Source organism: Amblyomma maculatum, chromosome 1 (genome assembly GCF_055883805.1).
Source record: "Amblyomma maculatum isolate TAMU_Amacu chromosome 1, ASM5588380v1, whole genome shotgun sequence".
Classification (NCBI taxonomy): domain Eukaryota; kingdom Metazoa; phylum Arthropoda; class Arachnida; order Ixodida; family Ixodidae; genus Amblyomma; species Amblyomma maculatum.
This window is the reverse complement of record NC_139344.1, coordinates 382,347,611-382,456,087: the sequence shown is the minus strand read 5'-3', so window position 1 is coordinate 382,456,087 and position 108,477 is coordinate 382,347,611. Positions and strand designations below refer to the sequence as shown.

General features: G+C 45.0%; 2 protein-coding genes across 2 annotated transcripts; both read right to left on the bottom strand.

Moving 5' to 3' along the window:
* Positions 1–12,080: 12,080 nt before the first annotated feature.
* LOC146208381 (cell adhesion molecule Dscam1-like) lies at positions 12,081–49,276 on the bottom strand. Its single transcript, XM_084593008.1, has 17 exons — positions 48,524–49,276; positions 45,189–45,259; positions 29,254–29,795; positions 26,048–26,332; positions 25,340–25,459; positions 24,973–25,140; positions 23,623–23,770; positions 22,725–22,873; positions 22,232–22,354; positions 21,672–21,836; positions 21,065–21,135; positions 18,783–19,017; positions 17,557–17,649; positions 15,890–16,075; positions 14,676–14,822; positions 12,909–13,066; positions 12,081–12,218 (listed from the first exon to the last, which is right to left on the bottom strand). The coding sequence occupies exons 3-17, from the start codon at positions 29,363–29,365 to the stop codon at positions 12,081–12,083; spliced, it is 2,298 nt and encodes a 765-aa protein (XP_084449134.1). The 5' UTR covers positions 29,366–29,795; positions 45,189–45,259; positions 48,524–49,276.
* Positions 49,277–54,267: 4,991 nt separating this feature from the next.
* Positions 54,268–93,350, bottom strand: LOC146208380 (cell adhesion molecule Dscam1-like). Its single transcript, XM_084597177.1, has 15 exons — positions 93,341–93,350; positions 91,131–91,436; positions 83,944–84,063; positions 81,526–81,693; positions 79,455–79,602; positions 77,396–77,544; positions 70,284–70,406; positions 68,335–68,499; positions 66,322–66,392; positions 65,037–65,265; positions 64,588–64,686; positions 62,423–62,608; positions 57,107–57,259; positions 55,128–55,303; positions 54,268–54,397 (listed from the first exon to the last, which is right to left on the bottom strand). Exons 1-15 carry the CDS (start codon positions 93,348–93,350, stop codon positions 54,305–54,307), a joined length of 2,196 nt encoding a protein of 731 aa, XP_084453303.1. The 3' UTR covers positions 54,268–54,304.
* Positions 93,351–108,477: the final 15,127 nt, after the last annotated feature.

The following is a 108,477-nucleotide window of genomic DNA, read 5'->3' as shown; positions in this document are numbered from 1 at the left end:
GCATTCTAGTAATTTTGTTCCTCTAAAACTATACCTTACGCGCGGAGCATATAGCTAAGCTTATGGTATATGTTATGTTCGTGATACTGATGCTGATATTATAATGGAGAATCTAAAAAGCATCTAAAAAAAAACGGTGACATTTTGCAGTATGCTCTGTGTTCATTTTTGAACAGCATCTAGCTGAATTCAGTGCGTAGGACATAAAATTAAAGAGGTATGCAGCTTCTGCTTTCTATATATCACTGCTGAAGGTGCAGTTTCATAAATGATCTTTCTGGTAGAATTTGTCGCGCTGTGGCTAGGTTGCTTTTGGGAATTTAGTTTCGTATAGCGAAAAACCATATATATATCCAGGGAACAGCGGTAATATTGAAGTGTGCTGGCAATCCACTGGCCCTGGTGGGTCCCGGCATTGCCAATACACTTCCAATATTGGGCCAATGGTTTTGTGATGCTTCTTTCTTAATGCGCACTCTTTCCTCGCAAGCTGCAACGATAATGGAAGATAAAGTAATATTTTGGCAACCCTCGGCTCATCCCATGCTATCCCCCCCCCCCCCCCCCCTTCCCCTAAAGAAAAAAAAAAAATGCAGCACCGAAGTATACTGTGCACATTCACAGGCAGGTTTCGTGCTGTCATCCAACTCACTGTGGACAGCGAGAGCGCGAACAGTACATTGCGGCCGGCCGCCATGCGCGCCTGCAGCGATTGAAACCATGCAGAAGGCCCGAAGGCCGGCGATGACGGAATGGTCACATGTCCGAAAATGCGAGACCCACGCTCTTTCTGCTTTCTGCTGCCAACTGCTTTCTTCAAAAGTTTGTAATTGTCTTGCCTAGCTCCTTTAACTCTAAGATTTAATGATTATTATGGGATTATTTGCCTAGGTTCGCATTGATTGTCACAACTTTATGTTCGTCAACAAACGAAGCGCTGACGAACGGTACATAAGTATGTACGAATCATTTGCAAAGACAGATCGGCGAGAGGACACTTTCATTACAGGAGGGGATGCATCATTAAATAAATTCCAGCTGCAGGTATACGTGATAATTTGGAAGTGTTGTTGAGCAGTTTGATGAAGCAGCGGTTTCCGACGGATAATACGTTAGCAGTACTATAACAATGGAATACATCTGTCGGACTTTGTGGTGTAGTCTGCTGAAGTGTATTTCGAAAACAGTAAAAGAAATAAAATAATCACTTGGAATAATGGATGGCCAGTGAGCGTATAATGCTGATACATATTTATCACATATATACCATGTCATAGACCAAGAAAGAAGCATGACAAGCAGAAAAGAAATATATTCAAAAAAAAAAAACAAACAAAAAACAGGTCAGCTCTTCGTGTTTAACGCCATTCAAGTTTACAAAAGAGGAGCACGAAATAGCTCTACTAGGGCCAAAAAGCCACAAGGGAGCCTCTGCTAAATTATTTAGCTAATAAAGTCGAAAACAAGAAATGAGTATAATATCTTTGTGTTCACCACCCTAAGGATATTCAAACGCTTAGAAGCATAAGAAAACGTCGCAAACGTTATTCCTTCTCCACGAGAGATCTCTTTTGAGTAGACCGGCAAACTAACACGTTCAAACGATGCACAGATAACGTGCATCCCATGGTCCTTTAATTTTTACTGAGAGCTCAAATTACGCGACATAACACATAAAGACTGTGGAATAAAGTTGATTTTCAAAGTTTGCGGCGAGTCACGTGGCTTAATATTCGACGATGTCGCAAGATGACAGCTTGTGTTTTTTTTTTCTTTCTTTTTCAAGAAGATGAAATGCTGTGAAGCACTGAAAAGCTTTTAACCAGTACATCATAGTTACTCCATAGGATGTCGGCCACTTATATTTGCCTACTTTATTGCTAGTTTACTACCTTCAGAAAAAGCGTAGTCAGCAGTACCCAAGCTGTACGATGCGATAGGATTGTACAGTAGTTTAGCGACAACTTGCCCAAAAAAGTTTCTGAAATCATTGGCTGAATAAATGCCTGCAGCACGGGACATTGGAATGAAGTATCGCCGAAACTCAAGAAATCGCAAATATAAGAGACAGTGAGTTATAGTTTTCTGCTTTGAAAGCAAGGTTCCTTGAATACTGGAATGTTGGGTCAAGGAAAAGCCGAAGTGCTTTGCAAGGCTAGCAGTACGTGTCTTTTACCGCCACCTCTTCCTTCTCCTCCTCGTCCTCCTCCTTTTCTTTCTTCTCTTCATTCTCCTCCTCGTTCGCCTCCTCCTCTTCCTTTTCCTCCTTCTCCTTTTTGTTGAACTTCATTTTGAAGGTTAGTTGACATATGTAGCTTTGCTGTACTCGGGAAGAAATGATTAGAGCTATAGGAGGGTGCTCCGTTACAGAGTTTGACATTTGACAGTATATCTTGAGTGCGATTAGTTTCTCCTGACCTTTAGAATAAGCACAGGCAAACTGCACAACATGTCTTGTCATAATTTAAATTTCATGCCTTTAAATGTGACAATAAAAAGTGCTCACAAAAAGTGCTCATTTGTTGTTTTTTATTGATTTTTGGATGGAAAATTCGAACGAAGTGTAGATGAGCGATTGTACAGTTTCATAGAGCACATGGGTTTGATCTTTGGCCTTTCTTTTTTATGCCGCGATTAATGTAGACTGAATTTCTAAGCATTAAAATGGACGTAATTGAGTAATTACATATCATAAAGAGGCCGGTCTTAAATAAGATAAATTTTAACCGCTCTCTCAGTTCCATCACACTGTACCGATGTCAATGTTACTTTCTTTAAAGGCGGCCAGTGCGGCCAGTTCTCATCATGATATCAACATTATTCGGTGGGGCAAAGTTAATCTCGACAGAGTGGTAATTTACTTTTTGTCATACTGTCGTTCTGGGCTAACTCAGATGAAATAAAAATGGCCGAAAATAACGATACCTGCTACTGAGAAATTTGAGCGCAGTTCTCCAAGCAGCTGAGGTTTGCTATGCGCTAAGGCAACGCATTTGAGAGACGGGTTTTTATACATGTGCAACTTGAGCCTACTCAATATTGTCCCCCCATAACCGACCGTTAAATGCCACTCACTGCTTTCTCAGTTCTTGATTGTTGTAAAGGAAGCGCTTTCCAAACACCTGCTGACGCCGCCGTAGTTTTTCCACGACATCGCCTCGAGTAGTGCGTGGGCGACAAGGGCATTTTTCACTTTTGCGCTGACGTATCGCACTGCGTATAATATATGCACATCGGGTAACCTCCGCCTCTATGGCCATGGTGCAACCGTGCTCACGTCTGAGGCTCCCCTTTCTTATTTGAGTTCCAGTTTTGCGCACTCTCAGTTCAGTTCAGTCGTTCAGTCGTGTCAGACTCTTCGTCACCCTATGGACCATGTCACACCACGCTTCCCGGTCTCTCACTATCTTCCTAACATCACATAACTTCATCTGCAGTGCCTCGAGGATGCCATCTAACCATCGCGTTCGCTGCCTACCCCTTCTCCGGCGACCCTCAACCTTTCCCAACATCAAATCTTTCTCCAGCGACTCCTCTCTTCTCATCAGATGACCAAAGTAGTTGAGCTTTAACTTTAAAATTTGACCCTCCAATCAGCAGTCAGGGTTTATGGTCGACAATATCGACTGATTTGATCTTCTGGCAGTCCAAGGAACTCTCAAGAGTCTTCGCCAGCACCACAATTCAAACGCGTCAATTCTTCGGCGGTCAGCCTTTTCAGCGCACTCTGCTAGTCGCTAAATCACTTCTGTCTTAATACGAACCCCTATTGCACCACATATGATCTCAGACGTATTTATGTACATATCATACAGTCGTAAGCTTCCACGGTTATCGAAATACCCCCTGACACAGTTTTAAAGCCCCGCTTCAACCAAGCTGTCGTAACGACCCTACGTAGCTTAGGAGTTGCATATCTGACTCGGCATCCAAAGGATCCGTGCTTGATTATTCTGCCACCTTCCAATCCGACTGATGCCGAGTCGACAGTTGGAAGCTCGGCTAGCAGTCTGCCTCCGTGTCTACTATTCATGTGTCCTGCCAATAAATCCGACAAGCCAGAGACATGTTCGTGATTTTTCGCTCACAAAGCCAACAACGCCACGTGGTAGTGCCTAGGCTCATTTTCACCTTACACTTTCGCCTTTCTCTCTTCCGCTGTTACTCACCTCTCTCTTCAAGTGCCTCGGCAGTACCGTTCACAATGCTTGTCATATCTTGTAATGCTTGCAATATGGTGGCCGCCAGGGGCACTCTATCCCGAGAACACTCGAGCTTGGCCTTTAATTGTAGGACGCGATGCCGTTAAGGGGCCTACTCAGGACCCCAATGCTACCATTCTCCAAACTCTCCGAGACGTCTGTGTTCTGGATGACCATGGCGGGTTGAAAGGAGTCTGAGTAGGATCTAGCGCCACAGGTTTGCCAGTGCTAACTGTGATAGAGGGGGCCCTGGGCCGCCCTACCTACCCACTGGTTACGACGGCGGTGACGCCGCACAGATCAGAAACGGCCGTCTAGGAGATATGCTGTTAAATGGAGGCGTTGGAGCAGACCTAAAATTGCTTTACGTGACCGTGATCGTAGCCAAGCCAGGCTTATAATACTAAACTTTATTGAGAATAAGCACTTAAGCATCGAAAATTCCGACGGCTTGCTGCATGAAGAGGCGCGCTTCTTTACTTTGAGCTCTAGTCAAATCTTTGCAGCCAAGTCCTGACAGTATAGAAAGTATGGTCTGACAGTATGATCTAAGAGAGAAAGGGAGATAGACAGAGAGAGAGAGAGAGAGAGAGAGAGAGAGAGAGAGAGAGAGAGAGCAATTGGGGTGGGAATGATCACTACGGGATTTGTACAAATGAAGTCATGTGTACATATGACGAGAGCGTTAAGAGTTGCACCTTTAGAATGACTAAAGCTTGCCTTACAGATACAAGGCTAAGGGTCGAAGTAGAGTCTATGATTAAAAATCAGAGTATTGCAATACTCTTAATCATGACATGAAGGAACACTCCCAGGGGCATATTCCGAGTTTGCGTCGTTATTGAAAGTGTCGCTATCTCCCCCACCTCGAGTCTGATTGGTGGAAATGTTGGAATCTGATGTAGTTACCATTTCCGGTTCTGGCGTTTCCACCAGTCAGATGACTCGAGGTCGGGGAGATAGCGACACTTTCAATAACGAGGCAAACTCGGAATACGGCCCCCGACATGCCCTCTGGGAGCCTGGACGTGGGAGTCTGAACGTGGGAACAGTAGCTAGCTAGCTTAGAAGACAGTGCCCATGAAATCTACCGGATAGACGCGCCACTTCTTCGTCGCTGTGAAGAGAAGGGAACACGGGAGAGGATGGAAGAGATCAATAGTATTCTTCAACTATCGTTTGTTTTTCTCCACTGTGAAATTTTGACGTACTTCAAGCGTGAGGTTTGGAATTTTGCCTCGTACAAGTAGCACAACTATTTTAATTTGCATTTCTACACATGCTTAGTTGGCTTATTAAACAGATAATTTCAAACGTTTTCACTTCACACTCCAGCCCCAAAATAGCTGTTTGGCTGACTGTTCTGAATTTCTGGGGCAAAACATACTCTTACAATACAGTCCTTACCCTGAAATTTCTCGCAGAGAAATGACTGTGGAGAGAAATACAAAACAAGACTGTTTTTCAGTTATGCAAACCCATCCTAATAAATTTCTCAGCTAAAAGTCTCATAATTTACGTGATGATGGTCGTAATAATGATTTCTATTCGTGGTCAGGCCTCTTTTTGACTCATTACATCACCTACGAGCGTAGGTGATGCAATACCCTTCATCTAGAAGAGTCTTTTTTTTTTCTTTTTTGCAAAAATCGCTGTGGTCTTTGCAGACAAACTACTTTCCACATTCTTCAGGAACGTGAATTGGGCCATCTTTCTTGTACAGAGAGCCATAAATATGTAGCAAAGCAAATCACTCTTCTTGGTGGGGAAAAAATCCCGATGCGAGCGTCCGTGAGGAACCTGTCTTCACGTATTCGCAAAGCACTCGACTTGAGTCTGATGTAGTCGTATACAAACTAGCAGCAAGATCATCTAGGCCGACGTCGAGTTAGTTTGAGACGACGGTGTGTGTCGTTATCAGTAAGTATCTAAAAACGATTTCGCTCAATACATTTATGTGTCTGGAATGGCCTTTGACGCCCTTAGGACGCGCTGTCCAACAACGAGATGAGGGCAGGTAAGGTTCTACGCCCTTTTCGGTCCTCTTCTACAGTTATTCCCGGCATTCTCATGTGCCTACTGTGTTTCGCAAGAAACTGATAATTTAGCTTGAGGAAAGGGAAGTTTACCAAGCATTCCTTGAAGTTTTTTTCTTCTCGTGAGGGTTTGCATCCACATATTCCATCGCTCCGATTGTTTTCATGCTTTTTTCTCTCTCGAGCTTTCGAAGTTAGCATTTAGCACCGTGCGGTTGAGACGGTTTGCATACTGAAGGCGGTGGGGCTACGGCTGTGTCATCGCAGACGGCTGCAAACCTGGCTTTGGCTTTATGAGCTTTATCGAACTAGACATATAACACTATCTAGAGCAATTTACATTGTCATCGGTGGAGGTCGTTATGGGATGATAAAGAGCTACATTAAAGAGACTGTGCAGAGCCGTGGAAAGTCTTTAGTCATCTTTGGGAGAATGAGGCACAAGGTATTCAGTAAAGAAATTTGTTAAACGCCATCGCGTCAGTCAGTCGATAAGCGCGCGCTTTAAGTAGGCCATAGGACCGCCTCACGGCACTGTGAAGTAGGTGTTTGACAGGGAGAGGTGGAGTGAGCTGTGCGATGAGCCCAAAGGTTCTTGATGGAATGCAGATGTATGTCGAATAAAAAAGCGGAATTGAGAAAATTTCGGAGCTGGAAAGCAGACTAGGGCAAGAGAGAGCAGCGAATTGCTATGTCGTGATAGGCGGACTACGTTAGAACTTCAGATTTGTTGAACGCATGAGGAACGTCCGCTTGATAAAAAAAGGGAGGTGCGATACTCCTGCCTTACTAAGGGGTGTCTGGGGAGTGCGAGCACCACAGTGTGATGTCATCAGAGTAGAAGACGTGACGAAGATTGGGAGTGGATGTCAACTGTTGAAAAGAGTGGGTGAAAGACGTCACCCCTAGTGATACAATGGGGAGTAGAAGAGAAGTCTGATTCCCGGAAGCGGACCGCATAATTAGGAAGGAAAGCTCGAACGTGAAACATGCATGCGGTAATCGCGATGGGTTTTAGGGAGGCAAGTAGGAAGGACCCAATGAGAGATACAGTTGAGTGTCTTGCGGAAGGTAAGAGCTGCCACAAGTGAAGAAAGTGAGCTCAAGAATGGCAAAAAGGCCATGGGAAGTCACGTGGGGACGAAAACCAACGAGTTTACGAAGAAGCCAGTTAGGAGCCTCCAAATTCCGACCACATCTAGTGAGCGTCGTTCACACCATGGTCTTGCCTACACAGGCGGTGAGAGAAATGGGACGGAGACTGGTAAGAGCTGGCGGCCTCAGGGGTGAGAGCAGAGAACCTTCTGCTAAGCAGTGTTAGAGAGAGAAAGTAGGTGGCCTTTGCCGTTGTCGAAGAGGTTGCAGAGAGTAGTGTAGCTGGTAGCATTTTAACCGGGAGCCGACCAAGTGGCATTAACGAGAAGAGCCGTTTCAAAGTCCCAGAGTGTGAAAGTAACATCGAGTTCACACACTTTGTGGCTGCCTAAGCCTGAAGTTGGATCATGAGCTTTGGTGCACCATATAAATCCAAATTACACTTTTCAGCTAGAGTTCATAAAGGTCTCGACATACGGACGCTTCATAATATTTTTCACTGTGAAATGCGGTACCAAGGCACACAGGAAAGCAGTTCGCTGCGATTTATTGCAAAGTGAATCCAGCTTGCTACAGAATCGTTTCAGTGATTACCTATACTACAGGAGTCGCGTTACTGTGACCCTCGGCCAGCGTGACAACCTCATGCTGAACCAGTGTGTTTTAGGCCTGGGCTAATTGGCCTCTAGCTTTCCGCGGTATTCTCATGCCTGTACTATGCACATCATGTACCATGCCATTTATTCGAACTCAATTCTCGCTGCGAAAGGAAATTGCCCGTGGTGTATTTATAAAAATGCTTACTGTGTAAAGGAGGAGGAAGGCGAAGGAGGCCATTCTTAGATACACCATGCATTTTTGCGTTACTTGCTTGAAAAAAGGGACAGTATCCAGTGTGGTTATTCAATGAAAAAAAATCTCACACCTCTCTTCAGTCTGTTGATGATAAGCCTCTGCAAAGTTCAGCACGCCGTATTGACCAAAACCGAGTGATAGTGTAGCAATTTATCGTTTATTTTAGGGATTCAATAAATGTGAAAGCAAGGCAGATAAAGAACAATGAAAACCATCTACTTATTGAATACCATATCCGTTCTTTATTGACATTAAGACGTACAAATATACCACACAATTCATCAGGCAAACTCAGACTTGGCGGGAAAGAAAAAATAGGCCACTGAATGAAAAGTCAGTAACGCACGATGGAACAAATCACGTTGCCAGATATCTTTGTTTCAGAAATAAAGACATGAACGTTTTCCCAAGCTGGCTTGGCTAGCCGTTCAATTTGAAGGCAATATTAACGGAAATGCTTGATTACTGGAGTGAGACTGAAAGTATTTTCAAGGTGAGAATAGGTGGGGGCGCCAGGAAGGATACCGCCTCCAAACTTTCATTCACCGTAAAGTTAGCCTGGAAAACATTGCTTCATGTTGTGTCAAGGCGCCACAGAATTGACGGGCTATCGGTGAATGTTCAATGTGCGGCAAAATTGAAACTGCCGAGCGAGCATCTGATAATGGCTCCACAATCACGCTGGCTTACAAATATTGTATGCTGACCTCGTGCACTACAATTTATGCGACATCAGGAGGTAGCATAGCTCACTGGGGGCGGCGAAAGGAGGGCAGCATCGTAACGTATACAAACGTTACCCCCCCCCCCCCCCCCCCCTCGCTTTTTGAGACCGCAGTATGTTTTCCAGGTTTCTGGCTGGCGTATTGGGCTCACCGAAGTAAGATAGCGCTGTGGTTATCGATAGAGTACAGCAGGAGTTTAGCCTAACTTAGTCACAACCCATTAAGATGTTTATCAAGGCACTGAAAAAGACTAAATATTTGCAGCATTCGGCATTCAAATCGAAAATTGCTGAACTTCAAAAGGTGAGAGTAATACCATTGAGGTTAAGTCAACACGAAATGCATGCGTTATTAAATCTGAGTCCCTGTCTTGCACCCCCAGTTACGACACCGCAATGATATCTTCTTTATATAAACATCAAGGTAAAAAAGAAATCAGCTAGAGTGTTTGGGCGATGAGCGGTTTCACGCAGAAAGCGTAGCGCTTATCTCCTCTGGCTTCACATATAATTATCCAAGAAACAATTTGCTAAGCTGCACTAATTTACAGCACAAATTCCTTACCGTTACCTGGGTGGCCTATATAAGAATTTTTTGCCCTCGAGCAGTGTTTAATGCTCGCTTTGTTCTGCTCGTCATGTGTATTGTAGTGAATGCTAGTGAATTAGAGTGAAGCAAAATGTCGTTATCTACTGTTTTTCAGGCAGCGATTGGCTAAACTTGCCTTCGGCTACATAGCTCAGAAATGTTATGCTGTCTCTTGAAAGGGGCAGTGAGGATAACTACATTACTTCATTATTGTCAATAAAAGGGGCTTCTATAAGCCATCCAGGGTACGTAGACTCCATTCAGAGGGCAAAAGACGCATTATCGTCAAGCAAATTGGATTTAAAAATCGTCCCTCCAGTCGATTCAATCTTGTGGCGTTCTTACCGAAAAGGACAAGTTGCTACCGCTTAGAAGTTGACAGCGTAACGTTGCTTCTGAGATCCGCGTCCTCCATTCGGTTTCGACGAATGCGTTCAATTTGATAAATCGTCCTACCTTTGTTTCCTTTTTGGTTTTTCCAGTTTATATGAATGCTTTGTTTTCGGCGATAGTTCTTGCAATTAGTTCGCCATAACATATCAGTGCAGATCAATCCCTATTTAATTTTCAATGTCACTCTAATCGCCCGCATTTAGCATTACAAGGACAGAGAAGAGCAGAAGGTGATGTGGGCGTCAGCAGGCACTACTGTCTACATCAGCGCTAAGCAGTAAATGTCTACTTGGACGTGTTCTTTTAACGACTGTTATTTGAAGGGTCCGCGTCGTTTTTTCCAGCCTAAGTGGTGGGTGAGTGATTGGGCGTTTAAATGCAATTCAGCTGCCTACTGTGCCTAGACAGGTATTCCCTAGGGAATGTGTGTGCCGATACTGAAAGCAGTGGAGTTCATATAAAATATGTACATTCGAACGCTTCAAGATAGCTTAAATGTGCGCCTAGATCGCATCGTAGAAAAAGACTAGTCCTACTTTCTAAAAAAGTATTATAAACGCGTTACTTCAATGCAGCGACGCAAGGCTTTAGCGTGCTCACTGTGGTATTATCGAAAGGAAGGCGTGGTTACCTCTGTTTTCCGGAAGCCCTGAATGTTTTTGCATCGTTAAGCGCTTGGAAGTTTTCAGTTGCATATAAAGCTGCCTCATGCTGCTCCTAAAATTCTATTGTGCTTTGAAGGTTAACGAAGGCTGTACAGGGCTTGTTATATTTGATCCAAGTTGAATGTTGGATGCTCTAGTCATGCTTATAATTCGCATTGTTGTATTCCTTGAAATTTTGAGATTCTATAATGTCTAATGTGCAACAGCACTTCATCTACCCTGTACGAAGCCTCTTGGTACTGCAGATTATTATCTGTAAGGGTCTCCTAATATACTTCTGCTTTCAAGCGAAACTGAACTTTATATATTAAAAAAAAAAAAGAGCCTAGACACTAACTCTGCACGTAGAGTAATTCACACTTCAGAAGCAGACTAGGCATAGCTTCAAATTTTTTTATCGGGGTAGTTAAACGAACCAAGCCTAAGCGAATATATATTAGACTGCAAGAGTAATTGCGAACTGTTTACTGATAATTTGCACATACCTCAGTTATAAGCAATACATCAGAGCACAATATACACACCCGAGCACACTGAACATACGGCAGCATGTTAAGTTATAATTTGCACGTCCCCAGCCTGCAGTTGTAGAAAAACGCGATGAATGCGTGCAGATCTGGTCACGCCTGCTTAGAATACCTTTGTTTCTCTCGAGAACGAAGTGAAGGTCAGATGGCATTCTTTGCGCGGTTCGCTAAATAGCAAATGTATTGATAAGCATTAGTAAGGAGCCATTTCACGGCCTATCCAAAATCTATAATGTCCACTACGCCGCTAAAGGTAGGGGCATCGCAAGCCATCCTGAAAAAAAACCCATTATACTCAACCTGTATGACGCCATTCACTGTATAGGCTTTGTTAACGTGCGGAAAGCAAGGATGGCTAGCAAAGTGCAGCTTGTGTGATGCCGTCGGAGGAGCATTTGAAGAATATCTTTCTCGCCCACACGTAAATGAACACGCTATTTTTGACGCCGCACATGCTCTTCTTATCACCATTTGAGAGAACAGTCAGCGCTGACTATCTTTTTTTTCATTACTTTAAGAAGAGCACCTGAATGCACAAGTTGAAAAGCACACAGAAAAGAGCCGATAAGCTTGTTTGGAGCACTTATCTGGTGTCTTATATCTAACATTTGGCTGGCCTGCTCGCGCTTCAGAAGCGATAACTCGATTTCTAAAAAAAAAAAGTAAAAGGCAGAAAGGGGCCGAGACCGCTCAAAATGTTTTGAGGCATTTGCGGGCCAAAGCTTTGACACTGTGCTGCCTTCCGAAACTGCCTAGCCGTCGCAGGTGATGTCGCCGTTCGCCGCAATCTATGACTTCTTTACGCTGTTTTCCGCTTCATATATGTGGACGCAAGCAGGCCCTGCGCTTACAGAGTTCCTACCATCCTCGTGTTCCAGGCAGGCATGACTGATCCAGCATTCGTAATAAAAACGGCCCGGCAGTTTACATGAGACTCAAGTGATCGCGGCGGTGAACGCATGCAGCAAGATGTATATACGATGGGACGCGACGTTCATTTTGTCGGCTCGTCGATGGGCGGCTCGTCTAGCTTGGAACAGGACGGACCATCGAGCAGGACGTGGCCAGCGGGCAGTCTCTGCAGCTCCCCTGGCGTCTTCTTCTTGAGCAGCGTGTAGCAGTCTTCGACAACCTGCGGTGTCAAGACGAACATTCCACAAAGCCGTAAGTTTAACTTTGTTTACGGTGGGACACGGCAAAGAAAGAATCGCGGATTGCGAACAGGGTTTGGCAGGGAAATATGATCGATATAAAGTCAAGGGATGGAAGCAAAGCAGCGTAGATTAGAAAACGAAAGTGAGGTAATGATAGTTTAGCTTGTGCTGAAGGAAAGGTTGAGAGAGTTTTGAAGCATATGCTATGCGCATAGAAGGGACAATCTGTCTTATGTTTCACTGACGGAAGGTTTGCCAAAGAAATCAAATGTTGGTGACTACAGTATGGAATTAGATGAATAGGTGAGACGGGAGAAATTGCTGGCAGAGGTAAGATCTCGAGGCTGGCTAGCAGTAGGACTGGTCTCTGCTAGCGAGATTATTAACTAAGTCATTGCAAATTGTCTTGCACTGGACTTATCTTCGGTATGGTGATTGTTACGTTCATGAAACTGTGTTGAGAAACGCTCGTTGGTGCGTTTAAACGCTCATGAAACGCTCGTGGTACGTTCAAAACGGGACATCGTTATTCATTACAGGAAAGTTAGATGAAGAAGGGATATTTTCCGGTTCCTTCACTTTCTAATGAAAACTGCTTGCAGATGCGGCGCAGCTTAAGTGCCAGAAGTCAGCTGTTGCAAACAATATGTCGAGAACGCAACACCAACCTTGTTTGTAACAGGTTCAATGACATCATCCATGTCCCATGGAACGTCGTAGGCCTCCTCAACTCGTCTCCGAATCGTGGTCCGCGCGATGGTCGCGTACTCTTGCTCTGGCCACATTTGCTTTCGGAGTGTCGCGGTCTGATAGATGATCGGAGGGTCTGAAAAGCAACGTCAGGAACAATAATCACGCTTTATCGTCTTCATTGGAGTGTCGCTTTGCATAAGACTTTGCGGTAACATATAGTCATTCATACGAAGACGAACACAAGCGTTCCCTACGATGTACACGAGATGTTTGCGAGCGTTAAGTGTGCTTTGCCTGTCGTTACTTTCAGCAGTAAGCATCAGTGGGGTGGGAAGTACGAAGCAAGACAAGCATGCGAGGAAACAGTGTGAAGGTTACCATTATTTTGACGAAGCAGAAATCGAGAGCAACTTCACACGTCGCGGATGAAGCAAATAAGCTCTTTCAGTATGATGAAAGCCAATGATAAATCCTTGCACAAAGTGCCAGATGTGCCCCTGGGGCACGCTGCTGAAAATGGCGTCCGGGCCGCCGATGAAGCGAGTATAAAAATGGCGGAGGTTTATAACGGAGGTTTATGGTTTATAAGGTTTATGGCGGAGGTGGTTATAACGAGCGAAAACACCTGTCGCGGTGGCTAAGTGGTTAAGAAGCTCGGCTAGTGACTCCGAGTACTTGGTTTGGTATTCGGTCGATTGAAATCCGCTTCGCTTTGGTGTTCTTTTTTATTTAGTGTGAACGTACTGCACGCGGATTAGCTATATCACCACCAAAACAATTAAGCCCTAGTTTGACCTTGCGAGGCCTTGAACGTAGAGTTCACCGACACCCGGCGAATTCAAGAATTGTAGCCCGGAGAGTAGAGAGGCTTAAGAAGAAGACAAGGTGGTGCCTCATGAAGAGGGTAAGGTCATTCGCTAACACCCGGTGAACTCAGGAGTGGATCCAGAGTGGGCCCAAATAGTAGAGCGTCCGCTCTACGGGTATATAGCACTCCACATGACGTGCCGCCTGCGCTGTGGCAGCTAGTGCACTCCGCAAAGGAATTTATACACTGCTCCACTCGTTTACTTCACCTAACTTCTGCATTCTGCAGGAATAAAGGCGCCCTGTATTAGTGCACAAAATCGTAGCAAACAAAAAGTACCGCAGCAACGAGACAGGTTGCGTTGTGCGTCGAATTACATGAATGCATCAGCAGCAGTTTGCTTTATTGTACACGGCAGCTAACATGCACCGTTTGTAACACCAGTTTTGCAGCAGTAGATTCCTTTAGTTCGTTCCTGAGTTTCGCGCCTTCGTTGCCAGCGCACCTGATTAGATTGACGGGTCGAAAAGAGCAAAGCGGAGAGATATAACCATTCTCCACTTTAAGGGAAAAGATGGAGATGGATGGGGAGAGATGGACAGAGTGGAAAGCGAAGCATGGCCTAGTGGCTTGGGCATCCCCTTCAGTTACGGAAGCGTGTTGGTTTCAACCCTCCACCAAGTAAAAATAGGTACAAACGTCGTCCAACCCGGCGCCCGGCTTCTTAGGGGTCTGGGTTTGAAAGAGGAATAGTAAGTCCTTGTATAATTTGGGGATAGTGTTTAAAATGTAAGCACCGACACCAGTAACCAACAGCAAGGGAGTCTTAAACGGATTGCAGATGGCAGTATATTTAGGTTGTCTGGAACCGAAAAAGTCGCGTTTCGAATATCGAATAGTTGTCCATCATCCTTTATCTTTTAGTTAGGCTTACCTTTCTCCGGAGATGTGATTTTCCTGTAGAATACCCAAGCAACCGCAATAGAAGAGAAAATGATGACCAAGGACGCCAACACCGGGCCGATGACTCGAGCGTTTAGCAGGTAGCTGGTGTCCTTATCCGTCCTTTGTGGCAACGGCTCTGCGGAGGTGTCTATAATTAATATTTGCAGTGGCAACCAAATTAAAAAGATCTATTCGCGACTCTATTCATGGGATTGCTATTTAGCGTCGCACGTGCAGGAACTTAGCTCAAGTGGGTATAGGTCAGTTTTACTGGAATTTATCATTCACTCTGGCCTTATCCGAGTTTACCTAAAAAATTATTTCATCCGGAAAAGGTGCCTTATAAATATTATTTTTTTCAAACGCAGTTCTACTTTTTTAAAATGTATCTTCACGTTGCAAATGTGACAGTATCGTAAAACACAAATTCACTTGTAGAAAAATTGTGTTTTACTGACTAGCTTGCTTATATTTCGGCTTTTTAGAGGTGATGAAATAAACCGAAAGTAAATACATTTTTTCGACTGTTGTCACAGCACGCTTTGGCGTGTTTCTTTGCTTAAAAGAGAAGACGTTTCGTTGTCATTGGGAACATGTTTATTGGTAAGATGTTTCAACCTTTTTCTTAACAGCAAGTGAACTTTCAGCAGATATAAAGGAGAATATTACATGGTTTATTGCACTGGAAGATATTCGTTTGTTATTGAAATAAATACACTTTTTACATGGTCTTGAACACCTTGCTAACAATATAAGAGGTTTCAACACTTGAAATGCAATACGGAGAAGCAAGCACGACATTACACCCATATTTCTTTTATTGCGCGGAACGACAACTGAGTGTATTTGCGTGCATAGTAGCATGCGTCGCGGCGGTAGCGATTGCATTGCTTGATTTGATTTTTCTATTATAATGCTGCCCGATATGCATCCGTAACAAGAGGAAACTGTGAGGAGGCCCGCGTGTTTTATTAAGTCCAATTAAGCACATCCGCGAGCATACTGCATCGTGAACTGCTCTGTCGCCACATCAGTATCGCTGAAAGTGTTACTGCACACGATATTGTGCACTGCCGACGTGAACACATTTCCTTTATGTTCACTGCCTGCGGATCGTGTATGTGATTCGCGAAAATGACGTGTCAGTAAGTTGACGGCTGCTGCGAGCAAAGAGGATGGGATGGCAAGATGATGGGAACTCACGCTCTCCGGTGGTCTCGAAGAGGATGGGATCAGAGGGGTCGCCGCGGCCGTACATGTTGTAGGCGGACAAGACCACCTCGTAGGGCGTCATGCGGCTCAGGCTGTCCAGAGACAGCGTGTGCGTGTTTGAGGGGAAGTAGACGGAGCGCCAGTATCCGCCCCGCTCCCGGTAGTCCAGCACGTACTCTGCGGATGGCATTGTGCAATAAAGCACTCATTTTTGTGGGCATACTATGAGGAAGGTAAGACTAATTCCCTCTTTCTTCGTATCCACTAAACGGAATTCAGTAGGCCTGCCCAGCAGATGTGCATCTCGTGTGAGCTGCGTACACGTCATACGTCAGCGATGTGGTATAAACGCTGACATGGGTGATGCAAAACAAGGAAAACACTCGTGCTTACCCTCCTAATTATTGTAGATGACACTGTCCCGAGACGTGGCTGAGGAAGTAAAATCATACTACAGGCATTCGATGGGATTTTGTATGTGATTAGAGGGATTTATCTTGCCGGGGACTTGCTATCGTGGACGTATACTGGTTTACCCGACCCTTCCCATGCAGTCGCACTGTCTATGATTGCACTCGCCCCTGTCAAAGCGCGTTCGTAAGAGGGGTCCTGCAAATCGGTGTACGTTCACACTACATTACATCTCCGCCAAGCTAAGTATATTTCTACGTAAAAATCTCTGGTATATTTACTGATTGCACAGATGCCAAATAAGCAGACAAGCGCAAAAATTATAAGAACTGTGTGCACATGCCATGCTAAATACAGCTGGAGAATAATTTGTCGTGATGTTAAATATCTGAAGTGAGAGCGGGGTCTCGACAGCATAATTTTGCGTTTGACGACATTTATGATCGTAGCAGAGTTTAAGTAAGACATAAGCTCGTTAAACGCAGAAATGTTCTGTACGTTTACTTAGAGATGTCTAAACCGCCGGGAAATCGCTTGGTACGAATCATTTGTAAAGCTGATAGGCATGAGCGTTGTAGCCATTTTGCCCAAAATAAAATAAATTAGAAGTTGGTAACTGCTGAAATCGCGGCTGTGCTAGTAATTTGACTGAAAAATGCGCTCTTTTTGGCTGCGCCTGTAGTGCGTACTTATGCGCTACACTTAGATAATAATTTCCGGTCATTAATAGGGTGAGCGATCATCATCATCATCATCATCATCATCATCATCATCATCATCATCATCATCATCATCATCCTGACTATACCCACTGCAGGGCGAAGGCCTCTCCCATATTTCTCCAATGAACCCGGTTCTGTGCTAGCTGCATCCACTTGACTCCTGCGAACTTCTTAACCTCATCCGCCCACCTAACTTTCTGCCGCCCCCTGCTACGCTTTCCTTCCCTTGGAATCCAGTTTGTTACCCTAAGCGACCATCGGTTATCCTATCTTCGCATTACATGTCCTCCCCATGCCCATTTCTTCTTCTTGATTTCTACTAGAATGTCAGTAACTTGAGTTATTTCTCTGACCAACCCTGCACGCTTCCTATCTCTTAATGTTACCCGACCATATTTGCTGTGACCTATTTGCGAAACTGTTTTATGGACAGAATATGATGTTTCGACGCATTCAATCGCTTCAGCGTCATCGGCGAAAATAGATGAAGACACTGATAACAAAAAAAAAAAAAAGAGGACTTACGGGTCACACTTCTTCGTTTTCGCTCCTTTATAGCAAATGTCGCCGAGCAGCATGTTACGCTGTTGACGGCGAATGCAGGCGCTGCTGGGAGATCTAGGAAAAACGGTATGGTACATATGCACTTTGGAATACACAGATACGAAATAATTTATAGAATGATTGCCAGGAAGAATTACGTTCTGTCAAGTTAACTATATTTACTTGTTGCGAGCGGTACTGGCATCTTCTATATAATGCTGCTACATACCGTGCGGAACGGTGCTTTAAGGCTCACCTTATGATATAATGTTTGCCGCAGTTTTTTTGTCCGAAGTAAGTATTTGCTTTCATGGTGTATGCGAGAGCGCCGGAGTATTTGCACTCTTTCTTATTGTTGTTGTATTGGTTGTATTCGAGGTATTATTGATTTCAACGTGTAAATTCGATGTATTTTGAAATAATACAGGCTTCCCATCTTATACCCAGTAACAGTGACATTTACACGCCAAATAACACCGTATTCTGCACATTTAAATTTGTTACGTAGTCCACATCACTTAACTGCACGCAAATGAAACGTCACTTTATGACGCCGCCACGTGGAACATATTTTCAAGCGCATATAGCGCCAGTAGAAACTTTCTTTGTGTTGTGAACAAATTAAGCGAACTTTGAGTAGAAATTCTTTTTCCAGGAAACTTTTTCCGACCCATTTCTCCATTGTGAAACCTTCTAAGAGCAGTATGAATCAGCGCTCAGTATATGCATGCACATGATCATTTTCAAGTAAAGTGTAAAGTCGATATTGGGGGCTTTATCCCTCAACAAGTACTGAATTTGAAGACTGCTTATGATTTATATTGTAAAAGAAATGAATTTCGAAATCAAGGCTGTTTCTTTGGCTAGTTGGTGGAATTTGCTCATTTTGACGAAGCCTGAAGCGTAAAAAAGACAGGCACGTGTTTTTATCTCATGCCCCTATCTTTTTTGCGCTTCAGGTTTCGTCAAAATGAGAACACTTCAATAAAATCTGTGTTCACGGATTTTAAACAAAACACGAACTTAAGAAGAGTTGTATGCAAGCTTCTGATGACAGTTTCATGCCTTACTAACCTGTCCTTTTCCTATCGTATGAATGTCCATTGTTACAGAAAACTTTGGAAAATTTCAAGAACGAGAAATCTCATCACACCCGCCGAAGTGCACTTTCTGCCAGTGCACACTTCTTAGGTGAGATTAGGGCGTACCTTCTTCAAGCGTGGTAAAATCTAGCTGATGAGAAGAGGGGCTTGGCCCAGCTGAGTTGAACGTCTGCACGACAGCAGAGTAGCGAGTGTTCGGACGGAGGACTCGAATGGCTGCTTGGGTAGCTTCGGCCCCCGACACAGTTTGGTAAGTGTAAGGTAGCATCGGAGAGTCGTAGACGCGATGCCCGATGTAGTAACCCTGGATCTTTCCATTCTGGTGTTCTTTGGGTGGTGCCTTGAGAGTGGAAAACAAACAAGAACGCTGACGTGCATTACCTTCCCCGGCCTTGTCCCCAGAAACAGTTAACGCATAGGATACTCCAGTCACATGTTAACAAATGGTAAAATGATACAGGATGCACACGTTCACTAAATTGTAAAGTTGTACGGTTCTACTGGCGGTAAGCTTTACGTGGCAGCAGGCTATCATGATAAAATGAAAAATCCAGGGGACACTTAAACTCCACCTTGAAAAGTATCACGTGACAGCGTTCCGGTCTGCCGCTCCCCTTGTGGATAAATATAAATTCCCGCTTAGCCAAGCCATACGAACATGCCTGCGTGGTCAAGGGGTGCCTGATTTCAGGGTGCCCGATTCCAGGGTTGAAGTGTCCTGGATCATTTGATTCACATTTAAAAAGAGTGATCCGTTCTGGCAGCTCCTGCCAAATCGGCCATGTCAAGTGGTCTCGTGACATCGCGCAGGCCCTCGACCAATCAGCATCTGGCCATGCCACCTGCCAACTACTCGATACTTTTGGCCGACAATGCTGACGCCGGATTTTCCGCACGACGGAGCATTTAAGCGCTGCCATATTATTATGCTGTCAATGTAGTAGAATAGCATTCATTTTGTGCAACAATTTACATTTATACGTTGCAGCATGCCTAAATGTTAAATTATAGTCTTATTTGAAATTTATTACGAAAACTGTGCGCCGAGTTTCAATTTTTGTAATCAATGCGATTGTTGAACAAACGCAACAGACTACTGGACATCACGAAATAATTTGTTAGCGAGGCAGCGAACGAGCCTTCCTTTCCTTCACTATTGAAATACCTAGCGTGACAAAAGTTTGTATCGGTGCTCAAGTCAGAATTTTTCTCACTAGTACTTCTGGTCAAGTTTGACTAAATATTTATAATTCCACGATCTTAAAGGAATGGATTGTGTGAAACTTGTAAGAAAAGCGCGGGAAGTTTTTTTTTTTTTTTTGTCTTGGTATTCGAAATGGTGACCTAATTGTTGGATAAAGCTGCAGAGGCGCTGACACTCCTCTGCACTGCGCAGCATAGACTAGATGTGCATGCTAAGGTCATTTTGAGGGGCGTTACTTTGCCAAGGGAAGAACGCACGCGTGTAGCAAGGAATCACTGATAGTGAAGCCCCCGCGGAGCTTTGTTTGGTGGTATGCGATGAGACACGAAAATAGGTGGTGAAGGCACCGAAAGTCTGAGCTTTTACTCAGCATGACGTCATTACCGAGCTTTACCGCATGAGTAAACGCTGCAAAGAAGTCTGCTCCCCACTGAGGCTTTGTTCATGGACTACGTCTCCATTTTGCAAGGTAGCGCAAAAAGAAAAATAAAAAGAAAACTTGAAATGCTCTATCTACAAGTTTTATGCATTTGATCTCTTGAATTGCTTCACTTACTACAAGTGGTGGATAAGAGAGGGATGGGTGAAGTCAGTATAGTCACATCACGTCATATAACATGTCACATAACATCAAAAGCCCCCTCCCCCCGGGGTGGCGCAGTGGTTACGGCGCTCGACTACTGTTCCCAAGGACGCGAGATCGAATCCCGGCCTCGGCGGCCGCTTTTTGATGGAGACGAAAAGCAAGGCGCCCGTGTGCTATGTGATGTCAGTGCACGTTAAAGAACCCCAGGTGGTCGAAATTTCCGGCGTCCTCCACTACGGCGTCTCTCATAGTCTTAGTCGCTTTGGGACGTTAAACCCCACAAACCAAACCAAACAAACATAACGTCAAAATCACAGCCTATCGATCAGGCCTGTTCATTAGCACATTTTCGTTTTTTCTATCCGTCTCTAATTTCTCCGAATGGTCAAACATTCTGTATCCTGGATGCTCTGTCTTTATTTGTTTGAAGTCCAATATTAGTGCGAAAGAATAAAGTTGTTGTTTCGTACTTCTATGTTCCTAAAATGAAGAGTGATAAAAAAACTTTGTTACGCGAAAACGAAAGACATGGCATAAATTTGTCTGCCGCTAGCTGATTCTTTGCCGGACAGATTCAAGGTACTTTCAAGTGCTTACCTTCCATTGAAGTTTGACGTGCGTGCTTCCCAATCCAACAACCCGGATGTCAAGCGGGGGTGCAGTAGGAGCTGCGTGAGCAAAAAAGCAACGTCGAGCTCTTTAATCCACCCTGAATATTCTGAACCACAATGTGGGAACAAGTGGCGCAGTTTCGTTTGTGCCTTCGTCGCAATTGATGCCATTGCACCGTTTGCACAATTTGTTCTCAACTTCAGGGACATTTTTCAAGCACAAAGAAAGGAACAGAAACGGACCAAAGTCGATCCGGGCCACACGCCTCGTTCACACAGCAACCCTGTTTGTTATGACTTTATCTGAAGAAAGAGTCGGCAACAGATAAAGAGAAAAAAAAGGGAATTTGGTTGTGACTGGATGCTAGAACTACATAAGCTCCCAAGTCCGTATATACAGCTACAAATTGGCTTTTGTTTCGTTGTCCTCGCCCTTCTCTTGCATGTGCCCATGTAGGCCACTGTTTCTTTGAATTTAACATGCACATAACCCCCTAGTGCGAGAAAATACATTATCATATGTACGACGTATGTGTCGTAGGAAGCGCTCTGAACCCTCGCCAGTGCCGCCAGGATATGAGTGTTGCTCTTACCTTCTTCGCTCGTGGAGAAGTGCAGTGACGTAGACGGTGCGCTCATGCCGACCCTGTTCTCCGACAGCAGGTAGCCGCCGTAGGCTGTGCCGGGCAGGAGGTCGCTCAGGTAGACGGACGTCTCCGAGCCAGACACGGTGATCAGTGTAAGCTTCCGGCTCTGAGCTGAGTCGTGCAATGGTTTTTGTTCTCTGTCACAGTGATGAACACCATGTGGTAAACTATCCAGTGGCAGAATTATTCTTTTATTGCTTATTGAGACAGATTGTGTTTGGCACAAAGGAATGATAGAATGATTTTTTGTTGGACTAATATGTTTGCTTAAAACGAAAAGCGTTTGGGCTAATGCGCCTTAGTTTGCATAGATTCATGAGAAAAACGTTGCTGAAGTAGCTTAGCTATTAATCACCCCTGAAAGAACGGGAATCGGAGAATAGGACAGCAACTATGGCGTTAACGTGTTATTGCTTATGTAATAGAATCCGATAGAAACCGAATTCGATGCTAGTAGAAATATTTCATATCCAAAGCTATGGATTGGTCGAAAAGATGCAACTCACAGTTTTCTTTCCAGAAGCGAACGTGGAACGTGGACACTTCCGAGTACGGTGCTTGCCACATCAGCCGCACAGTGCGGCTCCTGATGTCGGAGACTTTAATGCCGACAGGAGGTGATGGTGGCTCTAAGGGAAAATGAAGGTAGCAAGCTGGGGAGCAAGTTCACAGTTTGTACATAATATGAAGTAGTTATAGCGGCAAAGCATTACGACTATTACTTATGCTGCCTTTATTGTCTGCAGAATGCAGCTCTATTTGCTTCGATTCTATAACGCGCAATTCGTCTCACAAAAAAAGAAATGTAGAAGTTTAGTGAGTCAATATTTTGCCCAAAAGCGTATCTATCACATACACTAATGATTTAACTGAGACAACAGAGCTCCCTATTTGTTACGCAGTTCTCAGAATCAAATAACGATGAGACACAGACGCAAGCCGTACACGCAACTTGTTAGTAACTCGAAAAACATAGAAGGAGTAATGAAAACAAAGTACCTAGTACATAGAGCTTCGTGAGTGACGTCACGTTGCCAAACTTGTTAGAAACCTTGCATGTGTAGGCACCCGTGTCAGCGGTGGAGCTATTCTGAATGAGCAGCTCGGAAATGACGCCGCCTGGAAGGTTCCGCTCGATGATGTCGAACCTGCAGAAATCGCATTTGTGATATTGTTCTGGCAGAACCGTCGTTGTTCGTTTTCTTTTTTTTTTTCTTTTTTTTTTGGGGGGGGGGGTCGAAAATTAGTTACAACATCTGGCATTCGCGGTGCAACTACCGTGGTCGCTTCTTCATATTGAAGGCGTCCAAAAAGGATAACAACTTTTTATCCACGCGACTATTTTGACAATCGTTACCTTATACGATAGTGCTTATTTAGAACACAGTATTCAAAAGGCGCATGTGTACATACGTCAGCTCAGAGGAAACACGGAATAATCCCTTCAATATTTCCACAGCAATATATGCGAACAGACCTTATTTGGGTAGATATTGGGGGCATTTCTGAGTGGGTCAGAGAAATAATTCAAGTTATTGACATTTTAGTGCAAATTAAGAAGAAGAAAGGGGCATGGGCAGGACACGTAGCGCTTGAGATGATAGCCGATGGTCGCTTAGGGTAACAAACCGGATTCCAAGGAAAGGAAAGCGTAGCAGGGGGCGGCAGAAAGTTCGGTGGGTGGATGAGGCTAAGACGTTCGCAGGGGTCAAGCGGATGCAGCTAGCACAGGACCGGATTAATTAGAGGAATATGGGAGAGGCCTTCGCCCTGCAGGGGGTATAGTCAGGCTGATGGTGATGATGATGGGAACATTTGCTAAGTAAATGCGGAGTTTAGTAGAGGGCTTCAATGATCACACTTGTTAGACGACCAATAGTGATGGACGTATACGTACCCATCTCGAAGCGTTGCTTCGTACGGCCTCTGATCTTTGAACCAACGAACTGCTAGAGGCCGGTCTCCGGTTGCCTCACACTTCAGTCGAACACTGTGGCTTCTCCTGACCGTGGTTTCCTCCACTCTTTCCAGAATTCTTGGCGGAGCTGGAGAAGAAAAAAAAGATCAGGGCGATCAATTCAACTGATTCGGAGAAAATGCGAAAGCACACGCATTTTCGTCTCGTCTAATTATGCACTTGTGATGAGCACACTCATAACTTCCGAGATATCTGAGTCTTTCGTTATACCTGACTCTTTGATATAGCAAATGTTTTCTTCGCATCCCCGTTTTTTCTTATATCTGAGTCTTCTCTCTCTCTCGCACCTGTCCTGTAGCAGAGGAAATGAAAGATTTTCCTTCACTCCATTTTGGCGTCTTCCGACACTGACAGGTGGCTCTTGTCACTTGGCATAAATTACAGAGATTTTGCGTATAGTTCTCGCCTTCATGGAGGTCAATGTATTCGCATTTTAGTTGCACGACTGCTGCATGCAGCGGTAGCACCGCGAACTAACGCGAAGACAGCACGGTGACATAAACGGGAACACGAAAATAGGGAGAGCATGCTTAATAGCAGGGAGAATATTCGCGCGGCTAAACTGCAGTGTCTGCATCCGGCCACCATTAAACGTGAGTCGCGCTGTTAACGAACGAACTTCCATTCACTCAATTCATTGCCAGGGCAGTGTGTAATTACTTCGTTTGCACATATCTAGAATTCTGAATGCAGTACGTCCCGCAGCCCAGTCGTTGACAGTTGTTTAAAACCAGAGCAAATGAAAACAAATGAGGAGTAATGGTGGAAGTTTCCAAATTGTCGTCATCATGTTAACTTCCAAGCCACATGCCACATGTCTCCACATCGGTTGAGAATCAATGCGCTGCTTTTGATACAACTGAAAAGAAATTTGCCATACTTTTACGTGTTTTTGATTACGTTGATTGTATTTTAGTCGTCTGAGCCCTAAGCTTGCATCCAAAAAAATACAGAATTGTTGAAAAAAAAAAAAAAAGCGCTGTGAAAACAATATTGAACCCTCCTGAAACTGTGATTAATATTAAATCGAATGAGATTATACATTCTTGAAAAGAGCTATGTCGGAAATTTGATTTTTCGACAAAGCTAACATAAGAGAAATGCAGGAAGAAAGCGTCATTTCTTTCAGGAATGTGTTAAAAATTACCTAAAACAATTATCTGCATTATACTTCGCTATCTACGAACTTCAGTCTAATCCATTTGCTAATTAACGCCACAAACACGAACAAACGTTTAATTTGATGGCGGCCGAACATTCATCACTTACCACTTATCACAAGGTTGATGATTTTGGAGAGCCCATTTCCTAGTCCATTGCTGACGTCGCAGCGGTAGTGACCCGCGTCTTCCGCCTTCACTGATCGTATCTGCAGACTTCCGTTGGGCGCCATGTTGAATCGGTCGCCCATTCGGACGAGTTCAAAGTCTCTGTCATCTGGTGAGTATGAACAGACGCAAGAGAAGGCGCGGTTAAAATGACCTAAGCGAAGTAAGCGCAGAGGACTATTTTATTTGTGCAATACCAACCACTGCAGTACTTTGCAAGTCCTATCTGCTTCAGTGACAAAATTCATTGCGGATAGGCACCGCTGTGTCTCGTGCTAACGTGAGACACACACGCGAAGTTTACACACCTCTTTCCTTGCTCCACTGTACACTTGGCACGGGATAACCGAAGGCGTTGCAGTGAATGACGACACTCGAGGCAGTGGACGCTGACGCATCTTCCGGCTCTTTGATCCAAACTGGTTTCACTGCAATTAAATAAACCCCCCAAAAGACAAGATTCGTTGAAATGCACGTTTTGATAACATAGGCTCTGTCCTTTATAATTGTAATTTTTATACACACAAACTGGGAAGGTCCTTTTGCTGAAAAGTTTATCTGCATTTGTGAGTTCCCCTTTGCCAAAGCGGTATGGTACGGTCGGTTCCTAACTGGTTCGGGACCGATGCAGACAGGGTTGCGTGTTTTATGTGCGAGGTAGCGACAATAATGCATCAAAAACCCCGCTACGTTTTTACCGTTATTTAACGATTCCAGACACAACGAGAATGCAGAGGTTGGTCAAAATACAACAACGTGGTTTCATGATCTCATTGAATGCACTTGAGTCCGTGGTACTAATCCTTGGAAACGCACTAGGTAGGCGTACTGTCGCGCCCCCGCAACACAAGAACACTGCTCCGTTTTTTCCGACGTCACTTGTACATTTGTCAGCAATCTAGATCATCACTCAGTTGTGTCATTAGCCGTCTCCCATGCTTTTTACGCGACAGATCAAGCTTGTCGGGCTCGGTTCGTATGGAGGACAATATTCCCAGCGCTCCGTTTGCACTCACCGTCAACATAGAGCTTGACGGTGTAGCTGTCTGAGCCGGCCGGGTTGCGGACAGAGCAGGTGTAGTTGCCGATGTGTTCGCGTGTGATCTGTCGGACCACGAGAATTGACTTGCCCTGGAGGCTGACCACGTCCCCAAGTTTGTCCTCGGCGCGGATCTCTCGGCCGTTGTGGTACCAGGAGAAGTGTACCGGTGCAGAGCCCCTCTTGAGCGAGCACATGAGGTCCACCCCGTCGGCCAGCTTCAGGTTCGAATCCACGTACATCTTGTGCATCTCGGGAGCCTCTGCGATTGGCCATAAAGGAGTCGAGCAGTAATCAGTTTGTTTACATCAGGTAGTGTCCGTTGTGGTCTTTGGGACCAAATGATCGCGTGACGGGGGCGAAGGAGTGAGACAGTGAACGGTGCCGTGAAGAGGATGAAGGAAGAAGATTAGGCTCGTGGCAATAACGGACCTAGCGGGAGCGAGAACTAGTACCTGCGTAGGCACCATACCCATCGTAGCAATTGGGGTCGCAATTAAAAGAAAAATATTTAGAGCGAATGTAAAAAGGCGAAAGCAAAATTACACTGCTGAGACAGAAATGCTGTGTGATCGGTCGTTGGCTTTGTCCTTGATAATTTTCGCGTGCAAGGTTTTTTACAGATGTAATGAATGGTTTTCATTAAAACAGGAAAAGGGTAGGAAAGGAACTGAGCATCCTTAGTCAAAAGCCGTGCTTAGCCGTAAGATTACATGACTGCGGAAGAAATCTAGTGGCAATCCACATGCACAGTCTTTGTCAATAGTATACATCCAAAGAGGCATGCTTTTGCTAACAATAGCGGAGCTCCTGGAAACGCTTCTGTAATACGAAAGCTCTAGAAGGGTGAGGTCTCGGTTTTTTCCCACCTGGAGAGCTTGATCGATCTCGAGTTGCGAACTCTTAAATGAGCAACGAGTCCTTCTAAAGGACAATAAGCAAACCCTTTGAGCTGTATGTATCTAAAAACAAAAATGCATTTGCAAGGTTGCTGCATAATTCACATGTGTGTTGGTGTCAATGCTTTCTGTACGCAACATTTTCCAGAATATAACATCCCGACAAGCGCCGCGATAACAGTGAAGCTTGCTGATTTAAAAGCAGATATTATTGCAGCAATGCTGGCTCTGACAAAGGAATAAAAATCCTGGAAGCAGACGTTTAGTCAGAGAATCGTAATTATTTTCTCCCCCCAAAAAAGGTGCATTGAACTTTAATAACAAACACCGTACGCGAAGATAGGGTCAAGCACAAACACGTTTGATGATAAACATGCCGACGGAAGGTGGCTTGGAGATTCTTGAGAAGAAACGTTTCCATGCGGAACTTTCTCTCGGCTTCGTTGCTAGCACCTATAACACAGAGCTCCCACCGGTGCTGAGCAAATAATTTCTTTCGCGTGCTCGAAGTGGTAACTAACACTAATGGAGGAGCTTCTTCGTGAGTATTGTGATTGTATGCGGCATTTAAATATCTAAGCACCTTACATTGTACTAGCAGTTATTCATTCATTAGATGAATTCAGCATCGTTCATGTCACAAATACGATGGCTTTTTGTGCCTAACCGCGAAAAGTAATAGTCGAGGAAGCAGTAAACGTGGTACCAACTCCATATTCTTGCAGACATCAAATTTTGTCAACAGCAAAAATATTTATTTTTCTGAATTTCAAGCATTTTGGCATCTTCGCAAAATGAAGTGATATTACAAATATTCAGTTGTTTATTTCATTACAACTGTTAATAACTGCTCACATTATATGTGACTGCGTACATGCCTGTTAAAGATTGAGTGTTTTGCACGCAAAAACTAATTAATTGGAATTCTGGGTTCCTAGATAAACTATTAATGAATAAAAATGCTTTCTTTGATTCGAAACGACAACCAATACCTGACAGGGTTAACGACAGAACAGTGATTTTAGCATTCGTTCCGGCCTGGTGCAAGGTAAGGCCTAAAACCCGGAGTCACCAACCGGTGGTGACATTCCCTGCTCTGGATAGTTGCAAATTAAAAAAAAGTCAGGCTAAAAAAGCACTTATGTTCACCTGCAGTTGAACATGGAGATATTGGTTACGACATGCGACATCCCCTGCGTGGAAATCGTTTCCTGCGAAGAGAGACATACGTAAAGCTAATGCCGCAAGGTACCTCTCCTTTTTTTTCATCCTTTTAGTAACTAAAGGCACAAGAACTTGCAGGTGCCGACCTCTAGGATGGTAGAATGGCGACAACTGTCGAGCAGCGCCTGAACGAAGGGTAACGCCTGCGCATTTAAGGCATTTCGCGAAGCTTCTTGTCATAATGTTCCGTATTGTATTTAGGAGTTTAGAGCTCTTTTTAGAGCTCTTTTATGAGAATGCTGAAATAAACCGAGATTCTGAATCATCTTGAATTTCTTGCTTAATCAATATACGCTATTGTACTTGCAACTATTGCAAAAATCTCTTTCAAGCATGGCGTAGCGGAGTGTGTCTACGAAAAAAAAAAAGAAAAGAAGGCAGGCGTATTTTCCCGGAGAGACGTTTCGGCTCTGAAGGCCACGGATCGATAAACATGGCGCCTCGGTTTCGTTTGTAGAGTTGGGTCTCTTGATGTTGACTGGGGCAGGGTTGTCTAACTCCGCACGCGTAATTTGCCGACAGAAATAGGTCGGCAACGTTTATTTAAATTTCAGATATTGCTCCTGCAATATCTGTAAGTGGTCGCAATGTATACGGCAAGGTAAAGCAAAATCCAGTCGATCGGAATGATTTATACGCTCTTCGCACTTTGTGCTACATGGCAGGTTCTTTGTTATTAAGGAATCAATGATGTTTGCGGCCAAATGTTAGCTTTAAAATTGGTGAACAATTCGTGAAAAATCTGCAAATGACAATTTCATAGCGAAAAAAGCCCGTACACCGATAAACTAGTACACCTGCAACAGCTCGTAAAATATATTTTTTATTCTGCTTCGCCGTAGCAGCTACTATACTTGCTTTTTTCTTTTTTGTTTTAGTGGAAGGTAATAGAATAACGTCAATAATGCCGAGCTTGACACAATGTGGCCGATTCGGTTAAACGTCATGCGCTGAGCAAAAAAAAAAATTAATTTTAGTACATAATGAGCTCACGCTGATTAGGCAAACCAAAAATGTTATTCCAGGATGCTATGTTAAGGTGATGCCAGCAGTGACTCACCCAGAGCCTGACATATGTCATTCAGGACGCTTACGAAGAGCAGCGCGGTCAGCAGCAGCACTGCCGAGCGTTTCGACACCGGCCGCGTGGCTTCACGCACCACCACACCCATAACGCCGCCGTCGCCAGCACACAATCCACACGCCTCCGCAAAACCATCCAGCGACGCCGGATGCAGCAGCCGTCGGGGGACCGCGTCTTCCCTCTTTCCTTATCTTCCCGTCGGCGTCTGCTTGCCTCCTTCCCTGTTCCTTTCTCGGGAAGAAGATGCCACGAGACTGATGCTATTGCTGCTACGGCTGCCGCCGCTCCCGCTGCTGCTGTCTGCGGGCTTGTTTTGGAGCGGTCCCTCCCGGCTTGCGGGAAAGCGTGACTCACAGGCGACGGGATGAAAAAGCAGTAGAGGGGGAGGAGGAAGAGCGGGCTGCGGTGCTCGCGGAGGCATTCCGGGTTCGCTGGACTTCGATCCACGGGGATGCCGGGTTGTGGGCTTGGCTTGGCTCGGCTCTGGCTTGGTTCAGCACGGCCCGCGGAGATTGGTCCTGGCGGTAGAGAAGGCGGAAAACAGGATGCGGTTGCGTGTTTAAGTTATTTTTATGAAAAGAGCGTGCGTGTTCTTGTGTGCCAAGTGAGGCGATGGGTGCTGTTATGACCGCTTCAATAAAAAGTGACAAGTATACTGGCATATTTAAAAAGTGAGAGTCTCAGGCTCTAAGTTAAGTGGACAGGATGTAAAGCAGAGAAACTAGAAGCATCGTAGCAAACGATGGAGAAGAACGCATGACAGGCAGAGAGCGGCATGGTAGGCATAGGTCGAGACAGACAGAAAAATGGGTAAATATACTAGCATACATTCAATTGTACCATATAGATCACATAACGACGCTATAGTAAGTACGACACGAACACACCGGTGGTTAGGCGTCTACGAAAAGCTGCGTCTGAAAACGATGCTGTGAGTTCGATATCGTGGCCGCGTTTACCGTGTCTTTATGTAAGCATAGTGTTTTAAAAAGGAGCTTGCCAACTGAAATTTAAGTTCTTGTTTCATAATCCGACGTGGTCTATAATCAATCGGGGGCCATTCCCACTACAGCGTCACTTAGTTTTAATTTTGACCCGCAAAACTTGTTCGATCAACCGCCAGTAAGCCACTATAAGGTGGCTAGAGCTTTTTGTTCCACTGGAGCGTGGGCGTCTAGTAGATGAATGCCTCAGGAGTCTTTTTGAAGGGTGGAGGGGGCTTGTAAACACACACACACACGCACACACACACGCGCTAGCATGCACGCACACGCACACATAGAGGTGTGATAGAGTGATGGTTTTTCTCCTGACTATTCTAATCAAGAGTAAGAAATATAGCGCTCTACAAATTACGATATCATGGTTGAATACCGTTCTTCACCGTATATCCATGCTTTTTTGGCATCTAAGCGATTTGTCATGCGCGAAAGTTTTCAGTAGGACTGAGAGAGAAAAATACGCTTTATTAAACGCACGAGATGCATCTGTAGGACTAGATTATATGTACTAATTCTGACGTTATACCGACACATGTGTTGCGTTAAGGTTGCCCCACCAGTACTGGTGGTGCATTTGATGTGGCTGAAATCGTTATACGGGGTCCAGGTAGAATTATTTGATCTTAGCGCTTGACTGCTGTATTTTCAGTGCGGTAGCATTAGTTGTGCCATGAAGGTTGAAAGTGTCCCGCCGCGGCGTCAGTGGGAAGCTTTGACTTGTCAATTGAGCCAGGTGGCGTTTAGGAGGATTTCCTTCCCTCCATTTGCCACCTGCCTACCCCAACTTGTCCTGTACTCTTATTTATAATGCACAAGAAATTGATACTAGTAAAAATAGCTAACGAAGAACTAAAATGTCTGAGATTGCCTCAGGTAAATTAAATAAAAGAAGTGGTTACGAATAGAATTGTAGTAAGTAGGAGTTAAGACTGGAAAAATTGGTAAATTAAAAAGACTAAAATCACGATCATAGTCGATTAATAACTGAAATAAAGTGATGAATGAAATTTAAAAAAAAAAAAACTATATTGTAGTTTCTTTGCATCATTACAACTTGATCAGCAATACATTTCTTCTAATTCGAACGACGTCGCGATAGTGAAGTAGTTGGGGTTCTCGACTACTATGCCCAAAGATGCGGGATCGAATCTCTGCTGCAGCTGCCGTTTTTTGACGGACGCAAAAAGTGAGGAGTGTGTGTTCTGTGCGACGCCAGTGCACGTTAAAGAACCCCAGGTCGCCGGCGAAATTGCCGGAGCCGTCCACTACATCATCATCATTATCATCAGCCTGACTATACCCACTGCAGGGCGAAGGCCTCTCCCATATTTCTCCACTTAACCCGGTTCTGTGCTAGCTGCATTCACTTGACCCCTGCGAACTTTTTAACCTCATCCGCCCACCTAACGTTCTGCCTCCCCCTGCTACGCTTTCCTTCCCTTGAAATCCAGTTTGTTGCCCTAAGCGACCATCGGTTATCCTCTCTTCGCACTACATGTCCTGCCCATGCCCATTTCTTCTTAATTTCCACTAGAATGTCGGTAACTTGAGTTATTTATCTGACCCACTCTGCACGCTTCCTATCTCTTAATGTTACCGCTACCATTTTTCGTTCCCTAGCCCTCTGGGTTGTCCTCAACTTAAGTAGAACTCTCTTGGTTAGCCTCCACGTTTCAGCCCCATAGGTGAGTACAGGTAAGATGAAATTGTTGTATACTTTCCTCTTGAGCGATACCGGTAAGCTGCTAGTCATATTCTGCGAGTGCTTGCCAAATGCGCTCCATCCCAATCTTATTCTTCTTGTTATGAGGGAGGGACGCCGTCCACTACGGCGTCCCTCATAGCCTGAGTTGATTTGAGATGTTAAACTCCATAAAACAAACCATCTCCTAATTCGACAAATAAAATTCACGAGACAGTTATGCAATTTTGTCCTTCTTTCTCCACAAATTCGCCTCTTTTTAGCAAGGTCGCAGAGCTCAATTTAAGATGACAGTAGTCAGCACAGCCTGCGAAACGTGGACGTGAGTTCTAAAATACGTTCTAAACACCATTAGTATGTAAGGGAGTAAAAAAGGAGTATCATGTCCATGAGAGCGTAATCCCTTGTAGAGGTATGCTATTATTCTTAAGCCCCGCGAGGTAGGTTTTTGCCACTAAACACACTGAATGCCTATAGCAGATTTTCCCTTCAAACATGTCGAGTTCTTGCTTAAACTAGGTTTAAATCCCCTCTGATTGCTAGCCTTCATACCTTTCAGAAGTGCAAGATGCCGGGCTAGTTGGTAGTGCATAATGAAATAAAACAGCGCAACGAACGGGACGAAACACGAAGAAAGGGAGACAAAGACACAGGCGCTGACTAACAACTGAAATTTTATTCCGAAGCAGGACACATATATAAGGTACAAAGAGGGGGGTGTGGCCGAATGCGATCCTGCACAATCACCGAAACAGTGTAGTCATGTCCAAGAGTAAAATACGATAAAAAGGTGAAAAGCCGAAAAGACTAAAAGCGATAAAAACCACGGTGTAGGAGGCCGGGACGGAAAGTAAAACCGGTAAAACAGATATATACATAGCCAAAAAGGCAGGTAAAAGCATTAAAATATAACGGTAAAAAACAAAAACACGGGACTGAAATCGTGGCACAAGGTGATTGACAAAAGTAGCGGAGAGGGGCATTCAAGAAAAAAGTTAAACATTTACCCTGCCTCTGAGAAAATCCAATTCTTTTTGCGACAAGCACAGGGAGAGTGCACTCACACATTGCTCATTTGCGCTGTGGATTTCGAATGCTTCTGCGACTTCCCTGGATATCCTATCCCGTCCTCTAGCAAGAATTGTGCAGCGATTGAAATGTGGGTGACAAGTTTTGTCCGGATCATCATCGTTATGTTTACACTTTTTGCAGTGCATGGCGAGGTGGCTGGAAATTGTAATGCTGTTTACGTTTTTCTTGTGCTCTTGAAGCCTAATGTTGAGACACCTGCCTGTCTGGCCAATGTATCTCTTCCCACAGGATACGGGCAGCGAGTAGACGACGCCGGTTTTGCAGGGGACGAGTTGTTCCGAATGAGTCAGCCCACATCCACGGGCGATCAGATGTTTGTTTACCTTCGCGCAAAGGGCGGAAAGCTTATTAGGCGCTGAAAAGACGACGTCAACCCCTGAACGTTTCGCGACTTTTTTGAGGCGGTGGCTGACCTCATGAATGTAGGGCATTACGACCACTCTTCTGTGCTCCCTGTTGGACGCCGCCTGTGCGTGTTGTCGTCCTCGTCTCTTGGCCGCTGAACCGGCCACGGACACCAGAACGTTCAGGGGGTAACCGGCGGCTGACAGGCGCTCGACCTGGTTGCTAAAACTATCCTGGAAATGATGTTCACAGGACTTCTGAAGCGCATTTTGAAAACAGTTTTACTACCCCTCTCTTAACGAGTTTTGTATGGGCAGACATAAAAGGCAGAAGAGGTTTCTTACCCCTGGGCTGATAGGACCAGCAGGTATGCTCGTTGGAAAAATGCAGTCGCAAGTCCAGAAACCTGATTGAACATTCATGCGGCGTTTCATGCGTCTAAGCCAGAGGAATACATTGGCCAAACATGGAAAGAATTTCGGATACCATTGGGTTAAATGCTTCGTGGCTGCAATTCAAAAGGACGAGATGGTCATCCACGTAACGAAAAATTTTTACCACGCTCGTATCAGCGCACGTTAAAGATCCCCAGGTGGTCGAAATTACTCTGTAGCCCTCCACTACAGCCCCCTTTCTCTCTATCCACTTTAACTCCCACCTTCATCCCTTCCCTTACGGCGCGGTTCAGGTGTCCACAGAGCAAGTGTGACAGATACTGCGCCTTTCCCTTCCTATGAACCAACCAACCAACGCTCGTATCAGCGATCCTGTCATTCAACATCCTATCGTATCTAGCAAGAAACAGTTCGTTGGGATAGGTGCTACGCAAGAGCCTATGCAAACACCTTGTTTCTGTATATATGTATGTTCACCTGACGTAACATAGGAAGAATTCAGATAAAAGTTCACAAGTCGTAGAAAATCATCAATGGAAAGGCCTACTTCGTTCTGAAAATTTACGGCTCCGAAAGTGTCGATAGATTCCTCAATGCAAGACAGCAGTTCTCTGTGCGGTAAAGAATAATACAAATCTTTGATGTCTACCGAGAAGGCGTTCAGGTTGCAGTCATGTTTGATACTTAAAAAATCTATAACCTTTTCTGAGCCATCGATCACAAAGGGGTCATCAACTATCAGCAACCTTAACTTATCTCTAAGAAAAGTCGCGAGCAATTTCTGCCATGACTCCTTTTCGGATGCGATTACACGGAAAGGTATTCCAGGCTTGTGCGTTTTAGCAGAAAAAAACACAGTTCCACTGAGACGACTTGCAGCTTTAAGTTTACAAGCCAAATTGTCCAGTTTGAGGGACTTACATAAAGCCACAGCTTGCTTTTTCACCTTGGAGAGGTTGGCGTGATTCCTATTGAACGCAGTCTCGAGGGCGCTGGTAGCTCTTGAGCTAAATTCGCCGGCCGATAGTACAGTGAAGCCGCCTTCTTTGTCAGATGGGACCAGAAGTAGTTCATTGTTTCGAAGATAGTTAATGGTCTGACGCACTGAAAACTTTTTGGAGGATGAATGGTACTTGCAGAGTACATCGACGCCTTCCGAGATGCATCTGGTCTTGTCGCTGTCGGGTGCTTTCTGTCCAACCATCCGCACCAGCCCGAGAAGCTCTGCGGCGGACTTTTTTGGTTCTATGGCAAATTTTGGGCCTAGGCTGAGGAGGCTTTTAACGCTGTTTGGTAAGTGAACGTCACCCACCGTGTGCACAGGATTGCAAGGTCTCGTTGTCTTCTTAGGCAGCCACGTTCGTAGCGTGAGCAGGATTCGCTGCCAGATGAACTCGGCGGTGCTGTGAAGAATGTGGAGACATTCACGCCACTCGCCATTTGAGGATTTGGAGGCGCTCAATCGTAGGAATAAGGCGTCCTTGTAGAGGCGGTGTTGTCGTTGCTACTCTGACCTCAGCAGCTTTAACACTCGGATGCCGTGGCCGGTCGAAGGTGCGAACCCACCAAACAACGCAAGGACTTCAGGTGGCAGTATTTTGTGGCGGATGCAAAAGAAAAGGGTCCGGGACCTTATATATGTGTCCTGCTTCGGAATAAAATTTCAGTTGTTAGTCAGCGCCTGTGTCTTTGTCTCCCTTTCTTCGTGTTTCGTCTCGTTCGTTGCGCTGTTTTATTTCATTATGCAGTACCAACTAGCCCGGCATCTTGCACTTCTGAACTTCATCTCTTGTTCATCGGGCTCTGTTAATTGTTTCACCTGTGAACCAAACTTTCTCATGTCCCTCACTGTCAATGCGATCTGTCGGTCTCGGACCCTTTCCTTTTGCATCCGCCACAAAATACTGCCACCTGAAGTCCTTGAGTTGTTTGGTGGGTTCGCACCTTCGACCGGCCACGGCATCCGAGTGTTAAAGCTGCTGAGGTCAGAGTGGCAACGACAACACCGCCTCTACAAGGACGCCTTATTCCTACGATTGGGCGCCTCCAAATCCTCAAATGGCGAGTGGCGTGAATGTCTCCACATTCTTCACAGCACCGCCGAGTTCATCTGGCAGCGAATCCTGCTCACGCTACGAACGTGGCTACCTAAGAAGACAACGAGACCTTGCAATCCTGTGCACACGGTGGGTGACGTTCACTTACCAAACAGCGTTAAAAGCCTCCTCAGCCTAGGCCCAAAATTTGCCATAGAACCAAAAAAGTCCGCCGCAGAGCTTCTCGGGCTGGTGCGGATGGTTGGACAGAAAGCACCCGACAGCGACAAGACCAGATGCATCTCGGAAGGCGTCGATGTACTCTGCAAGTACCATTCATCCTCCAAAAAGTTTCCAGTGCGTCAGACCATTAACTATCTTCGAAACAATGAACTACTTCTGGTCCCATCTGACAAAGAAGGCGGCTTCACTGTACTATCGGCCGGTGAATTTAGCTTAAGAGCTACCAGCGCCCTCGATACTGCGTTCAATAGGAATCACGCCAACCTCTCCAAGGTGAAAAAGCAAGCTGTGGCTTTATGTAAGTCCCTCAAACTGGACAATCTGGCTTGTAAACTTAAAGCTGCAAGTCGTCTCAGTGGAACAGTGTTTTTTTCTGCTAAAACGCACAAGCCTGGAATACCTTTCCGTGTAATCGCATCCGAAAAGGAGTCATGGCAGAAATTGCTCGCGACTTTTCTTAGAGATAAGTTAAGGTTGCTGACAGTTGATGACCCCTTTGTGATCGATGGCTCAGAAAAGGTTATAGATTTTTTAAGTATCAAACATGACTGCAACCTGAACGCCTTCTCGGTAGACATCAAAGATTTGTATTATTCTTTACCGCAAAGAGAACTGCTGACTTGCATTGAGGAATCTATCGACACTTTCGGAGCCGTAAATTTTCAGAACGAAGTAGGCCTTCCATTGATGATTTTCTACGACTTGTGAACTTTTATCTGAATTCTTCCTATGTTACGTCAGGTGAACATACATATATACAGAAACAAGGTGTTTGCATAGGCTCTTGCGTAGCACCTATTCTAACCGAAGTGTTTCTTGCTAGATACGATAGGATGTTGAATGACAGGATCGCTGATACGAGCGTGGTAAAAATTTTTCGTTACGTGGATGACTATCTCGTCCTTTTGAATTGCAGCCACGAAGCATTTAACCCAATGGTATCCGAAATTCTTTCCATGTTTGGCCAATGTATTCCTCTGGCTTTGACGCATGAAACGCCGCATGAATGTTCAATCAGGTTTCTGGACTTGCGACTGCATTTTTCCAACGAGCATACCTGCTGGTCCTATCAGCCCAGGGGTAAGAAACCTCTTCTGCCTTTTATGTCTGCCCATACAAAACTCGTTAAGAGAGGGATAGTAAGACTTTGTTTTCAAAATGCGCTTCAGAAGTCCTGTGAACATCATTTCCAGGATAGTTTTAGCAACCAGGTCGAGCGCCTGTTAGCCGCCGGATACCCCCTGAACGTTCTGGTGTCCGTGGCCGGTTCCGCGGCCAAGAGACGAGGACGACAACACGCACAGGCGGCGTCCAACAGGGAGCACAGAAGAGTGGTCGTAATGCCCTACATTTATGAGGTCTGCCACCGCCTCAAAAAAGTCGCGAAACGTTCAGGGGTTGACGTCGTCTTTTCAGCGCCTAATAAGCTTTCCGCCCTTTGCGCGAAGGTAAACAAACATCTGATCGCCCGTGGATGTGGGCTGACTCATTCGGAACAACTCGTCCCCTGCAAAACCGGCGTCGTCTACTCGCTGCCCGTATCCTGTGGGGAGAGATACATTGGCCAGACAGGCAGGTGTCTCAACATTAGGCTTCAAGTGCACAAGAAAAACGTAAACAGCATTACAATTTCCAGCCACCTCGCCATGCACTGCAAAAAGTGTAAACATAGCGATGATGATCCGGACAAAACTTGTCACCCACATTTCAATCGCTGCACAATTCTTGCTAGAGGACGGGATAGGATATCCAGGGAAGTCGCAGAAGCATTCGAAATCCACAGCGCAAATGAGCAATGTGTGAGTGCACTCTCCCTGTGCTTGTCGCAAAAAGAATTGGATTTTCTCAGAGGCAGGGTAAATGTTTAACTTTTTTCTTGAATGCCCCTCTCCGCTACTTTTGTCAATCACCTTGTGCCACGATTTCAGTCCCGTGTTTTTGTTTTTTACCGTTATATTTTAATGCTTTTACCTGCCTTTTTGGCTATGTATATATCTGTTTTACCGGTTTTACTTTCCGTCCCGGCCTCCTACACCGTGGTTTTTATCGCTTTTAGTCTTTTCGGCTTTTCACCTTTTTATCGTATTTTACTCTTGGACATGACTACACTGTTTCGGTGATTGTGCAGGATCGCATTCGGCCACACCCCCCTCTTTGTACCTTATATATGTGTCCTGCTTCGGAATAAAATTTCAGTTGTTAGTCAGCGCCTGTGTCTTTGTCTCCCTTTCTTCGTGTTTCGTCCCGTTCGTTGCGCTGTTTTATTTCATTATGCTTCATACCTTTATGCCGGCGGGAGTATTAGGTAGTATTAGGCTTCTACTGCCTGCTGCATTCCGTAATTTATTGACTGAGATCTACATCATGGCTTTACCAACATACCCTGGCTTTACTAGGGACCGCGATAGGGACCATGTTATTCCCTTATTACTCACTTATTGTTCAATTTGTGTCTGTAGTTTATAGTGAAAAACACAGTTTCATAAATGCTGTGCTTTCTTTGTGCTATTAAGTTCCCAACGATGAAGTTGAATCCCTCATATGAAAAGTGACAAGAAAGAAATAGAAGTAGGCTTGTATAAATGGAGGCGAAACGAAGTGGCGTCCGTGTGCTGTGCGATGTCAGCGCACGTTAAAGATCCCCAGGTGGTCGAAATTACTCCGTAGCCCTCCACTACGGCTCCTCTTTCTCTCTTGCCACTTTCATTCCCACCTTCCTCCCTTCCCTTACGGCGCGGTTCGGGTGTCCACAAAGCAAGTGTGACAGTTACTGCGCCTTTCCCTTCCTGTGAACCAATTTAACTTAACTTGTATAAATGTGGTGTGCCGTTCGAGGAAGACGTCTCTAATAAAAATAAATGTCTGAACACACGAAACGCTAATTTTTTTTTGCGGATGAATTTTAAATCTACAAACTGAATCTCTATAATTAAAGTCGAATGCTGCTCGCAAACACAAACCGGCAACATTCCCGTTAGTTTGCAGTATTTTACGGAAAAAGAATACTGCCGAATTCGAAGCATTAACGATTCCAGCTCCTCTTTGGAGCCAGCTGAACGTAGTTCACACGGCACATTGAATCCTAATTACGACCATTAAATACCAGCCTTTCGTTGCACCATTTCCACAACCGCCCATTAAGGCTGAATGATGCTTTCTTGAGATTAATCTCTTGCATTTTTTGAAGTAAAATGTAAATTTTGCTGATATAAACAGGTCGAAAACTATTACTAGTCGAGAAATTAATGGATGGATCATCACATAGTCTTATCAGGCGAGAAATATCTGGTTGTGTAAAGCACAAAAGCAGTAAATTAGGCATCCTTTCACTCCATGCGGCCACACAAAGCCGGCGCTGCTCTCTGCCTGGACGGAAGTAGAGAGACAAGTGAATAACACGGACACGAATGAAACCAAATAGGGAGTCAGGGAAACGAAGGAGAAGGGAGAAAAGAAGGGAGAGAAAAAACGGAAGCAGCGCCGGGAAGGTGCTGTCATCTCGCGGCGAGGCTCTGAATTATGGTCTCCAGCGGGCGTGGCCGCGGCGTGGCGCGGTAGAGATAAAAACGCGATAGAGTGCTGTGAATGGGAGCGGAAATAATGCAGCGGTGAAAACGTAGATAAGGGATTGCGAGTGGTTCAGTGGTAGCCTTCGAGAATGGGCTTCTGCCCCGCATGGTCGACTTTTGCGTCCTGTTGGTGGTTGCACGCCGTGAAAAGCGCATAAAACTCTTCACGTCTTATTGCGTCTTCTCGAGTTAGCGTTTCTGCCTAGATGTTTCTTTTTCTTTTTTTAAATAAATGAAAGAGACAAAAATTGGCCAAATAGCTAATTTTGTAGGTAGGTCACTGGAACAATGTTGTTCGCTTCACTTCTCACGTTTTACGTTATATTAAATTTGCTTTTTATTATTTTTTTTCCTTGTCTCGTGGATGCGCGTTTTCACATTTATTTTAAAGCTTTAAAGATGTCAGCCACGTGAACAATAGGTACTTGTTTGCACGTAAGTTAACCGCACTTTACTTCAAAGGCTAGTGTTCCTTGCTGACAATACCTCTAAATATTATCGAGTGTTTGATTTATTCGGTTGTTATACTACAAAGCCTGAAAAACACAATGGCTTACGAAAACAAACAAGTCGCAGTTCACATAGAAATTTGAATTTAAGGCTATTATTTGCACGGAAGTAAAATTCAAGGAAACAGAAACAAGAATGTCAATAATTATGATTTTCGGGCGGCGATGATGAACAGTCTGCAAAAGGGATCTTTTTTACAAGCCTGTGTGAAATATGCATAGCATGTTTAAATGTAGTCGTACGTTCATTGAATATGCTCTAATAAAAATATAGTGGTTCAGTGCTGGCTAGGCCGAATGAAAGAACGAAATATCGCTATGAAAGACGGGAGAATATAGGGAGAAACACTACAAAGCAAATGATTTATTGTTAAACGTGGACAGCATAAACGGCACAACCACAGAACCTCACTGGTTGAGATACGTGGATTCTTTAGGGAATAGAACTATCGACGGGCTGCTGACGCGCGTTTCACCTAGCCTTTTTAGACTGCAGCAATTTTATATTATCTCAATTTTATGTTATTTTTACATAGCCTTTATAAATGAGCCTCGAGGTCTCGTCTTTATACCGGGTGATGATAGCAGTCAAAATAAGATCCGCTTCAGTTTCACACCCTGCGCAATACATTGCTAGATGGTTTCTGTGTGACCTGTTCTCTTTACCTTTTGCGCGCTTATGAAGTAGATCATTAATGCAGCGTCCCGTCTTACCGATGTAAAGACGACAGCATTATTTTCAGGATCTTATAAACACCACCAACACCAACGCAACAGTCAACATTTCTTTTTTGAGCTTTTTCCGGCAGCCTTTTTTTTTCTTATTTCCGCTTTCCTTCACAATTTTGCGGGATTCGTTTAGTTTATTCCTGGTGGAAAAATATCCAGCATAATGCCTGCTTTACGCACAATTATTTCATGTTGTGCAATAGTTTGTGCACGTACGACGTGCACGCTGTTTTCTTTATCTCTGGCTGGCCAGCATCCGCCTGCGGCAGCTCCATTTAATCATTGAAATTTCATTACTATTATAATATGAACTATGATAACGCGATTTCTTATCGAAATGATCGTGGTTACGTACTGATGATTCTTTGTGAGAGTAGTCCAGGCTTTTTGATATAATTCGCATGCAAATGAGGAATGATAGAAATGAGTGCGGAGGTATATAACTTCTATGGGAGCATCGTTAATAAACTGGAATAGAAATACCGGATATGACGTACTAAAATTTGATATCCATATTAGAACAGCGAGAAAATAACAAAGACGAAACACGCACAATAATACGAGCTCGGGTTGTTGTGCTTGTTCCGTCTTCGTCTATTTCGCGCTGTTTTATTATGGATAACAAAACTCAACCTGCCCACCTTTTTGTCCTTCTAAAACATTTTTTTGGCCACTATTGGAGTTACGGAAGCTAAGCTGACCTCACTTTGAGTTTCATCTGAAGAAAGGCAGAATGGCGCAGCTTTTCAGTTTTTGTCACGTTGACATATATTATTCCGCAAAGGCTCATTTCACTCTAGCAAAGTTAATATTTTTGCCATGACATTGTTATCCTTTCTTATTCCTTCGTTCTCGCAACGGATGAAATATATCGTGAAGCAACATGTAGAAAGACGACAATATTAAGCGGCAAATAAAGGTTTATAAAGGGGTTCATGATATTAAGACAGATGTGCCCTTCCTGGGCAGACATTATATGAGCAAAATAAAGAAACAAAATTTTATTCCTCCCCTACTCTTAATTTTTCTTTTTTTTTCTTTTTTTATTTGGCGGGAGAGAGCACCCTATGAGCGAACGAGCGCGCGGCGCGCGGCCGCGAGTACGACTGTCAACGGAAGAGAAATATGCCCCTAATACACAACGCGATATTGGTGACCCACCATTCTCCTTCTCTCCTTTTTTTCGTTCCCTCGTTCGATAGTCGTACACGTCACAGGCGGCGATAATTTGAATGTATGGCGGGCGATCATGAACGATTCCCGCGAGCACTCATTTCGGCTCGTTCGATGTACCTATATATACGTTTCAAACCGAGCCCGAAACCGTTCGCCAACCGTGAAAGCCGCGGGTTTCCGAAAACTTATCAAGGACCTGTGCGCGTACTAGTGGAGTAGAGCGCTACTGGAAAGGAAGATTGCGGTAGTGGATGTGCGAGGCGACGGTGGAGGCGAGGACTTTTAAAATTACGTTTCCAGTCGCTTCCTCGCCTCCCTTCCCTCTCCACCGGGGTCGGATCGTCGCCTCCGCACTGCGGTCTGTGGCGGCTGCTCGTCGCCATCCGATGTCGTCGTATCCGCTCTGCTCATTTTCTCTTCGGAGCCAGCGAGCTGGCACAAAATTGGGAATCGAATCGCGCTGGCAGTTCGAACGAACGCGGAGCGTTCAACTTTCGCCCCTTGTTCTTTTTTCTCCCATATTTTTTTCTGACTCCTCGCTGATTGATATTTTGCCTCGCCTATTCTTTTCAGAATTACACCCCTCGTTTCATTGTTTATTTCGTTTTATCGGTAGCGACGATTCTTTTCAGAATTACACCCCTCGTTTCATTGTTTATTTCGTTTTATCGGTAGCGACGAGTCATTGTCCGCCAAGCGACGCAACTCTCCGAATTCCTGTGTATTTTATACTTGTATTTATGCGATGTTTGCGAATCTACTTTTTCCCGAGTGTTTAGTTTCTGGCTTTTTCGCCTTGTGCCACGTTCGGATGGGACATCCAATTACCGCTTTCAGCGGTGACATTGATCTTTGCTTGAAGGAGTTTTGAGATTGAAGGGTGAAGAAAGGGAATCAGGCAGCGAAAAGAACAAAATGCCCGAGGGCGGTAGAACGAAAAAAGACGCCGCATCTCGTCTACTGCACAGACACCGAGTGGAGGGCCTATTGTGTGCGAACAGTGTAGGTGAGGGCCGCGCAATGTCCAGATAGAAATTGATGGCGACGAAATGGGAGGCAGAAAAAATAAAGGAAGAAAAAGGAGGAGAGGGAGGAGGAAGATGGGAGTGAAAACAAAAGTTTGGATTAGATTAGCCTAACCCATTTGAGCCACGTACAGCGGTCGGGACATCTGCCGCAAATCCGCCTGACTGTGTATATATATATATTTGACCCGTGTTTGCCGGCTGGAGAAATGGGAAGAGACAACGCCCAGGGGAACATGAGTTTAAAACAAGCCTTGCGAGAAACTCCACGCCAGATTGTACCAAATAAGGTAAATAAAAAAAAATACATAAACTAAGGCACAGTATCGAAACGTGAGAACAAATTCAATTGAACTGCGTCCTGAAGGAAGCGAAACAGAAGGCGAGCAATTGTGGATTCCGCGACAAGGCAGGCAGGAGGAAATGAACTCGGTGATGAAAGCTACGGGTCGCACTAGGACGAGAAAGCGCGCAGGAAAACGTAAAAGACAGGCCTGGAGCTTAAAGACAGGGAAAATGAAGAAACTTGCGACTAGGGCTATTCTACACAGGAACAAGTGGCAGGGAGCAATGAACGAAGGGGACTCGCAAGGCGACGCTCGCGCGCGAAGGAAGAAGCATTTAAAGGTGGAACGCGGGTGGGACATGCTCTGGTCTCTTGCGTTGCCTTTCTTCGTCCTCTCAGCAGCAGCGGCGACAGTTGGAATAAGGAGAAGGGCTCGCGAAACACGGAACACTACTCGGAAGGACATCTCTCAGGAGGAATTTGGCTCCATAAATAACGGAGCCCCGGAAAACACGGAGAGCCGAACACAGGGAATTCTTTTTCACGAGAATGGGAAGGACGTGGGGTGCGAGGGGGATGAAGGGCCCAGGACAGAGAAGTCGCCCGCTTAGGGACAGGAGAGCGCGAGGTGAGAGGCGCTCGTTTAACTCAATCCAAACAAAAGAACGGATGCCTAGGTGACACGTAGCAAAAAAAAAAAAAAAAAAAAAAAAAAGGAAAAAAAAAAAGGAAATCACGAGCAAAAAGCAAACAGAAAAGCCACACACAAAAAAAATTGCATCCAGAGCAACAGAAGAGGGAGGCGACGCCAATTTGTATCTGCAAGGGCGCGCTGAAATGCGCATGCAGGATTGCTGCTGCTCCAGCTCTGTCGTCGCTCGTGCTGAGCCGCCACTCCCGCCCACCTTGTTTTTCTTTCGGGAGCGCGAATTTTATTTCGCGAGACGTGATTATGCCCTCTCTCTGTTCTCGTGTTCTAAACGACTCGGCTTATACGTCCCGTTTTTGTTTCTTCTATCCCCTTTGTGTTTCTTTTTCCCTTCTCTTACAGCTCTCTGTTACGCTCTCTTCCCATTTTATATCTTTTTAATTTTTTTCCTTTGTTTCTCTCGATCCTGCCACTGCACAGCAGAATCAGCAGCAACAGCAGAGGCAGCAGCTTCGTCGCCTCTGTCTCACCCTCTGTCGTCTTGGAGACGGACGCGAGAAAAATCGATGTCACCGCCGACGCATGCTGCTGCACCCCCCCCCCCCCCCCCCCCCCCTTCCCCGTCCACTCCTCTCCTGGCTCTTGTAAAGCCGCAAAACGATGCCGTTTGCGCATGGTATCTCGCACGCGTGCTGCTTCTTGCATGGGCCTCGAGGAAGCGGCGAAAGCCCAGCAGCACTGTCCTGCACTCAGGGCGTGAGACACCAGGAAAATAGCGAGAAAGAGGATGATAGGGAGGGAAAAGTTAAAGCCCGAAGGGCGGTAAAAGTTTTAACCAGACGAAACACGCGTGGAGGCGCCGGAGGGCAAAAGAATCAAAGCTACACGACACCATAACACCGAATTCAAGACAGAGAGGAAGGAAGAGAGGGTCATGCGATCCTAAACTATAGGCGCTGAGGAAGTGCCGAAGTTTGCGTAGTAAAGAGGCGCCTGTGAAACCTAACACGTCTCTTAAAAGCAAGTGTGGTGGTCGGAAACAGCAAGCGCGTGAAGAAGCCAGGGCTTAGTGCTCCTTTTCCCATCTCTCTCTCTTTCTCATGAGCGGATGAAGAAAGCGGAAGAAGAACAATTTCCCTTCCGGGAGCGCCTACCTGTTGAACGACGTTCTCGGCTGGCCGCGTGCATTAGCATCCGCCGGCGCAATCCGATTTCCGGGTTTTCCCTGGGGAAGAGATAAGGTGGGGATTCCGGTAAGGGGATCTAGTAACAGCAGGCCACGCCCACTGTCGCTTTTGCTAAGCTATTCAAGCGTGGCGCATCTCTTCTCACCCACCCCACCTCCACCCTGTCGATTTCCTTTTTGTCCCTGTCGTTTTGTTTACTGGTGTGCAAGTGCGAATCGACTTGGGGATTTCGTGCTGCACTTTGATTAAAGCTCGACGTGCCCTGTTTATGTTGCGGCGTTTCAGTCCATGGGTCTCGTTAGCAGGCAGAAAATGGCGCGTGCGTTCACGTAATTCAAATAAAGCGTAAGGGCTGTTTTTGAGATTTTCTCGAGTGTTTGACAACGATAAGCAGCGGATCAATCATGTTCATTTCAGTACGCTTATGGTTATATGTGAATACAACCACGCGGACCCGCAGCAAGTGCCGTGCATGTTAATTACCAATTGCAAAATACGTCAAACTATGTCATTTGTTTTAAAATGACAGTAAAATTGAGACACGTGAGGTATATTAAGAACTTTGAATAAAGTGCATGATGGCGAAGTTTTTATCGGTTGAATGAAGAGTGTGGTAAATATTAAAGTACTTTTTTTTACAAAGGCCTCCCTGTAGCTTATATTGTAGCCATGCTTAATATTATAACCATGCGTTATTTTTTTATTACAGCGTGAATAGTCAGAGTTAGAACCTGCATGAAAGTGAAGCAGGCAAAGAGCCGACCGTTCAAGATTATAACATCATTTTTTTTTTTGTTGCAGTTTCCAGGAGTGTAAGAAAAGGTTTGGTTTGTGAGGTTTAAACGACCCGAAGCGACTCGGGCTGTGAGACACGCCGTAGTGGAGGGCCCCGGAAATATTGACCACCTGGGGCTTTTCAGCGTGCACTGAAAACACAGAAAGAAAAGCGTCTGCCGTGGCCGGGATTCGATCCCGCATCTTTGGGCACAGTAGTCAAACGCTCTGACCACTGCGCCATTCCAGTGGGTATGGTGTGCAAGAAAAGGAATGTATCAAAATGAGCAAATGTATCAAGTACTCACTTATGTTGTATTTTGTTAGGTCATCTTTCAAAACAAATTCATGAGATCATTTTAATCAATGCGCTTGAGCCTGAGTATGTAAATGTTGTCCAAGGACTGATTGCCAATCACTCTAAGAATGCTGTTTCAGCTCTCAGTACATGTTTTAAATAGTGCTGGCTTTTATTTCCCGAACGCACAAACGTGAATGTTCCGTTACGTCCTGCCAGGGGATTTTCTCGAAGAGAAATTTTGAAAGCAAATAATTTTACTTTTTAATGAGGTACAGCCAGAAACGAAGCCAGAACTGGATTTCGGGGGGTGCTCAAGCGCTTCTAAGAGATACTAGGAAGGGGGAGCCTGGCCTATACGTGCTTGATCAGACCACATATTTGATAAGACCCTCACAATATTTATCCTCGCTGTCGTATGGAATTGTCACCTTTATTAAATTATCTCTAAAGATTAGAGGAGAAAAAGCTTCAGCTGGTTGCTGAACATTTTTGGAACTTATTGACAGACACAAGTTGTCACTAAAGCAGCAGTATGCGTCTCGCTGCAGTTTGTACTCAATACTCGAGTTTCGAAAGTCTATCACTTGATCTGTTTGCTAATAATTACTTGCTGCATTGTTTAGTTTATGAAATTACTGGCCTTTTTAAGCATGCCGTTTGATTGCAATCAGTTTCTGGTATAAGCGGGTACTTAATTTCTTGCTTTTGTCTTCCAAGTGTGCTTGGAGGTATTCGTACAATCATTGCAGTGTGCTTACTTTATAGAAGAGAAATAGAAAAAAAAAAAAAATATGCGACTTTATTTTGAATAAGGTTTTCCAACGGGACGCATGCATGTCGGCAATCCGACGCTCTCCTCACGCGTCGTAGTCAATAAATCGATGGTGCTAACGAGACGAGTACGCGAACCAAGGCTACTGCTGGTTCTCTTTTATTTGCCTGTTCCAGCAGTTTGGTAGGTCATTTGAGAATGCTTACGGAATTCCGGTCGAAGATATGAAAACACGATTCGCTCGTTTTAACGAATCTGGCTACATTTATGCAGATTTAAAAATTTTATGAAAATAAACACATTGTTATTTCAAGTAGATCACCTTTTTCGGCCCAACCTAATGCAGTAAAAGAGACTGGTCGACCCTTCGTAATTTTTGTTTGATAATCAAAACACTTTGCCTGCGGTGAGGGAGATTCCATTGCAATGCTATGCGAAGTTGAATCTGTAATCGCCTATGTTAATGGAGCGCCGTGTGAGTCATGCGAACGAAAGGTGTTCAGCGCATCTTCTGCAAGTGAAAGTTGGACTAAGGAATCAAAGAAGGAATAAAATAATTTTTGCATACACTGTCATTTGAATGAAATATTTTATAATGAATCGTAGTAGCTGTGTTATTGTGTTACTGTAGCTATACGAGGGTGCTGTCGGAATTTGAGCAAAACGAGTCGAGTTCAACTTGCTCGATTAAATAACACCGTTATACCTAAATGCGTGAGAGCGAGTAGACGATATACAAATTTCCTCCTCCTACGTGATTACTTGGCACGAGGCTAGATTTTCCCACGTCGTCTATGTATTGTGATGTAAAGTCTATCTGACGCCCCTTTTTTTGTTGAAACAAAAAAATGAAGGTAATAGCTTAATAGGGGCAACACGTAAAGCGAACAGACAATTGTAGACATCTGCAATGCTTTGGCATAAAAACCAAGTAGGATAAAACACCGCGTTTTAGAGGGAGTTGTTAAGTAGAGAGGTCAGTGACACTTAAATGAGTGTAAATACGCTGATTCGCACAAAAGGAAAGCCGCGCAGTGAGTGGTTAAAAATAATGCCAGTTGGTCACTCACTTTAAGTGATTGCGTGCACAAATTTAGACAGGAAGTAAGAAAATAGTCAGAGGACGAGCGATCTTTGCTTTTGATGTTCTTTTACGCATCTTCTAAAGGTCACGTTTCATCCCTTTATCATATAAGTACACTCACGGGGACGAGTATGGCGGATTAGTAGTTGCGCGTCAGTGCACAGGTACAAACCTACAATTGCGAAAACTCGACGCCAGATGCCGTGGCGATCGACACTGCGCCTTTTAACGGTGGCGTATTTGTGCACTCACGAACACTAAGAGAGCCTAGGACGGCAAGCCCTTCCAAAATTCTTCGAAAATCCTTCTTCAACAGTAAACACTTGATCAGCGGCGAAATGGCTCGCGGAGGTACAAGGAGGGAGGCTTACGTTTCGTAGACGATGCGGAGTGCCCTCGAAGCCTCCTACGAAAGCAGCTTGTCGTTGAGATGTCAAACCGAAGCTCCCACTTCGCTCGTCGGTTCTTCCTTCTTTAAAACTGGCCGTTTTTGCGTTTGTTTTCTCTATGTCCTTTTCGTGCGAAACTTCGCCGGCGGCCAATGTTTGGCTCGGGTCATAAGCTCGAGATAATGTCCCAGCCTCACGAGAAGACGCCATTTAGCGCTTTGCAAAGGGAGCTTCGCTTAGGCCACAAGGAAGCGAAGTGCCCGGCGGCAAAGAAAGAATAGCGTTTGTAGTGCCATCTAACTTCTGAGCCTTCAAGTCTTGGTTAGTCTCGGTGGAGAAAGGGAGATAATGTTCTTTGCGTGCACTCGAGCGCGTCTGGGCTGTGCATTGCAGATTAAGTGCGCCGTGCGGACTTAGCATGAAAAAAGGACCGTTTCTTTGCTTTCGCAGCTTATACTCTGAAGCCTACTAGAACAAAGAAGGAAAAAAAAAACAAAAGCAAAACAAAACTGTTTCTTACGTATGATCTGTATTACGGCGATCTATTCTTTTTATCGTTTAGTTGGAAAGGCCGGAGTGGCTAGATTAAAACTCGGCTATAGACTTCATGTTTTCTTTCAACAGACATTGAAGTTGGCTTGCGTCTTTTTTGCGGTGCCAAGTACGCACACCAGGGTGAATAAAGATGTCCGTCCGCCAAGAAGCGCTGACAAGCCGCACAAAGAAGGCCATGCAGTTCCGCTTGGAAAACTTCAGCGCCTTTGGAGGAGAGGCCGGAACTATATAAAAACTATGCAACAATTTATTCCCTTTTCTTGCAAGAGCGGCTCAGGACACGAATATAATTTCTTAAAGAAAAAAAAAATGAATGAGAAAGAAGTACGATTTCGTTAGGAATGATAAGTAGTCTTGAAGAAATGCGAATCACCGGTGTAGCTGAGACGAAAAAAAAAAAAAAAACAAACAAAATCAACACTGTGAGAGTTCCTCGTCTGTGAGAAAAAATGAAAGGAATAGAATAAAACCGATTCAAAAAGACTGCAGAAAATGTGCGGGAAGTGGAAGCGGCCCATTTCGTGTTTTTCTGACAGCTTTGTCGTTTGGGGAGCGTGTACGATGCCCAGTGCAAGGCTTCTTTTCAAGAACACCAAAGTAGAAAAAGTAGAAAATAACAGACCACCATAAAGTAGAAAATAACAGACCGCGGTAGCCATTGCGCAACGCCTTAGAAAATAAGCACATACATCGGAAGGAAAAAAAAAAAAGCGCTAGAATTTCGTTGAAAAGAAAAAGAGCGCCATATTGAAGGAGCGAGAAAAGGACCGGTTTAAGATGGGGCTCCAAGTTGAAAACTTGAGATTGGCAAGATTCTCGGGCACAGCCCATGTATGGGCCACGGTTGAAGGAAAGCGCTCCGCACTTCCGCCGCTGCTTGTGCGGAGCGTGGGGTCGGCGTCTGTGTGGAGGTTTGCTTAGACATAGAGAAGTGCGCCATACAGCAACGGCCTTACTGCGAAGCTGTCCGCGCTTCCCCGGCTCTTCTATTTGTTTTTTACCTAGCAATTCTTTTTTTAAAAAGCCACTCGTGAAATAGAAACAACAGATCAAGAAAGGACACAAGGGCCTTTCAGACGTTGTCGCAGAAGCCCTTGTAACTTTTCTTCCTGCACTGGTATCGCTCCTCCTTTCTCTCCTTCCCTCCTTTCGAGTCTCGAGCGTTTTATATGCGAAAACAAGAAGATAGGAAAGAAATCAATGAGCGGAATTTGTTCCCGGAGATCTTTTGAATTCGACTTTAAACCTTGCTGTTTCTGCTGGCGCCACATATTGTTTTTTTTTTATTTGTTATTCATTCACTTCGCTGTGTCAGACCTCGCTCTTATCGGTAGCAAGTCAGACGTTTCTTCTTCAAACTGGGGTAGCGGATGCCTCTCAGCATTGCAAGAAAAAAAAAAAAGAGAACTTCTTTGTGGAGGAAACGATGGATGCGATGCCGTTATTCAGACAGGGCAACCGCAAATGACTGTTTTTCTTCGGACGCTTTCTTTCTTTTCTGCAGTCAGCCGAGGCACGATCGTCGGGCTAGCGCTCGAATGTGTTTGCTCGCCGAGGGGAATACGGTCTTTTTGCAACGGTTCCCTTGAATTCACACGATATCTGTCTCTTTTAGGAGCTGATTTCCCAGGGGTTCCTTTCGTTGGCGTGCCTCGTTTGCATGAGAGGAGAAGTTCAGGCTGGATTGACTCAAGATTCTCTATGCGTAGATGTTAACGAGCCATCTCGACACTTTCGCTCAAGGTTGTACAGACGCTTGTAGTGGTAATAACTTCTAAATTGAGTACAAAAAGAAAAAGAAGAGTCCTATACGGGTGAACGAATGCGCGTCACATCGCACTGGCTTAGCATTTGACGCACTTGTTCACCACAGTAGCGAGCAAAACATCTTTGCAGTGTTAATTCGGGCTACTCTCAACCGCTTTCTAACGACTGCTCGGAGTGGCGATTTAAGACTATTTAAAGTGAAAACCAGTTCGGTGTCCAGAAAATAATGAGAGAGGATCGAGCGGCGGCATCGTCTGCGCTCAACGAGAATTGCAACATATGTGCATTGCATGAAGTTTCCTTCTGGATTTTCCGCGACATTTCTAATATGTCGCCTGGCGTCAACTATGCGGAGAACATGCTTTTGCCCAGCTATATCACCAAAGGAACTGCAACACAACCTCTTTAACGACAGCATCACAAGTTCAGTTTATAGAATATACATATGCTTTTGCAGTCACTGCTGACAACAGTTCGTCGGGCGAAGTACTCAGTAACTCAGTATTAATCGTCGCTTAGTGAAGCACTGACAATTTGCTATGACTAATAGTAGCTGGGAAAGTGTAGTTAGAAAATATTCATGCCAAGTTGAACTTAGCTAGGCGAGCACACTTTAGTTTAAATTATGAGCCTACTTGCTGTGGAATATTGTTCTTTCCAATGTGCAGTACGTGGGCTACATATTAAGAAGTTTAAATTTGGCGTTTTGCGGACTATCTGTAGATTCTGACTGCTGAGTATTTCTTTCTTATACCGTGCCCAAAATTATGAAACCTCCAAAGCAATTCTGATCTGGTGTTTTGTGATTCTTGAGTTGTGCTTCCCTCTCTGCCTCGCGGCTGGCAGGTTACCCAGCGTGTTTTCTGGTGCTACTTGCTATTTCGATTGAGAAAAGCATGAACTTATACGATGGGGTTGAAATTTGTGGTGGAATTCTGGAAAGCGATTCCGTTCGTGTTATGGAGAACGATTTATTAGAAACTAGTTTTCGGATATCTGCGCCCAAAAAAAGAGCAACAGCTAAGATACTAAAGGCAATGACGAGTATTTTTGGACGCAGAATCTAGACTTTTTTTCGCTCTGACAGCCGTCCGCACAATTTAGTGCGTGCATATAGGTTTTTGGGCTTATATGACACATCCGGCTCCTGCGAACCATATGCCCAGTGTGGATACATATATTTTTTATTTAATACAAATTGAGTCCTGAGGATTTCGCACCAGTTGCGGACTGTATTAAAGCGAGAATGACAGCTGTTGCTTTCAGGGGTGGAACTGCAAACAGCTGCTGAGAAATAACAGAGCCTGTATTTGTAATTTCGGAATGAATTCTTGTGCGAAAGTATCTGCCATTTTTGTTATAGCCAATTCACGCGACTTCGCGGTATTTAAATGCTTTATAATATTTTTGCCGCTTTTTTTTTTTTTTGACTGCGATGTAGATTTATTGGAAGCGACAAACTCATGTGCGCCTACACTCTTAATCTGGTTCCACATACAAGTAAAATAAGTTCCAGTTATAAGTGGAACTTCCATTTATATATAAGTATAAGTTTCACTAATAACTGGAACTTTTTTAATGCGTATCTGGAACCAGGTTAGGAATGTATAAGCAGTTTCACAACAACATTAGAGGTCTGTCGGTCAACATTCTTTACGGCGCATGCTTTCAGCCCTCAAAAGAAGCAAGATGAAATCTTGCAACTTTGCCTGAACACTGGCTCTTGTAATATCCCGGTCGCACTATCGGGCATAGCACTCTAAACTTTTCATTTAGTTTCCTTTGTAGGTTTTTTAAACTCTATAGGTGCTACGACAACCCTATTTATTGGGATAGAAATTTTATATCGCTTTGAACAGTTGTAATAACGAACAGGCTTGTAACACAACTTTAAACAGGAACGCTGCTTCCATTATACCTTAACAGGAGTGATGTCTTCATTATATTTGCAAAACAGTTGCACGAGCCATCTCTTTTTAAAAATTGAAGTTCGAGAAATGCAAGGACGCTTATCCACTCAGCTTGCTTGACTTTCACCGCCTTCAGGTGTTCATGGCTTACTACATGCGCACTATTCAGGTTTAAGAAGAACTTCGTGGAGTAAACGATTTGCCTGAAAACTCGCACAGGTGATCAGGGCATCTAGAATCTGGAAAGTCTAACTATTCTCTGTATCGTTGCCACAAGGCTTATTATTAACGCTCGTTAATGTTTTCTGCAGTCGCAGTAAAAAGACTGCCGTTCGTTCAACCATTACAACCTGTTCGGAAATTCTCGATCAACAGAAAACTTCTCCATATTATTTTCAACCTACCCTGCAACAGTACTGGCGCACTGTCATCTTTGAAACATTATACTCTGTCACGCACAAAACGATTACACCAGTGCGTTGGTAATGGACATGGTTACTTTTTCAGTTTCTCACAGCCCGTTTGCTGTCCTCTTCAGAGCACGAGATATGAAGGCTACAGTGCGGGAAGGGGCTTGTATATGCGAGGAAAAACAAAAACAGAGAATAAAGTGACGGCAGGGACAAAAAGCTTTTACAGTTTGATAATTTAAGTCCAGGCTGATATGTTCGCGATGCTTAGCGCTTAGTTTTATGAAAAAGTAGCTAAGTAGTTAAAGTGGAAACGTGCGTACAAAAACACCTAGGGCACGCATCACAAGACATGATTTTCTTGCATAGAGCACGTACAAAAGACTCAAGTATTTGCGTTTTTCTCTCTCTGAACATTGGAAGCAGGTTCAATACAACGCGCAGGCTTGAACAATATCAACAGGTTATTGATATGTTTACAGCACAGACATCCAATAATCAGATGCGTAACAGTTAGGTTATATATTGTTTCATAATTTGGCGTATTTACATGGAGACACAATTTGTTTAAATTAGAGGTTCTGCAGAGTTATGAGTCGCGTTCGTAGGCTTAAACTGTATAACGACACCTGATCGCTCATTCCACGCACGCTTGTTGCACCTGGTTTTTTTATGTGAACTTATAAACTTTAGTTACGTGCGCAGAGTTCACGAGCTTTACCAGGGTACTCGTTATTGTCACTGAATGAAATACCGTGCGCACAGTGAAGTGAAGCCTGTTAGATTATATGTAACATATTCCAGTCGTAAAATTATCAGGAAATGAGGCAAGAAATAAACAAGCGTATTTCAGCGGATAAATGCGTGGCAAATAATCCTTGCTTTAAATAAAGAGGTCAAGGCAGGATAGTTAAGAGATGCCGTTTTGCGACGTGAAACTTGTTGAAAGAGGTTGTCAGCTTGTCAAAAGAAAAAGGAAAAAAAATTCTCAGCGGCATCACCTAAGCTTGGAAGAACCCGCTTCTTCTGGTTAAAATTACTCATGCGCAAGCGCTCGCTGCATGTTACAAAAAGGAAGACAGGTGCGACGTTAAAAAGTCACGGAATCGCGCTAAATGGCGTCACTGATTTTTATCGGTCGAGGAAGACGCGTCGAGAGCGAGGTGGGAGTTGGAACCACGTCCTTTGAGTCGTGAGTAGTTGCCGTCGTATATCTGCGCGGGAAAAAAGAATCATGGTACTACAATCAGCGTGAAATAGCAAGCACTGAACTTTATCATGACCAACTGAGATTATGGGTGAACATGTATAGAATGCATAATGACGAAAGGCAACGTTTGTTTTCCGCCTAAAGTTTGACGCGATATGTAGTCAGGTACGTCACTCATCTCAGACCTGAGATCACATTCCGAGTTTGCATCGTTTGCAGAAGTGTCGTTATTTTCCTGACCTCGAGTCACTTGACTGGTCGAAGCACCGGAACCGGATGTCAGTTTGATTGCTAAGACTTCGGGTTCCGGAGTTCCCACCAGTCAGATGATTTGAGGTAAGGAAGACAGCTACGCTTCTGAAAACGACGCATCGTTACCTCCCTGAATTCGAGTCACCTGATTGGCGTATAGCACCGGAACTGGAAGTCGGTTTGGTCGCCTACGCTTCCAATTCCAGCGTTGCCACCAATCAGATGGGTAGATGTCAGGGAGATAACGACACTTGTGAAAACGACGCAAACTCGGAATACGGGGCCTAATTAGCAGCACTTAAGAATAACCTTGTGACTTTAGTATATTGAACTTCACTTTCTTTGAGTGTAAAAGGCTGACGTAAAATTGATCCTAAGAAGGAATCAAGAAACTGCTAACAAGGAACTTTCGAAAAAAAGAAAGAGCGAGTGAAGATATTGTAGAGGTTCGGCTGCGTCTTCGCGCATGGCATAGCACTTACGGACACCGTTTGGTTGGCGGCGGCCAGCGCGGCCTGCGCGTCCCACGGTGTGTCGTACACGGTGGACTCGGCCACGCTGCGCCTCGCGTACGACGACCTTGATGCGGCGCCGGCCACGCTCTGCCAGTGGCCGCTGTTACGGCTCTGCACACAACTCTCGTACTTGACGTGGCCCCCTGCGCAAAGAGGAGTAGAGAGATGGTAGAGGGCAGAGACATTTCAACATGCATTTCAACAGCATGATGATAAGGTGCGTGAATGTGTATTACGGCAAAAGCCTTTCTAGACTCACGGAGCAAAAATATATATGCGGGAGCTCTGTGTGAGAGCTGTGCGCAGGACCTGTCCGTCGCATCTGTGCGATGATGTGTCACTCGCAAATAGTAGACGTGGGAGGAGGGCGATGAAGAATGAAAACGATTGATGGTGATAGGTAATGAATAAAAGTTATAAATTGAGATCGATAGAGGTAATGACTAATAATGATGATTATTTATGACTAAAATTGCTTGCTTTAACCAATATGTCAAATTGCGGATTTAATGATCGCAACTGACTGAAAATCAGTAAAAAGTTTTAGCTATGAGTGGTATTGATTACACTGACAAGGCATGGCACATAACGATCGACTAGCAAACGACCAATATGTCAAACGACGACTTGGAATGACACCAACTGATTAGAAATGAGTAAAAATGCTTAACTATCAGTGGTAATGACTACAATAACTAGGCATAACTCATTATGGCTACGAAACTAAGCTTTCGATGACTGGTTTTCGCCGTTCTTCTCTTAAGAGACATATAAAATACCCTCTCTATATTTTTTTTTTGATTGTATTAGTGGGCCAACAACGTTACTTCGTCACTGATGCTAGAAGCGGCTAGACTGCGGAGCACACGACAAAATAACATGAGACGCTGCTTTCGCTCTGTCTTATATGCTCAAAACTGGAGATGGTGTAACACATTTTAGACAGGCTAGTTTAATATTGGAGGCGGCAGCTGTATGCAGGACGTCCCACGTAGTTTGAGTCAGATTTCACGAAACAGTGGTTTTCGAAGCTGTATGAATAAAAGTGAAGAAATTTTGTCCTAACCACCAAAAACGGACAAAATTGTTAAACTGGGCGCTATTTCAGTTAGTGCCCAGTAATTCATAAAAATTCTTAAAGCAGCAGAGATACGTGCTAGTACGTGTTAAAGTTGCGCAATATGAATGATAAAAAAAAGTAAAAAAAAAAGATTTTTTATTCTTGATGCCTAATCCTTGCTGCTCCGAATGAAGCGCGTAAAGCTCAGAGAAGCATGAGCCGGAGAAGAACAAAACTTTATAACCGGAGCGCATTGATACGTAGCTAGGCGACGCAAAACTTGAATTTGTCACATTGACAAGCACTTGCTGAGCTCTACCAGGTCCAGTGTTCGTCAACATTATCTCTTGCACGGTGTAATATCGCGCTCTTTATTTTTTTCGAATGCTGGCAACAATTTTGCAGAATAGTTAGCGGCATAAAACTTCAGTAAATTGTGCTCGTTTTGATGCGATGGACAACTCCAAGTTACATATGGCACCCAAAGGAGTTGCATCTCCTTTGATTGAAAGGTCAGTGTCTGAATAATGAAATATACTAGCAAGGATTAAAGACAAGTGTGTTTGTTTTTAAACTGAAACTAACACTGCCCGAGTTTAATTTTGGCGTATACACGTAAAATAACTCTTTAGACTCTTGATTGACGGAGCACACGCGCGTGTCGTCAATGTAGTTACGATGCTCGTCGTGTTTGGCACTATTTTTCAAGAAGTAATGCAAAAAAAGCGAAATAAAAATGTGCCCGATATATCCAAATTTCTCTTTATTGGGCTCATAAGGTCAAAACTGTTCAAAGCGGTTTAGAAAGCGGCTAGACTGCCTTGCGGTACAGCGGAAAATGTTTCCAGCGTGGATTTAAGTGGAACGAGAATAATCTGCCACTCACCGTGGCCTCCCAGAGTTCGCCTGTAGTAGGCGAGCGCGGCGACGACTGAGATGACGATGATGCCGAACGACACCGCCACAGGCACCAGCACTTGGGCGCGCAGGTAGAAAGGCACTTCCGCCGCTTCCACCGCCTCCCCGTCGTCCCACGAGCCTGCGAGAGTGCCGACCGCAGCATATTAACAATACCGTTGCGGTTGAAGCCCTAGTCTGTGCTGTATTGTGTCTGCTCTCGCATTATGCTGGTCCGTCTTCGTGGTGAACTTGCAGAAAAACCAACAAGTAGATGTTTTTCTGCTGATACTTTCTTGCGCTAGAATCCTAGGAATGAAAGGCGTAAATAGTTCAGCAGCGCTTCTGATTTCCTTTGGTGAAGAAGTAGGTTTTCTGTTGTTAAAGAAAGGTGAGAACTTGCGTAAAGAAATAGCCAGGCCACGCGTCCCAAGACATCGGTCTTTTGAATGGAACACGTACAAAGGCAAGTATTAACCTATTATCGTTCCCTAACATTAGAAGCAGGCTTAAGAATGCCAGCAGGAAGTCTATACATTTAGAACACATTCCCTAAATTATTAGATGCATTAGAGTTGCTCTGTATAAGGAGTTCGTCTATATAAGGTTTCATGATTGGGAACATTAACTCGGGTATACTATTCAAGTCGATTAACAGTTCATCAAACATCAGTTCTCTTCAAGGGCTTAAACTCTATCACGACGGCTGCTCTCTCATTCCACGCACATACGCTTGCTGTGTTCTAATAACATCAAAGGGCTATCCACCTCCAAAAAAAAGGTTACGTGGAAAATACTGGCACCTAGGTGCGACGGTCTATTATCAGGAGCACACACCGAAATACATCGTAGCTGCAGCGTAGTCGTTGTCCACAAGGCCACATCATCTCGCGGCTGAGTACTGTAAGAATATGTTTACAGAACTTACAGCCAATAATTAGATGCGTAACTGTTCGGCTGTATATAGAAGAATTGACGCGTTTGAATTGTGGTGCTGGCGGAGACTATTGAGAGTTCCTTAGACTGCCAGAAGATCAAATCAGTCGATATCGTCGACCATAAACCCTGACTGCTCATTGGAGGGTCAAATTATAAAGTTAAAGCTCAGCTACTTTGGTCATCTGATGAGAAGAGAGGAGTCGCTGGAGAAAGATGTGATGTTGGGAAAGGTTGATGGTCATCGGAGAAGGGGTAGGCAACGAACGCGGTGGTTAGATTGCATCCTCGAGGCGCTGCAGATGAAGTTATGTGATGTTAGGAAGATAGTGAGAGACCGGAAAGCGTGGCGTGATATGGTCCATAGGGTTACGGAGAGTCGGCCACGACTGAACTAAACTGAACTGAACTGCGCCTTTACACCCGAAATGCAATTAATTACAATTAAGAGGGCTTTGACGTTAGAAGTTCTGTTGGAGGCTTGAACTATACCACGATGAATGCTCTCGCATTCTGCAGTCACACACTACTGCTGGCATTTGTTATTTATAACACTTATACAGATGAGAAAACCATTCAGGAACTGATGCCTTGAGATGTTCAAGATAAGCTAAAATTTCGGTCGCCGCCATGTTTTAAGCAGTGGCAGCAGAAAATGACGCTTAATATCATCCTCATAATCATCATCACCAGCCTCCCTACCCGCACTGTAGAGCAAATGCCTCTCTCATGTCCTTCCAAATCACCCTTTATTGTACCAGCTGTGTCCATTTGATCCACTTAAGCTTCCTAATCTAATCCACCCACCTCACTTTCTGCCGCCTCCTGGTGCTCTTTTCTTGCCTTGGAATCCGGTCTGTGCCCCTTAGAGACCACGGGTTATCTTTCTTTCGCATTACATGCTCCACCCATGCATATTTTTTACTGTTTAGTTTGATCAGTAACTCGAGATTGTTATCTTACCCATTCGCTACCCTTGCTGTTACTTAACGTTGCACTTATAATCACCTCGACGAAATTACATTCAAAGAACACGGAAATTTACGCAACATACGTGACACACGAAGCATTACACGTATTGCATGCGGTGAACCAGGATAGCTTTTTTTTTTTTTCCGCGAACACTGATAACAGAGGTAATTGGTCATTTTTTAAAAATTTCTATTAAAAAAGAATTGGCTCAACTTACTGACTTACCGGCTTAGAGCATGAATAAGAAGTCGCCATAAGATTGGTTTGGGCGCATAGTCACGTTCTACCGTTTAACCCCTTTCATGCCACACACTCGTATGTCCTCGTTGTAGTCGCCTCGTTTCACAACAGCCAGCCTTCAAATTTTTTTTTTCTGTGTCAGCCACCTTTCGGTGGTGGCCATCAGAGAGACTCCATGCTAAGAGGAGTATAAAAAACAGCGCAGAAGAAAGCATCTCACCGTGAACCAGTTAGTGAGCTTGACCAGTAAAAATAAAGCACACGGGTGTGTATGCCCGTCCATATAAAGTTGACTTATAAGGAGACGCTCGAATCTATCTTGATTCGATTAAACTGAGGTCGAATGCGCCATCTTTTTCAAACAGCGGGAAGGAAATGGAAACCGAACGGAAACCGCGGCATTCCTATGCCTCATAGGAATGGAAGCAACCCTCCCTTTGCCGTGTTTTGAATCGCGACCGCGCCGTGAATGGGCGACGTACCAAGAGTGTTAGCAAACATCCTCAGGGCAACGTGATTTGTACAGGGAGAAAAGGCTGCATTGGCCGGGGGACGCGCTTGAATGCGCTTACGCAAACGCGGTGCAGATGCCCAATGAAAAGTTGCACATATGGCGATGCCACGGGAGCGCTACAGAATAGCTGAGGTGCTCGCGGGCAATTCCATTGAAATCTGGCCGCGTGTTACGCAGTGGGCCTCATATTTTACGCACTCGCGTCAAAAGCCAAGTGCGATAGGATGGCTGAGAAGCCAGAGTGAGAAAAAAATATCAATGGAAGCCTGAACGCCATCAAAACGGCCGGTCCTTCGATACGCGAGAAGAAAGTGCGGATAAAAAGAAACGAAGGAAAGCCCGGGACGTTGCATCGCGAACGCATAGGCAGAACGTCAATATTGTTCGAGCCTGGCGACCGGCAAGACACACCTGCTGCTGCTACTGGAGCTAGCAAACGAGGGAAGGTGGGAAGGTGTGAAGAATAAAGAAAAACTCTCAAATAAAAAAAAAAAAAAAGAACCGAGGTGACGGAAAGGATGAGGGAATAGGAAGTTTAGTTTCGGCGAGACTGCTTCTCCGGATGCGATGCACGAGAAGAATACGTCGTCATAGCAACGCGGTATTCAGCGGCGATATCTGAACCGCGCGTGCCAGGTTTGCTTGGCTCTTGCGTGCCTCTGGTCGTGCATCGGCGCGGTTTTCGGAGAAAGGGAGAAAGCCGGAAGACAAAAGATGGAATTAGAGAGAGAGATGATGATATATGAGAATGAGGGTGCGGATTATTAGCGAGCTGTCGATGTTAATACTGGGTTCATTACCGGAGCGCATGGACAGGTCTCTACAGCGTCAGATTGGAACTGTTCCGATCGAAGGGCCATTGATCTAGCTCTCCGATTTCATGCGCTTGAAAACACGGACTTAGAAAATCATTCATCACTGTTGGAGTGCGTGAAACGAGTCAGCCGCAGCTGACGTTGAAGCTCTCTTGGTTCATCGATAATTCCTACTCATCTTTCAGAAATTGTGCAGGCGTTTGGCAGACCGCACCAGTGCTTTCGGGTTTCGGGTGCTAGGGAAAAATTTAGCGATGAGGTTCAATAAAAGCGGCTTAAATATTTCAATGCCGCTATCTTTTGGAATCGGCTCTAATAAGTACGCCGCCTTCATTGAAATGTTCGATGGACTTAGGGGCTTAATGTTTTTTGCCCCTTCGTTATTGAAACAGATGATACTGACGTGCTATAGTGATAGGAGCTCTTATCTGCGTCGTCTTGCCCATCTCCGCTTCGGGCTATATTTCATCATGAACTGAAACCTACTCACCCAACCATCGTTATTGGAAACCCGAACGCTAAATAATGGTAATTGTTGAAATTATCTACTTACTTGAAACATACTTCGAACCTGCCGGGAAGCAGATGAAACTTAAATGCACTGTATTACCACACTACAGATTACTACACACTACACTAAGATTACCACGCTAAAGCGTCAACAGCAAGGAACAACACGTTTTCCTTTCCAGCGGCCAAATAAAGAAAAAGACCTCGCGAACGCTGTGCTGCATTCGCTTGCTCGCCGGCAGAAAGGGGTGCTGCGTCGTGCCGTTGCTGCGTACCATGCAACGAGATGACCGAACCCGCCTGGAGTATTGAACCGCAACTGTAACGTTGTTTCAGTCGTGAGCTTGTATCAACCAGCTGAACATACAGCTCTGTCTCATAGGTTGTGCTGATATTGTTGATATTTGCGGCCCCTAGCCCTTCTACTGTATTAAGGCGAAAACCTTCGTAGGCTCATGAGTGTGGACAAGAGTTTTGCCTCCACAGATTTTTGCGTCATTGTCCAGAAATGAATTAATAAATGAGTAAAATGATGCTTTTGTGACGTAAAGGATGAAACAATGTGTAGATATCTACCAATTCGCTGACGCGGAGTAAATAATGAATCAGAATCAAAAGTTAATTCGACGTTAAAATAGCCAAGGACGTCAATATAGTGTTTAGATGTCAAAAAACCACGGGCGTCAATACTGGGTAAAAAAACGTAACAAAGCATCGTAACAAAGCAACGTAACAAAGCAAAAACAAAACGTAACAAAGCGCGTCTCCCGGCCAATGCAGCCTTTTCTCCCTGTACAAATCACGTTGCCTCGAGGATGTTTGCTGACGCTCTTGGTACGTCGCCCATTCACGGCGCGGTCGCGATTCAAAACACGGCAAAGGGAGGGTGCTTCTGAACCTCGGGGGGGGGGGGGGGGGGGGGGGGGGGGAGTAAAAGAGGAAAAAAAATAATAAACGAGAAAAAAAAAGAGTAAAACCAGTAAAAGATATAAAAACAACCAAAAGAGGAAAATGAGTAGTAGTAAACAAAAAAAGAAGAGCAAAAAAGAAAAAGGAGAAGACAGAAGAAGAGAGAGAGAGAAATCAAATGGAGTGAGAAATGAGAGGAAAGAGTTGCAGAGTTGCAGGAAAGGCTTTCGCCTTATCGCATTGAAGAGAGATCTATTAGCCTCCAACGAATATTTGATGTGTGGCTCGCAGAATTGCAGACAGGCGCACAAAATAACCGCGATAAGATTCGGCAGAGGTCAGCGCTGTTGGCGAGAGTGATGTTTCTACCCGCTGTTCAGAGGCCGCTGAGCGAGCGGCGCAGACTCACCGCCTCCCAGCGTGGTGAACGAGGCAGGTCCGGAGAGCTGTCCCCGCCCTTCGATGTTGTAGGCGGCCAGGCGCACTTCGTACTGCGTGTCTCTCTGAAGGCCACGTAGGTGCATCCTGCGCGCGTGCGGCGGGAAGTAGACCGACCGCCAGGTGCCCTCGGGGGTCTTGTACATCACCAGGTACTCTGCACGGCAGTAGCCGGAGAAAACCATGAAAAGTCGTGCTTGTGTTGTGTGACGCGGTCATTATGCGGGGCAAATGTTTCCTAGTTCAGCGTGAATTACCTCGGAAAGTCGGAAAAATTGTACGTCTTGTCCAACTCAAAAGAACACGCGGCGGAGGTTTTATATGCGCACAGCGCCGAAGATGGGATCATGACTTTGAGGAGTTTTTTAGTGCCTCCTCTGACATTCGACATTTTGTTAACACGGACGTGCGTCCCGTGAAATATGAATTAACCGCCTGTCATTGTATACGCCGATGTGGCATGTTTATTGTATTTAACAGGTTTTAATACTTTTGTTTTGTACTGCGAGAAGTAGAGCAATTTGGGCGAGTTGATAACGATTCCTCACGTCGAACAGCGTGAGAAAATACGGGGAAATAAAAGGGACCTACAGAATAAAGGACGACCCAGAACGAGCGCTGTTATCCTTTCTTCTGTCCCCGTGTTTCTTCGCGCTGTTCGATGCGATGGACTGCGAGAAATTGATTATCTAGTGTGGAAGTTTGAATAAAATTTCAGCACATGGTCCAATATTCGTGAAAATATTTCGAGTCGTTACAATACTTTCGCACTGCTTGCACGAAATCCAATAAATATCTCTAATTGAGAGCATCACCTTTGGGGTCCAGTGTGCAATGGTGAATGTTCTTGATTCCTTGACTTTGCTATGTCCCTCGTAGCACTCGCGCATGAAACATTCTTTTTTTGGAACAGCTCTGACAGCTACAGTTTGGCTCCGGACGTGACAGCTGACGTATTTATTAGTCATTGATGGCTACGAAAAAGTTGGCCTTACATGTCTCCTGACATGAAATATATTTTGTGGTCATGAATGAGCTCATCGTAGTTACAATCTTTAATCGCGCGTTGTCTCTGCCAATATCACCGTTCATAGCTTTATTTTCTGCGGAACTTAGTGGCTATGTGGTCCGTCTATAAAAAAAAAAAAAAAAATCCATGGGTGGATTAGCTTGTGGCTAATTACGAATTATCGTGTGCTAGCGTGGTTGGCTCTGGTGTCTCATGCTTAATCTTGTGTTACCATTTATTCGTTTAATCGCGTTATCTTTGTCGACATATCATATAATATATGCCGTCCATCCTTCACAGGAGCAAGGTAGCAAAAACGCTCCGCTTCAACCAACCAGAATGTAAGACCATGCCCGTACGACTTACTAGCAGTGAGTCTGACTTGACATCCGAGGGTTAGAGTCCCATTTCAGAAGAGGTAGCCAAGTTGATAGTTGCTTCCTACTCATCCGTGACATGCGTTATCGTGACGTCAGATAAAACGCCAATTTATCATGACATCCTCGCGAGGAGGAGCGGACATATACACTAAGAGGCTACGGCTCTTCAGCAGAGTGGGAGCCCTCTATAGCGCTGATACACTAAAATTTGATAGGTGATGACTTCAGGGCGATATATCAATACATTGCTCCGTATACGAATGAATTCAATGTTTTGTTGATTTACGGTCGTTTTACCTCTTCGCGTGCTTTGTGACCTTTTTAGTTTTAATCTTTAGATATTTCTGTTTTTCAGTCGTGTGAGAAAGCTTAAACTTTCTGTTGTAATATGCATAGAAGCTGCCTATTGGGTAGATGAATGGAACGCTAATATGCACCATATTATTAACAAGATTCAAATGAACTGCACTGTTTATACGTTATTGTACCCAAAAATCAGTGTTTATGTCACCGTATGTTGAAAAGAAAATTTTACTTCGGAAATGATTACAATATTTAATTTCTTATGCACAAGAGATATTCTTTATATTTGGCGGGCGGGAGCACGGACCAGCCCAAATTATCATGTAAAGTACGAATGAAGATTAAACTTTAATCTTACAGCCTGTGTGGCAAAGAAATGATTTAAGCAAACCTCCAAACTTTATTCAATTTCGTCGGGCTCAGACGCATCTCGTTTCAACTTACGCGTCACACCGTCCGTCGACTTGTGCTTGGAAGTGACGGTCAGCAGTACCGAACAGCACGTCACCTCGCTGGTGAAGAAACTCGGCGGCCCAGGCATCCCTGTCGGGTCAGAGGGGCGGGAAGCAGGGCACACGGGATATAAACGAACGAGCTCGCTCAGTGACGGCGCGCCCCTTCCTCGGCACTCAATTATGGAAACACGAAGCCTAGCCCTTTGATTCCAGCTGCCCCAAGCCACGCATAGACGGAGTGCCGGAGTTAGGGTTAGCGCAGTGCCAGGCACATAACGAAAGAAGGGAATAAAGGAGTGAGTAAAGAAAATGGCAATAGGCAAGAAAGGTGGAAAAAGTGTGGCAGTGAAAGAGGGCCCTAGATCAAGCGGGAAGGATTATCGGACCCGCATTGGAGCGCGAGTTAAAAGGAAGGTCCCGAGCAAGCGACGGGCTTACCGGCCGCATAGGGGTGCACCGCGATTTGGTGCGACGAGGGGCTTTGTCCGGCTCTGTTGAAAGCCTGCACGATTATAGAGTAAGCCGTGCTAGGCTTGAGGTCCTTGAGTACCGCCGACTCTGCGCCGCCCGTGACGGTCTGGTAATTGTAGGGCAGGTTAGAGTCGTACGCCTTGTAGCCGACGTAGTAGCCTTGTATCTTCCCGTTCCGGTGCTCGACGGGAGGCCCCTTGTTTGTGAATGTAAGAAGAGGGATGCATGTTGAAACAGGACGCGCTTCTGAACCGCCAAGAGGGAAGAGGTTGTGAAGAGAGGATGATGAAGGAGGCCGGGCAAGGGGCGACAACACGGCACAAGTATAATTACAACCTGCACTGATCGATCTCTCAGTTGCGATGGATTCCTAATTACGCTAGGTTTCTAATGCCATTATCCTCCCTTTGTTCGCCTTCATTCATCATCCGAGAGAAAAAAAATAAACCAGTTTTCTTTACGAATTTTTTTTTTTTCTGTTAATTTATCTCTCTATTCAGTCAGAAGTGACGGGGTGAAAAAAGACAATTGATATATGCACGATGGTAAGACGACGTGCTCGGGAAAGAAGAGGCTTAAACCGAGCTTCATTTGTTTCGGTTTAAAAGCGGATTTTTATTTCAGCCTGCCAGGGAGGTAATATTATTCCAACGAGGATAATGGCAAAAGAATCTGTCAGCAAAAGCATAGGAAATGCTATGCATGACTGTTCCCCTTGAAGGGATTGGAACTACACGCGAACTTGTGGTTTGAGGATAATGGCAAGAGAGTCTGTAAAAAAAAAAAAGAACACATAGGAAGTGCTAATCACGACTGTTCTCCTTGAAGCGAGTCGATAGAACTACACGCGAACTTGCGGTTTGGTTCGATGGTTACTGATTCAACTCTGACAGCAATAGCCGGTTCGTGTAAACATTGTCATTTAAGTTTTTCGGTAATTCTGTAGTGGTGCACACGCACGACCAGGAGATTTTCACACATTTGATGTTGTGCTCGCCATGGTTGTGATGAGGAGGGATTCACTTATTTAATTTAAAAAAAAAAACTTTAAGCGTTTACGAGCGAGGTGCTTTACCAGGGATAATTCAGATGCTTTATTTCGACATACTATTAGAGAGGCAAATCTTCAGTGTTAAACAAAGACGGTGAAGGTGGTCGTGAACTAAGAAGGCCATGAAACTGTCCTAAACATGTGTCCAGAGTGCAGCAATTGGAGCAGTTTGCATAGATGAAATAAAGGCATTGCACGAACCTTCCACATTACCATGAGTTCCTTTTCTCCGAGAGGTGTTGAATGAACGTCTGTCGGCGGTGCGGATGGAGCTGTGGTAAAAGCAAGGCTGAGAATGAGTTATCTTTTCACAGCGAGTGACAGAATGCAAAGGCGTTTGTTTATGTTTTGTTTGGTTTCCTATCGAGCACAAGGTATATTAGTATTGAGCGTGACTTCCGACCCGAGGCACTTAGAAGACAATTATTGTTGTGTGAAAAACAGCACGAACAAAAAGAGAAGTACAGTTTATCAAGATAAATGTAGCCTGAAAAACGAGTAGGCCCGCTGCATAGGCAATCAAAATTAGACACATCAGCTCCTTTAAGAAGCATTTGAAAGATTTCAGTGACACTTCTATACTGAAACACGGTTCTGAGTGAAATGTAGCTAGGTTTCAGGCGAACTACGAAGGTTATAATCTCTTGAGCTCATAAAAGTCTCTTAACAGAAAATGTTGGATGCCATGCCCAGACAGGCATGTACGGAACGGGAAGGGAAGGGTCTCCTAGCTGAGCCTTGTTAGTCATATCCTGTCAAGCTTGGTCGTTCTCGTTCGACAAAACGGAGAAAAATTCCGACTGCCTTTCTGATACTACACAGCTGTCTGTGTCTTCAGGGCCCGCTGAGCTTTGCGTCCCGATTAGTCGACTGGCCGCCGTGATCTTTGTTTCATACACGCTGTTTCTATGCTTGTAACGCGCGGAATGCGCATTTCATTCTGGCTGTTGTGACAAGCCTTCGATTCAAACACACGTCTGACGGCTCGATAGTATCGATCACCACAGCCATGAACATACAGCAGGCAAAGAGCAGATTACTAATTCCATTCCTTGCATTGTTCGCGGCTTCCTTTCGAAGAAGAATTTTTGAGATTTAGCTCTAAGGTGACAAAAAAAAAAAAAAGGTGAACAGAAATAAGCTCAGTACTTCTACCGTTATGGACTCATTGTGGATACATGAAGCGAATATGCAGATTTGTTTAAAGCACTACATAGCGGTCATCGTGTACATCTGTCTCCTGAAGAATGCAGTCTAAACGTCATTGGTAGAAGTGAGTAGCGCAGGTGTCGTTCACTGAACGGAAATGTAACAACGTTCGCCTGCTTTCTGTTTCTGTTCGATGGGGATGCTCCAGGAAAGAGAGACACCTGTGAATCACTGTGAACGTAGTGAAACACTCGCATCATTAGACGCGCCCGTTTTCACCAAGAGATGCCGTGTGACGGGGTTTCCTGGTTTCCTGCTCAACCACAACAACCAAACGGTCCTAAAATATACGGACAATGGTTCTCCGTACTCTAGACTTACGAAGAGCTTAAATTTTCTTGTTAACCTATACTGATTTAGAGGCTAAAGGCTGCCTTAGCTATACCAGTCAATGGTTAAGGAGCTAATCCTGTCGTTCGTCTGGTCACTTATCGCGAAAGCTGAGTAATATGGGGCACATTAAGTACACCAGAGTTTAGTATTGTAGTTGAGAGAGACACTGGATGGTTTACTTCGTATGCAAAAATAAAATCAATGAGACAGTGTACCTGGTTGTGGAGGCGATTTAGAAACAAGGTTGATTAGAAAAAAAAAACTAACAAAAACAAAACAAAATTCTAATCTCGCTATAAGGAACGCATTCAAGCTGTCGAGGAAGCAACGAATGAACGTAAAAAGAGAACAGTTTAGGCGTTGTGAGAAGGAGAAAGAGTGGAAGATCATACACAAGCGCCAATATATCGAAACCGTCGTCCACACACAAATGCATTTTCTATCACAGAGTAGCGGCGTCCATCTATTTCGTGCTGCGCTCGCAATTTCCGTGTCCGTCGAGAACACAGAAAAAAAAAAAGAAAAAAAGAAGAAAGTCGAGATTCAGCGGGACAACTTCGTTCTATTCGTCGGTGGCAGCGGGTGGTGGAGGGTCTTGTGCTCGGGGATAGCGTGGGCGGGGCGGCGTGGTGGCGCGGTCGAGACCGAAGCGAGAAATGGTTACGAACGCACCTTCCTCGCTGGTGACGAAGTGCATAGCCACCGATGGCCCGCTGAGGCCCACGTCGTTCTGAGAGACGAGGTGTCCCGAGTACTCGGTGCCCGGCTGCAGGTCCTGGAGGTACGCGGACGTCTCCGTGCCCGCAACGGTGGCGCTGGACAGTTTCCGGCCCCTGCCTGTCACCGCAGAGACGGGAAATTGATTCGTTTACCGCCGCCACCGCTGCTCCAGCTGCCTCCATTGTGGACGCGGCACGCTGAGGGTCCACGTGTACGAACATACAGAAACTTCGCCAGACAAGAGGCGATGGTGAGAGGGAGAAAGAGGAAAAGAAAGAGGAAAAGTTTGCTGTTCGGGAGACACGGTCTTGTGGATGATTGATCTTGGCCGTTCGGAAAGAAAGGAGGGGATGAATAAATACCGAGAGGCAGGATGGGAGGGAAAGGAAAGGATGGGGACACACAAAGGTTAAACGTGGGTGGAATGCGGTTGCCTCCGGTTCGCTAGACGAAGGAAGTGAGAAGCGGAAAGACAAAGACGAGGCAAACTTTGACTAGTAAACACAGACGCGCGATCCCGGGAAGTGACCGTCGAGCTCGCTCGATTGGTTTCGGGATCAGCATTTGCTTTTACTCCCGGTGAAGACGTGTCACCCGAGAGGGAGTGTGGCGCTTACTGTTGTGGGGACGGAATTCAAGTGCATGTAAAAAGGCTGTTCGCAAGAAGTCCCGCATTGTTTCGCGTGGTGAAAAATAATCAGGGAAGCTCGGTATGACTATTTAGCCTTCGAATGTGTGGGGCCAAGCTATCGTAATTTAATAACGGCAGCTTAATAACCAGTTGCGACTCCACTAAGGTAATGTTTGCTCTTCCACATATAAGGGCTACACTCTTATAGGTGTGCTTTACCGGCGATTATTTGAGATTTCAGGAGAAATTAGAGAAAGCACAGGCCTGATGTACAGTATTACATAGAGGTTGCCACCAATCGAATACACCGAACTAAGGATACCCCACAATTGATGTCTTTTCAACTGCTATAGCAGGAAAAGGGGATCTTCACTTGAATATGGAGAAAGAAAACGAAGATAGTGCGTTCTTTTTTTCTTTTGAAAGTTAAGAGTCGGCCAGAACGTGTTGCTGCTTCACTTAGAACCGATTTGTAAAGTTGATCATGCTGGCAAACGGGCTCTGGCTATGCTTTCTGAACTGAGTCACGAAACAAAGCCTATTCAGTGACGCATGAAGTATTAGAAATGCGCCCAAAACGAAAATGTTACAATAAAGACTGAGAAAAAGTTGCGAGTTGGTTTGTGCGCCCAAAACGAAAACAGTACAATAAACACTGAGAAAAAACTACGAGTTGGTTTTGCACAAAGTTGTGTACATAGAGTGAGAGCTTGACGAATAAAGCAACATGACGTCAGTAAGTACCTGCTGCATAATTATCACTTTAATTCTGAGGCAAAAATTAAAAGACGAGTAACGTTATGCCTGTCTAATGAGCGGTCTTCACGGGCGTTCTCTGTATCTAGGATAAATGATAAATTTCTGGAACCACTTGGGCGAAACGCAATTTTGCGATGCAAATGAAAACTTGTTCCTCAAAATTTTTCTAATAAACAGTGCCAGGAACGTCGATGCGAACACTGGATGGTATCAGCCAGCGAACAAGGCGGCATAAGTTGAACACTTCTCAGAAAACGCGTACACACCCACTGCTGATGCGGTACACGCAAGAACTGACCATCTCGGTATTTCTTCTTGAATCCCATCATGAAATCTCTCTATCTAGCTCTTGTAATGATACCGGCAATTCGACGACGATTTTCGAAGGCCGTTAAGGGCTCTCGAAAATGTTTCTTCTCTGGCTGAGATCGGAAAAGCGATATATGCGTCAGAGATGGCCATAGATGGTGGGACATTGAGTCCCGAGAGCGAAAGAAGAGAGAGCACCCACCGTTCTCCCTCCAGTAGCGCAGGAGGAAATGGGTGACCTCGGCGAATGGCTTTTTCCACGAGACTCGCACCGACCTCTTGCCGATGTCGTCCACTTTGACCCCGATGGGCGGGGACGGGAGCTCTGCGTCCAAACGTGTTTTATTTTATTAGCGCCGGAAGGAGTAACGGTGACGTTAGATGCTTCGCCATTCGACCTCTTGTACTTACCGTTCATACCCCTCCCCCTCTCCCGCCGCCCTCCTCCTTTCTCTCGTATTTATTTTTGTGGGAACGAGGTCCACCGTGGAAAAATCAGCTTTAGGAATAAAAACTAACCATTTGCTTTATTACACCATGTTGTTAAGCGTGCTTCAGGGCAATTTCTTATTATCTTAACTTGTTCAAAGATGTCTAACGAAATGCACTGTTGAATTTATTGCTTTGTTTCGGTTTTCGAGGAGAAGGTAAATTATTACTTGTTTTTTTAGCGAACAACGAGTCAGTCGCTTTATTAGTAATTTGTTGATTAACATGCTGACAAAAGTCTGGAGCAATTATTACATAATTGTAGAAGAACGGCTGACTGGGCGAGTTGGTGAACCATGACGGACAGTAATATAAGTGCGCAATAAAGACGTGACAAAGAGAAGTGGACAACGATGCCGCCCATTACATCATTACCTATTACATCATTACCTGGGTCGCTTGCAGGAAAATATTAGCGTGTCACGTGATAAGTGCAATTTACGAATATGAACTAGTTGCTTTGACGTAGCATGCAATTGATTCTACTCCATTACAACATGGTATAGCTAACCTACTTGAGCGCTTTCTCTTAATCAAATGTACAACCGGAATGTCTAGGTGCAGTAATAACGCGATAGCGTTTACCAGAACTCCGCGGTCATGGGCCTGAAAGCAGTGGATTGGTCAACACAGCGATAACGTCACAAATTTTGACGTCATTTAGATGTCGTTGGAAAGTGGTTTCCAAGGAAGAAAACGCTCTTGCTTGAAAGCAAGAGCGATCGAGGGGGAATCGAAGTGCCGCCCTTTTGGCTGCGAGCCTGGTGTCCTACTTCCACACCGCTGAGGAGCTAGAGTTCGTTCAGTGCCAAAGTTTAGAGCATAATAGCGCAATGTAAACAGCAGCCACGCATCCCATTACTGCAAAGTCTAGTTGAAATTAAGAATATTAATTATCGGTACTAATAAGCACTGCTAAAGAGCGCTAATGTAGTTAAGATAATTAGTAAGAAAAAACGCATATTGGCCATATGACAGTCCTATTGCATCAGCTCTTAACGATATTTAAGTGTCAAGTAATGTTTTTCGGTGATTTGAATATTCGTAAACGTCACAGGTGTGTACAAAATCTGCTGAATTTTGGAGGAGTGAAGATATAAAACTACGATGAAAAAGCTAGTGTTTGGATATCCATATATATATTTTTGTAATTGCTAGCACTATTTAAGCTGACAGAATGCGGCTCAAAACTGACAGAATGCGGCATATGGTGCAAATGATTACTTTACATAATTTCCGAAGATGGCTAACAAGAACGATGCGATCAATAAGGAATCTTACTAGAGACGGCTAAAATAGTTGGTTTCGCGCGAACGTTTTTTAACCTTTTTTTTTTTTTTTCAAATCTTGCAGAAAAGCAGTGTTTTGTGTTCACTAAGAGAGCATCGCCCATAACGCTTGAAAGTGGGGCTGAACAGCTGAGGGGAGTAACAGCACGAACATCGCTTTCGCTTCGCAAGAGTTGGAATTCTGGCCGCAGTTTGCACGGATGTGGTGAAACGCGACGTAAATTGCAAATTGGTTTATAGGAAAGAAACAACTGATTGATTGATTTATTGGTTGATTGATTGATTAATTGACTAATTGATTGAAAAGCTTTGCCGCCAAGAAAAACCGATCACCCCGCCGTCGACACGCAGGCTTGGAAGAGGGGGGCCGCTGCGTTAAAGGCTCGCGGGCATGCCTTGGCCTATGGCAGCTTCTTCCGCCAGGTGGACAATGCTCCGCTGGAGCATAGGGTCCAGACTTCGTAACACGGTCTATCAGTTCTCTCTATAGTAGCTATATTTTGTCCCATCCCTGGAAACTGTAGTGAATGGGGGAGGAGAGGAATTCTCGACCATATATTAGGAAAGAGGCGCTTCTTCGACGCTTGTCGGTGGACGCCGAATCGTGGCGTAAGGGAAATGAGGAAGGTGGAAGTGAAAGAAGAAATAGAGTAAAATGTGGCGTAGTGGTCGGCTATAGAATACGTTTGGAACATGGGGATGTGTACGAGCGCTGACATCACACAGCAGACGGACGTCTTTGCGTTTCGTCTCCACCCAAACCCAAACATAAACTATACAAATACGTATAACATAATGTTATGGCATAAAGCTCAGTATTTAACCACAGTTAGCTAACTACCTGTAATTAATGACAAGAGGTTATTAGTCAAGCTGTCAGTTAGTCTTATGGTCATAGATAGCCAGGAAATCATGTCTTGCACCAGTTCATCATAGCACACCACACTAAGCGAAAGTTGTCGATCGACAAACTAAATTCAGCAGGTTGGCGAGAATTTTACGAGTTACATCGAGGACATCGTCGACTTGTGCAAGCGCGTGAACGCACAGATGTCAGAGACCGACAAGGTCAAGCACATTCTGCAAGGCATCGATGACGACGCCTTCAGATGCTGACAGCTCGAGATATCCGCACCGTCGCAGATGTTGTCACAGTGTGTGAAAAGTTTGATAAACTGCGCAAACAAAGGCCCTTAACTCCCTCGAACACCATGTACATTGAGTCGCTTGCTGACCTGACAGATGTAGGGGAACAGTCTGCGCTCCTGCCACAAATCAAGAGCTTCATTCGGGAAGAAGTTGCTCGACTGCTATTATGTCCTGCCATGAAGAGCCTTCATCACACCTAACTCCCAGTTCTCGCCAGGTTATTCAAGAACAGGTACATGAGCCTCTTCCCCCAGCCCCTCAATCCATGACTGTCGCAGCTCCTTTGACATATGCGGCTGTTTCCACCCAGCACCTCCACCAAATGTAAGATAGGGGTTTATTGAGGTACTCAGACTGGGCAGATCAGCGACAGCGAATACAGTCAGGTCCAACACGCGCAGCGATCACGATGCTAACTGGAACGTTCCCCGTGTACTTCTTCCTCTCTCACAATTTATATAAAGACGTAGGATCTGTAAAACTGCTCAGTGGACACTTGAACCACGGCGACAACCTAAATCATAGTTTGACCATGGTCGAGCTTCAGTTCAATGTTATCCGTCGTATCGGTCGTCGAGTTTGTACTTGGAGTAGTAGGACCATCGATATAAAGTTTATGGGAACAAGGAAAAACATTCGTGTGCGGGTACCAGTATTTTAAATGCCTCATTACGACGCACCAAGTTCATTCCATATCACCGATCATTTGATCCTTCGTTATCCTGACACGTCTGTTCAAATCTGTCGCTGTAGGAGCATTGGATGGGGCCCTCTTCACAGGCAAACTACTTATTCCACTTTTATATTGTTACGTGGTGATAAGCAAAGAGACGCCATAACATGGCGACAGGATGAACGATCATTTTATGTCTGGCCTAGCGCGAGGGCTCCTCTCGCGCCACTGCCAATCTTCTTCTTCGCAACACTTCCCGGGGCCACCGAGCGATCGTCCTGATCGTTTCGTTGAAGTCGATGGTGACGTGATGGTGTAGATGTTCAAGAAAAGATAGAAGAGAATGATGCGCTTGCCACCACGATGACGATGAGCCCGATTATGCTTGGGTGATCCGCCTCCCCTGGAGCTGTTCAACCATCCGCCACCAGAGCCCATGGGACCGATGGCTCTAGGTCGCGACGAGCGGCTGAGCGGGGGTTGCGTGTACATGTCCAGTTCCTTTGGGTCCTTCAGGTCTTTCGGGTCCTTCGTCTCGGGTCTGGTTGGTCTGTCTGTTCTCCTTGTCTTCAGATCCGGGATGGGGTCTGGGCGGTGGTAGTTGGTTGGGTCTGGGCAGGAAGGGCTGGGGCGAAGCTGCTCGGCGATGTCCCAGGGCCCTCGGTCGATGGTCTCGGCTTACAGATGACATCGATGCTCCAAGGCGATGATGGGGATGACATACTCCTCACCTTCAACCAAAATGTTATGTGGTGACAAGCAAAGAGACGGCACAACATGGCGACAGGATGAATGATCATTTTATGTCTGGCTTAGCGCGAGGGCTCCTCTCGCGCCACTGCGATCTTCTTTTTCGCAACAATATGTTTTACATTGCCATCAAAATAGACGTCATAGTCAATTAACCTCACCTAAGCCGCACTTTATTCTGCCTTTTTTAGTACTGGTCTGGTAGAAGGCAAAAGGTATGCGTCTTAACCATGCCAAAAAGCTGCGCTGTTTCACAGGTGGTCCGCCGCTGCGCCGACTCGTGACGTCGCATACCTCGTTATGCAGCTTCACTGCGCATGCGTAAACCGTTCGCCGGTTCCCTCCGCTGCGCCGAGTCTCCTTCATCGCATCTGGATCTGTATGATCTTACGCGACTAGCTGCACTGCTGAACATATAAGTCTGAACGTGTGCACTTGGTAGTCAAGTGCGTCATGAATGAAGAAGTCTATGGTGTGCACGCGCACAGTGCGCGGCATCTTCTGAGACTGCGAGGAGCTGGGTCGGACTATCCGGAAATCATTGTTTGGCGTAAGGATGCCCGACAGCGTACAAATAAAACACGAAAGGCTAAGCGTGCTTCCGAGACGCCGTAAGAGCAGGAAGAACGTCTCGCCAAGCGGCGGCGTCAAGACGCGGAGTGACAGAGACGCCGAGCCAAGATTTCGCTACGTACATGCTGGCTTAACTGAGATAAGCCACCGCTGAACTTTTCTTCATAACTCCCATATTTCACCCCCGCCTGGGTGGCGCAGTGGTTACGGCGCTCGACTACTGTTCCCAAGGACGCGGGATCGAATCCCGGCCTCGGCGGCATCTTTTCGATGGAGGCGAAAAGCAAGGCGCCCGTGTGCTGTGCGATGTCAGTGCACGTTAAAGAACCCCAGGTGGTCGAAATTTCCGGAGTCCTCCACTACGGCGTCTCTCATAGCCTGAGTTGCTTTGGGACGTTAAACCCCACAAACCAACCAACTCCCATATTTCTTAAGGATATGAAAGACACATTGACTGTGTCACTTTCGGCGAATATCTCTACCGGCCCTTGAGTGAATGAAGATGGCAGATAATGAAGACAGAAAGCGTTGCACTGGGAACCTTGAATGCGCACTGATATCGTACCGCCCACGGTAGCCTGTTGTGTTTCACCACCATCAAAACGCGGGCGCCGCGGCCGCTTTTGAGCGCGGGTACTCCTTTCCAGTAGCCGAGCGTCCTGTCCACTGAGCCATGCAAGTGCTGCTTTTGGAAAGGCAGGAACACTTGGCTAAAGAAAGAAATAAAGAAGGAAAGGAAGGAAAGAAAGGAAGGAAGGAAGGAAGGAAGGAAGGAAGGAAGGAAGGAAGGAAGGAAGGAAGGAAGGAAGGAAGGAAGGAAGGAAGGAAGGAAGGAAGGAAGGAAGGAAGGAAGAAAGAAGGCAGGAAAGAAAGGAAAAAGAAACGAAAGAAAGGAAAGAAAAAGGAAAAGAAGAAAGGAAAAAGAAAGGGTAGAAGGAAAAAGAAAAAGAAAGGAAAGAAAGAACGGAAGAAATAAAGAAAGAAAGAAAAAAAAAAAGGAAGAAGCGCTTCGCGCCCCCCCCCCCCTACTCTTTCCCCCTCTTCTGTACGTGGGTGTTCGTTTTGTGCTCACCTCACCCATTTCCTTCTCCTTTTTTACCCTCTCTGTGAATAGTTGTTTTTTAAAAGACATATATAACAATCTGTTCGTTCATTCTTTAGAAAGATGGGTCCCCGATCGAAACGTTGAAATAATTCCATCATTATGTTTTTAAATTCCTGGCGATTCATTTGTATATTTATTAATCATAATAATCAGCTGCTATTGCATATATATATATATATATATATATATATATATATATATATATATATATATATATATATATATGTTGCATATATATATGCCGCAAACCATTCAAATCTTTGTTACCGCCGCCGGCATGCGGCCTCATCACTGTGATTCCAGCGCATGAATCGATTCTGTATTTTTTGTTTGTTCAAGCACTTTGTCGTGAAACAAACATCTTTGTCGCACAAGATATGCCGAGATGTATCTCGAAGATTCCAGCCACTCGCGTATGTTTCTACAATGTTCCAGGTTATGCTAGTCACCGTTCGTGGTTTTATCTAGATGTTTCTTCGCCGCTTTTAAATTGAGCGTTGGCAGGTGCGACGAGCATTCGTAGATCAACGATCGCCGAGCACGCTTGTCGCTTTCGGCGTCGCCCATTGCTTAGTTCTTTTGCGGGCGCAAGTCAGTCGAATAAACCGTTTATTCCAGTGAATTTCATGCCTCCTAATCTGTCGCCAACGGCCCTGTCACCATATACTCATGGTGTCTTTGCACTTGGAGAGACGACTCAGAATATGGAAGTAAGGAGACTGCGAGAAATAATGACAACGGAGTGCGCCACGCGCCTGGCTAAGAAGCCCTTTACTCCTACGGCGAGCCGATCCCTAAGCCGACAGTAACCACAACTACTACATTGCACCGTACGTAATTATCTTATACAGCTTTTTTCTTCGTCGCACTTCTCTGCTTCTTTGCTTTCAGAGACGCTGTGGAGATAAACGGCAACGTTTCGTACCGATAGCAGAACATTAATAATTAGGAGACGTTCGCCTAACACCGCGGCATCAAAGATTAACGCCAAGATTCCTCGTTCTTCGGCTGGCGCAGCGAATACCCTCCGGGGATCGTATGACGTTAAGGCACCAAATTACTCGCGCTCCCCAGTCGCCGTAGCACCGACGCAAGTCGTTACGACGTTGAGGGCAGGGTTATAACAATTTGCCCCGGCGATGGGTTGCAACACAAGGCGCTGGAAGAAAAAGCTGCTAAGAACAGTAAGAAAAACGTAAAAGAAAGCTTCTAATGAGGATGGGCTCTGGGGGAAAGGGAGAGAGAAAAAGGGGACGCTGGATAGAAGGTGTAATGGCCCTACTCACCGAGTACGAAAAGCGATCGCACGGCAGTGGCAGTGCCGAACCTGTTCGTGACGTGACAGGCAAATTCTCCGGTGTCGTCTAGCGTGCTCTTGTGGATGAGCAGGTCGGAAGCGATGCCTCCCGGAAAGGACCGGTCGATCACGTCGTACCTAAGACGTGGGAGAAGGACGCATGTCGGTTGCCTTATTGCGCTCGGTTATTATTTTCTTTTCAATGCGTGATAACCTTAGATAACTTTTTGTTTTTGTTTTGAGTGAGTATCGTTCAGCGGACTTTTCTGGTGTTTGAAGTTTGCAGACATACATTCGTTATACGCTTAACATTATTTCTCGAGCCTATTTTACGAGTCATGCAGATGCAATATAGCTCGTAGGGAAGTCGATTTTTTTTTTTAGTCCGACACCTTCACTGTACAGCAATGTGGTGCATCTAAAACAGCCTTGTGAAAAGAAGCAACTCTAAATCTGTTCTGAAACTATAATTACAAACAAGGTGAATAATGACACAACACAAAGAGTGATTAATGAGACAACACAGTGCCGCGGAGACAGCAAAATGGACACCAGGAAGAAACTAGAGTGCAGTTAATTAAAGTGGAACGCGCATTAATCAACCTCCTTTTCTTTCCTCTGCTTTATCCTTCTAATAACACTTCTAATACATTTGTTTTGGTATCAAGCTCCTTTCGGTGGTCGGTCTTAATTTAAAGCTGAAAGAGAATGGATCTTCAGTGACATCAGCATCCGCTTCGTCTTTGGTTTATTTTGGGAATTTCGATGTGCGGGTTCCATTGTGGTGATTCGCAGTGATCGCAGGACTGAGAACAAGAGAGGTTTTAAGTTTGTTAATTTAACGGACTGTGCTGTTTAACCTTTCCTGATTGAAATATTGGTTTGGTTTGGTTTATGGGGTTTAACGTTCCAAATTGACTTAGGCTATGAGGGAAGCCGTAGGAGTCCGGAAAGTGATCATCTAGGGTTCTTTAACGTGCACTGACATCGCACAGCACACGGGCGCCTTGCTTTTCTCTATCATCGAGAAGCAGCCGGCGCGGGCGGTATTCGATCCCGCATCCTTGGACAGTAGTCGAGCGCCTAACCATTGCACCACCGAGGCTGGTCATTGAATTGTTAAACGCGGTCAAACTTCGAATTTGTATTAAAATGGCACCGTTACAGGACAACAGTTAATCGTCAAGCACAGCACGAGACACGCCGGCTTCGTTGTGAACTATGCTGGCAAAAAGGAGTCTTGGTCATTAAGGCGCTGTGTAACAAAGGCATGTAGCCTAAGGCCGCAGTGTAGCTAAAGAAGATAGATTAAAAAAATGTGAGAATTATAAACTCTTAACAAGCGTAGGCGCAAGTGTACGTACGGAATGTGATTTTGAATATTATGACGAATTTATATTTTTTGAAATTCAGCATCAATCACATTCTTTTTTGCTGTGTTACCTCCCGCCTCTCTAGCGGCCCTGCGTCCAATAACATTTGTAAATGAAATCAATTAATAAATAAATTACTAACGCTTCACGGGCACCTCGAGGCCTGCGTCAAAATGTAAGTGACGTGGCCAACGTAGTTTAAGTAACGATTATCACGTGGCCCAAAGTACGTCAATAGGAGTAAGAACATAGGCGTGTGATGAAGACAAATTTTGGTCGCTACTATTTTTTTTTATTACAGTAAATAAGAAACTCGCATATACCTGTTAAGGCTCTAGCCCGGAGACATGCTAGTGTCCAAAGCACTAAGTGCTTTTAGCAAGTCCTCGTGACCCGATTATTTATTTATATCTTAAGTAACACCTCCGGTTTGCGTTTAATTAGTGTTCATGAATGCCGCATACATTGAGAAGGACGATGCAAGAGTTTGGTGATAAACTTGAAAAAATTCACTGTAAGGAATTGATAAAAAAAAAGAAGCTTGGCTTGCCCGGTTGACAGGTACTTTTTACCGTCTTGGCTTTGTCGTAGACAGTTAGAGCCGTTCTTTTTTTTTCCTCTCAGTGTCCGCTCTTTGATAGCAGGGAACATTACACGAGAAAGATCGCAACTCACCGCTCTTTGAGAGACTTCTCGATTGACTTGCCGTCTTTCATCCACGCTATTTTGAGTGGCTCTTCGCCTGAGGCTCCGCAGTGAAGGGTCACGATATTTCCGAGTCGTACTTTGATCGTTTCATGTAGCTTCCGTATTAACGGCGGTACTGCAAAGAAAGGAGGTCCCTTCAGGCAACGTTGCCTCGTGTATGAAATTCCACCGAAAAACAGAAAAATACTGTGCGGGTTTTTATCGCAAAGAGAAAATCTCAGCGAACAATTTGCTTCAGTTAACAAAATTAGGAATCTTCTCGGCAAAATATATGCTCAGGTATATTTTATGAAGACCGGTCTTTTACGTGTACCTAATGGATGCTTCATTTTGAAGTAGCAAAGATAATTATAAGAATCGAAAAAAAGAAAGTGTTAATGTTAAACACAAAATTTAATAAAATGTCAAAATAATGTTTGGAAGAGATCTGACGAAAATCAGAAAGGGGTTCGCACGGACAACTGCGACTTTGAATTGTCGACTGAAACACTGAAACACATGCACAACAAAGGGGAAGCCCAAGGCTGACAACTAATGAATCTACCATTTAGGTCTGTGACTCTTGTATAGTCTGGGGTACAAGGTTGCGGTATGCCGTTTTGTGGAAAAACATTTATTTCTTCTTTGCCTCTCTGGTTTGTGTACTGATATTTTGTTCTGTGAATGTGACGTGAATGTCCCCTCGGGATTCAGTACATTTTATTCTCCGTCTTTTCCCGACCGCACCGAAATATTTTCCCATGAACTCGCTTCCTGTAAACTTTTGTCCCTAACTGTACATGAAGCACATTTTTAACAATTGCTTCGATGTCTGCCCTTGTATGGTAATTACCTCGCAGTGACAGGGGTGCTACGAAACGTTCAACAGATCCGCGCAATGCTTATGGCAGGTAATGCATGCTGTATTGGATGTCAGTCAACTCAATTTCCTGTGTTACCGGAACTTGTTTCGTTCATACCAATGCGATAGCGTTAGGTGTCCCATACAGTGGCGAGCGCGTGGTCGGCATTTGCGCATCTAGAAGCTCCGGATTGGTCGAGATCGTTGTGACATTACACAAATTTGAATCCGAATAAAACACCAGATAAACATTAATTGAAGAGTCGCAGCTTGACTAAAATGTCATTATAATGAGTAAGAATGTAAAGTAAGCAATTGCTCTGAAACGATTTTGCTGATTTGATGGAAGTTGTACCTATGACCCTTGATTATCAAGTTAGGCACGTTGGCTCTAGGCCATGGAGGCCTTTTTTCAACACAAGTTTTATTACACTAAATGAATAATCTGTGCACATGAAATATGTACAGATTATTAGCAAAACGGCGTCAGATCAACGCGGTCCGCTATAGGACACACCAAGCATATTCGTCCGACTCGATAAAGGAGGGACTTACGTGTCTTGCGTTAAATAAATAAAAAAAGAACGTTCGCCATGTCTGCGAAGTGAAATGTGATGAGGGCCTCGGACCTATGAAGGGACCCTTTAATGATGTATGTCGCGTTTTACCCTTAAGGTAGAGTTTAAGTATCGCATAATTTCTACATCTCAAATTGGTACTGAACTTCAACTTATGTAAATAATGGATGGCAAAGTTTCTGAGTCTGCAGTAGCTGCCTGTCGAAGTGAAGGTTCCCCCCCCCCCCCTCTCCTCCGAATAAATACAAACATTGAATATTCATTGGATACACGTTTGTAACCTTTCCTCGACAACGCCGTTTTAAAACGCATGACAGTGAAAACCATGCACGTTATAAGACAGCCCGGGCCGTCGTAATTGCGTTCTCTTCTTACCGCGTATTGCAACAAGGCACTTCGAAGCTATGGCATGAGAGAGTGAATCGAGATGAACGTGCCAGGGAGACCCAAGTGGCCGCTTCTCTTTCTTTAACCCCCTCTTTCTCCTTTCACTTCTCGAGTTGGGGCCGTTAATGAGCGCAGAGGAAGGGCATCCTGACATGTGTCGCGCAATCTAAAGGGTCGCCCGACAGTTCGCGCGGCAGGAGAGTGATTGGTTCGAAGCCGGGAGCAAACTTACCACTTACTGTGAGATTGATGGTCTTCGTTATCAGCGTGCCGACGCCGTTCTCAACATCGCAACGGTACAGGCCGGAGTCTGAGGATCTCACTTCGGAGATGACCAGACTGCCGTTGGCAAGGACACTTATGTGGCCATCTTTGTCTCCTAGCAGCGTTTCCGAAGGGTCTGCAACACAGATGCAGTTCATATTCTTGCTAGTACATATGCACCTTTCTCATTCCGCATTAACAATGGCGAAATTGGGGCTCTTGCGTTTTTTAAAACACGTGAAAAGGATTTACTTGTCGCGTATGCTATCAGTTCAAATAAGCCTTATCGCCATCTTAGGAATTTGCGGCGCAATCACGTTTGCACGCTTTTCAGATTGGCTCAAACCAATTTGCAGGCAATATCTGCTCTCGGTATTAAAAAAAAACAACAAAAAACAAAACAAATTATAGCACTGTAGCGCCATACGTACGCACACCTGTGTATGGAGTATAAGCGATTTCTTCCTATTTTTCAGTCTTTCCTTGTGTTCTGTTGACCAGAATAACTGATACTGCGTGTACTAACTGCTGTAAAGGTCTTAAAACCACGCTGGGAAAGAGTGAAGATTTGCTATAATACATACACATTAACGCATTTAAGGACAAAGACGCTCGTTTGGCTGATGACGTAACCTTTCTAATCTATAAAAAGAGTGTCGTCATTATTGGCATTATTTGCCGACTTCGCACGTAAACTGTGAAGCATCAACAAACGTTTTATACAAGAATATGGAAGGCTTCACTACATTGCTGTTCACTTCAAAATCGATAACTATGTACTCCTTTCCGGCGTAAGCGTCATAAGTTTGAATTCATTTAAAGAAGGTTTATAAAATAAAATTTTCTAAATAATCGGTGCATTTTTTGTTGTTGAATGAATATTGACGTATACGAAAAAGCCGCAAGAATAATTTTTTTTTTTCTAACAGCGAAAACTAAATAAAGTTGTCTTCAGGAACCCCGGTGGTGTTGGAAGTTTGGAGTGGTCTGATCTCACATCAAAAGGTCTTAACCAAATAAGGTACCCACAACTTGCTTCATAAGCTCTTGGGGGAAAAATAAATGACAAAAAGTAAACCCGTAACCTTCAGGTGAATGACCTTTGCATCGCATAAAGGCTGATTTTTGCTTAGCTGCACGTCATGCCGACCAAATAAAAAGTAGACACTCGCTTGTTTTCTCACCCCCGTGGCTCCTTTGCTCACGCTTTACTACCAAGAAGAGAGAAAACAGCAGCCGTAAGTCGCTCGGAGAACTCGGCATCGGAGTTTGCTCAGGCGTACATACACGCACGCCGGCAGGCCGTAGATCGAACCGTTTACGGGCGGCTCGCGGATCAATAATAGGCTTCCGCATAGCGCCTTCCGGCTGGAGCTAACAGCGAACCGGGGCTCCGGCCCAAGTCCGGCGAGTGCATCAGCTGGAAGGAACGACGCTCATTTTCCTGCTCTACCGAGCGCTCCCAGCGGCCATCTATGAAGTCATAAAACAGGCTTATATAGCCGGACTCCCTCCCTCTTGCGTGTCGACACTACCGGGAACACGGGCTGGCGGCGGCTCGCGCGAACGCAGACGCAAGCGCTCACGCACGCAGAAACACACACAAGGACACACACCCTTGTCGTCATAGAGGAACGGAAAGCGGTCATGCACGGAAGGGCATTTCCGAAGTGCATGTACACACACACACACGTGCGCGCAGGCTGAGCGCCTAAGCGTCTGTAAACGACGTTGCGACACAAGTACAAACGCACGGACACACTCTATTAGAAGCCCAGTACTCATTGACAGGCGAGGGAAATGCTAGGCAACGAGGGAGGGTCCACGCCCAAACAGATGCGCGCACATAGCGACTGGACATCTGACACGCACTTAGCAAAGAGAAGTAGCGGAAAGAGCGTGCAAGCTATAAAAGGCAAGCACGGAAAACAGAGGACACATGCGGAGGGCATGCGCGGCAACGTTGCGGAGGACGAGAGGGGTGGGACTGGAGAGCCAGCCTGGGAAAGCGTGTAAAGAAGAACGCACGACCGGACACGTCCGGGAAACAAAGCGTGTAAGAAGCAAGGAGATACAGACACGCACGCACAATCGAACAGCACAAAAGGCTAGTCGTCGTCCAACCAGCGCGGGACGCGCAAGATAGAAGAAGCGCGGGACGCGGAGAAGATTGGAACAAGTGCGCCGGAGGTTTGGGACCCGCGGGCCTGGACTCTCCGTGGCTGCTGCTGTTGCGTAGTGAGCGCGTGGGGTCGAGCGGAGAAGGGGACCAGTGGTATGTGACTCGGGGGCACGGCGAGAGAGAGCACAGGCAGAGAGAATGGACGGGAACGGGAGACAGCGCTACAATGAAGGCAAGAATGGTGCGAGAGGATAGGAGAATTACATTGGCTTCGTGTCCATTTGGTCACGGGCGTCGGGTGGCCCAGGGCGGCGCAGTCGATGGTCAACGAGCTGCCAACGACAGCTGCCTGGTCCCCGGGCTTGTGCAGCCAAGTCGGCGGAACTGCGAACACCAATATAGAGTGCGCAGACACTGTTGTGTTTGTAGAACAACGATGCCTAGTTATTAGTCTGGTAAAACTGTGTTACACTTCTTTTTCTTCTTTCGTTATGCACCGAGAACAAAATGGCGGGGGGGGGGGGGGAGAGGGGGGGGGGGGCAAAGAATTGAAGAGGAGCTTGTTAACGAGACTTACTGTAGACGGAAGGTTTGCTGCTCTAGTGTTGTTTGATTATTTCACAGAGAGCACTGGAACTAAACGAAAATATTCGAAGGTTCTGAAATCGAAGCTGGGTCTTGACAGCATGTATTTTTACTTTCCTTTTCACTGTCCAGATGACGATGTAAGCTTAAAAGAAAATGTCTCGTATCGCTTGCTTTCTTCCTAGTTTTTTATTTCATAAGCGGGGTTATTGACCGGTTCTGACAGCTGAATCCTTCGAATGATTTGTGCTCGTGCTTTTGGCGCTGACGATTCCGTCTAAGAAAGCGCATTTCCGCGTATGTAGAAATGATGAATGAAGAAAGTTTGTAAGATAGGAATGCATTTGACAGCTACAAGAAGTTTTTTCTCAAGAGAACTTGTTCATTAAATACGGTGACAATGGTAAAACAAAGACAAAGCAGAAAGGTTCAGAATGCTATGGCACTGGCGGGTGCCAGTGGGTATTTTACTGAGCTGGTTAGTTAACTCTAAGACTACTTTCTCAGCCCGATACAACGAAACAACGCAAAAAATAGAGAGAACGTGGTGAAAAAATGGGTACTGTATAAGAGCTGGAGAGGTGCATTCACTGGTCGCGAGAAATTGGTATTCGGGATTTTATAGACACAATTTAATGTGATCAGTTTGTGTAGTGATCAGTTGCCGTTATTAGCACTTGAAAGGTCGGGACGTTATAGCAACTAGAGTAATGAACGATTGCGCTGAAGTTGTCACATGTTATAAATGGGAGTCATGAATCAGGCAGTCTGTCGCTATTATGTCCGTTGAGGAAATGTTCACTTTCCTTAAGCAGCGCGCATAGTTATGTAGAGAGCAGGCTTTTTCAAGCTTGTGAGTTGAAGATTGTTGAACGAGATTTCACATTCTTCTCAGTAATAACACATACACGACGTCGGCTTTTTCTTTCAACTCAACGAGGGTGCTGTCTTGTAATTACAAGCGAATGAGTAATAATACAGGGAACCAATAGTCGTTCGCCGAAATATGCCGGTTAAATATGTTTAACCTAACCTTATAAAATTACTTTGCGTCGAGAACGTCCGTGCTCAAGATTAAAGTCAAGAAACGAAATGGCGAAGAAAATATATAACAGGGATAATATCGTAAGTTATATTTCTGTTGCCCCCTCCGAATTCGGTAAACTTTGCATGTTGTATAAGTAAGAATTGTGTTTTATTTTTTCAAGCCGCGCGGGAAAAAAATTTACATCACCCGCTCTGCCCTGGCATTATAAAACGCTTCTGCAGTCATAATTTTTCAATCTTTCTACTCTGTGCCTTCATTCATGTTTCTTTTTAAAGTAACATGAATAAAGACAATTCGGGCAGCAAGGATGCATAAAGAGAGACTATTCTTTGGTGTTGTTACTTCCACCTCACATATTGCTTTGTTCATCGGTTTTTCTTGGTCATACTCACAGCTGATGGGTATTCGTTTTTTTTTTTATTTTGTTCGGCATTTCTGCAACGTTTTCTTTTTTTTTTTTTTTTGTCCAAGCGGTTAATGCGGTGGGAACCATGAATATGCGAACGCCATCTGCTGCTTGCGACAAACATGGCAACAAAACTAGCTACAGCATGAGCAAAAGAGCACTATGCTATTCGACCCGATGGGTGGTCGCATGTAATATAAATTTAGATGTATGGAATTTTACCTCCAACATTTTCTTATTTAGAAAGACGTGCCCGCGTTTGCTGCATGTTTGAATCGTCAGCAGAGAAAGCGTTGTTCATAGCGGTCATTCTGTGGCACATTGACGGTGTTTGCTGCATAGACGGGCTGGCGTTTTTTGTTTGCTGCCTAAAGCATGGTTCTGGGCTTCCGTGTTTTGATGCTCGGAACGCGTGTCTTCTCGTTCCCCTCGCTTCTCTTCTCCAGAGGGCTCCGGGAGCGGAGTAACGCAATTTGCTGGGTTTTCCCCGAGATTGCGTGTGCTCGCGAGCGCGCCGTTTGCTTACGGAAGCGGCGCAAGCAGCGATGTTGGCTCCGCCGCGGTGCTGCGAGACCGCCCGCTCTGATCCAGACTTTACTTCCTTTTTTGGTTGTTTTTCACACCTTCTACGGAAAGCCGGAACCCATCTTCTTAAGTGCAGCGAACAAGCAATGCCCTGAACCCAACGGTGCGTTCACAATGCACTCATGATGTGCGTAGTTTTCTGCTTGGGGTTAGACCCTTAAAATAGGGGTTTTATTTTTGCTTTTCGTACGGCTTAAGTTCTCCTCTGAATGGCTTTGTGAAGTGAGATAATGCAGTTGCCAAGATTGTGATTGCAAAAAGCTCTGAAACAAAATAGAAAAAAACAAACATACGTGACTCCTTCCATATTCCGTGTGGTAGGCAAGAGATGCATTTGCAGTTGTGTTTAGAGAGTGCCGAGTCCCCGCGCGTTTGCGCGCAATCGCACGCGATGAGCACTCGAGCAATCTTGTCAACAAATTTTGTTCGCCTGGCGGAACGGAACGGTTCGTTGGAGGAGACCTACTTCTCGTGAAACCTTTTCGAGTTCGCGCGAACTTTAATTGTGGCCTTTGTACAAATGAGAAAGAGAGAGCAGCCTGTTTTTGTTCCTTTTTTTTAGCCTGCATTCCTTTCAGGCGCATTCAGCGCAGCCGGAAAACAATTAAGATCTTGTTCTTAACTCAACACGTCGACACGACAGCTCGATTACGACCTGAGACTGGGGCTAGTGTATGGCTACACTGTAGCATTATAATCACAGGATCGGGCTGCCAAAGTATGATCGTATTTAAAATATTATTATTTCTATTAACAAGCAACATGTGCTTTAGTAGCTCGTGATGGATGGTAACGTAATTATTTCTCGCTTGAAGAAGTTTGATAGCAAAGGATCACATTTTGGGCATTTGGTTCTAGCTCATTTTGCTGTGTGCGCTGCGTTCGAAAATAAGACGTCAAAAAGAAAAGGAAAGGCACTACATGGACGCAGCGCAGTCTACCAACTGTTTTCTAGAAGCGAAGTCAAAACATAAACGGGTCAACCACAGAAAATAATAGTCGGGGATTGACGGGAAGCCTTAGTTGACTAGCCAACGTTTCGACAAGTTAAACTGTCATCATTTCATCAGGATAACAATGCCAGTAACGGTATTATCCTTACTTATTACATGCTATGCGCAGCCAATATGCGTGGACCAGCCCTTATTTCTCTTCGTGTCTTCGTTTCTAAACGCCACGAAATGTAGAATTTCGAACTTTTGACTTTCAGGACACTTATATTAGCATATTAAGCTTAAAAGAGGTTAATATTTACATCATCATTATCACAATCATCATCCGCCTGACTATACCCACTGCAGGGCGAAGGCCTCTTTCATATTTCTCCACTTAACCCGGTTCTGTGCTAGCTGCATCCACTTGACCCCTGCGAACTTCTTAACCTCATCCACCCACCTAACTTTCTGCCGCCCCCTGCTACGCTTTCCTTCCCTTGGAATCCAGTTTATTACCCTAAGCGACCTTCGGTTATCCTCTCTTCGCACTACATGTCCTGCCCATGCCCATTTCTTCTTCTTAATTTCCACTAAAATGTCGGTAACTTGAGTTATTTCTCTGACCCACTCTGCACGCTTCCTATCCCTTGATGTTACCCTTACCATTTTGCGTTCCATAGCCCTCTGGGTTGTCCTCAAAGTAAGTAGAACTCTCTTGGTTAGCCTCCACGTTTCAGCCCCATAGGTGAGTACAGGTAAGATGCAACTGTTGTATACTTTCCTCTTGAGTGACACCGGTAAGCTGCTAGTCATAATCTGCGAGTGCTTGCCAAATGCGCTCCATCCCAAGGCCATTGTAAAATCAAACCGCGGAAGCGGTAGGACGAATGGAAGCTCGAGCTCACATTGTTTTTGAATAAAAGTTATTTTTTTACAGTGGACACAGTATTGGCTCCTTCTTTTTCTGGAGAATAATGGTGGTCCTTAAGGTACTTTCATGCGGTTAAAGAGGAAGTATTAGAGGGATGGCTCAGCCCAATCCGCAGTTTTAAGGGTGACCCACCAAATGTAGTGGTCGAGGCAAGGTTCACTTCAAACTTTTCATGTGGACCCTCAGATATTTTTGTGGGTTGGCCCGGGACAGTTGGAAATATTGGGGCTGGCTCGAAAAGTTTTCCAGGTGTGCCAACGTTAACTGGAAATGTTCCTGGTGAATCTCCCCGTTGTTCTTTTTTTTTTTTTTTTTTTTTGGAGGCTTGGTGGCAGACCAATCAAATATTTAGAAATAGGTTCCTATATTTCTTTTTTTTTTTTTCTGTATGGTTGTAGGGGAGTTGTAATACGACGTCGAGCTTCACAAGTTGGCTTCTTAACGTTTGGAGGTCGGTGCGTGCCAACCCAAAGTTTCGGGGGTGGAACCTCAAATTCTGAGTTACACCATCGGCTAGTATGGTAGCCATCCGTTATAGTCCGGATGAACAAAAATGTCCTTTCGAATTAGGCGGTAGCTCCTCATTGGCCTTCGGGGTGATGACGTCACAATCTTGATTGACCACTGATGTTTCTGGAGGCCATTCTTCCTGGACGTCGACGCCACATTTCTCTGGCGATAAGTCGTAAGATGCTGTCGCATTAAAATTTAGTTCTGCTTGTGTTTTTCGTTCTGGACCGCCTTCTACGATAATACTTCTCTTGGTGTTTGCTAACTTTCGTTGCGGGCAAAAAAATGTTCATAATAATAAAGTAATCTTTTCGCCGCAACGAGCACAATCGCCAATCAGCTCGTATCGGTTAGAGCCATTCATACGCCATCTAAATGCTAGCCTAAATCGTTTCCTCCTACAAAAGAAGAATAACGGAATCAAAGCCACGTTTCATGGCGCGATGAACGCCTCTTGCCCTCTACTTCATTTCAAAGCGCCATATACAGGGGTGGCCGACATTCGATAGGAGCTACCCTTCACTTTGCCGCCCCCATCCCCTTCCTATTGGAAAGACTGCGCTAAGCGCCCCTTCTTCGCACGCTTCGTAGAGCTTCTCCACTGATACCATCCGCCCTTTCTACATCATCGTCGGTACAGCGCTTATTCTAATGACGCCTTTTTACGCCTCGCTCGGCTCGCCGCCGTTGCTGGGTCGGCGCTAAATTTTTACCAGCCCCGGGGCTAATACCCACTCTCCTAAGGGAAGCCACCCTGCTTGTATTTGTTATTGCTTTCAAATTTATGTTTTTTCTTCGTTGGTTTGCTTATCTGATAGCTTGGCTCCTTGCTACCACGTGTTGTGATCTCGGTTCAGCGGTATGTATGGATTTTCACTTAACCCACGGCTCACCGGGAAAAAAGAGAAGCTAAAAATGCGCCAAGTTGGCACAACACAGGTGAGGAAGGAAGTGAAAGGAAGGCCTCAAGAATGGTCGGGATGCGAACAATCGATGCAGTTCTAAGGGATCCCAGTTGTTTGCTTTCAATTTTTTTTCTTTGTGCCGATTTATTGCTTCTAAGCGCGAGTAGAAAGTGCGCTCAAGAATTCGATGCTCGTGTCGGCTTCTTTTCGTCACTTACATTCTATCGATGAGTGCGCGAGAGCGAGAAATCTAAAGCGCAAACAAAATTAGGTTGACGTGGCTCTTCCTGAAGGTTTGTGGACGCAGCCAGATGCTGCCTTTGACTACTATGTTTTTTTTTTTTTTTAACTTTAGTCGTTTTTGTGAAGAGAATTGAAAACTTTAAATTTGTATCTTTAGCTTCAGAGTGTCCAATTGATGTTGGACAATGAAAAGTTTCAAAGCTTGGAGCAGGTGCGGGAACTTTGGCGCATGTCCGTTTTCTCTACATTACTGTTTTCTTTGTTTCAAAACTCTATCGCGTTGAGTGCTGGAGCAGATGCTCTCGGTTGTAGCGGTGCTCCTGGTTCCCTTGTTCCAGATGCTGAGCATGCTTCAGTTCTCCGAGAGAATTTCGAACTCGCTACATTCTTCACCGCTACCAAATGCACTATGCTGAGCTGGCTCCCGCGTTGCTGGAATTTAATTATTGCCATCTGAATGCCGTTGAGTTCTATTTTAGGTTCTTTAAAGTTGCGGCACGTAGACGCGTGATGCGTTTACGGAATTATTATACGAAGTTCTAGATGAAAAACGTCGCACGGACGATGAAATTCTCTAGTTAATGTTAGTGTGTCACGAAAAGTTGCAGCAGCAAGAATGTTTGGAAACATGTAGTAATTTTCAGTGTGGGCTATAGAAGAAAGGAACATTTCTTTTGGTTTAGCTATTATTCGTTTTATTGAAAATTTACATTTTGTTTGCTTTTTTTTTTACTACAGGCGAACACACCTCTAAACTCCGCTCACTTCTATGGTGCTTCTTTTTTTTTTGCTTTTGCCATTTTAAGTTAGACTAATATACTAGTACACCTCTATTGTCTCACTTTGAGTACTGGCTTGTGCTTTTCTTTTGCCTTACGAATTATCCGCGATGAATAAATGGTCCGGGCGAGTCATTTTGTCTTTTTACTTGTATAGTCTTCCTTTCGGGGCTCTTTGATGGTGTTATGGAAAAACACACTAGCATCGGCAATTGTTGTTGCTGCTGCTGTAATAATATTTCTCCTTACGGCTATTCAACGAGCGCGAAGACTACCCATTGATTGCTAATCATCCTTGTCGGCCCCAGCAGGGACTAAATTTGATGAAACAGTGCTGCGGATATGGACGTGGAAGGAAGGTGCAAGCAGCTAAGCGTCTGAAAATTATCGTTCATGCAAGAATTGAGTGTTGGGGGTGAACCCAGAGAAAAATTTGCGAACATTAACAAAAATTTCCTAACCAAATAATTAATTACTTAATTAGTTGGTCAGTTTTATCAGCACCTCACTGTCGCTTGGCTCACCTTCGACAAGTAGGCTCGCCGTGAAGCTTGTCTTTCCAGCCGCATTGCTGGCGATACAGGTGTAGTTTCCGATGTGCCGCGCGCCGATGTTCTCGATGAGGAGCTCCGATCTCCGGTCTCGGTGATCCACCTTCCACAATGACTGGGTGCCCGCCGGGTCGGTCGCCCGCTCTATAGTGATGGGCCTGCCGTTGTGGAGCCACTGGAAAGCGACGGGCAGCGAACCCCGCCGCAGGGAACAGAATATCTCGGCCGTGTCGCCTCGCCGCAGGTTGCTGGGTATCAGCACATGAACCTCGGGAGACTCTGGGGGTGGTGAGAACAACGCATCAAAACGAATGAGAACGAGAAGAAGTCTTGCATAATTGCCGCTTCGATATTACCAATTATTAAGGAACAATTCTCAATAAGCGGCGGGTCTAAGGTTAACTCGGTATTATCAAAGGAATGCTTAAATGAAAGGAAAGAAAAATGAAGGCAACATTGACATATTGACGCCACGCGAACATACACTCTTAAAGAATACGTCATCCGATACACTAGAACAGTAGCTTAAATAGAGATGTTTCCAAATACCATTATGGCTTGTTCTATAATTAATGTACCATAGCGATTCAGGTTATGACAGAGGCCGTAGTGAAGAGATACGGAAATTTCAACCACCTGGGGTTTTGTAACATGCACTGACATTGCACAGTACACAGGAGCTTTGCTTTTAGCCTCCAGGTAAAAGCGGCCGCTAAGGCCAGGTTTGCTGAATGACAGACATATAGTAGTAGGGGAATTTTTCGAAATGTGAAGTTAAGAAGAAACATAAAATGGTCTATTTTATTGCCTGTTCAGAAACTCGGGAATGAATAAGAACAACACGCTGAAAGGCATTGGGTCAAACAAAATTTGTCTTCGTTTGAAATGAGTGCAGATTTTTATGATCGAATTTTGTCTTCTTTATACGTCAGCTTTGTTAAATGTTTTACAAAGTATGATAGGATCTTGCTATTATTAAAAATATTTTTCAGTTTGGCAGCTTCACAGGAGAATTGGGCTGGGCACAAGTTGTCCAAAAATACCGTGTGAGGTAAATTTATTTGTTTTTAACACCTAATTCAAATTTAGATGTGGTTCACATAGCTTACGAAGAGGTTGTCAATGGCCAGGCTTTTGCTTGAACAGCCACGGACCACCACGGCTGGCAGTTTTATGGGGTCTGGCAAGTCACTGAACTCGAATGCGAGTGCAAAGTAGCTTTGCGATGCCGGTTGATGATGTAAAGCTGCAAAATTTTCCAGAACAATCGAAGTGGAGTTGGTTACGCTCTATCCACAACGGTTACGAATGTCCATAAAAACTCCGAGCGGTTCCCAAAAAGTTTGCTACGCTTGGATAAAGAACTTTTAGTGGAGTGTTTCTTGAAGAAGGAGTATGTATGAAAGATAAAAACAGTTGTCTGTAATTGTACATACATGACTTGCTCAAATTCTTTGCCTCAATATGTCGAAAAGCTGAAACAGTTGATGAGCTGCGCTAAAATTTTGCGCAAGGGAGTATTTTAATCGTCGGCTATTTTTGATTGGAGAGAACAGGTAGAATTTGCTGGTACATGACTAAGCTTTGTCTATGCACTTCAAATTTATCGTCATGTGTGCTTTTGGGGCTTGTAATTCGAGTTCGGCTCTCCTTATCGTCTAATTATATTTAGGTACATCATCCGGCACTAAACGCTTTAATTGCGCTACATATAGTCCATGCAGTGCATTTTCTTTCGAATTTAATGCTTCGGAATTATTTTGAGCCTCCGCTATCTGAGCCGATCCGCACGTCGCGTTGGTGCAATGAGCTAACGACGCGTATGAGCGCATTAAGGGACTACAAGGCTGCGCGTAGCGAACAGCGAACAGATGCTTAAGTCGAAAGTTTTAACATGTTGTTTCCGCACCGAAAAGAACACGAGGCTGCCTGCAGGGCAACAATTTTGAGAACTTTCAGAACTGCAGAGCAGCCCGACCTTCCAAACAAGAATACACATACGCGGTTGGCGCGGAACGTGCATGTAGGCGAAGCGACGACACGCGCTCGTTCTCGTCGCTCCAAAATCAGTCAGGATGAAACACGAGCAGGCGCGTGGCTTGTTGACAGGGGCGCTGTCGGAGCGTCGTCGCCAAAGCTTGTACGCCAAGCACCAGCCGATATTTCGGAGCAGTGATGCTCACGTGTATTCATCATTCGTCAGTCTTCATCGTGACGATGAGAAAGATTCGCCGACGATGTAGCCTGTGCAATATTGGTAGTGGTGTACGCGGCGTCTCAGCTCGAAAAGCAACTTTGTGCTAATACAGCGCGAACTTTCACCGCTACTAGGAGACATTAGAGACGTTTTATTTTGTAACATAATAAACAATCGGTGTAAATAAAATAAATAAAGGCTGCAAACTTGTTGAAAAATTCTCGCAGATGCATATTATGCACTAGTTACCAAATTTCAGGTCGTTGGAATTTAATCAGAACAATTCACTGCCTGGCTAATGGCCCTTAGTCTTCCTTTGACAAGTATAACGTCAGTTTCAAATGATTACGAACCACAAAGTCGTTCATCCGAAAGTTACGGTGAACTTTTGCAACAAATAGTACATATGCGTTTGCTCTATTAGCCTTAAATTACGAATACAGTCTTTGCTGCATATACGCCCTCTAGAACATCTAAAAATAACGATGTAATCCTACTGTAGACACATTAGGCTAGAAAATACGAAGGTATCGGTATAATCGGAACTACTGTGAGCTTTAAAACCCCCACATGCACTGAAAGGCGGCTGTCCTCTTGATTTGGCTACACGTAACGAAGTCAGCTTAGATTCATACTTGATTTCTAATTTGATTGAGTTGTAGGTACAAATAGCGTGGAGCAAATTGAAAGCCAAGACTTCTGAACTTCTCTAAAGTTTGGATATTTTCGCTCATATCTTCGGTCCACTGAGCTCTTCTATACGTCGCATAACCAGTACTACCCGCTGCTTTGTGAACACACATACCAAAAACTATTTTAGCAGTGATTACACTACTCGCAGTGCGGCATATAAGAGTCGGCTGACATGTGCCAATCAAAACGCACAGACAGATGCATCTCGTGGAAAGTCCGTCCCCCCAAAATAGGTCGCGACTGCGCAGACGTTAAATTACTACTAATATAGACACCTATCCCGGGAACTGTCGGTCTGTTAGTTTGGGGAAAGTTGCAGCGAGGCAGAAGGCACGGGCTTTGTGTTCGCGGTATAATCACGTGACCATGCCTCCTCCCTCCGGTGACACTTGGATGCAGAGACGCTTTATGGGTATCAGAACGGCAAAGAAGACGACAGAGATGTTTTTCCGTAAAACTCCACATTAACTGCTCGCGCTGTGAAATCCACAATTTTAAATTTATTGTCGCGGTTTTTAAATGCAACCGGCTAGGCGTTGCAAGCATTGAAAGCAGACATTCACATTCTTTTACAACAGAATGTTATCGTGACATGCGCTGTCTGTGTGCATTTCCTTTGGAAGCATTTTATGAGCGGTCGTAATCGGCGACTTGGCAAAACAAAGAATATTTACGCCTTTTGCCCTTAGTGTGGACTTAAAATGAATGATAATGGTTGTACCGGCAGACAGTCAATGAATGTTACCAGTAAAGGCTATCAGGTGTCACGATATATATTATTTCGTGTAAACATAAAATAAACATAAAAATAAAATAGCGAGAATGCTTGGTCATATGCTGACCTATACAACGGAAGTGGTGCTAGCTTTGCCCGTAAACTTCATAACTTGGGAGGCAGCTGTGCGAAATGTCCATGGCAAACACTTACTGCCTCGGTGCTCTCTATGAAGTCAATATGGAGAACTCGGCGCCCTCATATTGTAGCGTTCTGGAACACAGCGAAGTTGGCCGCCTCCTTTGGAGGCCGTCACAATTCCTCGAAAGCTGACGCCAGCGCCTTAGTTGGCGCCCGGAAAATGAGAGGCGAAAATTGACGCCACTGCCGGCCTTGAGAGGAGCAGCCAATTTTAGAGAACTATGCAAACACTTGGGCAAAGGCGAACGGCAACGCAAGCGAAGACGATATCGTCAAGACAGCTCTTTTCTGTGCGCCCATTGTGGAGGCCACTTCAAACACTTTCACGAATTCTTCATCATCAGGGACTGTGCGCCCAGCTGCGCCGGGGTGTCTCGTACACCTACCACAGGCGTATACTGGCTCGCTCGCTCAGACGGAAGGCGGTCGGCGAAGGGAAGAGTGGAGCAGGAAGGAACGAACTGGCTCGCCATATAAGCTGGTGGCAATAACGAAGGCTTCAAGGGCGCCCTGCATCCTCGCTCCCCTTTTTCTCCATGCTGGAACTTCCTCTTCCCTTCTTCGCATTTCTCGCCCGCAACGCCACTGAACTTTTCTCTCCTCTCTGGAACCGGCGTCTTTGAAAACCGTGCAGTGCTGTATGCGTAACAAGACATGTTGAGGAAGTAGGGAACAGAACCCACGCTTTCGACAAATCATATTGGACATGCGTTTGACGCTTAGAGGTCGCTACAAAGCTCGCTATATTCCCAGTATAATTGTTGGTCATTGTCCGCTTCGGTTTCGCAGAGCAGCCACTACGTATGATGGTTTGGTTTGGTTTGCGGGGTTTAACGTCCCAAAGCAACTCAGGCTATGAGAGACGCCGTAGTGGAGGACTCCAGAAGTTTAGACCACCTGGAGTTCTTTAACGTGCACTGACATCGCACAGCACACGGGCGCCTTGCTTTTCACTTCCATTGAAAAGCGGCCGCCGAGGCCGGGATTCGATCCCAGTCCTTGGAAGATTGCATGAGCTCGCAAAGTGATAATTAAGCAAAAAACCAAAGTGATAACTTTGGGCTCTTAACGCTCCAGCGTTTACATCTTTAACATATGTCGAAACTTACTACTCGTAGTTTCGCGTTCAGCGCATTTGGAACTGCAGATTTTTAACACACATCATATGAGTAACTTAGCTTTCCTTTATGGCGGAAAATGCAAAAAAAAAAAGTAAAATAAAAATGTGTTTAGGACAGGTGTATGTAGATTTAAATATCTATTCCAATAACTTATTTATTGGAGCGTCTGCTGTTTCAAGGAAGTGAGCGTCTACTGCTGAAGGAGAACACGTTTACAGTTTTATTTCAAGACATCATTGCTTAACATAACTCCATTACTGCGTTCTATGTCACAGAGACGAGAAAAACACAATTTTTCTTCGTTCACTCATCGGCCGACAATGTCGCCCTCCTATGTGCTCCGGAGTAGAGCAGTTTCATCTAGAATGCACTATGCTGCCGAAGCGAGCGGAGCGGAGCGCCTTTGTATTCCTGCGTGTACTCCTACGTGTCGGGCTTCGCCGCACGCTCTGCCGCGGTGCACCGGAGTCCGCTTTCCAATTCCCAGGGGGCTTTAATTCCGCCGAGGCACGTACACCATCGCGGCGCGTCGCTGCCACGGTGATGAGGGAAGTGTTTGCACGTCGTCGTTCCAAATAATTACGTCCTTTCAGCGGCTCGGCTGCAGCGGGATGTTCGCGCCTCCCGTATAGCAGTGCTCTCTCCTCCCCCTCCGTTTGCAGCCCACCTTCTCTCCACGCCGCAGTCCCAGCGCTGCGGCCGTGTCTGCGCGGCGTGAGAGGTCAATCTGTCAGGCGCTCTAGGGAGCGCCCCAAGAGTTTCGCCCTGCCGGCTGAGATAGGGTAGGCTTAAGAAGAGCGCAAGACGCAGGGAAAGGGAGCGCCTCCAAACCGGTGGAGAAGATGGCTGGGTTTCTTGAGCAGAGCGGAGGCTGTGGTTACGAGGATAAACGACGCACACTTCTCCCGATCGGTCTGCGTTAGTGGCTCAATACGAAGGCTGTGCAATTTGAAAGTACCATCAGAACAGGTTACTAGAGGTTTTATTACTTGCTAGCGAAGATAGTCAGATAGAGAAAATAAAAATTCACTCTTAGCCATCAGGTTTTCTTGGAGAGGGATGGGATATGAGATGCATAGGCTATTGGAAGCCTCCTTCCTCCTCTCATGTACAGAACAGAAGTAGGATAGAAAAAGAAAAACTCCATTTCCTTTCCACATTTTTCGAACAAGTCTGATTTTTAATTTAATTTAATTTCATATCATTTTATTACCTTAAAGACCTCGTTCAGGGCCTTATTAAGGGGTTGGGACAAATATACAATAAACTTATTCTTCATACATGACGTACAGCAACACTGACGGAGCATTAAGGGGTACGTGATGACAGCTATGGTTGAAGGTCGCTCCAGTCTGCCGTTGTTTTCGGAAAGAATTCATACCAGAACTGAAAATTGTTGGTTTTAATAATATCAAAAGTATGATTTACTGAATTCTTTCGCTAATAAAAGGAACTTTTCTTTTACAACTAAGGGCATATATTTTGCCATCGCAAAGTTTCTACAGCTCTGTTCTTAAAAGGAAGTTGCGGGCCGCATCGTGCTATGATTTCTTTCTGCTTGGAAAGCTAATCGCTAAAGCTTAAACGCTGAAAAAAAAAAAAAATGCCGCTTTTTATTTTATTTTATTTATTGTACCCTCAGGGCTTTCGCATTACCGAGCGGGGGGGGGGGGGGGGGGTGAGTAATAAAACAAAACAAAATCAAGTACAAGAGGAAGCATGGCACGAAACGATTCTATTGAAAATAGCTCAAAACGAAATTCAACAAAAAGGAATATAGTATTCATGAGTCAACGGAAAGCAACCAAACAAAAACTTTCAAAATAAATTCGTGAGACAACTTGGGATTAATCAGATTCCAACAGTGCGATTAATGCAGCTCTGAAACGCGTAGGGTCGATGATGCAAGTAACTTCCTGTGGAAGATGGTTCCAGTCATTGCATGTTTTAGGAAGGAAGGAATTAGAGCAGGTCATTGTCCTACAGTGGGGAACAACAACTTCTTGAATGTGGTCGATGCGAGGCGAGATGAAAGATGGGTCTTTTATACAGGTAGCCTTCAACAGCGCGTTGGGGTAGTATAGCTTATGGAAAAGACAAATGCGTGAAAGTTTATGGCGAGTAGACAGTGATTGAAGCTTGAGGTTAGATTTCATACGCGTAACACTTGCTGCCCAATGATAATTTCCAACTATGAAACAGGCGCTTCGCTTCTGCGCAGTCTCTAGTTCATTTATTAATGTGATATTACCGGGGTACCAGATGGAGGATGCATACTCGAATTGTGGACGGATAAGTGTGGTGTACAGTAACATTTTCAATGAAGGTGGTGATGAAGAGAAATTTCTGCGGGCATACCCAAGCATGCGGTTAGCCTTCGAAGTGATGTTCTTGATGTGAAAATTTCAAGAAAGATTATATGGTAATGCCAAGGTATTTGTAAGATGATACCGACTTGAGACGAGTACTATTAGGAAAGTAGTCTGGATCTGTTTGTTGGTTACGAGTGACACGCATGCATTTGCATTTAGATGTGCTTAATTCCATTTTCCATGTTTGACACTAGTCATATATTTTGTTTAAATCCGTTTGTAGGCATGCAATGTCATTCGTGTTATTAATTACTCTAGAAATTACGCAGTCGTCGGCAAACAAGCAGACATTAGATGAAATGTTAAGAGGCAAGTCATTTATGTAGATCAAAAATAATAATGGCGCTAGAACCGATCCTTGTGGCACGTCTGAATGCACAGGAAGGCACGAATCGAATTGAGTATGTTAGGATCAAGGTTAAGGTGGCTCAATTTTATAAGCAAAAGAGAATGACTATCTTTATCAAAGGCTTTCGAGAAATCTAAGAATAGACAATCTGTTAGGAATCCAGAGTCTAGAGAGGCATGAAGATCATTAGTGAAGGTCATTAACTGTGTTTCACACGAAAATAATTTGCGAAATCCATGCTGCTTTGGAGTAAAGAACTGGTTAGATTCTAAAAAGTTAACAACTTGACTAAATATAATGTGCTCAAGAACTTTACATGGGACGGAAGTAAATGAAAAGGGATGATAATTATGTGGGTCATGAGTATCTCCAGATTTATGCACTGGAATGACTTTTCCGGTAAGCCAGTCATAGGGAAGGATGTGATGATCTTAGCTTTGCGAGAAGAGACATTGCGAGAAGAGACATTGCAGTATAATAGAAGAACAGTCAACAATATTTTTAAGGAATTTGATGCTGACGTCATCGATGCCGCATGAGGATGACACTTTAAGTTGGTTAATGACACTCCGAATTACTTCTGACGAAATGACAATGACGTCCATTGGTAAGAAGTGATATGCTTGCTGTGAAGGTAGCATTGAAGGACCGGTGGAGCTGGAGAAAACCTTGATGAAAGTGTAATTGAAAACAGTTGCGCACTGTGGGCCAGTTACTGGATCACCCTGCTCAGTAATTAGTACTGTGGTGCTAATTCAGTTGCCTTTTACTGTGTTCAAAAACTGCTTTGGATTATTTTTAAGCATAGCTGGGAGAGTCTCATTGAAGAAGGTAAACTTGGTTGACTTTAATGCATTTGAATAAGTTCTTGAAGAAACTTGATACGCAGACCATCGGATAGCAGACTGCGTTTTACGAGCTGCGTGGAATAGTCTTTTTTTCTTATTGGAAAGACGGTTAAGATACCGGTTGTACCACTGAGCAGCTGAGTTAGTATATACTCTCTTTAGAGGTATATGCTTCTTTACGAGCTCAGAAACCCCGTGTTTGAATAATTCCCAATTGCAATGAACACTGCGGTCAAGGTACGCAGGCAAAATTTCATCTAAAAGTGAGGCCAGATTGATGTCAATAGCATGAAAGTCAGCCTTACTGTAATCTCTGATATGTTGGAAACGCCTACGCGAACGTGTTACTCAAGATGTACATTTTGATGCAAATCCTGTTTTCCCAACCATTCAAGATATTTATCTGAACTGCTTTCTTTACTTAGGGTCCTAGGCAGGAAGAGATGCGACGATGACTGCACAAAGTCAAAGGGAACCGAAAAAGGGTTGAGGAGGAGCCTCAGTCCGCAAGCCAACATTTCCACAAAAGCAGTCGTCTTCGTCTAGGCTTGGGAATATCTGACCACCATACGATACTGATTTTGCTTTTCCTATCAACTGCAATGTGATGAATAAAATTCTTTTCAGTGAACATTTTGAACTCGTTGACGACTGAAATAAATCAGGCTGGGAATTTCAAACGTACGGCTGAGCGACGCTCTTTTGAAGTCGAAATACACTCTTATTGGCTGATTCTTGTTTCATGTTTTCTTTAGGCAGGCTGGATACAGTATTCACTGTCGCTCCAAATATTTATGTAATAATGTTTTGTTGCTACTGTATTAAACCAAGTTTATCATTAATCGCCATGAATCTTATTCCTTTCATGTGGCATCAGCCCTTTATGGCGTCCATGTATGCCAAATAATGTAAGCTATATACTCGTAACGTCTCTTCAGTAGCTCTCCAAAGTTGATTTTATCGCGTTGAAAAACTACGTGTCTATATTAATATGTTGCTGTGGCTGGTAAAGTTAGCGAGAATCACATTTTCTTTATCTGACAGAGAAGTTTGAGTTTTTTTGCCTTCAGCCGTCGTAGACAAGCCACTTGGGCCTTAATTTTACTTCAGTTTTTAACCAATGCTACGAGGATATCATGATTCAGAAGCTTGTTTTCATCCTTTTGGTTTTTCATAGCAGCTCAGAGTAACTATAAAGCATGGATATATGACACTCTTTCCATGTGTCTGCTCCGCCGGAGTGGTTGGCGCGCTCGGCTGCAGTACCCAAGAATGCAGGTTCGAATCCCGGCCGCGGCGGCCGCTTTTCGATGGAGGCGAAAAGCAAGGCGCCCGTGTGCTGTGAAATGCCAGTGCACGTTAAAGAATCCCAGGTGGTCGAAATTTCCGGAGCCCTCCACTAGACGGAGTCCATCATAGACTGAGCTGCTTTTCGATGTTAATACCCATTAGGTAAACTACACTTAGCTGCTCCATATTTTTCCTTTATGTGGAACGTTTTACAGCTATTACTGCAATTGCTAGCCGAATGAAACTGCAAAGTGTAGTCCATGAAATATAGTTGTCGAGGTTTTAATTGTTCTTTTCGGTGTTTGAAGAATCTTGTTTCATCGGATCACTAGATGAACACAGCTGCCAAAGTAGACGAGCATGAATACTCGCTTATTTTGCTAATATATAAACGTACAGCTACATTATTTGAGCCAGCGTTGTTTTATGCGTCTGGTTTGCGCGCAATGAGTGTTTTATAATTTCTAACTGTAATTCAACAGTACGCGCAGTGTCCCACACATTAAGGCAAAGTGTAACGTTAGAGAGAACCATAAAAACAGGTCACAGAGAACTTTGAAGGAATTAAAGTTATGTTTCCTCGCCTTTCCCTACTCATTGAGCGAAAGTATGTATTCATGACGACCCGACTGTTAAAAATTTCAAGCAACTGCCTACTAGGCAAGATGCTAAATTGTGCGTCTGTTTTACCCAGTTCAATACTGAACGTACTGGTATGATTTTATAACGGGGTTTTGGTCCTTGAAATAATTATATGCAAGAATGAATCTCTTCTGAAAAATTAAAATTTAGTCACCTAAATATAGTAGCTCCTCCGAAAGAAGTTTATACACTAGAGTCCCATCTCATTTTTGCAAGCTTAACAATTTTATTCCAGGCAGTACGAACCCTTCTGGTATGCTGTGTTATGGCAGACAGATAGTTCCCATAGTACGCTAAGGGCGTTTGTTTCGGCTTTGAAAAGCCAACGCGGACATTGACCAGATATCCAACAGTGCGCCGCTACCGTCTAAAATTCAATAGATTGATGAAAAACACGGGCCTATCTATCTACGCTCGATAACGAACAACTTACATACACGCGGGAAGGTCTGGCGAAGATCACGCGCTCCATCCGCTAACGTAATGAATCCAGTGCAAAGCCGCAGGGCATCCAGAGCGCGATGCATCGGGAGCGAGCCGAGTGGCGGCGGTTGAGGGTAAGTGAATAATAACCGGGTTGACGGGAGCGATGACGAGGAAAGGAGCGGCTGCGGGCCACTTACCCAATCCTGCGGCGAGCGCAGCAACGGAGAACACCAGCAGGGAGCCGACAGCGAATAGCGCGGGGGCGATGCTTGAAGCTCTCGTTCCCCCACCAGTTGCTTCTGCGCGAGCGAGGAAGAGTCTCTTCGCCGCCGCGGTGTTGTCGGGCATCACTCCTGTCGTTTCCTCTTCTTCTCCTGCGCTGTCTGTGGCCGTGCGTCGTGGTGTTAGCGGACGTCGTCGTCGACACTGCGATATGTATCCCGCGGCGACAGGAGTCTTTCCTCACATCTCGTCTCTGCTGGGAGACACGCGCTTCTCTTCGCCGTCTGTCGCGACACTCGTTGCTAACGACCACTCTTGCATCTCCTTCCGATATCCCACTTTATATCCTCTCGCAAATTATTATTACTTCCCCTACTTTGCAGGAATATTCACTCCTATTCCTCGCTTACTTTAAATCTGTCCCGGCTCTTAAGGGATACATAGAAAAAGTATGGATAATGCTATTAGGAGGAACGTCGGGAGTTACCTGGGGCCGACGAACACGGAAGTAATAAATAAGTGGAGGGAGTGAAGAGGTGGCTCTTTTTTGTCTGTATACTTGTTAAAAAATGAAGTTAGAAGAGCAGAAATTCAAAGGGTCGGGGCCAAGAGCGGGGTCGGAGAAGCGCGGCGGAAATTAGATTGGGAGAGCAGGCGACTGCGCGCTCGCGGGAGGAGCAACTGGCGTCACCGTCGTCGTCCCGTAGTGGGGAGATAGAACCGGAGCGAACGGTTCGCAGGCTGGGCAAGTATACGCGCGGGAATCCGGCGCAGTACGGCGCTGGACGGCTGGGGCGGCGCTGCGCGCTTGGCCGCCGCCGAAGGGAGAGAAGGAGGGAGCGGCCCGGCGAGCGAAGAGGGAGGGAGTGGCTGCGAGAACGATGCGCAGGAGCGACGACGGAGGGATGGAGAGGGGAGAGTCGAGGCGTGCGCGCTCGCGCGTCAGGGAAGTTGAGGAGAAGACGGGAAGGGAAGGAAGCGTCGGGGAGGAGGTATACTTTTTTTTTTTTCGGCGGAGGAATATTAATGGGGAGGATCGCGCGGCGGTGGTGGCTGTTCGTGCGTTCGGCTCGCCTTGGTCGTCCGGCGGCTGTGTTCGCGTGCGTGTGGCGACTGAGGCGGCTGGCTGCAGCCGCAGGAGATTTCCATCGGCTCGCCGCGACGTTGGCGGGGCGTATACACCTTGGAACGTGGGTTGCTTGCCAGCCTCGCAAGTTGAGAGAGCGAAATTGAGAAAGCGGAGGAAGTTTGTGGGGGCACAGGGAACGAGAGGGTGGAACAAAAAAGAAAGCCGAGAATGCGGATGCCAAGAAAGCTGCAGAAAAGCGGGAAGAGAGTCAGAAACGCTGCACAGCATACTCTTTAGCAGCGTTCACCTCTCAGCCTCTTTCACTGGTGGGTGCACATACACCCTTCTTCCCTTTGCGTGCTGCACAAGGAGGCATCGGCCGTTTGAGGCCTTCCTGCGTGTCTAGGCGCGCTTTTCTCGGCATGTCTGGGGGTGGTGGGAGCGGGTGTGAGCGCGCTTCGCCGCACCGACTACACGCGATGCAACGCGGCCTGCCCGATCCTTGGGGCTGCGCGGAGTAAAAAGGCTTCCCGAATTGCAGGGCGCCGCGAAAAATATGGATGGAAGGAAGTCGGTGGCCCCTTCAAAGCTTCTTTCCTTTCTCCTTTATCATGATTGCGCTTAGTGTTTCTCTCGGGGTCTCGTGCTCAAGCACTGTGATTTTGCCCGAGGTCCTGCGCCGTGCGTCTTTTGTCGGACGAATGGATTCGAACGCGGAAGCCTTTTGTTCGTGTCCATAGCGTGCTTTTCTGAAGCCCTTCCTCGCTTTCTTTCTTTTTTTTTTATTCCGGAGAAGAAATCCTGCAAGCACAGTCGGCGCGCTCGATCTTTTTAGGGCGCGCCGCTTGCATGTCGGGCCTGCGTATGACAGCCAAGATGTTCCACGCCGCTCGTATGAGTGACTTTCGAGTTTCTCGTTTTTCGCATCACCCACTGCTTCTTTCTTTGCTTATTTTTCCAGGCCGCCTTCAGTCGAGAACAGCGTGGGCGTAGTTGAGTGTGCATACTCTTTCTTTTTTTCGTTGGTGGAAAGGAAGGAGGTATGTTCTCTTTAGTGTGAGCACTTGTTCCAGGAACAGCTCGAAAATTAAATCTTTCTGCTCCATTAAGCTTGTTTGTGTTAACACGCTCTAGGCTAGTGCTTTTAGGGAGACCGAAAAATCCGACAGAGCAGTGGCGCTCGACTTCCGCTCCCCGTGGATTCTTGATGGGGTGCTCTTTTTACGTCATTTTGTCTTACATTTCCTCACGTCGTGCTTGAGAGCAGTTCTAAATTTTCCTCAGTAATTCGTCTAACAGATAAAAAACAAAGCGCCACAGAAACGAGCACATAATGGAGCGCGGCCAAAACTGCTGCAGTCGCAAGACTGCCTTAGTTTCCAAAGTGAGCCTTTCTCTGTCCGCGGGATTCGAATTTAGAAAGAATGATGGTTGGCGACGTTCGGTGATAAGAAACTCCCGCTTCGCCATTTCTCTCTTCCGGTATAGATTCGAAAAGCCGCGACCCTCCTGTACAGCGTATTCCTCCGCTCCGCACCTGTCAGAGCGATATCGTGACGGGAAGTGGGCTTGGGCGTAGCGCAGTCGCGCATCAAAACCCCCTTTCCCAACCTCCTTTCTCTTCCTGCCCAACGCTTCCCTGCTTTCCATCGACATAGCGTGAGGGATGGAGCCAGGCAGTTCGATGACAGTGAGCAAACTTCCCCTTTCTCTCGATCTACGACAAAGAGAGATATCTGTCTCGCGCAGTTCGGTCGGAGTTGTCGCTTTCTTCTCAGGTGAACCGAAGCTGTATGCTGCCTCCTCTCAGCAGAGATGAAGGCAGTCCATATTGATCTGCGCGTGATTGAAGTGACTCACGAAGCGTAAAGTATATACCGAGGGGCGTTACGATCACTGTCGTCGAAGTATATTTCCCACTGGTGTATAAGCGCGTGGTGCGCTTGAAAAAGTGCCAGATATATCGGGAGCGAAAGGCAAAGTTTATTCTTGTTATTTGCTGTCGACCAGAAGGGCGTATTACATTGTCGCTGGGGTTTGGGTTATAAGGCGCTCAAAATTCGATAATTGACAAAGTGAGTAGAGCTGAAGGAGGTATACAGTCGCGTCATGAAGATCATCATAAGTCATATGATATTTACAATCTATAATGTGCAGATGTAGGAGGCTGTTTCTCACATGCAAGCGAATATGCTGGCCGCTTTGTACGGCCTGCGTTTACTGCTCTGAGCTATTCCTCTATTGACGCTTATTAAGGCTTCCTCCCAAACGTGAAAAGATAGGAAATCAGTGCCTCTACTGGCGTTCTTTTTTAATATACTGAGCATAGGAATTATATTTCTGAAAATAAAACTGTGCTTCCAAAGTAAAGCGGCACTTAGTTTATCATTCTATAGGTATAGGCCTGCATTATAAAACACGACACATACTCAGAAAAGTGACCAGTTTTTGAGAATACTCGAATTTTACAGTCTAGTCTATGCCCATCTACAACTCTAAATTTTGAGCTCTTACAAAGTAATGAAAAATTAAACTGTCGAACGCTCTAAATATTCTGCAGGGGCGAGGTGTCTAATCAGAGCCCGAACTTTAGGTGGAATTATGAAACGTTTAACTATTTGGTTCGCAATAAATAAAGAGGTGCGGTGAAGATGAAGTACGCCACTGTTCAGGTGAATCGGCAGTGTTCAGTATATACAGGGTGTACCAACTAAATGTGACCAGGCTTTTAAAGAATACGCAGAGTCCAAGCCCTAATTTAATCCAACTAAGCGCTGTTTCGAGTGGCCTAGCCTAATCTGGAGTATATATTTCTTGTTCGCCACTGTTGATTAATAACGACGAATTAGCTATTCTAATTATTGTCTAGAGAAAAAGTGTCAATGCGAAAGTTGTAGAGTGACTTGAAGCACAGCTAGATACGTGGTTTTCATCGCGTTACGCTTTACGTAGCTTTACTTATTGGCCGTCAAAAAAAGCTGTCTAGTGACCAGCTGCTATCTTAAATAATTAGCAAAGCCCGCACTCAAAGCTTCAGAAAGAGCGCTGCAGAGAGCAGCGGTTTCCGTTATCTGCAATGCATCTCAGGTCTTCGAAGTGGCGCTGCCCCCACTAAGCTTTTAATACTGCCTAATGTATCGTTCTTGCCTGTGAAAAAAGGACTTGAACGCAGACTTAATGAAAAGAACTTGCCTCGTCTTTTCTCGAAGTCTACAACTTTTACATCGTCAATTTTTCCTCAAGACAATAAAAAAATGCTTAGGTAATTTGAAATTAGTAACTTCCGGAACTTTTTCGGTGCCAAAATTAAAAATTAATTAGCGATTACTGAATAACTTTAAACACTACAGACTAGGCCAGGCTAAGACTCGTCGTATTTTTATGACCTTATCTACAGTTATCTAGGACATTCTCCATGCATTTCTAATTAGGGATCTCTTAAGAATAAGTGAACAACCTCTTAGCATGCACAGGACTCTATACGGCCACATACACACAAAAAGCTGCAGCACTTTCACAGGAGCTTCGTAGGAAGAACAATTCTTTCTGTTGCGAGACTGAACCAGGGACTACGCTCTGCCCGGGCCAGTCGCTCTATCAACTAGGCTAACCAGAACAACTAGGATGGTTATTGGGCAATGCTGAGAGGGCCAAAACTCGAAGCGGCGACGTTGTTTGTAAAATGCTCAAAAAAATCAACCAGGGTAGAGTTGATTTGACTAAACTAAATATTGGACATCAGTCTTTCGGCTGGATTTTTTTATCATTTCGATCTCTCCCTACCACCTGCCTGCATTCCTGGTTAGTTTAATATGCAGAGTGACTGATCTCAGACAGAAGATGGTCTCAAGTTCGATCTCCGGGCCGGAGAGAATTTTTATTTACCTTCGAACCACTTGTGAGAGCTGTATATGACCTCATGGGCGAGTTTGGGTGAATTATAATAAGTGTTCTATTATTACGCGGGACAAGATTGCGGTTTAATCTTGCAACTGAAATCACACGATCCATAAAATATACAAAGGACAGATCAAAGGCAATGCAATAGACTTCAGCACTTCTTCCGCTCAAGAATGTTCTCCGTTCTCCGTTCTCCTCACTTCACTGTTGCGCTCGTTGCCGTCGCCGTTTTTTGAGCACGCTAGCTGTCGTTCTGCATCAGAACCAACACGTTTCCGGAAGACTCCATCGCTTTGTTCGGCAGTTTCCAACCTTCAGTGGGTAGCGATGCTCGGACCTGCAAGATCTTGAGATCTGAATGGCAAATCCTAACTCGCCTGCATATGATGTCGCTTTGTGTCCAGTTACACAACTTTCTGTACCCCGCAATGGCCAAGCGTCGGCTACGAGAGTTAATCCTCACTGTGGACTGCACAACAAAATTTCTATGGCAACCAACCTTGGCGTACTTAAGAACGCGCCAACCCTTACAGTCTCTTATTGTGAGAGGGCAGGTCCACGGCCCTGAAATCCTGCAGCTCCAAAGCACGTCACCGAGGTACTGTCCCTTGGTCCTAAATTCGCTGTTCAGCCGAGGAAGACAGCGCATCAACTCCTGTCGCTTGAGATACAGGTTTCCAACTAAATTCCGCAAGTAGACAAACAGCGGTGCATATTTGAAGGCGTCTACATTTTGGTAAAGTGCAAGTCTGATCAGCGCTCTCTGTGTGTGTCCTCTACCTTCGTTACAGTGCTCTCCCTGGTTTTCGCGCTTTTTAAAATTAAATCAACAATAGGAAACAGGAAATAGCTTCAAGGTAAAATTATAGAGGGCACTTAAGCTCCACATTTAACGCTATGAGGCGATAGCGTAGGTTACCACCCACATATGAAGCCCTGCTTTAAACAAGCCTTATTGTTACAATGAAGGCCTTCGCGAAAAATGGCATGCCAGAGGGCGCAGTAGTCAGTCGTCCCTGGCTTTGCACGTGCACACCACTCATTTTGTCTTCTTCCACAGCATTGAGACAGTAGCACGGAGTTTAGGGAGAAACGTATTTAATAATATTTGCTTCACAGGACAGGAAAGGCGCAGTATCTACCACATTTGCTTTGTGGACACCTTAACCGCGCAGTGAGTAAATATAGAAGGGTAGGAGTGAAAGTGGTAAGAGAGAAAGAGGAGCCGTAGGGGGGAGGGCGCTGGAGTAATTTCGACCACCTGGGGGTGTATGT

Coding starts and splice junctions, on each gene's coding strand:
- LOC146208381 (XM_084593008.1), bottom strand. CDS start 29,365: ATGGGTGTGGTGGTGCGTGAAGCCACGCGGCCGGTGTCGAAACGCTCG. Junction 22,874..23,622: donor GAAGCAACGCTTCGAGATGG/GTACGTATACGT, acceptor CGATTTCTGCAG/GTTCGACATCATCGAGCGGA. Junction 17,650..18,782: donor TTTTACCACGCTTGAAGAAG/GTACGCCCTAAT, acceptor CGTTTTTCCTAG/ATCTCCCAGCAGCGCCTGCA.
- LOC146208380 (XM_084597177.1), bottom strand. Junction 66,393..68,334: donor CTTCGTCACCAGCGAGGAAG/GTGCGTTCGTAA, acceptor CTTTTACCACAG/CTCCATCCGCACCGCCGACA. Junction 64,687..65,036: donor GGTGCACCCCTATGCGGCCG/GTAAGCCCGTCG, acceptor CTGACCCGACAG/GGATGCCTGGGCCGCCGAGT.